The 144,179-nt window shown below is 44.7% G+C and overlaps 1 pseudogene; it reads right to left on the bottom strand.

The window, feature by feature from the left end:
• Positions 1-65,197: 65,197 nt before the first annotated feature.
• LOC133068882 (protein lifeguard 3-like) lies at positions 65,198-141,351 on the bottom strand (annotated as a pseudogene).
• Positions 141,352-144,179: the final 2,828 nt, after the last annotated feature.

The following is a 144,179-nucleotide window of genomic DNA, read 5'->3' as shown; positions in this document are numbered from 1 at the left end:
TTGTTTATTTTTATTGTTCTATGGCAGTCCATTATTTATCCACTCTACTGTTGCTGGGCATTTGGGTTGCTTCTAGTTCTTCAGCCAATATGAATAATGTTGCTATGAGCAGTTTGATATTTGTCTCCTGGTGCCAGAATAGCTTTAAAATATGGATCAGATCATGTCTCTCCTCTGATTTAAACTCTCCAAAATCTCCCTGTCATAGTCAAAATCCAAAAGCCTTATCTTGGCTTCTAAGACCCTTGCTTCCTTCTCTGCCCTCCCCCTGTATCTCCCTCCCTCTGCTCACAATTTCCCCACTTCCTTGGTCTGTCTGTTGCTGAAACTTGCAATGTCCACCTCTTCCTCAGGACCCCTGTGCTTGCTCTCTCTTCTCCCTAGACTACAGATGTTGGCATAGTTGGCTTCTTATCATTCAAGTTTCAGATCAAATAACACCTCTTTAGACAAATCCCTTGACCACCTCATTTGGAAGAGACCTCCAAATCTCCCTCCTTCACACCCCTTTGTTTGGTTTTCTTCATGGCACTCTTTACTATGGGAAGCCATCTCGTTTACCTGTCTGGTGACTTGCTTACTGTTTATCTCTTCCCACCTCCCTGAGCTCAGGGACACTGTCTTGTTTGATGCTATATCCTCAGCTACTGCAACTGTGTCTGACATTGAACGAGCATTCAATAAAAACTTGTTGAATGAATGAATGAGTCTTCATGAAAGATAGCAGCATAACTGCTCTGGTGGCAGCTGGAGGAAGTGGGCAGATAGAAAGTAGTGAATACTTTTGAGAACAGTGGAGGAAGATAAAAGGAAAGAAGGGAGGCAGGAGGGGGACACACTGAAGCTGTGCTTGCACCCTGGGCCGAGGGCCTCCCCTGTGGCCCTGGTCTCACGCGTGCTGGCAGTCTGTGTGCCCCTTGCAGCCCCACTGATCCTGGAGCCCAGAAAAGACCCCCTGTGGGGGAAGGAACACCGAGCCCGCTTCAGAGCACAAGGCAACCCCTGCCGAAGCAGGAAAATAAGCAAGGCTGCCTTTAATCCTCATCTAAACGACAGGAGAGGAAGGTGGGGGTGTTGCATTGTTCTCTCTGAGAAGTCAAGGCAGCAGGATGAGACGATTCGGGTTGTCAACCTGCCAGCACGACCTCCGGAAATGACAAACTTTCCCAACTACTGCCTCAGTAAACAAGGAGCAGCAGAGGCTGGCTTCAGACTCCACATCTTGCAGCTGGGCGCTGGGTGTGCTCCGAGTGGTTGGGGGCCCATCCCTGCACAGACCCAGAGCAGCCAGTCTGGGGATTCAGGGGGGAGGACTAGGATGGAGAGCAACCCTGAGGGAGGGACAGACAGGCTCCTCCTGGATATGGGACAGGAGCCTGGGGCTGCCAGGCAAAGACAGGGACTGAAAGAACATGGACAGGGATGTAAGGCTCCAAACTACCGCACACTTGGGCTCATTTCACATGCTAGCAAGGTCACGCTCAAAATCCTTCAAGATAGGCTTCAACAGTACATGAACCAAGAACTCGCAGATGGATAAGCTGGATTTAGAAAAGGCAGAAGAACTAGAGATTAAACTGCCAACATCTGTTGGACCACCATAGAAAAAGCAAGGGAATTCCAGAATAACATCTACGTCTGCTTCATTGACTATGCTAAAGTTTTTAACTGTGTGGATCCAACAAACTGTGGAAAATTCTCTAAGAAATGGGAATATCAGACTACCTTACCTGCCTCCTGAGAAACCCGTATGCAGGTCAAGAAGCAACAGTTAGAACCGGACATAGAACAACAAACTGGTTCCAAATTGGGAAAGGAGTACATCAAGGCTGTATATTGTCACTCTGCTTATTTAGCCTATATGCAGAGTACATATATACAGAATGCCAAGCTGGATGAAGTACAAATTGGAATCAAGATTGCCAGGAGAAATACCAATAACCTCAGACTTGCAGATGATGCCACCCTAATGGCAGAAAGTAAAGAGGAACTGAAGAGCCTCTTGATGAAAGCAAAAGAAGACAGTGAAAAATCTGCCTTAAAACTCAGCATTCAAAAGACTAAGGTCACGGCATCTAATCCCATCACTTCAGGGCAAATATATGGAGAAAGAATGGAAACAGTGACAGATTTCATTTTGGGGGGCTCCAAAATCCCTATGGATGGTGACTGCAGCCATGAAATTAAAAGATGCCTACTCCTTGGATGAAAAGCTATGACAAACCTGGACAGTATATTAAAAAGCAGAGACATTACTTTTCCAACAACGGCCTGTATAGTCAAAGTTATGGATTTCCAGTAGTCATGTACGGATGTGAGAGCTCAACCATAAAGAAGGCTGAGTGCCAAAGAACTGATGCTTTCTAACTGTGGTGCTGGAGAAGGCTCTTGAGAGTCCCTTGGACAGCTAGGAGATCAAACCAGTCAATCCTAAAGGAAATCAACCCTGAATATTCATTGGAAGGACTGGTGCTGAAGCAAAGCTCCAATATTTTGGCCATCTGATACCAAGAGCTGACTCAATGGAAAAGACACAGATGCTGGGAAAGATTGAGAGCAGGAGAAAAAGGGGGTGACAGAGGATGATATGGTTGGATGGTACTGCCAACTCAATGCACATGAGTCTCAGCAAACTTCGAGATAGTGATGGACAGGGACACCTGGCATGCTGCAGTTAGTGAGGTCACAGAGAGACTGGACATGACTGAGCAACTGAACACAATAGTCCAGCCCCACCCGTGTGAACTCAGGAGAGCAACTTCTTCCCTCCTAAAACGAACATGAATAAATATTCTCTTTGTTGATATCTCAAGGTCATTGTAAGGATCAAGTGAAATCACATATACAAAGAGCTTTTTAGACAAATATAAGATGATAATGATGGACCTAAAAGAGTCCCATTACTCAGAAAGTAAAAACATATAGTAAATCACAGGCCAGATTTGGATAAGTGGCAATGTCTGGGAGGATTATTTCCTTTAGGGACACTGTAGCACCCCAGGCCAGGAGAATAGGAAACTTACAGTGACTAAATTTCTAAAAGCACAGTGAGATCTCTAGTAGTTAAGAGGATAGATCTTTATAAAAACAAATTAAAATAAAACTAAAGAGAGAGGAATAAATTTAATAAGAAATATACGAGATGTATGAAGAAATATTTCACTTAAAATACCACTTTAGGACAGAAAAACAAATACTTGAACAAATGAAAAGTCACAACACATTCATGGGTAAAGAAATTTAACATCCTAATGATGTGAATTTCCCCTTAAGTTTATTTATAAATTAAACGTATTTCCAACAAAATCACCAGTAAGTTTTGGAGAGAGCTAGATAAGTTTAATCTGAAGTTCATATAGAACAATAAGTAAGCAAGAATATTCAGGAAAATTCTAACACAGAAATGTTATTAAGAATAACTAGTCCCCACATATTAAGGCACATTATAAAATTGCTTTAATTAAAATATGCATTCTGGCATATGAATGTACCAATGGATCAGAATTTAAAATGCAGAACGAGACCTAAATATCTATGAGAAATATTATATTTCAGATCACTGAGGAAGAGATGAATAGTTAATAAATGGTTTTGAGACAACTGAGTAGACATATGGGAAAAATTAAGTAGGATCCTTCCCTCAAGTCTTATGCCAAAATAAATTATCTATGAATCGAAGATATAAATGTAACAAGTGAAACCATAAAAATGTCAGAATTTTTTAATGTGTAATTTTTGTAGTTGCAAAGGTCTCTGTTAGCAATATAAAATCAAAATACAGTTATAAAAAGGCTGATACATTCAACTAAATAAAAATTGTCTTAAAAATATAAACAACTTCAAAAGGCAAACTACAAATTAGAAAATATTTTCTGCATCTACACTGCAAAGGACAAATTCTCTTAATATATTAGTTCAGTTCAGTCACCCAATTGTGTCCAACTCTTTGGGAACCCATTGACTGCAGCACACCAGGCCTCCCTATCCATCACCAACTCCCAGAGTTTACTCAAACTTATGTCCATTGAGTTGGTGATGCCATTCAACCATCTCAACCTCTGTCATCCCCTTCTCCGCCCCCGCCCCGCCCCACTCCCCCCAACCCCCGCCGTCATTCTTTCCCAGCATCAGGGTTTTTTCAAATGAGTCAGTTCTTCACATCAGGTGGCCAAAGTATTAGAGTTTCAGCTTCAACATCAGTCCTTTCAATGAATATTCAGGTCTAATTTCCTTTAGGATGGACTGGTTGGATCTCCTTGCAGTCCAATGGACTCTCAAGAGTCTTCTCCAACACCACAGTTCAAAAGCATCAATTATTCAGTGCTCAGCTTTTTTTATAGTCCAGCTCTCACATCCATACATGACCACTGGAAAAACCATAGCTTTGACTAGATGGACCTTTGTGGGCAAAGTAATATCTCTGCTTTTTAAAACGCTGTCTAGGTTGGTCACAACTTTTCTTCCAAGAAGCAAGCGTCTTTTAATTTCATGGCTGCAGTCACCACCTGCAGTGATTTTGGAGCCCCAAAAAACAAAGTCAGCCACTATTTCCACTATTTCCCCATCTATTCGCCAAGAAGTGATGGGACCAGATGCCATGATCTTAGTTTTCTGAAGTTGAGCTTTAAGCCAACTTTTTCACTCTCCTCTTTCACTTTCATCAAGAGGCTCTTTAGTTCTTTATCACTTTCTGCCCTAAGGGTGGTGTCATCTGCATATCTGAGGTTATCGATGTTTCTCCTGGCAATCTTGATTCCAGCTTGTGCCTAATCCAGCCCAGTGTTTCTCATGATGTACTCTGCATATAAGTTAAATAAGCAGGGTGACAATATACGGCCTTGACGTACTCCTTTCCCGATTTGGAGTCATTCTGTTGTTCCATGTCCAGTTCTAACTGTTGCTTCCTGACCTGCATACAGATTTCTCAAGAGGTAGGTCAGGTGGTCTGGTATTCCCATCTCTTTAAGCGTTTTCCACAGTTTGTTGTCATCCACACAGTCAAAGGCTTTGGCATAATCAATAAAACAGAAGTAGGTGTTTTCTCTTAATATATAATGAATTAAAATTAACATGAACATGTGCAAAGGATATGATCGATCAACTCACAAATTATAAAATATAAAAGGCTCTTAATATTTGAAAAGTTGTTCACTATCACAATAAGAGAAAAACACATTTAAACTAGGAGATACCACTTTTCATTCCTTAAGATAGTCCAGGGCTAAAAATTGTTTGGTAACACACTGTGCTGGCAAGGATACAAGGAAATAGCCACCAGGCTGGTAAGTGGATCGATCGGTACAACGTCCATGGGAGACTATTTGGGACTACAATGCGAAATTTTAAACTCACTCTTTGGCACAATTCTACTTTTAAGAAATTTTCTTCATGTATATTTGCATGTGGGAAAATGACATCCTTGTGTTTATTCACTGAAGCATTAATAGTAAGTAAGTAGTAAAGTCACACAGTCGTGTCCGACTCTTTGCGACCCCATGGACTGTAGCCTACCAGGCTCCTTCCAAGGGATTTTCCAGGCAAGGGTACTGGAGTGGGTTGCCAGGAAAGAAACCTGTATATTCATCAAAAGAGGATGAGTTAAATAAATTATGGAATGTATAAAGCTTTTAAAAAGAGAGAGACAGATTTCAGGGTCCTGATTTGGAAGAATCTCCAAGATCAATTCTTAAGTGGAGAAATACACAGGTACAGAACAGTAAGTTATGTATGTTACTATTTGGTTTTGAGAAATTTATACATCAAGATTTTATTGATATATATGGAAATAGAAGGACACATGAGAAAATGAAAATAGTGGTTATTTTCTAGGAGGAAAACTTGGTGGTTGGGGAAACTTTTAAATAAAGAGAAAAGTTTTTTTCAAATAAAGACACCAAAAACTATGAAAAATTACTAAAAGATATTAAATAAGATAGTAATAAATGAAATGACATCTCATGTTCATAGATCAGACGACTTAAGAGTCTTGAGATGTCAATACTACTGAAAGAGATTTAATGCATTCCCTATCAAAATCTCAACCGTTTTGCATAAACGAAAATGCCAAGTCTAAAATTCATGTGGAAATTCAAGAGTCCTTGAATAGTCAAATGATCTAGAGAAAAAAAGTTAGCAATCTCACATGTCCTAATTTCAAAACTTATTTCAGAACCACAGGAATCAAGACAATGGGGTACTGACATATAGACAGACATATAAATCAATGCAACAGATTAGAGGGTCCAGAAATAAACTCTTCATACATGGTCAAATTATTTTCAACAAGGGATCCAAGACTATTCAGTGGGGAAAAGACAGTATTTTCCACAAATGGTGTAAGGAAAACTGGATGTCCACAAATAAAAATTGAATTTGGACCCTTTACCTTACACTATATACAAAAATTAAATGTACCAAATGTATCAAAATGGACCCAGACCTAAATGTAAGACTTAAAATCATAAAACTCTTAGAAAATATAAGCAAACCATATACCTCATAAGGTTTAGTATCTAGAATATATAAAGAACCCCTGTAACAACAAAACAAGGAACTTAATTTTTAAATGGGCAAAGTAAATGACTAGACACTTCTCCAAAGATAACAAATGATCAACAAGCACACGAAAAGATACTCAACATCATTAGTCATTAGGGAAATGTGAATCAAAATCACAATACCACTTTATACTCATTAGGATGGCTATTATACAAAAAAAAAGAAATAACAAATATTGATAAGGAAGTGGAGAACTGGAAGGAACCCTTGTACATTGCTGGTGGAAATATAAAATAGTGCATCCATGTGGGAAACAATATAGCAGTTCCTCAAAAAAATTTAGAATTACCGTGCAAGTGTGTGTGCTAAATCACTTTAGTCGTGTCCGATTCTTTGCAAACCCATGGACTGTAGCCCACCAGGCTCGTCTGTCCATGGGGATTCTCCAGGCAAGAATACTAGAGTGGGTTGCCATGCCCTCCTCCAGGGGATCTTCCCAACTCAAGGATCGAAACCATGTCTCTCACATCTTCTGCACCGGCAGTTGGGTTCTTTATCACTAGCGTCACCTGGGAAGCCCAAAAATTACCATGTGATCTAGCAATTTCATTCCTATCTGTATACCCAAAGAAACTGAAAATAGATATTCAAACAAATATTTGGATACCCATGTTCACAGGTATGTTCACAATAGCCAAAAGCAATCCAAGTTTCTATCAATGAATGAACGGATAAATAAAATGTGGTATGTACATACAATAGAATATCATCTGACCTTTAAAAAGAAAGAAGTCCTGACACATTTCTTTATATGGATGTATAGGGCTGTAATATGGATGAACTTTGAAGAAATTATGCTAAGTGAAATAAGCCAGTCACAAAAGAACAAATGGTATATGATTTCACTCGTATGAGGTGCCTTGAGTAGCCAAATCACTAGAGAAAGAAAGTAGATTGGTGGTGACCAGGAGCTGGGGGAGGAAGAAATGTGTCTGCAGTTCTAGTTTGGGAAGATGAAAAAGTTACAGAGATGGAGGAAGGTGATTATAGCTGCATAGCAATGTGAAAGTACTCAGTGTGACTAAACGATACACTTAAAAATAGTTAATATGGTAAATTTTATATTGTACATATTTTACCACAATTTAAAAAATAAAGAGAAAAAAATAAATATGAAATGATATACAAAGAAGAGTTAATTAGAGAGTCCACACTTCTGGGTTTGAATCTTCACTACTCCCTTTCATGACTGCATCACCTTAGAAAGGTACTTAACATTTCTAAGATTTAGTTTCCTCATCAAAAAAAAAAAAAATGGTAATAAAAGCACTGCCTACTATACTACATTGTTCTGAGGCACATAAAGGGCTTAGAGGAGGATCTGCCACATTTTAAATCCTCAATAAGTAGTTGCTGCTCATTCATTATTGCCTTAGACATTTATTGAGCATCTGTTAGATTTGGACATTACGCCAAGTGCAGGGAATACAGAGAATAGGATGGATTCCTGCCTTTCAGAACCTTGCCACTTAGCAAATGGGATCTTAATGGATTCTACAGGCAGCCTTCGCTGAAGGACCAAGTGTTGAAAAAGTCACTATGGAAGTACTCTCCAAGAGGATAAACAAGAGACTCAAACAGATTGAAGGTTTAAAGTGTTTTCCAACGATTGTGTTGTGTGCTTAGTCACTCAGTCTTGTTTGACTCTTTGCCACCCCATGGACTATACCCTGCCAGGCTCCTCTGTCCATGGGATTTCCCAGCCAAGAAGACTGGAGTAGGTTGCCATTCCCTTCTCCAGGGGATCTTTCCAACCCAGGGATTGAACCTAGGTCTCAGCCATTGTAGGCGGATTCTTTACTGACTGAGCCACAAAGGAAGCCCAAGAATACTGAAGTGGGTAGCCTAACCCTTCTCCAGGGGATCTTCCAGATCCAGGAATCAAACCAGGGTTTCCTGAATTGCAGGCAAATTCTTTACCAACTGAACTTCCAGGGAAGCCCTATCCAAAAGTAGAATGGCCTACCCTGAAAAGTACTAAAGCAGCCTGTATAGCCACTTATCAGACACATTGCAGAGGAGACACAGAGAGTTAGACTAGGTGGTCACTGGGGCTCCATCTGGCTCAGAGAGTTTCTGATGCTACAAAGAGAGGCCAAGGACTGGATGTTGAGTGGCCTGGCTGGGGAAAAACTTCAGGGCATTAGCCTTGCAGACATCACTATCTCATGATATCATTCAATTGCCACCCCGGCAGGGATCAGAAGTCTTCAGATGGCAGATGCAGATTCAAATTCAAAATGAGAGACCTTTTCATATAAATGAATGGAGAGGCACCAAGGCGCGCTGATCCCAGGATGACAAACAAAAGGGAAGAAAGGCCCAAAGAGGAGGCCACCATAGCCTTTTTCTGGCTATGAAAAGTGAAAGTGTCAGACACTCAGTCATGTCAAACTCCTTGCAACCCCATGGACTGTAGCCCACCAGGCTTCTCTGCCCATGGGATTCCCCAAGCAAGTATACTGGAATGGGTTGCCATTCCCTTCTCCAGCAGATCTTCCTGACCCAGGGACTGAACCCAGGTTTCTTGCATTGCAGGCGGATTCTTTACCCTCTGAGCCACCAGGGAAGACTGAGCTAGTATGAGCTCCAGAATAAAACACTGAAGCAGATTCATGAGTGAAGACCTGGAAGAAATCATCCCAAGACTTGGCTATGAATCCAACTTGGGTCCCCCACGCCAGTCCCAGCTCTGGGACACCCCAGCTGGTCCAGCAACCCAGAGAGTCAGAGAGCTTATATTTCAAGGAAAGAGAAAAAGAGTCTCTTTCAGGGGGTGGTTTTGAGGGTATCCTGCATGGAGAGAGAGGGAAAGGCACGACTCCCCTCACCATCTTGGAGCTTCACCTACCATGTAGGCCCACTGCAGTGCAAGTCAGGACAGGAAAAGGATGGCAGGGAAATACTCCTGTGTGGTCTGTAGCTTCCCTATCAGGGTCTCAGAGGAAAGACAGTCCGGCTTCTCTTTGCTGAGATCTGGACATTCTTCTTTCCTGGAGTGCAGAGGGGTGGCGGGAATAGTAGTGTGATCAGAGTAGACCTCACTGAGCAAAGACCTGAAGGTGGTGAGGGGCAAGCCACTCAAGTATCTACAAGAGAGCATCCCAGGCAGAAGGAACAGCAAGGGCAAAGAATCAGGGGCAAAGAGGGTGTTTAGCGTAATGGGTACAGCAAGAAGCCTGTGTGCCAGAGCAGGAAGACACGCAGGAAGAGTAAGAGGATACGAGGTCAGAAAGGCAAGGGGCCAGGCTGAGGTTCAGGCCATGCAGGCTTCTGCAGGTCACGGATTTAAGGATTCTGGATTCAACTCTTAATGAGATGGGAAGCCACTGGAGGAATCTGAGAACAGTGAGTTACCCTGACTTTATGGTTTTTAAAGAGTCCCTCGGGCTGCTGGCTTGAGGATGTACTTCAAGTAGGGCACCATAACCTGCTCCAGTCAGAAGCAGGCAACAGTCTCAGAGATGGAGGACAATAGCTTGAACCAGACTGGTAGAAGCAGAGGTGGTGAGAAGTGGGTATATTTGAAGATGGAATCAAGATGATGTGCTGACAGGCTGGGTGTGCAGGGGGAAAGAAAAAGAGGTGTCAAGGGTGATGCTAAGATTTTTTTGATCTAGGCTCCTGGAAGGACAGAGTCCTCATTAACTGAGAAAGGAAAGACTGAAGAAGGAGCAGGTTTTATAGGAAATATTAAGCATTCATATTTGAAAATGTAAGGTTTGACTTGTCTTTTAGACATCCCCATGGAAATGTCTCATGAACAACTGGAGAGACATATGTAGTGTTCAGAAAGAAGACCAGGGAAGAGCTATATATTTCATATCATATGAAATATAATATCTAATATATATATATGGTTAATAATACATATATTGCATATATACTTAGAAGTCATCTATGTCTAGAACCCTGAAGAAGTGACTGTAGATGAAGAACAGAAGAAGTCTGAAGACTGAGCCAAGGGAATCCAAGACTCACAGATTGATTAGGAAAATTAAAAAGCCACTGAGAAGGAATTACCAGTAGCAAAGGAAGACCCTTAGGAGAGGGTGGTGAAACCTGAAAGCCATGAGAAGTATTTTACAGAGGAGAGAGGCATCAGTTATGTCAGATGCTGCCAGTAGGTCAAGTATCTTAAGATGAGAAATGGATTTAGCAACAGGACAGTCCTTGATGAACTTAGGATGATTTTGGAGGAGTTGGGGCAAAAGGAAGTATCAAAAGAATGAAGATAGCCAAATAGTGCGTGGGAAAATCTCTCTTTAAAAGTGATTCAAGGGACTTCCCTGGTGGTACAGTGGATAAGAATCCACCTGCCAAGACAGGAGACATGTGTTGGATCCCTGATCCAGAAAGATTCCTCATGCCTCGAAGCAACTAAAGCCCATGCGCCACAACTACTAGAGCATGAGCCCATGTTCTAGAGCCTGCGAGCCACAATGACTGAACCTGCGTACAGCAACTACTGAAGCCCATGCACCTAGAGCCTGCGCTCCACAGCAAGAGAAGCCACCATGATGAGAAGCCTGTGCATCACAACAAAAGTAGTTCCCACTCTCTGCAACTATACAAAACCTGCGCAAAGCAATGAAGGCCCAGTGTAACCAGAAAAAAATCAAAGTGATTCCAACTAATAAATGAAGAAGGAATGATGGGATTAGGATATCAGCTTAGAGTAACCCCCAAGGAAATAAACAATCCAGGCAGGGATCAGCAAACTATGGCCCTTGGGCTATACCGGGCCTGCTTGTTTTTATAAATAAAGTTTTATTGGCACTCACCCATGCCCATTCATTTCTGTATTGACTCCTGCTGCTTCCACACTACCATGGCGGTGTTGACTAGTTGTGATAGAGACTACATGGCCTACATACTGAAATATTTACTATCTGGCCCTTTATAGAGAAAGTTTGCCAACTCTGATCCAGGCAATAATCTTCAGTGGTTGCTAATGTCACATGAAGAGAAACAAGCAGACATTATGTGCCTCTGATGAAAATACATACCACCCCCTAGGAAGTGATCTTACAAAATTTAAAAAAAAGTAAATCTGAATCAGATGGCACTAAGCACCAGTTTATAGGAAATACAGGGGGAAGAAACATTCAACAACACGACGGGGAGGCAACCAGCAAACTCCAGAATGTGGGAAAATCTACCAAAAATATGAAAAGTTTCTTCAACAAATAAACCATGAGACTAAAAGCCAAGTAGATTAAAGGAACCTGCAGTTATGACTTAAGAAATCTTTCAACAAAATATGATGTGTGACCCTTATTTGCATTACAATTCAAACAAATAAACTTCTCTTTTAAAAAAATGTGAACTGCTTTTTGAAAAATGATATAATTGGAGAAATTTGAATGCCAACTAGATATCAAAAATATTAAGAAATTATTGTTAATTTGGGGAGTGTGGTGATGCTATTATGGTTCTTTTTCTAATCCATTATCTTTTAGAGACTAGTATCAAAATATTTATGAATGGAATTATAATAACTGGGAATTGTTTCAAAATACGCCAATGGGAAGGTAAACTAGGGAAACTAAGGTGAAAAAAAATTGGTTATGAGCTGATAATTATTGAAACTGAGTGGTGGATGCCTAGAGGTTCATTAGATGATTCTCTCTACTTTAGTATATGTTTGAAATTTTCCACAATAAAAAGCTACTTTAAAAAAGAGAAAATAGAGTGAAAATTTGGACCCAACAAGCACAAACATACGACTCTTCAGAGGGACTGCACTGTGTTTTTCTGTTGTAGGTTGTTTTTGTTTATTTGTTTGTGTGAGTTGTACTCCACTAAGAAGCAAAATGGAGCAATTTCTGGAGGAGGAGAGTCTTAAAAACACAGTCTCAGTCATTTCCACCAGAATTTCCCTTCACAGTCCCTGCAGCTTTCACTGGAGCTTCCTTCCTCTCCTGGCTGCTCTCCTAAATAACATATTTGGTTTCTTAAACTTCCCACTCTGAGCTTCTAGGTAGACAGTCAGAAGTTGAGTCTCTAACTGTGAGAAGCTGCCTTCTAACTACAAAGTGAAAGTCACTCAGTCATGTCTGACTCTTTGCAACCCCATGGACTACACAGTCCATGGAATTCTCCAGGCTAGAATACTGAAGTGGGTAGCCTTTCCTTTCTCCAGGGAATTACAGCTGAAAGGTTAACTAAAAGACAGGGAGTGTGGAAACACATAGCCCAGAGGATGTGAGGGCCTTAAGGGTACTCTGGTTCACAGACGAGTGAGGGGGCTGGGGCAAGGGCTAGGAATGATGCCAAGGAAGATGGGTGGAGAGGAGAGAGCATTTTAGGAAGGAAAGTAATAGGAACAAAAGCTGTGGAAGAAAAGGCCCTTCCACAGACTTCTACAGAGTTCACGCTGGGAGAGGCTGGGAATGATGTCACCCATCACCAAAGTCACCCTCTGATGTTTCCGTATGAACTGCTTCTTGTGGGCTACCGTGACCCACAGCCCAACTTTCTGGACATCAGGGCCCACAGCTGTGGACAGTAGCTCTGTCCCTGTGCAATGCAGGAGGCATCCTCAGAGAGGGCAATTTTGCACAATGAGAACAGAAACATCCTTGGTGAGTCATGACACCAGACTCAATGGCAAAAGTAGGGACCGGGCCTGCCTCTTCACCGGGCACCTATGTCCTCTGAGTTCTGCCCAGTCTTCTCATGGATACCTCATGATGCTGAGAACATTCTTGATCTGGCATGATCCACTCAGACTCCAAGTAGGATAGGTTCTTAAGGCTCTGGGGTCCCTGATACTGTATGAATATTTGGGGCACCCACTTTCATCAGGTTGAGTCCACTGGCTTCATCAAATTTTCAACAAATTCTATGACTCTAAAGGTTATGAATCACACTACTAGAGACTTAATCACGGTTTGATGTACCAGATTTGGGGTAAGGTCGGGGGTATAATTACATCTGTTGGGGGCTCCTTCAAAGGTCCTCCTACCTCTCAAAATAGAAGATCATTTCAGTATCAATGAAAATAAAGCTTATAATTCTTCAATAGCGGGCTAATAGCAATGCAAACCTCAAGCACCCTCTACCTTTACAGGCCAAACAAAATAGCAAACCTATCAGGAACTATTTCCCACATAACAGCTGACATTATATATACATATTCCAAGCCCTACAGTTTACAAAGCAGATTATTTCATTGGTACTTTATATTTAGACCTTGAGGATTTTGCTCTGAAAACCTAAAAAGCAGAGTAAAGCAAGAAAATGGGGTGCAACTTATACTTTTTGCAGAATTGTGTTTCATGTTAGTGGTTTGAAGGACTTCTATAAATTGACATTCTCCAAATCCTCACATCTTTACAACCCCATCAAAACCTGCAGGCCATCCCATAAAAGGATAGGGAATCCAAGACAATCTTTAGTCTTTGCCTCCCTCAAATATTCTATATGCTCATTTAATCAACTTTTACTGGATGCCTAGTGGGCTTGAGATTCTGAGAATCCCTAGGACAGCAAAGGAGGAAGGTGGGCCACAGGTATATTGGCAGTGCCCGTAGAGACCTCTGCCTGCCATTCTGCCTTCTCTCCCCTCCCCACAGAGCTCAGCACCGTACCATCCCTTGAGTCTAAACAAGTCTCAGTCATCTCCTCCTAATATTGATTATACTTAGACTGATTCAGACTTCACACAAATCCTGTGAGATGGGTATACTCCTAGATACACTGAAGGAAGCTGAGACTCAGAGAAAATAACTCACCTGCACAAAACCACTTAGGAAGGAATGGGGTGGGCAGGACCTGATGTGAAAGCTGCCTGACCCCAGGTTGGTGCTCCAAGCCCTCCACCATAAAACTGAGTCCCCATCCACTTGGTTATGACCCGTCTGACACCCAAGGAAACCCTGTCACAGTGCCCTGGGCAGTTCTATGTTTCGACAGCAGAATTTTAACAATTTGAGGATGCCAGCAAGCCTTGCCCACCCCATGGGGGGAGAACAGGACAGAAATAGGGGCCAGAGCTGCTGTAGCCATGGTCACACTCAGGCTGTGTCTGCCCAGTTCCCAGACACCTTCCTCAGGCTGACCCGACCACATACTCCATTCTGCTTACTCCCTGGCTGGCCTGCCTTACCACGATGACTAACGCCTGTTGTGACATTTCATCTGAGATATTTCTGCCTTTTGTTTCAGCCATAATGAGCTGCAGGCAGGCAGAGAAGAGGAAAAGGAAAAGGACTGGGAGGAGGTGGCCATGGCAGGAAGAGGGTGTAGGCAAAAATCAGATATTATGGATTTGGTTCCAGACCTCTGCAATAATACATATACTGCAGGGGAGGGATAAATTACGAGTTTGGGATTGACATACACACATTGTGTACCTGTGTGTGTGCTGCATGCTTAGTCATGTCTGACTCTTCGTGACCTTATGGACTGTAACCTGCCAGGTTCTTCTGTCCATGGGATTCTCCAGACAAGAATACTGGAGTCGGTTGCCATTTCCTCCTCCAGGGGATCTTCCCGACCCAGGAATCAAAACTGCATCTCCTGCAAGTCCCCTGCGTTGCAGGTGGATTTTTTACTGCTGAGCCACCAGGGAAGCCTACTATATATAAAAGAGATAACCAAGGAGAGTCTACTGTACAGCACAGGGAATTATATTCAACATCTTATAATAACCAATAATAGAAAATAATCTGAAAAAGAAAACATATGCATATGTGTGTGTATATATATGTATGTGTGTATATATATATATATAAATGAATCACTTTGCTGTACAACTGAAACTAATACAATTTTGTAAATCAACTGGACTCAATTATACTTCAATTAATAAACAGAAAAGGGAGGAAAAACAAACATTGCAATAAAGCAATCGTGCAAATTTTTTGGTTTCTCAGTGTATATAAAAGGTATGTTTACCCTATACTGTAGTCTATTAAGCACGCAGTAGCATTATTTCTAAAAAGCAATGTACATACCTTAATTAAAAAACACTTTATTGCTAAAAAATGCTGACTATCATCTGAGTCCTCAGTGAATCATAATCTTTTTGTGATAGTAACATCAAAAATCACTGATCACAAATCACTTTAACAAATATAACAAAATTGAAAATTTTGAAATATTGAAAGAATCACCAAAATGTGACATAGAGACATGAACAAGCAAATGTTGTTAGGAAAATGGTGCCAAAAGACTTGCTTGACAGAAGGTTGCCACAAACCTTCAATTTGTAAAAAAAAAAAAAAAAAAAAAAAAACAACACAATAAATCTGCAAAGCATAATAAAGCAAAGTGCCAAAAAGCGAGGTATGCTTAGTGAGACATGAGTTATGAGGCTGTTGCGTCATCTAAGTGAGAGACGCTAAGTGAGAGACGCTGGTGGCTTGGTCTAGATGGGGGCGGCAGGTATAGCTTCAGGCAGTTAGACTGACAGGATTTCATAACGGCTTGCCAAAGGGCATGCAGAAGTGCAAGCATCAACAGGGACCCTGGACTTGCGGCTGGATGAAGGTGCCATTCACCAAGACGAGAAAGCTGAAGGAGCAGACTTGGGTGGTAGAGATCAAGAGTTCAGTCTGAAGATATTAAGCTTGAGATGTCGATGAGACAGCCAAGAGGAGACATGAAGAAAGCTGATGGATCTAAGAGGTCCAGATCTTAGAAAAGAAGTCTGACCTGGAGACATAAATTTGAGAACTTAACGATGAATTGTTTGAGTAATGGTGCTATAAGTAGCCATGAGAATGTGCCTGGCAGACGTCTAACTTCAGGGTGCTTAATTGACCAAGAGCCCCAGCTGCTAGGCTCTGAAATCCATCACTGAATTTGCACAGAGGGAGCAGAGCAGGGACACTAAAGCTGGCCCACTGCTGGGAGACACAGGACCCTGTTGACGGCTGACTTGGGCGGGCCGGAAAGCATCCCAGCACTTGCTGAGCATCTTTAGATTGCAGAGCAGGCTGGGACCCTGAGGCCAACCTTCTTCCCTCTACTCATCGTTAGGGTCAGACTTGCAAGGTGCTCTGATAGCTCTTCCAGCCTTTCCCTGCTCCCTCCTCCATTACCTTTCATAGGAGCTTCTCCCAATAAAATCTTCACACATTTAATCTGATCTTGGTGTCTGCTCTGTTGGAAGACCTTCCCGCAATGAATCTCAGCTTGATTCTGTGGCTTGCTTTAGGCAGTGAAACAGAAGCAAATGTGATAAAAGCTGAGTATTGAAAAAAACTTGTGCATTGGGGATTGCCTTCTCTCTTGCTTCTGGAAACCCTTCCCCAACCACGTGAACAAACCTTTCTGAGGATCAGTAACCGAGAGGAGAGGCTCCGGCCATTCCAGCTGTCTCACTGCCTCGGGATTAAAGACCCAAACATGTAAGTGAGGCCAACCTAGACCATCCAACTCCAGCCAAGCTGGCCCAGAACAAACCAACCTACCCAACCAACTCAGAGAATTGTGAGAAATCCTAAATGTTTGCTGTTTTAGACTGCTGAGTTTGGGGATGACTTATTCTGAAAAAGTAAACTGACACAGGAGTCTGGGGCAAGAGGATGGTGCTCAAAGCCATGGGAATGGGTTGGCCCTGTTATGGATTTATGGATCCTGCCCTTGGGCTCCTAACCCAAACCCTTTCACAGGGCTCTTTCCATTGGTTAAAGCCCTTCTGAAAGTTTATTTAGCACTTACTATGTTCCAGACAACATACTAAGGCATCATGGCTATGCAGTTATAACAGAAACACATTGTTTATCCTAAATAAAAAGTGGGAGAACCAAAGAAAACCCTTCTTCACTTTCTATATATTAAAAATTACTGGATAAAAAACTGGAAGGACTATAGAACCTACCTGAATTCTCCTACTTCAGGGTTTCATGGGAACACTTATGCTCGCGCGCGCACACACACACACACACACCACGATATCACAGCTTTCAGTCAACTCATCCCCGTCTCTGAGAGGAGTTGATAGGTTCTTGGTGTGACTTTGAAGTCAACAAATGATGAATACTCTGTTAAAGTCACAGTCGGTGAGCACAGTGACCCCAGTCACAGGGAATAGGGTACCACAATAGAGGGAAGGAGAACCAGGATTGGTTGAAAGGTCTAGTGTGGCTTCTCTACTTGTTTACGCATTCAAGAAATTTATCAGTCATGTGCTAACTACAAAGCATCAAGGAGACATAGATAAGGGAAATAATTCCTGCTCTGAAAGATTTCACACGCTATGGAAGAGGCTGGCAACGACACCACAGCCCAAGACACTGCGAGAGTACAAAGGAAAAAGATCTAGCATAGGTCGGAGAGAACCAAGGACATCTTCCCGGAAGAAGTAACTGATTTTGGTAGAATAAGCAGTGATGAGCCAGGCCCTTGTGAGGAGGGGCTAGGAAAGGTCATCTTGAATTAGCACTAGTGAACATATCAAGGCTTCACAGAGGAAGGCATGTCTAGGTAACTGTAGTCAGTCAGAGGAGCAGAGTATAAGGAGAAGGTGAGTGGAAATATCTAGAAACAAGGCCAGAGAGGCAGGCAGGGGGTTAGACCATGAAAGACTTCACCCATCTTGCCATATATACTTTATTCTGAAAAAAGTTCCCATGGAGTCATGTCAAAAAGAAGAAAGACATGCTCATATCTGCACTGTAGAAAGGTAGCTATTGCCACAATACAGAATATGGAGACAAGACAGGTGCAGTAGACTATGAGCGAAATGATGAGTGCAGTTGTAGTAAAGAAGGGAAAAAGGCCAGAATTCTGTGGCATTTAGACAGAACAGTCAGTAGAACATCCTCACTAATGAGATGCCAGTGAGGGAACAAGGCAACTAGGAGGAAGAAGAGTCACAGATGACGTCCATACTTCTAGGATGAGCAACTGAATGGACGGTGGTACCACTTCTCTATGAGAAGAAGACAAAATTTTGTAAATGATGATGGGTTTAGTTATGGACAAGGTAAGTCTGAGATACTATGAGGAGTTGAAATAGAAATGTCCACCAGAGAGAAGTTCAAACCCTCAAAAGAGAATCCTGGGATGGAAAACAAATTTGTAAGTAATCATCATATGGGTAACGGCTGATGCAAGGGAGGAGCTGAAGTCCCTCAAGGAGAGAGTGTACCCAAAAAAGTGAAAAGGGCCAGGACTGGAACCAGGGAGCACCTACTTTTGAGGATCAGTTGCCCAGTTCCCAGCTGGAGGAGGAACCTAGCCAGAGTTAACCAGAGGAGAAATCACCAAAGGAGGGGAAGCACCCACAAGATGCCACCAGGCTACTGAGCAGTTCCCGCTCTCTTCTCAGAAGTCTATCAGAAATGACCAGGAGGGTAATTAGCATTAAGGTGCTAATGATTCGTAACAGATGTCTCCAGATACATTTGCATTTTAATTAGGCATCTAAACTTCATAGTGATTCTGGCTTTGGAGCTAATGCTTGATTCTCATCCAGACTCCACCACCTACTGTGATCTTGGATTCTAGAATCCTTTGTTCACCCCTATAAAAACAGGAATAACAATGTTTCTATCTCAAGAAGTGTAAGATGTACCAAGGTTCTGGCACATCCCTTCATCTAAGCCTCTAACAGTGATTCTCAGACTTCACCGTGCATCACATGCATCCAGCCCTGGGTTCTGATTCAGGATGTCTGGGATGGGGCTGATGCTGCTGGTCCAGGAACCACGCCTGGGGACAGGATGTTCTCCCTGAAGGACTCCTCCCACATGAGTGAATGCCCACTCACATGTACCCCATAAACTGGTCTTCGGGCCCTGGAGAAGAACTGCCAGACGGGAGCTCCGGGTTCTCAGTGCAGGAAGCATGATGAAGCAATAGGAAGGTGAGGGACAGGGACGGGCACAGAGTCTTCTCCCTCAGCTGTCACCCAGGACATCTCAAGGGCTACAAGTTGAGTGATTCACACCTGCGTGTTTGAAAGGCCATGACTCACAGGGTTCGGGAGGTGGGCTGCACTGACTAAACCCTTAAGGAGGGTGGCAGGGAAGAGGAGCAGGGCTGCAGAGTCACAGGCAACAGGCAGCAGAGTGGACTGAGGTCTCCGGGGCAGCTGATGAGCCAGGTCCTGGACTGGAGAGAGGAGAGAGATGCTGAGGGGCTGGAGGAATGCAAAGGTTTCAGAAGCATGGGAAGGGAAGCTTAGAGAGGGAGCCTGTGGCCTCTCTTCACAATTTCAGACAAGTTACCCTCTGCTCTGGGTTAAGAAGATGCTGAAAAGCAAGAAAAGCAATCTGGAATTTTGTCAGGAAGTCTGCATCCACAGTATTGCCCATCCCGCTCCACCCCTCTGTGCCCGAGTGATACCCTGGGAACCTTCTCTGCTGTCCTCAAGGCACTGTGGATAGAAATCACCAGGAATGCCCAGAAGTGACAAGAGTGTCTTCTTTCAACAAAGGCCTGGTACAGATCCACATCATCTTATTTCTTAAAAATCCCTTCTGAACTCCCAGTTTTACACGCATAATGTTTGTCAATCCTCATTCACTGCCATGCGAGGTGCTGAGATTGCAAGTGTTAATTAATCACAATGCTTGCCCTCAAGGAATTTTGCCTAATGAGATATAAAATGTGCAGCATTTATTATGTAGTCTATAAAACACTTTCATATACAACTGTGCTTATTCTTCACCATGGCCACATATGAGAATTGGTAATATGGATCCTATTTCGTCTTTTGCCATTCTGACCTTTGGCTTAAACATCACCTCCTCGGAAGCCTGCCTGATGTCCAATCTAAAGAGCTACCCAACCAAGTGCTAGGCTTCACTGGTGGCTCAGACGGTAAAAATTCTGCCTGCAATGCCGGAGACCTGTGTTCGATGCCTGGGTTGAGAAGATCTCCTGGAGAAGGGAATGGCTACCCACTCCAGTATTCTGGCCTGGAGAATCCCATGAAGACAGGAGCCTTCGAGGCTACAATCCATAGGGTCACAAAGAGTCGGTTACGACTAAACAACTGACACACTCCACTCCCGAACAAGTGTCACATCACCCTATGTTAATTTTGTGAGTGACAAGTATCACAGTGTGATTTTTTAAAAGAAATTTACTTGTCTATTTATTGTCTCCCTCTCTCTCCTTGCAGTGTAATAAAAATTTCACAGAAGTGGGGAATCTGTCTGCCTTGTTCACTGCTGTATTCCCAGTACCCAAATAGTGCTTGGCCCGGAACAGGACTTAGGACACATCTGCAGGAGGAAGCAGGGTGGGAAGACAGGGTGGGAGTCGGGGAGGGAGAAGAGAAACAGGGAGAGACTCTGACTGTCCCACTCAGTAGCAGAGCTGGGACTCACAAGTGGAGCTTTGCCCACCCCCATCCCAGCCCAGGTTCCTTCCCCTCCTTGAGGACACTGGGGGCCACTCTGGGCCAGCGCCCAGGCGCTGAGGTTGACAGACTGGCTTTCTTTGCCTGGGCACAGAGGCAGACATCCCCAGGACTCTCAGACTTGAGTGCCGAACAGCTCATTAACCCAGAGTCAGAGATCCGCTGGAGAGAGAAGTGGGGATAATGTGTGTTCACCTGTCACCACACATCCCTTCTCTAAAGAAGGCCTGCAACTCTGTCTGTATTTAGGATCCTTTCACTCAAGAAAACATCAATCAAGGACCAAGTAAGTCAAGACAGATTTAATTTACTTTCTTTTGAGAGGCAGAAATATAAAATGTTCTCCACCATTTTTTAAATTAAGAACAAAGAATAAAATTCCATTCAGTAAATAGAGCCAACAAACAAAGAAACAAAAATCTATTGTATGACTAGGTGAGCAGGGGAGGCAGAATAAAGAGAGGGGGAGAGCGAAGGGGTGGAAAACAACACCACAGAATAGGCATTGATCTTAAAATAGGATGGGGCCTCAGGCCACCAATGGGTCCGGGCCCCTTCTCTCCAAGATACACTACTGGGCCTGTGTATTGATACCATAGCTGAGGCCCAAGGGATAAATGATTTGCCACGGTCTATGGCCAGTAGGGACAGGGGCAAGACCAGGCAACACGTAATTTGGTAAAAGAAATAAAAATTTCTTCAAAGGACTGTACTTAGAGCTAGAAATTAACTGAGAGTGAGAATCATGTCATTTTCATCTCTATTTTCCCATTTCTCCCAGCAAAAGGCCTTGTACACATTTGATTCATGTTGGGGAACCCCAAAAGATACATAAAGGGGGCACCAACGCAGAGAGCTTATGCTGGAAACACACACAGAGCTGCATGGTTACATTTCTGCAACTGCAGTGACATTTCCATCATTAAGAGGTGTGCCCGTGAATGCAGGCCTAGATTTAGCTACTCGGGTTAGAAATCACGTAAAAGCCCACAAAGGGCTGGATTCCCTGCCCCATGCCCGAGACAGCCTCGTGCCTTCCTCTCACCTCACCTGAGCTCATGCCTTCTCACTCAGCACCCATCGAGCTGTTACTGCCACCACTAACCCTATGGTGAAAATCTGGAGCACTCTCTCTTTACCCCAATCCCAAGTTAGTATTTATGGGGGGAAAGTTCTTTTTTTTTTTTTCAAGTGTAGTCAATGTAGTTATAAAGGCTCCATGATTCCCGAGGATGTATCTTTCAACGTAACACTATATGAACACACACAGGAGGGCCTTTCTTCGGTAAAGCCCATTCTGTTCTAGAATCTCATTCACTGCTATTCCAGCAAGTCCACACATCTACAGCAGACAACAGAACCCTTTAGAATCCTCATGTCACAGAATAGGGTTACATCTTTCACACCTTTTCCAGGTTACAGGGAAAGAGGTACCACATATCTTTGCTTCTGTCAGGAAGTTTCCTGACTTGCATGTAATCCACTCAGTACTTCCCAGGTGGCGCTAGTGATAAAGAATCCACCTGCCAATGCAGGAGGCCCAAGAGACAGAGGTTTGATCCCTGGGCCAGGAAGCTCCCCGGAGTAGGAGATGGCACCCTACACCACTATTCTTGCCTGGAAGAGTCCATGGGCGGTGGAGCCTGGCGGGCTACAGTCCATGGGGCTGCAGAGACTCAGACATAACTGAGGACGTGACGTAACACTCTATGCTATAACAAAGAGCTTTGCAGTGGGCTTTTGGTTCCAAACGGCTTTACAGTTTGTTGCTACAAAGCAACACCACTTTGCCAACAAAGGTCCGGATAGTCAAAGTTATGGTTTTTCCAGTAGTCACATACAGATGTGCGAGTTGGACCATAAAGAGTGTTGAGTGCCAAATTGATGCTTTCGAACTGTAGTGCTGGAGAAGACTCTTGAGAGTCCCTTGGACAGCAAAGAGATTAAACCAGTCCATCCTAAAGGAAATCAACCCTGAATATTCATTGGAAGGACTGATGCTGAAGCTCCAATACTCGCCACCTGATGCGGAGAGCCGACTCATTGGAAAAGACCCTGAGGCTGCGAAAAAAATGAAGGGAGAAGGGAATGACAGAGGATGAGATGGTTGGATGGCATCAGTAACTCAATGGACATGAGTCTGAGTAAACTCTGGGAGATGGTGAAGGACAGGGAAGCCTGGCGTGCTGCAGTCCATGGGGTTGCAGAGAGTCAGGCACGACTGAGCAACTGAACAAAAACTACACAGTGGCCTAGATCCCGGCTCCCTACCACACCTCAAGGCCATGAGGACAAAGACCATGTCTCTTTTTCATTTTTTTTCGTAGACCACCTTCTCCCATCCTCCTATCTCCCACTCCTACCCCTCACCCAGCGCTTAGCTCATCATTCAGGGAATATTGTAGATGTTGGTTAGCATAGTGGAATCTGCTCTTTCCAATTCTCTGTTGCTTATTATGGGTATAAGGATATACAACTCCTCGGCTTTGCAAGATAGCACAAGGCAGATGGGAGGAAAGGCCAGATAAACAGTGCTATTCTTCCAGACTAGCACTAGGCTGAGGCCTGCCCTGGGGCAGTCACTGCTTCTCTCCAGGATGACCCTTTCGTGGCCCCTCCATCTACCTCCACCCTTCGTCCTCTGTGCTCCCCCACCCTCACCCAAAGAGGGGAAACCAGGAGAGGCTCTGTCTAGATTTGTGGAGCACGGAGCTCAACACTACCCTGAACTGTGGGATCTTCAACAGCTGGAGCAGGGAAATACCCGGGAAGCGTCTGCCCAATCTTCATTTTTAGGCAAGTTAAATGAGGTTCAGGGAAACTCGTGAATCACCCAAGGTCACTACGTTCCTTAATGCGGTTTAATGAGTTGGGTCAGGTATCCCAGGCCAATGGTCCTTTATCCACACCACCCCTACCTGACAATGCCCTGTGGCCCCTGGGCATGCTGTTCTCGGTCTGGCTGATTACATGGCTGCAAGATAAATAGGAAGAATGAATAGGTGGAAATAAAGTTCTAGAATTACCTATCGTAAGGCTCTATTTTTGCCTCAACAATAGAGAAAGGATCTAAAGGACCAACCAAGACACTGTCAACTGGAAATGGTCAGGTTCCCCTCCTAATCTATGGAGTTGCTGCGGCTGTTTAGCCACTCAGTCACGTCCAGCTCTTTTGCAACCCCATGTGCTTTCGTCCCAGGCTCCACTGTCCACGGGATTTCCCAGGCAAGAATCCTGGAGTGGGTTGCCATTTCCTTCTCCAGAGGATCTTCCCAACCCAGGGACTGAACTTGGGTCAACTGCTTGCAAAGCGGATTCTTTACCACTGAGTCACCTGGGAAGTCCCGTCTATAGAGTTACTTCTGGGCAAACCAAGGGGTGGGGAGGCTTTCTCCAAATCAGAGCTGTGGTCAGTCTCTGAGACAACTGGACTCAGTCAACTGTGATCCTGAGAGAGGCAGGCTTCAATAACTAAGGTGTAGACAGACCCTCAGTACCGGATGCTGACACATGCTCTGCCCTTTCACGAGACTATCCTCCCACCCCAGGCATTCATCAGCACACTGGAGTGGGTTCTAGAAGAGAGGCACTCCCAGTGATGGCCCAGGTGACAGGACAGGGGGTGGGGCACACAAACTTCATAGACACCAAAAAAGGACAATGCGGTTAATCCATAGGAAAAGGCTTGGCAGGTCCAGCTAAATTTTTTTTTTCTGTTTGGCCATTTATCTCATGCCATTTTTTTAAAAATCCATTTTTTCTTTGAGATATAATAAACTATTATTATTATGTCTTAAAAGAAAAGAAAGGACAACGCAAACAGAAAAAACAGGGGCAATATGAATCAAGAACCAGACAGGATGGACAAGTGGACTGTCCAATCCACCCTACTCTGAAACCCCTAGGGCCCTAAACAGGATGTATCACATGTGTGAACCAAATTCTGACCACATCAGCTTCAGCACAAAAAGGTGCCCATCACATGGAGAGAGTCAGTTATCTTCTGGGTGAACTTGAGCAAGTTACTTAACTTCTCTGAGCTCCAGTTACCTCTATAAAATGGGGATACCTACTTAACAGTAGGATAAGGATTCCCAGGCAGTGCTAGTGGTAAAGAACCCGCCTGCTGAGACACGGGTTCGATCCCTGAGTGGAGAAGATCCCCTGGAGGAGGGCATGAGAACCCACTCCAGTATTCTGGCCTGGAGAATCCCATGGACAGAGGAGCCTGGCGGGCTGCAGTCCATGGGGTCGCAGAGTCGGACATGACTGAAGTAAACTAGCACGCACGCACGCACGCACTTAATAGAGCTGGGTAGGGATTAATTATGATAAAGTCTGGAAACTCCTTGCTCTAGTATCTGGAAAATAATAAGCACTTAATAAGTGATAACTAAACTGCTGAAGCCCTGCAGCAAATTGGCTGTCTGACAGACTCGTGGGCTCTTAGGGGGCTGGAGGTGTGACTGACACATCCCCTAAGAATTCTCATCACTTCCTCACACAACTGGGGAATTAAGAGCTGGGTACTTCCCTGCAATAGAATGCTTCGTGAATATGAGCTTCTCAGTTTGAAACAACACATACAGGATTCTTTCCTCTCTGCCCCCTCTCTCACATCCAATACATACCCCACCAGAAGCCTCAGGACATCTGAGGAGGTTTGCCAGCAGCGATTCAATCACTCAACCGTGTGACTCCAAGGGTCACTGTATATCATCCTGCCATCAACATAACACTCACAAGTCCTGGCAGAAGGATGGCCCCCTGAGAGCCCAAGCTCATAAATATCACAAGGAAACAGACAGAGAGATAGAAACATGTAAATCAGTTCCATGTAAATCACCCTCTCCTGGTAACTCCTGCAATCAAAGCACAAAGTTCCATTCTGGAAGTGGGATTTGTGAAAGGTTTCATGGAATTGAGGAAAGAGGGGTTTGTCAAAGGAAAGAGATTTATAATCAGTGCTGGCTTCTCAGAGGGAACTGAAATAAAGCCCATTTGCAATTTGACTCAGGAGGAGCCGCTCCAGGAAGGAAGGTGCAAGACTCAAATGCTATGAGAGTATGGCACGCTGCCTCGTGAAGTGCCCCTCACTCTGACTATACAGTCACTCCCAGGGCAATCACTCATCCCTATCTGTCTAGACAGTCTCTCTTGTCCATGTCTAATTATTACTAATGTCTCTGTCTACCCTCAAAAGTGTCTCAGCTTGGACAATAAATTATATGATTACTCAGTACTACAAAGTGGTTAAAAAAAATCTTAGCTGGCTGGAGACAAATCATACGAGAGAATAGTAGAGTGGAGTCAAACAAGAAAAAGTCATCTCTTTCTAGGCTCCAGAGATGGCTGCACAACCCAAAAGACCCACACATTTGGCAGGAAAGGAAGTTCTATTATTCTCCATTAATGATTCCTTTTGGAACTGTCAACTGGGGAAGTTTTCCCCAGTATCTAACCCAGCTCCCAGCCCCAGTAAAGAAAACCACTTTTCTCTAGCTCTGGTGTCAACGGCGATAAAACAATGCTCTTATTTAAGCATCAGAAACCTCTTTCCTTTCACGAAAACACTTCTCTGAGTGCAGGTCTCACAGTCTCCTCTGGACTAAAGTGCTTGGCTCCTCCAGCCTATCTGTTGACTGTGATGTCTCTGAGACACCGTGGGGTTCTTGGCCCCCAGAATAAGAAACAATCATCAGTGCTCCAACACCATGGCCTCTAAAGGTAAAAAAGAGAGAGGGGATCATTACAGTCCCCCAGATCTGGGTCATTCACCCCCCTACACAGCCTGAACCACCTGCTCTGAGCAGCCACAGAGTCAGACCCAGTGAGAAGAACAATTGTTCCTTGGGCAAGTGGCCAAACTGCCACCTCAGTCCCCAGAGTGAGGCAGAAGCCTCCATCTCAGGGGAATGTGGCAGGGGGAAGGGGTGGCATCTCCCATCATTTTCTGTTGGGCACGGGCGCAAAGCAAAGGGGCACAGTGAACTGGGTGTTCATCCCTGGAAAAGGACACAGCCACCATCTGTCTGGGAGACCCAAACGGACTCAAAAGGCAAGTCACTCTAAATAGCTGGGCATCTTCTTCGAACTCGCCTTCCTCCTGCGAGCGCCAGTTCCCAGCTCTCTCCCAGGATAGGGTCACTCACTCTCCCACGGATCCACAACCCCAAGGCTCCAGCAATACCACAGCCTAACCTGCAACGACGATCCCGGGATGCTTCCAAGGGCGCACACAACTCCTTCCCAGAAACTTCACTGTAAGCTCAGCCCCTCCTCAGCCAGCCCTCCCCAAGAGGTAACCCCCACCCCCCTCAACCCACAGCCTTCCCTGAGGCTGGAACTGACAGAGACCCCGAAGCCCCGGGCCGGCACCCTCTCCTCCGAGCTTGGCTGCGCTCCCGCTCCCAGGGCTGCACGAGCCTCCCTCGCTGCCGCCTGGCTGAGCAAACACGCAGGCACGAACCAGGTGCCAGCCCCCGGCGCCCTGGCAAGGGGCACACCACTCACACCCCAAAACACCCCACCAAGCGGGGGCTTTCCCACGCCTGGGAAATTAACACGGAAGTTACAAAGAAAAGGGCTGCGCGTGGAGAATACCGGCTTAGGGGAAGGTTTCAGACAAACTCGGAATCTCCACGGTCCATGCACCCCCAACAGGTAGCAACACTGGGGACTCGGAGCCAGGCGCCCTACACCGACACCAGGGTGAAGGCGACCATTTCCTGGGCAGCAGGAACCACCGGGGCTTACCTTGAATTAACGCAGAATCCCGCGCTCGGCTGAATGAGGAGAGTGTGCTAGTATTCCCGAGACATCACTGAATTATTTTTAAAAGGGCACAAAGGTAAGGGAAGGGGCACGGGGAGATGGGGCAGGAGAGACGGTGAAATTGAAAGAGGAAGAAGGAGGTATCAGGGGGAAAAAAAAGGAGAGGGGGGAGGCAGGAGATGGGAAAGGAGAGAAACGGAGAATAAAATAAATAAAGGAGAGGGGAGACAGTTGCGGGGGGAACAAGCTGTCTCCTGCCCACACCGTGGAAAAGAAATTTCTGACAATCAGAAAGAGAACTCGCACACATGCCCCCCAAGAGGGGTCAGAAGGAGATAAGAAGACTGGAGCGGTATCCAAACAGAGGAACAAACAGTCGGCTGGGCAGCACCACGAGGCGGGAGGGTGCGGAGAGAGATGCCGGAGGGAGCGGGAGCGCGCACACCGGCAGGCGGGGCCGGGGGCTGGATGGCGGGCGGGGCTCGGTGTAGTAAAAGGGCCTGGAGACGAGAAATTTCGGTTGGGGTTTCTGCAGAAAAGTTCAGTGACCTCAAACTTCCATAGTCTATTTCCACTCAAGTGGAATACCGTCCCTGTTTCTGAGCACCATCGGCACCTCCCAAGGTTCTGCCAGTGGACCTCACCCTGACTCCAGAGTCCTGGCTGGCTGGTTGCCCTGTTGGTCTGGGAACAGCGATGGAAGAGCGTGATTACCTAGGAAGGGAAGCAGGAACGGGGGCTTTAAGCATCAAGTTAAGAGAGAGGAGGAAGTGGGGAGGGACCAGTGCTTGAGCCTGATGCTGTCCAAGGAAGAGACTCCAGCCCAAGTGGGGAACATCTCTGCTGCCTCTGGAGGGATATAGAGGCTCCCTGGGGGTGGCCAGGGGCCAGCTGAGCGCTCCAAGGAAGACTCCATTTCCCAGGTGTATTTTGTTGTTATTCCTTGCTCAGTCATGTCTGACTCTTTGCGATCCCATGGACTGCAGCATGCCAGATTTCCCTACCCTTCACCAACTCCCAGAGCTTGTTCAAACTCATGTCCATTGAGTCGGTGATGCCATCAAACCATCTTGGCCTCTGTCGTCCCCTTCCCCTCCTGCCTTCAATCTTTCCCAGCATCAGGGTCTTTTCCAATGAGTTAGCTCTTTGCATCAATCAGGCGGCCAGAGTATTGGAGCTTCAGCTTCAGTCCTTCCAGTGAATATTCAGGATTGATTTCCTTTTGACTGGTTTGATCTTGCTGTCCAAGGGACTCTCAAGAGTTTTCTCTAACACCACAGTTCAAAGGCATCAGTTCTTCGGCACTCAGCCTGCTTTATGGTCCAACTCTCACTTCTGTACATGACTACTAGAAAAACCATAGCTTTGATTAGACTGATCTTTGTTGGCAAAGTAATATCTCTACTTTTTAACACGCTGTCTAGGTTTGTCATAGCTTTTCTTTAGGGGTATTTAAGGAGCACAAAAAGTGAACAGCCCTTAAAACAGTCAGACTGGCCTATCTCCAAAGCTTTCTAGATCTGAATCCCTCTGAGGGCTCCATCTCCTCTCATTTCTCTGGCTCTTTGCATATCTTTTCCTTGATAATAGAAATGCTTCCCAGGGCCCTTGCTGGCAAAGACCTCAGTTCCCACCAGACCATCTCTTCAGTCCAAATAGATCCCCAGAGGGGCTGTGCCAGTTAGCTATACTCAGCTGCCCACTTACCACCGAGAACTCAGAATCAGAGGGCCCCATAGAGAGAGAAAGGAGAAGGCAGTAGGACTGAATGGGCCGAGAAGAGAAACAGAAAGGAAAAAGTGGAGGAGGAGAAAGGGAAAGGAGAGGCTTCTCGCTCCTGCAGCTCTAGTTCCTTAGGCCTGGCCTTGGCACAGAAAGATGGGGCAAGTCTTCTGAAGACTTCCCCTGGGGGTTGCCAGAGTTGAATGAAGACATTGGGCCTTTCCTACTTAGCTGTGAGCTATGGCCAAGAGCAGGGATTTTATTTAGTCACCTTTGTATAGTCCACATCCATCTACCCAAGGCCTGGCACATCTCAGAAAACAGGCATTGAAGGGAACTAAATGGTCACAAGGGCAAAGGCTCCTCTCCCCTTCCTCTTAGCTTGGGATGGGGAAAGGAAGTGCGGCCTCCTTAGCTAGTGTCCATTTCACCCCCACGAGGTCTTGTTGGAAGGATCCAGAACTTCAGCCCCAGCATCAGGTAAATCCTAAAAATTATCATCATCCCTGAAAAGAAATGAGTCTGGTCTCTATGAAATAAGCTTTTGGAAAATCAAGCCTGTAGCCCTGATGTTGAAAACTGCTCCAACTGAGCATCAGGGTAAAAAATCAGGGCTATCCATCAGTTTTTCAGAGGCTGGCAGATTTCTGGGAAGACTTACAGATCTGGTGCCCCTTATTAAGAATTTTTTTTTTCTCAGTTCGAGCATCAGCAGGAGCCTCTCTCATACAGGAAAACATGGGCTCTGAACACAGGAGGATCAGAATCCTAAGACCTGGAGAGTCAACAGCCCTCCCCTCAAGGGAGAAGAAATACAGAGTGGGGAGGACATGGGGAGAGATTTTCCCACTTTAGAAAACTGACCTCAGGATCTACTGAATCTATTAGAGGGAAGAAGAATGACTCCATTAACCTCAAAATGGACTCTTCATGCCCCCTCCCCCGCACCCCCTAACATACGTACCCACAAACACAGGACAGTTATCAGCCACAGAAGCCCTTCTTCCATCAGCCCACAAGCAGAAACAGTCACACTACAATGTTTGGGTTTCTTTTTTTAATGAAAAAGTTTAAAGAGCTGGGCTTCCAGAAGGTTGATAGTTTTCCTGGCTTGGAATCTCCTTAAGAGAAGAGCATCCATACTCAGCCCCCTCCACCATCAAAACAAACAACTATTGTGCCCACAAACAACCCTCCTTGACAGCCCCTTCTTCCTGTAGGCAGAGGGCCACGCCTACCAACCGGATGGCTCCACAACAGATTCCCGGTAACTATCCAAGGAAGAATTGCAATCCCAGATGGCCTAGTATGACCCCAGGGATACACCTGTCATTTTATTTCTTGCCTCTCTGGCAACATGTAACAACTAATTTGAACAGTATGGTGCCCTTTCAGACATAATGAAAATATTGGTTTTGGTTCTTCTTCCGTTCCAATGAGTTGCTGCTGTTGTCCAGTGCCTTTGCTGGAGCAGGTGAGGAGAGTCGGCTGGGATGCTGGGGTTCAGTCCCTCCAACACTTCACCCCAGCAGATGCACCTCCCCCCCACTCCCAGGACTCTACTGTACTCAGAGAGGTGCTCGGGCTCTCAAGGCACACTCCAAGAGCCAGACCAGCAAGGGAGCACCTTGGCCCACCCCGGTGCAGACCTGTACCCCACACTGCGCCCTGAGCCCCCTAGAGGGACTTCGTACTGGGGCCTTGGCTTCAAAGACCCTGGTTTAATAATTCAGCCTGCTTGAATGCCATTTAGTAGCCATGGCAACAAGCTCCCTGCCATCTAGTTGTAGGCAGGATGTGATGAGAAGGGGAAAGAGAGGGAGAAAAAGAGGAAAAGGGAAAGGGAAAAGAAACCTGGCTCAGATTTCATCTAAACTTTCCCTGCTTTCCCTCCACACATAATCCTGACAGTGCGCCACCCAGGAATCTCAGCTGTCCACGCCTCTCCCTAGCTCTAGTCCCTCTGTCTCTGACTTCTCTCTCTCCCCCATCATGTCCTTCTCTAGCTCTTTCTCTCTCAAACCTACTAGAAGCCTTGGGATCTAGGTCTCTTACTCAGCATTTTAACTAAACACGTGTGTAACTCTGGTAAATCCTTAGTAAATGCCTTTCTGTGCCTCAGTTTCCTTATCTATAAGATGGGGGGATTTTACATGTTCTCTCTGGTTCCCTCCAGCTCTCACAATCCACGATTCCCTGGTCCTTTCTCTATTCCTCACATCTCTCCATCTTCCAGCCTTTCATTACTGTTCAATTGTCTGTGTCTGTCTCTGCCTCTTCCACTGTTTCCTGTGTTTCCCCATCTTTTTGTCCTCTGCTTGTTCTCTCTCTCTCTCACCATTTGCCATTAGGTTTTACCTGTTAAGCAGTTTTTTAAAAAAATTCAATTCCCTCTTGCTGGAAAGTATCCCATCACCTCCCTTTACCCAGCTAATTCCCCCTCATCTTTCAGGTTGCAGATCAGACATCAGTTCCCCTAAGAAGCCTCCACGGTCCCTTTATAAGCCCCTGTAGGGCCCTGGATTGACCCCCTACTGGGGCTTCCCCAGTGGCTCAGTGGTAAAGAATCTGCCCGCAGTGCAGGAGACCCAGGAGATGCGAGTTCAATCCCTGGGTCAGGAAGATGCCCTGGAAAAAGACACGGCAATCCACTCCAGTATGCTTGCCTGGAGAATCCCATGGACAGAGGATCCTGGCAGGCTATAGTCCATGGGGTGGCAAAGAGTTGGACATGACTGAAATGACTGAGCACACACATACCTTTTCTCACTGTATTGTTGGTACCTCAGCTGATGTGTGAACTCACAAGGGGCAAAAACAGCACATCTTTCACTGCCATACCTCCAGTGGCTGCCATTTGGGGGGCACATAAGAATTAGTGGTTGAATGAAAGGGTAAATCACCTCAAACCACGCGTTTCTGAATCACTGCTTGTTAAAGACTCAAGGTGCACCCCAGAAATGGCATGAGGAAGCCTTAATGGGAGCCCATGGGAGTCCCAGTCTTCTCTGGGTGTGCATGGGGCAAAGGAGATCTCCTGTCCAAACTTCTGATGAGATGGGAGCTGAGAGCAAGGGCCCTTTCAGGCATTTTGGTGGGACAGTCCAGAATGGAAATAGGTCCTAGAGAGATTGAGAGTGGGCTCCAGAGGGAATGGGGAAAGTGAACACCTCCAGACAGGTGATTCCCTTCTGCCCATCTCCAAGGTTGCTCTGGCACCATTTAGGCAAACTCAAAAGGTAACTGAATGCATGAGGTAACGGGAACTCCCTTCAAGGTGTCAGAGCTTCAGGCAGCCACCTGACAGCAGATATCTTGCAGGGTCATGAGGAAAGCAGAGGGAGGCTGGGATGGTGCTGCCAGAGGCCCACGGGTGATCAGCAGAGGAGTCAGGGAGAATGTGGGCAGTGTTTGTGGCCCCTGCTGGGAAATGTCAGCGTGGATTTCTGTCATCCAGGAAGTGACTGCTTTAAAAACAGAAAGGAAAATATTCTTTGGATAGCCGTTTTTTGATGGACAAACAAGACCTACCCATTTAAGAAACTTTAGCTATAAATATGAATGGAAGACAATGGTTTCTTCCTAAGACTCCCTAATGAGTTCTCTTTCATTCATACATTACATAAAGGAGGAGGGACAGAGCTGAGAAACACACAGACACACAAGCCCTCAAATGCACGGAGCTCCCATTAAGTTGAGAGTCAAGCACAGGGCCAGACTCTACAAGGTGTGCTACCCCATTCACAACCTAGAAACCCAGGCCTGCTGGTCTGAAGCCTCAGTCTTCATGTAGCTTTTCCCCCAAATAATCCTTAGTCCAGATGGAGCTGCCTTGCTGTCAAAGATCTGCCAAGTGACACGCAATCTTCTTGATATCATGTGCATGCTGTGACACATTTCATTAGCAGACTTCCATGAGTTGTCCCCACCACTCTCTTCCCAAGTGCCACATTCTCACAGACCTCATGCCATAGGCAGGCTAGCCTAAGCCTCAGAAAAAGAGAAAGCTTTAAATCAGAAAGAGAACAGTGAAAAAAAGAAAAGACCAGCACATTCTGTGAAAAAACAGACATTTCTTTGTAAAAATGATACCCCCCCAAACCTGATTCACATCCACACTAGACTGTTTGAGCTCAATATGGATCCACACTGAGGTTTCCCCACCCCAGGAGAATCAGACCTCCCAGCTGGTGAAATATCCCACACCTGTACACTTTTGTGCAATACAAACCTAATGAAGGGAAAAATAAGTTACCAGCCCTCCTGTTTGCTTAAACCATCCCACCACATCACCCTCCACTAAACTGAAAATGCACGTCCTCTCCCACATGCTCGACCCAGCTCCCAGTACAGCACCCAAACAGGACAAACCTACGCTCTTCATCACCCCAGGAGCATAACCGGAAAGCATTTGGTAGTGAACGCCCATGCTAATTCCATCTGATACACACACACACACAAACTGTCAAGGCATCACACAAACACACCCCACACATACAATAACTGAAACATGGGCACATGCATACATATTCATACATATGCATTGCCCTCCCAGGGCATGCGTGTGTCTGTGTGTGTGTGTACATGTGTGTGTGTATTTTGTTCAGAGACTGATGATGCACTGGGTTATGAGGTTTCCATGGTTACCCTCTGTGGAGGGAACTGGGGTAATTGAACTCTTGGGGTTCACCATTCAACAGATGCAGCTCGCTCACTCCTGCATGTGCACTCTCTAACCGGCTTCTTGCTCTGTCTGCATTTTATCACTATCAGTGTTTAGTTACAGTTTTAAGTCAAGTGCACTTTAATAGAGTGGAATCTTCCAAGGGTCTGGTTTTACCTTGGAAGGAGGTATTGAAAACTCTGACTTCAGTATGTGGATTACCCTGGAGGAGTCTCAGACTAAGTAGGGTCTAGGGGCAGCCAAGGCCCTGTAGACCTGCTCTTTTCCCCTATGCAGAAAAAACAACCACCTCAAGTCTTGTGTTAGTCGCTCAGTTGTGTCCAGTTCTTTGTGATCCCATGGACTATAATCCGCCAGGCTCCTCTGTCCACAGGATTCTCCAGGCAAGAATACTGGAGTGGGTTGTCATTCCCTTCTCCAGGGAACCACCCCAAAATGGGTGAGAAAAAAATCATATTTACTAATTCACAAAATGTTCGAAGAGAATAAAACAAAGGACCCAGGCCAGCATAAAGCACAGAGATGGGACAGGATGCCAATACTCATGTTTTCCACAGCCCTTCAAGGACTTCTAAGTGGTTATCTTACATCAATTTAAAGCAAGGTTCTCAGTATAGTATTAGCATCAGACATGGTCCCGCCTATATATACGAGAAACAGCCCAAATTGACTTGTCAAATAAAATACTTCAACACATATTACATGCTAATGTCTCATTTCCTCTGATGAATCTAACAAGAACAGAACTGGGAGCCTACTGGGAAGTAATTGCTAGACTCTTTCTTCAGACTTAGCTGACCTATAGGAGTAAAGAAATGAAATAATTTCATTTAATTAATGAAGAAATATGGTAGAGGACTCAGGGAGGGAATGGGTCCAAGGAAACTCATTGCATCGAATTGTAAATAAGAACCTGGAGACCTCTAGCAAGACCTTAGCTTTCTTCAGCCTCAGCATCTTATGTTTCTACGATTTTTGGATTCTTGGGGTTTCAAATTGTTTTTCACACATAGAAGAAACCTTTTGGCTTCTTAATTCAACATATAGTACATGACAAAAAGGACCCAGCACAAGCAGTTAAGATAGAATTATTATTTTTCAAATGTTCGTACTCTTTTATTTTACCCTTTTATCTCTCCCATTGCTACACAAAAATTTCTCCTCCAACCCAGAATTGGCAATATATCTACGAACCAGTAGGAGAAAAGAGAAAAATTAGATGTAAATGAGCATAGTATGCTTTCAATTTGGACCCAACCACTTACAAGGCAGAACATGAAATTCATGGGCAAAAGAACAGTGTAGATAATTAACTGATTGGAAAAGCAGAGCAGGGAAGCAAACAGCGGAGGTGGGGCTATTTCCTTATTCAAAAGAGAAGATCAAGAGGCAATCTAGTCATTGTGGGCTTCAATAGGACCTACATTCTCCATCACCCTGTGAGAATTCACAGATGAGAGAATTCACCCTGGCTGAATTGTACATGCATGAGTGCATGATCAGCTGTGTCGAACTCTTTGTGATCCCACAAACTGTAGCCCGCCAGGCTCATCTGTCCATAGGACTCTCCTGACAAGAATGCCGTTCCTCCTCCAGGGGATCTTAAATTCATATGCTGAAAGTCATAAACTTCAGTATCTCAGGATTTGACTGTATTTGGAGACAGGGTCTTTCAAGAAGCAATTCAGGTTAAATGCAGTCACTCAGGTGAGCTCTAATCCAATATGACCAATGTCCTTATGAAAAGACAGTAGAACCTGGACACACACAGAGGGAAGACCATGTGAAGACAGCCATCTATGATCCAAGGAGAGAGGCCTTGGAAGAAAGAAACCAGCCCTGCCAACACCTTGATCTCTTGAGTTCTAGGCTCCAGAACTGTGAGAAAATGTGTTTTTGTGGTTTAAGCCACCCAGGCTATGGTACTTGGTTATGGCAGCCTGAGCAGACTTAGTCTGAGACCTGAGATGAGACAGTGAGGAATAAGTCCCATTCACTAGGGGACTACAGTGGGGGCTCTAGCATCAGACTGCCTGGGGTTCACTGCCTGCTCAGCCGCTAACTAACTAACACGTGAGCTTGGGCCAGATGTTTAACCCCTCTGTGCCTTAGTTTCCTCCTCTGTGTAATATGGATAATAGCAATACCCTTCTTTTTTATTTCTAAAAAACTTTTTTTGGCCACACTGCATGGCATGTGGAATCTTAGTTCCCTGACCAAGGATCAAACCCTCACACCTTGAATTGGGAGCATGGAGACTTAACCACTGGACTGCCAGGGAAGTCCCAACAATACTTTTCTTATAGGGCGATTGTGAGGAGTGAAGGAGATAATGCCTGTCAAGTACTTAAAACAATGCCTAGAACATAGAAAATCCTCAATAAATATTATTACAAGCCAAACAATTTCTTTCACTGAAGTTCTTTTTCTTTTTTTTTTTAAAGCTAGAATTGAGTCAGGTGTCTGGGTTGATCCTGCCTGCAGGCAAGGAAATGAGTAAGATAACTTCCTATGCACCTGTCTCACTCTGAAGTTACCCAGATGTCTGAGAACCACCTTGCTCCCTTTCAGGGAAGGCTACAAATTTGAATCACTCAGTCACACACAAACTGATTACTTTAGAAAAGATCAGTAAGTCAGGAATATCCATTTTTCAAAACTGCCTGTCTGAACTCTTTCCCACAGCTACTCTCGTTCCTCCCCCAGAGCCCACTGGAGGCATCTCAAGTTCTCACTTGCCGTCCTTGTGACCACATCGTCCCTGACAGACCTCTGAAGGAAGCCGCCCCTTCACTCCAAGGACAACTGAACTGATTTGGCCTCCATCCTTTCCCTTTGGGATCTCTAGAATCAGAGGAGGCAGGAACAGGGATTTAACCTAATGAACACCAGAATAGCACAAGCAGGAATTCATTTTCATTGATCAAGGTTGGAGGGTGGATACAGGGTCCTGGAAACAAGAGGTGGTGCTACCTGAGCCTCACGGATGCTCTGACAACTCACCACATACTCCCTCGCTTCCCATCACCTAGACCCCTGGCCGCCCAGTCAGTTGTCCACCTTAGGGCCTTTGATTTGGCTGCTCCTGCTTCTGCCCTGCAATCACTTCAGTCTCTGTTGCCCTCAGGAACTCTGGCAGGAAACCCAGACCTCCAGTTCTTAGGACTCTGGTAATATACAGCCTTCCATATTTGCCCAAGGAGAAGTCGAAGGCCAAAGAAACAACATTTATTTCCACATTTCCAGTGAATGCTGAAAATGGCAGCTTGTCCATTCATAGGGCCTAGTGGTACCCAAGTCACCCAGGCCCAGCATCCTTGAGCAAAGAGCAAATGTGTTATCAGAAGGAGAGTTGAAAATGTTCTCTTCCCACATCCAGAGCGTGCACTTCCTTAGAGCCTGTCTAATCAGCCAACCCACTGCTTCTCCAGCATGTGCCAACCATGTCGCTCCAGGTGGACACTCTTTAAATGTAGTTACATGCAAAGATGATAATTTAAAACCCATGGCTTTCCAAGTCCATGGAGGTTGAGCTCAGGAAAGAGAGGAAGAAAAAAACAACAAAGGCATGAAAACTTTGAACAAGAAGAGCTCTCCTTAGTTGTTTGTGTACAAGACAAACACCACCTTGCATCTCTCAGCATGATGAGATGTCAATGGCATTGGCATATTCTCAAAGAGCTTTTGGGGGAATGAAAAAAGGGAAGTACAAATATTGGGACAGATGACTCTAGCTCCTTGTCCACTAGAAACTAGGAATTCCTGAAGCATCCATTAGCTTTTTGTTCCCAGGGGAAAGAAAATAGGACTAGCCCAGTCATCACAATAGGAAGGTTTGGGCACCTTTCCATCAGATCTTTATGTCCCTTCTCCCTGTCTCTTCAAGTCTTATAAAGCACTTGTTTGGGCTTTACTGGATTTGCTGTGTTTAATACCTTCCCCCTTGCACCAGCTGGCTCTGTTATGTTCATTTCATAAAAGGTGAGGAAAGAGACCCACACTCTCACCAACCCCCAAATTATCCTTATCTTTTTTTCCCTGGTCCTGAATCCTTCTAGTTCCCATGGCTTGTTGTATGTAATACTGAGTCGATTTACACAAAGAAAACAAGCTTCTAGATTGATCAAATGGATTTAATTCTGCAAATAAAACTCCATTAGGACATTAAATTCAAATATTCCAGACTTCTGCTTTCTTCTCTCCCATCATTGAGACCCAGAGGTCTTTATACCAGAGAGACCTCCTCAGCTCAACATCTTTGATGCCCCCAGATCTTTCTAAAGATCTGATGACCAAGCCCAGCAACGACATCCCCCCCTCTCTCTCTTCTTTTATTGTGGCAAATCATACATAAAATGTACCCTTTTATCATGTTTAAATCTACAATTCAGTGACTTTAAGTACATTCGTATTGCTGTGCAGCCATCATTACTATCCATCTACAGAACATTTTATCTTCCCCAACTGAAACTCTGTATCCATTAAACAATAACTCTGCAGCCCCCCACCTCTAATTCCTAGTAACCTCTATTCTACATTCTGTATCTGTGAATATAACTACTCTATGTGTTTCCCAGGTCATGCTAGTGGTAAAGAACCCACCTGCCAATGCAGGAGATGTAAGAGACATGGCTTCACTCCCTGGGTCGGGAAGATCCCCTGGAGAGGGAAATGGCAACTCACTCCAGTATTCTTGCCTGGAAAATCCTATGAACAGAGGAACCTGGTGGGCTACTATTCATGGCATCACAAAGAGTCAGACTTGACTGAAGCGACTTAGCAGTTAACGCGTAGGTGCTTCACATAAGTGGAGTCCTACAATATTTGTCCTTTGTGACTGATTATTTAACTTAGCACATTGTCCTCAAACTTCATCCATTTGTAGCAGGTGTCAGAATATCCTTCTTGCTTAAGACTAACATTCCATAGTATGTATATTGCACGTTTTGTCTATCCATTTTTCTCTTGATGGACATCTGTGTTGTTCCTACCTTTGGCTGTTATGAAAAAGGCTGTTGTGAACATTGATGTACAAAGTATCTATTTGAGTCCCTGGCTTTCTTTTTTTAATTGAAATATAGATGATTTACAATGTGTTAGTTTCAGATGTTCAGCAGAGTGATTGAGTAATACATATATTCACATATATATTTTTTTCAGATTATTTTCCCTTATAGTTTACTCAGTATTACAAAATATTGAGTATAGTCCCCTGAACTATATAGTAGGTCCTTATTGGTTACCTATTTTATATATAATAATGTGTATATGTCAACCCCAAACTCATAATTTATCCTCCCCTCCCTTTCCCCTTTGTTAACCATAAATTTGTTTTCTATATCCGTGTGTCTATTTCTGTTTACTTTCAATTCTTTTGGATGTCTACCTAGAAGTGAAATTGCCGGATCATATGGTAATTCTATGTTTAACTTTTTGAGAACAACCAAACTGTTAACACATTGTCTTTTAAAAAGTCCTCATCTTCAGAACCTTCCCTGAGAACAACCAAACTGTTAACACATTGTCTTTTAAAAAGTCCTCATCTGCAAACCTTCCCAGGGACATAAATAGCACCATGTTTCCAGGAATTCTGAATTGGGCCTGGGATAGATTGCCTTAATATCCTCCGCCCTTCACTCTCCTAGACCTGTGCCCTCTGTGGCCCCTCCCACAGGAAGGCGGGAACTCTCCCAGCCTTTGACATTGGCTCAGTCATGTGACTTGCTCTGGCCAAAAGGATGTCACAGACACGACACATCAGGGCTGTCTCTCTGACCCTCTGCCACCAACATGATGAGAACATGCCGATTTTGGCCCAGTGCTTCCAGGAGAAACAGGAGGGATTCATGACACAGAGCTAACCTGGCCACTGCAACTGGAAGCAAAGCTACCCCAGCTGACTTACTGCTCCTTGAGAAGACATGATTATTGTTTTAAGCCTCTGAATTTGGGAGTAGCTTATGACAAAGTGTTATTGGGGCAAAAGTTGACGGTACAGGGATTGGTATTTACCATTTACTATTTGGCCTAGATGTCAATGAAAATAAAATTTCTGCAGAATTAATAAATGGCATAAGGATCTCATTGGTGGGAATTCTCTGGTGGCCCAGTGGTTAAAACTCATAGCTTTCATTGCTATAGCCTGAGTTTGATCCTTGGTCACAGAACTTAGATCCTACAAGCCACGGATCTCAGCCACCCAAAAAAGAATCTCATTGGCTCCAGACTTTATTTTAATTCACCTGAACCTGAATTAGAAGCCAGACATCCCTACTATGTAAAAAATAGATAACTAATGACAACCTACTGTATAGCACAGGGAACTCAACTCCAGGCTCTGTGGTGACCTAAATGGGAAGGAAATCTAAAGAAGAGGGGATATATGTATACATATAGCTGATTCACTGTGCTGTATAGCAGAAAATAACACAACATTGTAAAGCAACTATACTCCAATAAAACTTAATTTGGAAAAAAAAAAAAGCCAGGCATTCCCTCTGTCTCTCAGCTCTCTAGGACTGCCTGGGGGCCTTCTTAATCTGTTCTCTACCTGACCTTGTCTTCAAGCCTTGTTAGTACTAAGCCCAGTCTGTGAAAAATTTTAGCTTGACATAAAATGGGATGTGCCAAACAGAAATCATCAGTTAAGGAATTCTTTGGAAGGTTGTGATTAGTTGGAGCTCTCGCAGTTCAAGAAATCTTCATAAATGGCCACGAGGGAGGGGGGTGCTGCTTAAGATGAGGCCCACCAGGCAGTCATAGCTCAGCAGAATCATCGCCCTTTAGCATGACCTCAGCAGAGCAGTTTCAGAAACTCAACTTTGTTACTTCTCTTGAAATTAACCAGTACCGGGGGAAAGTCACATAAACCAAAATATCTAGAGACTGGAAAACTGGAATGCCAGTTTATTAACTTACACACAGGAGGTTGTCCTTTCTGGGGCCTGAATACTGTACTTAAATTCTGGAGTCAGCACACCTCCTTCTTGCTATCAGCATATCTGCAAGACCAATTATTCATCCTAGGCTGCTGCTTGGTGAGCACAGAATCATAACAAAGGAAGGAGGACAGTGTTGGTACATTTTAACCCAGGCTATGGAAAATCCTTGTAAGTATTCCCATTCCAAAATAGAATTCAATTAAGAACCAAACATTGGCATAGTGTTACCCACCTTAGGAGCTAATCCTCTAATCAAGCTAGTACTATCTTGATAAAAGTAAAAAGAATGATAAAGAAATAAACCTTAAGCTCCAAGTATGAAGACCTGAGCCACCTCTAGATTTCTAAAGTGAGGACACATATCTTATCCTCTTTATCAAATCCCACCCATCCCACTTCTAGAATGTCTCTGGAATCCAAGCCCTCTGCCACGCCTGATGCCAGGCCACTGCCATCTAGTCTGGGCAACTGCACTAGCCCCTCCCTGGTCTCCCTGCTTCCACTCTGTCCCCTCCATTCCATTCTAGAACCACACCACACCCCCAGAGTGATTGTTGTAAATCACAGCCCAGGTCATACCCTTGCTTAAAATCCTTCAAGGTACGAATGGATGGTATATACATGCAATACAATATTATTCAGCCTTAAAAAGTAGAGAAATAGAACTTTCCCGGCAGTGGTTAAAAATCTGCCTGCCAACACAGGGGAGCTGGGTTTGGTCTCTAGTCTGCAAAACTTCTACAAGCCACAGGGCAACTGAATCCATGTGCCCCCATCACTAAACCAGTGCCGCAACCACTGAACCAGTGCTCTAGAGCCCATGCTCTGCAACGTAAGAAGCCACCTCAATGAGAAGCCAGTGTACCACAACCAAAGACTAGTCCCCACTAACTGCAGCTAGAGAAAGCCCACACATAGCAACAAAGATCCAGCCCAGGCAAAAATAATTTTTAAAAAGAATAGGAGCAAAGCATAAACATTATGTGAAGTATCATGTTATCATTGCTATTGTTGCTGCTTTTCTATAAAGTGTGAGCAGTGCCGTGTAGGTAGCAGTATACTGAACTGTCAGTAAAGACTCAGATTCTCATCACAGTTTTAAATCAAACTACTACGCAACATTGGGAAACTAACATGGCACTCTGGACGTTGGTTTCCTCATGCTTAAGTTAGCATCAAAGTCAGAATGACTTGAGTGTGTGGACTGTATGGACAATAACTGTTGGGAGTTCCAGAAGAGGGAAAAATCAGTGAGGTTTATTCACAAAATGGGCAGAAGAAACAGCACATGGAGTAAAACATGGCCAGTAGCTCTCCTGGTTAAACAATTTTAAGAATATACCCTGTTGGGTCAGGAAGCTGATAGACACAATGTCCAAAAACCACTTGTGACCAGAATAACAATAATGTAACTATAGTTGCTGAGTTAGAGGCACCCAGCTTGAAAAAGCCTTGGACTCATTGAACTTTTGGGGTAAAAGTCAAGTTGACATTCCGAGTACAGGATGAGAATAGTGTTGTTCTTGTTTGATGCTGTGTCTTTACTTTATTAATGTTAAATTTTCATTTCAATTAAAATGTCAGAATCATGCCTCAGAACTTAACTTGGTTAAACCCCTAAACTGTTGAAATAGCCATGTTTACTTTCTCGATAATTCTCAGATTTAAACCCTTCAACCTAAGTTGAAATCTACAGACTCAGGTGTATTTTTTTTTAATCTTCACTCCTAATATCAGGCCCTGCAGACTCTGGAGCTCTGAACTGGTCAAACTGCCCCAGTCCTTCTCAGGGTTCCCTCAGCATGATTTGTAAGACCACCCACTGTGAAATTTACAGACATTATTTTCTGCTGCAAAGCCAGAGCTCTGAGCTGTCAAAATTCATTCCTGGTTTCAAGTCCAACTCAACTCTACTTTGACAATATGTCCTGTGCTAGCACTGCTGGGTAGATAAATTGTGTGAGAAATGGGACGCAGACCCTCAAAATGATTATAGGCTGGTAGCAAAGACAGAATAGGTACATATAAAATTATTAGAAGACAACGCAGGGGGCAATATAGTTCACAGAGATACTCTGTTCCTGGAGAGATTTTAAAAGAATGCTATTAGTGACACTAAGAAAAGGCTTTACGAAAAAAGATTGGAATTAGAGGACAACATACTATAGCACAAATGTCACACAAAAAGCAGATGTGTGTTAGACTCAGTGACTGCATTTCTCAGGATTCAAGGAATAGAGCTCCATCCCTGATCCTGTTCTCTGAGCTTTTGTGGACACACTGTTCCCCTGATGAAGATGAGATGGTCATCTCACTGTCAGACAGAGGGACATCCTCTAACACAGGAGATTTAAAGAGATGTTGCTCTTGTTGGCTCTACCTTTGTGTGCTCAGAGGTGGGAGATATGATGCCTAACCTGTCCTGATTCCATCTACATCCCTGACATGCAAATGAACAAAGCATTGTGTTAGTCACTCAGTCGTGTCCGACTCTTTGTGACCCTATGGATTGTAGCCCACCAGGCTCCTCTGTCCATTGGATTCCCCGGGCAAGAATACTGGAGTGAGTTGCCATTTCCTCCTCGAGGGGATCTTCCCAACCCAGGGACTAAACCTGGGCCTCCTGCTTTGCAGATTCTTTACTGTCTGGGCCACCAGGGAAGCCCCAAAGGAACAAAAGGGGCAGGATATACTCCTTCAGAGGCATGCTTATTAAACAGAAAGCCCCAACCAGAGCCTCAACCTACAAAAGGCAAGCTTTGCCACAGATGGAATTGGGAAATGAACTCCATCTATGGCAGTTGACTCTTACAGCCAAAAATAATCCCCACTGGGCCTGCCCCAGGCCAGATGCCCCCATGAACTTCACACTTCTGGGGCCTTTTCAAGTACTAAAAGAAGTTCTAAAAAAAAAAGAAGAAGAAGAAGAAGTTCTGCTTCTGATATCAAGGAATGATCACAACTTCACACCAAATAACAGCTATAAACCTGGGGAAAAGTACAACACAAAGTTTCTTTACCATCTAAGCCCATAGGCAAGCAATTCAAAAATGGATTTTTTAAAAAACATTATGTGTATATTTGTTGATAAACCTAAGGTCAAATTACTGGCTTTCCTGGTGGCTCAGATGGTAAAGAATCTGCCTACAATGCAGGAAATCCAGCTTTGATCCCTGGGTCAGGAAGATCCCCTGGAGAAGGAAATGACAACCCACTCCAGTATTCTTGCCTGGAGAATTTCATGGACAGAGGAGCCTGGCGGGCTACAGTCCATGGAATCGCAAAGGTCAGACACGACTGAGCGACTAACACTTCATTTCACTTCACTTCAAGACCAAATTATAGTTACAAAGGAGAGCATGCAAGAATATGTAAGGTAATATGTTAGAACTTTATGATCTGACAATTCCCATGCAGTAAAACCATTAAAAAACAGAGGGAGCCTGGAAAGGATATAAGTAAAAGGTAAAATAAGTTCACTGAATGCCTTACAGGAATTAACTGTGTAAGAAAGTAAAAGGATGTTACTTCAAAATAGCTTTAGTGGGGGGAAATGGAGGGAAAAGAAGAGATTATTAGATTATTTCAGTGTCGAGTCAATAGAGAAAGAAACCAAGAGACAAAAATTCCAAATCTACCATTTTACAAATGTGCGTGTGTGCGTATGCGCTCAGTCGTGTCCAACTCTTGAAACCCCATGGACTGTAGCCCACCAGGTTCTTCTGTCCATGGAATTTTCCAGGCAAGAATATTGGAGTGGTTTGCCATTTCCTACTCCAGGGGATCTTCCCGACCCAGGGAGTGAACCCACGTCTCTTGTGTCTCCTGCATTGGCAGGTGGATTCTTTACCACTGTGCCTCCTGAATGAGGAAACACTGAAAGCTTTCCTGCTAAATTCAGAGACAAGACAACACTGTCTCTTCTTCTATTTAATATTGTTTTGGAACTAATGCAATTAATAAGAGAAAGCATCTAGAAGAATAAGAATTGGAATGAAAGAGGAAAAAGTATTTGCATGTGATATAATCTTGAAAATTGAAATGAATCAATGGAAAAACTACTACACATAATAAGAAAACCTAGTAAAGTAGCAGGTACTAAAATTATCTTATAAAAAGAAACCCAATTAGAAGTCTAATGAGAGAGAAAAAAGCCCATTTCAGTGCAGCAGTATAAGATAAAATGCCTAGATACAAACCTAAAAAAAATGCCCAAAATCTGTTATCAGGGAAATTATAAAACAATCAGAAAGAAACAAAACTAGACTTGAACAAATGAAATGACTCAACATCTGAAAGATGTCAGTTTTTTAATAACATAATTTGTAAGCGTAATACAATCTCAATAAAAATACCTTTAGATAATTTTTTTATCTTGAGTCAACTGGAAGCAAGTTAATTATAAAGTTCATTTGGAAGAATAAACATAGAAGGATCACCAGGAAAAGTCTTAAAATGAAGAGCAATGGCTACATAGGTGGAAAGGGGCTAGTCACATCAGAATTCAACCCTACTCTTAACTTCTATGATAAAATGTTTTGATATTGTTACATGGACAGAAAAATGCATACCTGGAAAATGACCCAGATGTGAACATTTTATTACCTGAACATTTAGCATTTCAAAGTGGGGAAAACAGAGTATAAGATTACTGTATAACCACAGAGGAAAAGATAAAAATCAGATCCATTGCTCATATTGTATATTCCAAAATAAATTTCAAATGGATTCTGACATTTAAATGTAAAAATTAAATCATACGGGTAATTGAAAAAACTATGGGTAAATTCCTCTACAGTCTTGGAATCAGAAAAAGCTTTCTGTTACTTAAAACCCAAAAGCAATAAAAATATTGATAATAGTATTACATAAGAAATTTTTGAAAAACATTTGCAGGGCAAAAAAAAAATATTCTAAGAAAAGAACACAGGCAGATGATAAAGTAGGAAAAACTATCTGCAACTTATTCATAAACAAAGGCTTATGTCCATAATATGCAGAGACGTTCTACGAACAGAGGCCCACCACACTTTAAAATATTTAACATGTAATAAAGATAAGAACTGAGAGTTTATAGAAAAAAATGCAAATGACTCCTAACCACAGAAGTTGATTACCCTGATTCATAACAAGAGCAAAGCAAATGAAAATACACTGATACCACTCAGTCATAAAAAAGGATGAAATTTTGCCATTTGCAACAACGTGGATGGACTTGAAGGATATTATGTTCAATGAAATAAGTCAGAGAAAGACAAATACTGTATGTTATCATTTATAGGTAGAATCTGAAAAATAAAACAAACTGGTGCATATAATAAAAAAAGAATAGACTTACAGATATAGAAAACAAACTAGTGGTTACCAGTAGGGAGGGGAGAGTGAGGAGGGGTAATTTAGGGTAGGGGATTAAGAGGGACAAGCTTCTAGTATAAAATAAATGTAGTACAAGAATATATAGTATAACATGGGAAATACAGCAAATATTTTATAATAACCACAAATAGAGTATAATCTTTATACATTGTGTTGTGCACCAGACACTTTTATAATATTGTAAATCAGCTATACATCATTAAAAAAATTTTTTTTTAAATTTTAAACTATACAGTGAGGTACTATCTCCCATCCATCAGGTTAATAAAAATCTCAAGTGTGACATCATTTTCTGTTGAAAAGCTAGTGGGAAGGCAAAACAATAGAACCTCAGTGATGAAGAATTTGACAATATCTAGCAAAATTTCCAGAAATCAAGGAAGCTGTCAAAGACTACTAGAATCATGTCAAGTGGATGCAGAAGCCAACTTGAAGAGGCTCCTACTAGCCAAAGGTGGGATTATCCAATTACCAATAAGAACAATTACAGTTAATTGAAACACATTAATTAAGTTTACATCTGCAATTTCATTACAATATGTTTAAAAAAATCTTTATTGATCACACTTGGAAATCAACTCATTCTTTTAAAAATGGGTAATAAAAAGAAAGAGTCAAGCATTTATTTTGCTTTTCCTATAGTGACTCAGACAGTAAAGAATCTGCCTGCAATGCAGGAGACCCAGGTTCAATCCCTGGATCAGGAAGATCCCCTGGAGAATGAAATGACAACCCACTCCAGTATTCTTGCCTGGAGAATCCCATGGACAGAGGAGCCTGGCGGGCTATAGTCCATGGGGTCACAAAGAGTCAGACATGACTGAGTGACTAACACTATACAAACCGATGAAGGGAAGTTGATAAGGGAAAGTCAATATATATTAAGGATATTAACTCTTTGTTTGCAAATAGTTTGCAAATATTTTTCTTTTTCATTTTTCTTATAGTAACTTTTTGATATGCAAGTTTTTAGAATTTTTTATGTAATAAAACATCAATTTTTTTGTATCACTTCTTGATTTTATGTCATTGTTACAAAAGTTTTCCCTACTCCAAAATTAGAGAGGAATTTACTCATTAAAAAAAAAAATACTTGTATGGTTTAATTTTTTTATATGTAAATCTCTGGTCTGTTTAGCATCTCTTATGGAGTCCAAGTGTCTACTGCTCTTGGAGCTCCTTTCAATCCATTTAGCATTTCAATTGCCCTTCCCTTCCATAATCCAGGCTTCCCAGGTGGTGCTAGTGGCAAAGAACCCTCCTGCCAATGCAGGAGACTTAAGAGACATGGGTTCAATCCCTGGGTCAGGAAGATTTCCTGGAGGAGAACATGGCGACCCACACTAGTATTCTTGCCTGGAGAATTATGGACAGAGGAGCCTAGCAGGCTACAGTCCACAGGGTCGCAAGGAGTCGGACACAACTGAAGTGACTTAGCACACATGCACCCATAATTCACCCAGGAGATAGGGGCGCTGAGCTTTTTCACAGTAACTCCTATGTTCTAGCAATAACCATTTGGCTTCCATTCTCCTCCCTTCCCCCAGCTGGTCACATTTTCATCTCCTTTAGAGTGGGAAATAAATTGTGTCATCTTGCCTTTTAAAACTTCAGCTCTCTAGACTTTGGCTCTTGATATTTAAAGCCAAGCAATATGTATATATATATATATGTGTGTGTGTGTGTGTGTGTGTGTGTATTTTTTTTAACCTAAAGCTTCAGCTTTTAAGATTTTTGTCCATGTCGAGTAAGTTCAGATTTCATCAGAAATCCAATGGCCCTTTTTGCTCTAGCTCCATCAGTCTGCTCCCTGAGAACACTGTAATAAAAGCTCTCGGTGTATGCCGAATGTGAGTGAGAAGAACAAGAAGAGGAAGTTTGGGGATAGAAGCAGGGACTCAGATTCTAAACACATGAATTATCATACTCATCACTAGAACAACTTTGGCCCCTCCCTTCTCATGCTCAAATCTGGCTCCAACCTGCTCCCTCTGAGGTTTTGTCTGCCCTCGTTCCCCAAGCCAAGACACACACCACCTTCAGAACATTGCTGACAACCCGGTTCCTCCAGAGAATCTTCCCAGACTACCCTGCTTCACATCAGCAGCCCTCCCCACAGGATTGGTGTGTCCAGTCAGGGTTTCTCTGCAAAACCATTTCAGGCCTCTGGACTTCTGCGGCAGGCTGCAAGGTAACCTGTTTGCCTGTGGGCCCCTAGGCCAGATGAGAGAAATCGAAAAGAAGGCTTTGGGACTGACAGGTTTTCTGAACATAGCAGTATGAGAAGACTTAAGAAAAGGAGGAGTGAGGCTACTCCAATTTGTGTTGGTGAAAACTGTTACAGAACCAAGCTTGGGCCCACGTGCCCACACACAGTAAAGCCAACCTACTGACATTGGTTTGTGGTGAAGGACACTCTAGCATTTATTGCTGGGCACCAGTCTAGAAGTCCAGGCTTCCCTGGTGAGTCAGATGGTCAAGAATCTGCCTGCAATGTGGGAGACCTGGGTTCTATCCCTGGGTGGGGAAGATCTCCTGGAGGAGGGCATGGCAACCCACTCCAGTATTCTTGCTTGAAGAATCCCTATGGACAGAGGAGCCTGGTGGGCTGCTGTCCATGGGGTCACAAAGAGTAGGACACAACTGAGTGACTAAGCACACACAATCTAGAAGCCCAGTGCTGCTGATGCCCAAAACACCTGAGCTCCCTGACGGGTTTCAGGAAAGCATTTTAAAGGCAAGGTGAAGGGATGAAATCTCAGGTGTGTGATCAGTTCATGCACGGTGCTCTGAACGGTTGATGGTGACGTAATGGGGGATGTCAAGGAGGTTAACATATCAATCCTTAGATGCCAATAGGTCTGGGGTCGATAAGCTCATGGTCATCAGGTAGTTAATTTCTTCCATTTGGTGATGGTTTAGCATCTATAAAACAACTTAGGATATGTGTGTCAGATAATATTATCTAGGTGCTTCAGAGAGGAGTTAAAGCAGAGGGTATGAGGGAGAGGTCTTTCCAGGGAAGACCCCATAGGGTCCTTCTCAGTTGCAAAAAGAGATGGAAAGAGAGAAGAAACCTGAGAAGGGAAAGCTGACCCTGACCTGTTTCTCAAAACCTCCTCCTGTTCAGTCTCTCACATGCTCAATATTTCTGTCTTTATTTTCTATCTTGATATTAAAAATATGATTTAAAAATATATGTTTCTGTATAGCAAATGATAACAGGTTTATGTGACCCAGTTTTTGTAGCTCTCTTCATGTACTTTTGACACTTCCATCATAACATCAACTATTATAATTCTGAGTTCTTTGGGGAAATTGAAAATGAATGCACTGTGAAGTCTGGGAGCAGGCATGTATGGTCTCCTGCATCTCCCCAGAGGGAATGCTCTGTAAGTGCTATCAGCTCATCACCTCACTAAATGCCAGCCTGAGATATTTGGGTTTAGCAAAATGAAGAACTTTAGAAATCGGCTAGGAACTGAGGCAAAATATGGAATTATTCCTTAGGGATATGTTTTGTAAAAACAGGACTGTCTTCTCTCTAAAATGAGTTTAGTATCATCCTTCTCCATTGTCTATTCATTTCTCCCTTCCTCAGTCTAAAGACTGTCAAGGCTATGGACTACTGCTGCTAAGTTTACCTTAAAGATCGAGAAAAGAGGCCCCATGCTTGAGGCCCATTTGCCATTTCCAATAATCCTATAATAGCAACACTTTGAAAAACCAGCTGTGCACATTGGGATGTGCTCAGCTGCTCCATGGGGCCTCACAAATTAGACCCTGAATTAGTCATTTAGCACCCCAGGTTCCCAAATCCTCCTGCTGATCGTTTCCAGATGATCCCAGGCAAGGTTAGAAAGAAGACCAGTCTAGGCCTGGGAGAATGAGTACAGGGCCCTGGAGTCAGCAATCAAGAGTTGATATTCCAAGAGAGGAATTTCAAGAAGTATTTAAAGAGGACCATGGTGTTGTCAGACCAGCCATCATAAAAGACTTAACAGCAGGTAACTCGTTTCCTCCTTCAAAAGGCCCCATGCAGGCACTGCTCCACTCAGTGTCCCCAGCCCTGCAGCAGGCCGCCGCCGACCCACGCCTCCGCCGGAGACTCCTGGACACTCCAAGAGGGCTTATGCCATACCCAGGTCTGCTGCACCCAGGGCCCCTGTCCCTGCGGCAGTCCCCTGCTGACTCGTACCTCCTCAGCAGACTGTGTCTGTGGGGTCTCTGGGTCCTGGTGCACAGACTTGTTTGAGCCCTCTGAGCGTCTCTGGCAGGTATGGGGTTTGATTCTAAACGTGATTTTGCCCCACTTACCGTCCTGCTGGGGTTTCTCCTTTGCCCCTGGATGTGGGGTATTTCCTCAAAGTCTCTCCAGCGCTGCGCAGACGCTGCCCCAGTGCCACGCAGTCATGCAGCGCCCCCACCCATCAACAGAAAATTGGATTCAAGATTTACTGAGCATGGCCTTGTCCATCAGAACAAGACTTCCCCCTCAATCAGTCTCTCCCATCAGGAAGCTTCCATAAGCCTCTTATTCTTCTCCATTAGAGGACAGACAGACTGAAAAACACAATCACAGAAAACTAACCAATCTGATCACATGGACCACAACCTTGTCTAACTCCACGAAACTATGAGCCATGCCATGTAGGGCCACCCAAGACGGACGGGTCATGGGGAAGAGGTCTGACAAAATGTGGTCCACTGGAGAAGGGAATGGCAAACCACTTCAGTATTCTTGCCTTGAGAACACCATGAACAGTATGAAAAGGCAAAAGATAGGACACTGAAAGATGAACTCCCCAGGTCAGTAGGTGCCCAATATGCTACTGGAGATCAGTGGAGAAATAACTCCAGAAAGAATGAAGAGATGGCGCCAAAGCAAAAACAACACCCAGTTGTGGATGTGGCTGGTGATGGGAGTAAAGTCCAATGCTCTAAAGAGCAATATTGCATAGGAACCCCGAATGTGAGGTCCATGAATCAAGGGAAATTGGAAGTGGTCAAACAGGAGATGGCAAGAGTGAACGTGGACATTTTAGGGGTCAGCGAACTAAAATGGACTGGAATGGGTGAATTAACTCAGATGACCATTATATCTACTACTGTGGGCAGGAATCCCTTAGAAGAAATGGAGTAGCCATCACAGTCAAAAGACAAGTCCAAAATGCAGTACTTGGATGCAATCTCAAAAATGACAGAATGAACTCTGTTCATTTCCAAGGCAAACCATTCAATATCACAGTAATCCAAGTCTATACACCAACCAATTATGCTGAAGAAGCTGAAGTGGGATGGTTCTACGAAGACCTACAAGACCTTCTAGAACTAACACCCACAAAAGGTGTCCTTTTCATTACTGGGGACTGGAATGCAAAAGTAGGAAGTCAAGAATTACCTGGAGTAACAGGCAAATTTGGCCTTGGAGTACAGAATGATGCAGGGCAAAGGCTAATAGAGTTTTGCCAAGAGAACATACTGGTCATAGCAAAAACCCTCTTCCAACAACACAAGAGAAGACTCTATACATGGGCATCACCAGATGGTCAATACTGAAATCAGATTGATTATATTCTTTGTAGCCAAAGATGGAGACGCACTACACAGTCAGCAAAAACAAGACCAGCTACTGTGGCTCAGATCATGAACTCCTTATTGCCAAATTCAGACTTAAATTGAAGAAATAGGGAAAACCACTAGACCATTCAGGTATGACCTAAATCAAATCCCTTATGATTATACAGTAGAAGTGAGAAATATATTCAAGGGATTAGATCTGATAGACAGAGTGCCTGAAGAACTATGGACAAAGGTTCGTGACATTTTACAGGAGACAGTGATCAAGACCATCCCCAAGAAAAAGAAATGCAAAAAGGCAAATTGTAGTCTAAGGAGGCCTTACAAACAGCTATGAAAAGAAAAGTGAAAGGCAAAGGAGAAAAGGAAAGATATAACCATTTGAATGCAGATTTCCAAAGAATAGCAAGGAGAGATAAGCCTTCCTCAATGATCATGCAAAGAAATGGAGGAAAACAATAGAATGGGAAAGATTAGAGATCTCCTCAAGAAAATTAGAGATACCAAGGGAACATTTCAGGCAAAGATGGGCACAATAAAGGACAGAAATGGTATTTACCTAACAGAAGCAGAAGATATTAAGAAGAGGTGGCAAGAATACACAGAAGAGCTATACAAAAAAGATCTTCATGACTCAGATGATCATGATGGTATGATCACTCACCTAGAGCCAGACATCCTGGAATGTGAAGTCAAGTGGGCCTTAGGAATCATCATTTTGAACAAAGCTAGTGGAGGTGATGGAATTCCAGTTGCGCTATTTCAAATCCTGAAAGATGATGCTGTGAAAGTGCTGCACTCAATATGCCAGCAAATTTGGAAAACTCAGCAGTGGCCACAGGACTGGAAAAGGTCAGTTTTCATTCCAATCCCAAAGAAAGGCAATGCCAAAGAGTGCTCAAACTACTGCACAATTGCACTCATCTCACACCCTAGCAAAGTAATGCTCAAAATTCTCCGAGCCAGGCTTCAACAGTAGGTGAACCGTGAACTTCCAGATGTTCAAGCAGGATTTAGAAAAGGCAGAGGAACCAGAGATCAAATTGCCAACATCCACTGGATCATCAAAAAAGCAAGAGAGTTCCAGGAAAACATCTACTTCTACTTTATGGATTATGCCAAAGCCTTTGACTCTATGGATCACAAGAAACTGTGCAAAATTCTGAAGGAGATGGGAATACCAGACCACCTGACCAGCCTCCTGAGAAATCTGTATGCAGGTCAGGAAGCAACAGTTAGAACTGGACATGGAACAGTAGACTGATTCCAAATAGGAAAAGGTGTACGTCAAGGCTGTATATTGTCACCCTGCTTGTTTCACCTATATGCAGAGTACATCATGAGAAAGGCTGGGCTGGATTAAGCACAAGCTGGAATCAAGATTGCCGGGAGAAATATCAATAACCTCAGATATGCAGATGATACCACCCTTAGGGCAGAAAGCAAAGAAGAACTAAAGAGCCTCTTGATGAAAGTGAAAGAGGAGTGTGAAAAATTTGGCTTAAAACTCAACATTCAGAAAACTAAGATCATGGCACCTGGTCCCATCATTTCATGGCAAATAGATGGGGAAACAGTGGCTGACTTTATTTTTTTGTGCTCCAAAATCGCTGCAGATGGTGACTGCCGCCATGAAATTAAAAGACACTTGCTCCTTGGAAGAAAAGTTATGACCAACCTAGATAGCATATTAAAAAGCAGAGACATTACTTTGTCAACAAAGGTCCGTCTAGTCAAGGCTATGGTTTTTCCAGCGGTCATGTATGGATGTGAGAGTTGGACTATCAAGAAAGCTGAGCACTGAAGAATTGATGCTTTTGAACTGTGGTGTTGGAGAAGACTCTTGAGAGTCCCTTGGACTGCAAGGAGATCGAACCAGTCCATCCTAAAGGAGATCAGTCCTGGGTGTTCATTGGAAGGACTGATGCTAGAGCTGAAACTCCAGTACTCTGGCCACCAGATGCAAAGAACTGACTCATTTGAAAAGACCCTGATGCTGGGAAAGATAGAAGGTGGGAGGAGAAGGGGACAACAGAGGATGAGATGGTTGGATGGCATCACCGACTCAATGGAAATGAGTGTGAGTAAACTCCAAGAGTTGGTGATGGACAGGGAGGCCTGCCGTTGTGCAGTCCATGGGGTCGCAAAGAGTCAGACATGACTGAGCAACTGAACTAAACTTGTTTCCTCACATATTTTGTGGTTTGGGGAATGTATGTGTGCATGTGTGTGTATGTTTTTGTTAATTTAATAAAAAGCTTAGCATATAGAGTTAGGCTTACCCACTAATTGTTTCAGGGCTTTAAATAAATATATTATATTCTCTATTTTCATGTCTGATTAAAAACAATGGTGTTGGTGGTTAAAATGATTAATGGTGTTGATAGTAATAATGATTAATATTAATATAAATAATAATACTAGCTCTACCTACCTCATGGTGCTGTTAAATCAGGTAGGGATGTTATAAATCTAAAACATCAGAAAGATGTAAAATATTATTATTCCAATTTCTGACACACTATTAAGAATATTTTTCTTGGAATTGAAAGCAAACAGGTCTAATTGAAAGCACGAAAACAAGCCTAATTCTTCTTCCCTGGGACAGTCCTTTAAGTATTGGGAAATTGTTCCAATGCTATTCCCAATGTTTCTGCTTTCCAGGTTAAAGGTATTTAGTATTCTTTGTTTCTCTAATCATATGTCATGTGTCACACTGTACCCTAGGTATTACTGGGCTTCTATTAAGACTCCTTTGGCTTCTCCACACCTGTGGATTGTTCAGATGAAGGCTGAGGAATACTGCATGCCTCAGACACCTCTGCTGTCTCAGTGAGGCAAGGGGGCTCCATCTACCCGGCGTGCCCACTCTCAGGCTACTGTCCCCCCTCCCCCATGGGGCCCTCCAGAGCCCTAGACCAGCTTTGGCCCTAGCTTGTTCCTTATTCTTGTAGCCCAGTTAAAAGGAGCCTTGAACAGTACAAAACCCAAAAGGGTGTGAAAAACTACACCCCAAGCCTGAACACCAATGAGCTCTCACTTTAGCCTGTAGAGAGCCTATAAATTAAAATGAGAGAAGAATCATTTCCATATTAGATTTCTATAGCGTCTTTCCTCTGTAATGCTCAGAGCACTGCACTGGGAAGTTTTTGTGCATCAATGTATGATTTCTGCAGTGCTTCAGGGCCCAGCTTCTCAGGGCTTGGCAAAGCCCATTTCACTCACTCAGGCTGAGTTCTCACTCCCTGGAAATGCAACCGGGTCTTGTCTGTTGCACACCCAGTGCCCTGCGGTACAAAGTATGGGTGGAGAAAGCCAGGATGGAGCAGAATCACAGATGGAACCTCTAGAGGCAATCCAATCCCCCCTCCCGCAAAAAGGTTCAGATGAACTTATTTACAACACAAAAACAGACTCACAGATTTAGAAAACAAACTTACTTACCAGTTATAGGGGTGGGCCGGAAAGGTGGGGACAGATTGGGAGTTTGGGATTGACATATATACACTGCTATATTTAAAATAGATAACAAGGTCCTATTGTACAGCACAGGAAACTCTGCTCAATATTCTGTAATTCCCTAAATGGGAAAAGAATTTGAAAAAGAATCAATACATGTATAGGAAGAGAAAGAGAGAGAAAGAAAGGGAGGGAGGAAAGAAAGCCTGACACTGAGAAATGACTTCCTCAAAGTCACAGCTAGTTAGGGACACCATTAGACATTTATTTGACTTCCTCTCATCTGAAAAACACAAGAAAATTAGGTAAGGCTGTTTGCTACTCCAGAGAGAGAACTACGGGCAACAGGACATTTCTTCACAGCTATCTTATTAGCTTTTGCTGCAAAAACTTGTAAGTTTCCTAAAGAACAACCATAATAACTAGGAGAGTACATGGATCAACTGAAGACAGGATCAAAAGGCGCAGGTTAGCTGTCAGTCATGATTTAAAAGTGTGGGACAAACAATGGTTGGGTGTTTCACATCAAGGAGGAAAAATAATTTGAGTGGCATGAAGGGAAGATAATTTGGCAACAGAGATGAACAAACTGAATCAAGGGAGGAAAAATAAAGACTGAGTATTCGAGAATCCTGCCCAGCATAGTCTCCTTAAGGACGCTGGGCACTTTATTGCAGACAACAATCCTTGTTCTGGCAGTAAAATGAGCTTGCCACACTTCTGCTTCTTTAGTTTTCTTGATGATTTATAGGCTATATATATATATACACACACACACACACACACACACACACACGAAGATAATGTTCAAATGCTCCTACAGTCATGAAAATCCCTCCCTGAAAGCCTGTCATATCTTTTTTTAATTAATACCCAAAGCAATTAAATCATGGCGTGCTCCCATTACCTGCCAAGTTTTGTTATTTTTAAAATACAACAACACGGTTTGGGATTCTATTATTTGGTCTATATGCAGCCTTTCAAAGATGGTTTCCTTGGTTCCTCCAGACATGAACTCTCATCCAGGCAGCAAAAGCAACCTCGCTTGGAGACGGCTTGCTTTTGCTTGAGAAGTCTCTCCTTCAAGGGAGAGACTTGTCTGCCCTCTACTAGAAGAGGAAAAGAAAAGGACCGAAGGGATGTGATGAGCAAGGTTGCCATCACACTGCAACCCACACATAAGTCAGCACTTGATAGCTGCCCTATCTCTAGGCTAATTTTCCTTTTGGACACTGAAGGACTAACAGGTATGTGTAGCTTCTTGAAAAACTTTTTATTGGTTGTGCTAATAGAAGTAACAACCCAAATCACAAAGGGGTGAGCAGTGTATTGTTGACTTTGAGTAGATCCAAGTCATCAGCAACAGAATCCCTGAAACTCATTGTAACAATCAGATCCAACCAGACCTCAAAGGTGATTCCCAGTGCTGAGGCAGAAGAGACCTTAAAATATCTGATACCTACTCCAACAGCAAGAATTTTCAAATGACATAAACCACCTGAAGGATTTTTTATAAAGATATGATATTCACTGATTAATATTCATAATGAAGAGTCTACCAAATAAATAGTTAAAAACTAGCCAACATCATCTCCTTTACAAAAAATCTACTTTGACAAGTTGGCACTTATCCTTAATGCTTAAATAAGCACTTTCATTACACAAGGGCACAAAGCTAAGTGCTAGGGGGGGACATACAAAAGTATAAGCCAATCTTTACCTCAGGACTGGTATGATTTATTGGAGAGAGAAGACAGGTGACTTCCCCGGTGGCTCAGAGAGTAAAGAATTTGCCGGCAGTACAGGAGACCCAGGTTTGATCCCTGGGTCCGGAAGCTCCCCTAAAAAAGGGAATGGCAATCCACTCCAGTATTCTTGCCTGGAGAATTCCATGGACAGAGGAGCCTGGCAGGCTATAGTCCATGTGATTGCAAAGAGTCAACACAACTGAGCAACTAACACTTTCACTTTTCAGAAGACAAGTACATGTGAGAAGAGAACCACCAAAGGCTGCATTAATGTCAAGTGAGCAAAGGCGCCAGCAGCAATCTCTAGGTAATCCACCTGTCCTGGTGATAAGGCCCTACATTCCAGAGAGCAGGAAAGTCCCCATAAGTCAAATGGAGAAAGAACAACTGAGACTATCAGGAAATATCAAATACAGCTTCTGAGTTAGTGTAAGCTCTGTCTCCTGTTACAACAAACCTACACTCACTTCACCCACCACCCAAGGGGCTAATTACTCCCCAGATGCTGGCGAGAGGTTGTTGAAGGCCAGCCTCCTGCCTTGGGAAGTACAGGCTGATAGAGGACCAGGGCACCAGAGGCCATTCTCCCTGTAGGGCTGCATCAAGCTGATGATGCTGTCTCAAATGTTTGCCAAGAGCAACAGAAGGTATTTTCCCTCTTGGAATTTTTTCTCTTCCTCCCTCCACCCTGCCTCTCAGGGTAGCTCAAAAACATGACTCACAATTAGGGCGTCTGGCAGTCACCCTCTTTACCAGCTCATCCACAGTTCCCTGGGTTCCTAGGAGCTCTTTTGAGCTCTATAAGCTCACCACTGAAGGGAACACTAAGGTGTGATGGGATTCATCACAGGGTACAGAATCGTAGTGAACAATCCTACTGTCTTTCAGATGCAAGAATGCTTCTACAACATTTCTCCCAGATGTACATCAAACTTACGCAGTGTCAGTGAACTTACCACCCATGATGGACAAGCTAGCCCATATTGGAACGGTTCTAATGGACTTTTCTCTCCCACTTGAATTTCCTTGATACTTTTTTGAGTTGCTTCTACTCCCATCCCTTAGGTTCACCTAGATCCAGTCTACTTCCTGTTCCACAAGATAGCCCCTCAGATAATTGAAACTTCTCAAATCCTTTGAATCCTTTCTTCCACAGGATCAGCACAGAGATCTCCTTCAACCATTCCAGATATCACCTGGTTTCAAATCCTTTCACTTTCTCATCTAACTTCTTAATATTTTAAGAGGTCCATTTGCCTATTTCTCTGTTTAAACCTAGCCCCTAAAAGGGAATAAAACACTCTAGACATAAACTGGCCAATGGAAAGTAAAATGGGAACTTTTCATTTTAGACTCTAAGATACTATAATTAATACAAGCTAAGACTGCATTCAGCTCTAAGCTGTGGTCACATGGCATGGCACGTGCTTATTATAAGCTAAAATCCTTTAGCTGCAAGCACTTCCCATCTGTTGCCGAAATCACTGACTTTCATTTATTATGCCTCCCTCACACAGCTGGGTGTTATCCCCAGAACTATATAAGAAAGTGACATCTTTCATGCTCTTTCCACCCTTTCTACTTGACCCCCAACTATAGACTCAAATGACTATTTCAACAATCTAGGAAAATAAACTGTTCCTCCCAAGAAATCTCCCTGGGAAGATGTCAACATGGAATTCTGAGACAAAAATAAAGGCTTCAGCAGCCTCAGAGAACCACCGCCCCAAACTGTTCCTAACTTCCATTCTGAATCCTCCCCTCCTGTGTCCTTAAACCAATCAGAAAGCCCTGAAGAGTGGCCCTGAGATGTGAATGAACCTCTGCTTAGCTGAGGGAGAAGAAAGGAAGGAGACTTGCATTCAGCCAGCTGTTTAGTCCAGTCCCTTCTGATCACGACACTGTAAGATACTGAAGACATGGACTACGTCCTGTCAAGCATCATAAGATATTAACGGAGCAAGTGAATAAATAAATGCTAATGTTTTGTGTCTCTCTCAGTGTCTAGCATTATTTCTGGGAGCTAAAATGTGTTTGGTTACCATTTTAACACATTAACACAATGGTTACAGTCTTAAAATTTTATTATAAGTTTTTATGTTGATGATCTATTTTATGGCTTGTTTAAATAATAAGATACAAGCATAAAGCTTAGTTTAAAAGCTTTTTAGTGTCAAAAGTAAATTTAAAATTAAGCTTACATGAAAGTGAAAGAAAAAGAAGGGAAAAGAAAACATGGGGCAAAATCTTCCATCACTTTGCTACACACAAGCCTCCCACATCTCTTTCTTTGATTGTTGCATCAAGATGTCCACATGCCTGGGACTGGCCTTAAAGATTTCTATTATCTGGGGTCCTCCTTTTCTCCACTCATATTTCCCAAAGTCCAACTTCTACTGCAGTTGGGTCAGCCTGAACTCCTGTGATGGTTGCCAGGAGATTTCTGTAGTGCAAAGAAACCTCCACCTCTTCTTCAGTATATCTTTCAAGAAAACACACAAAAACCTCCTCTGAAAGTCTTCTCTGGCTAACACCATCCCACACTGACTATCCTGTTTCTTTCCTTAAAGCATACGGACAATCTGTAAGACAGTATGTTGGTTATCTTTTTGACCAAAGAAAGTATGAGAATTCACTTTAAAAGAGTAAGATAATACCCAAATAATGAATTATCATTATGATTATATTTTAATTTATATGCTTGTCTCCCGTCCCCAAGGGGTTCATAAGCTGCTTAAGGGTAAGAGCGGTATACTTTATTTTTTATTCTTAGAAAATGCTGGACACAACGGTTAAATAAAACATATGCTAGATGAATAAATTAATGAATATATATCGGCGTTTGAGTCTTTGAAGATTTTCTTCATCACTAGAGCTATCCGATGCTTTAGTGCCAAGGATAATGTTAAGCTTGGGCACAACTCATAAGCAAATGACTAGTGACAAATTCTGCTGACCCCCAACCTTGAGAGAACACATCAATTGGTTAGCACAATAATCATTAAATAGCCTTCTGTCTCTTGTCACCCTCCTGCATTTAGTCCTCTATACTTCAACGCCTAAATAACAATTTCATCATGTCAACTCCCTGCTCAAAAACCTGAGTGTAAGGGCTCCCTATTGCCTGCAATAATTCTCAATCTGCACAGCCCTAATAGAGTAGAAAGTGGGAGTTTTGTTACTTAGATCCTAAAACACATCTTAGCAGAATAGATATCACATAAGTTGGAAAAAAATTACCATGAGGAAGTGAGAGGTACTTCTGAGGAATGTGTGCTATGGACTGAATCGCATCCCATGCCCTTACCCCTCACCACCAAGTTCATATGCTCAAACTCTAACCCCCAATGTGATGGTGTTTGGAAATACAGTCTTTGAGGGGTAATTAAGTTTAACTAAGTTTAGAAGAGTTCATGGAGGTAGGGCCCCCATGATGGGATTAGTGTGCTTTTAAGGAGAGACAGCAGAGCACACCCCCGCTGTCTCTCCCCTCCTCTCCCTCTTCCTTTCCTTTTCTCTCTCTGTCACATGTGAGTGTAAAGTGAAAAGGAAGTCATCTGCAAGCCACAAAGAGAGCTCTCAAGAGAACCCAACCATGGTGGCATCCTGATAATGGACTTCCAGCCCCCAGAACTGAGAAAGTAAATTTACACTGTTTAAGCACTCAGTCCATGGCATTTTGTTACAGTTGCCCAAGCCAACTAAGACAATATCTATGACCCATATTACCTATATGAAGGCACAAACAATACATGCATAGCCTCATTACACAAATCCAAACACACACTGATAAATACTGCTCTACACTTCAGTTCCACCTATGAATAAGTCACTGCTATGGGAATTGTTCTCCTGAGAAATAAATAAAATAATAAATAAATTAAAACCTAGACAAAACACATTAAGCAACTATTTTCAGATATCAGATTATAAGCAATGCAAGATAATGACCCTTGAGAAAGTGAAAGTGAAGTGAAAGTGAAAATTGCTCAGTCAGTCGTGTCCAACTGTTTGCTACCCCATGGACTATACAGTCCATGGAATTCTCCAGGCCAGAATACTGGAGTAGGTAGCCTTCCCCTTCTCCAGGGGATCTTCCCAACCCAGGGATCAAACCTAGGTCTCTCACATTGAGAAAAGGGATTTTAAATATGATGTTTTATATTCACCCTGACTATCCACCTGCATGCAAATTCCAAATTACAGCACGAGGAGGAGGAATCCAAACAAAGCCTACTGGTCTTGCTAAGTTGAGGAGACAGAGATTAAAATTTGAGAAAGCAGCTACAAGTTGCAGAGTAGAATACTGAAAATAAGGGAGCTGTATGAAGCTATGTCCCTGGAAATTTGCACAGGTTTCCCTCAAATCTTTGCTTGACTACTAACCTGTATATGCATCGGGTCAAGCTCCAAAATGACAGGAAAGAACAATCAGCACAGAGCTGTAAGCCAGGAAATTCCCAGAACTCAAACAGATATGAAAATCACTTGTTTCCATCAGCCAGAGTAGACAGATCTCACTTAATTCATAAGGCATTCAGTAAAGTCACCAGAAGGGCCATAGCTTAGTAATATGGTAAATAGAGCCTACTATACCAGAGCTCTAAGGTATACTCCAGACCTGCCTTAGAAAACCTTAAAAGAAACCTCAAGAGGATCAATCTGGTCTTCAAGTAACCATTACACGCCAGTCAGAATGGCTGCTATCCAAAAGTCTACAAGCAATAAATGCTGGAGAGGGTGTGGAGAAAAGGGAACCCTCTTACACTGTTGGTGGGAATGCAAACTAGTACTATTGAGAAAAGTGTGGAGATTTCTTAAAAAACTGGAAATAGAACTGCCGTATGACCCAGCAATCCTGCTGCTGGGCATACACACTAAGAAACCACAATTGAAAGAGACACGTGCACCCCATTGTTCATCACAGCACTGTTTATAATAGCCAGGACATGGAAGCAACCTAGATGTCCATCAGCAGACAAATGGATAAGAAAGCTGTGGTACATATACACCGTGGAATATTACTCAGCCATTAAAAAGAATGCATTTGAATCAGTTCTAATGAGATGGATGAAACTGGAGCCTATTATACAGAGTGAAGTAAGCCAGAAAGAAAAACACCAATACAGTATACTAACACATATATATGGAATTTAGAAAGATGGTAACAATAACCCTGTATGCGAGACAGCAAAAGAGACACAGATGTATAGAACAGTCTTTTGGACTCTGTGGGAGAGGGCGAGGGCGGGATGATATGGGAGAATGGCATTGAAACATGTAAATTATCATACGTGAAATGAAACGCCAGTCCAGTTTCGATGCATGTTGCAGGATGCTCGCGGCTGGTGCACTGGGATGACCCAGAGGGATGGGATGGGGAGGGAGGTGGGAGAGGGGTTCAGGATGAAGAACACATGTACATTCAAGGCGGATTCAAGTCAATGTATGGCAAGACCAATACAATGCTGTAAAGTAAAATAAATAAATTAATTAATTTTTAAAAATAAATAAAGTAACTGCAAAAACTTTTGCCTGCCAAAACAAAACCATCACTCTTTAAAGAAATACAACAAAATCAAGCACTCAACAAAGGAAATTCATAATGCTCAGTTTCCATTGAAAATAATTATTAGAAATGCAAAAAGGTAGAAAATTGTGACTCAAAACCATGAAGAAAATCAGTCAACAGACATAGAACTAGAAATGACATATCTGATGGGGAATTTTCAGACAAGGACGTAAAACAATTATACATCTTACAACTATGTATAAGTATTTAAAAGAAAACATGAACATAATGAAGAGAGGAATGGAATATATAAGTAAGGTAACATAGATCATCTAGAGATTAAAATGAAATATTTGAAATGAAAAGTTCACTGAATGGCTTCATGAATTGAGATCTGCCCAATATCTGCATATCTCAGTTAAAGGGCAGACACATATTCAGAGAAAACCATAATTCCAAAAGATACATGCATCTCAATAGTCACTGCAGCACTGTTTACAATAGTCAGGGCGTGGAAGCAAACTAAATGTCCATCAACAGAGAAATGGATAAAGAAGATGTGGTACATATATACAATGCAATATTACTCAGTCATTAAAAAAGAAAAAAATAGTGCAATTTGCAGCATTACAGCTGGACCCAAAGAATGTAATACTGAGTAAAGTAAGTCAGACAGAGAAAGACAACAAAAATGGTTACAAATGAACTTATCTACAAAACAGAAATAGAGTTAGAGATGTAGAAAACGAACTTATGATTACCAGAGGGTAAGAGTAGGGGGAGGGATAAATTGGGAGGTTGGGATTGAAACATAAGCACTATTATATACAAAATAGATAACCAATAAAGACCTACTGTATAGCACAGGAAACTAGTCAGTACTCTGCAATCATCTATATGAAAAGAACCTTTAAAAAGAGTGGCTATCTGTATATGTATAACTGATGCACTCTGCTGGACACCTGAAACACAGTAAATTAAATCAACTATACTCCAGTAATGTGACCACTCTAGAGCCAGACATCCTGGAATGCGAAGTCAAGTGGGCCTTAGGAAGCATCACTGTGAACAAAGCTAGTGGAGGTGATGGAATTCCAGCTGAGCTACTTCAAATCCTAAAAGACAATGCTGTGAAAGTGCTGCACTCAATATGTCAGCAAATTTTCTCTTCAGAAGACACCATTATAAAAGTATAAAGGCAAGTCACGCAAGAAAAAATTCATAATACATATGTGTGACAAAGGACTAATATACAGAGTATTTAAAGAATATCTCCCAGCCAATAAGACAATCTTTTCAATGGTAATATATTTGAACAGTTACTTCACAAAATAATATATAAAATCTCAAATACATGAAAATATGTTTAATAGCATTTGTCTTAAAGAAAATTTAAGTTAAAAATGCAATAAGATTCCACACCCACTAAGATGGCAAACATCTTAAAGACTAACTGTATTAGCTGTCAGGATATAGAGCAACTGGAATCCTCATATATGGCTGTGGTTATATAAAATGCTTTTTTTTTTTTTTTACCTTCTAAACATAAAACTTTATTTCTAGTTATGTTCCTTTGTGGGATATATTTAGGACCACATACTTAATAAAGAAGTCCTAATTATATCCTTGGGCTGATTTGGTTTCCACCCCCACCCCGTAGAGTGACCCTTGTCCCCCCCCTTCCCAATTCCAGCTTGAGGCACTTGGTGTCATGAAGAAAGCGGTAGTTGGCTGGAGAGATGGGGCATCTTAAATCCCCCCAGCGTGAGTTCACAGACTAGGAGGGGCTTCTCCTTCCTCCCAGGGTCCTCCCCACTTAGCAGAAGGGAAGCCCCTTGGGTACCATGTAGACTTCCATATCTCTCAGGATGGGGGACCCTGCCCACATTCTAGGCTGTCTTCACCCTGGTTTCTTCCTGGCCATAGTGATCCTACACACCACCCCATCTCCTGACTTCTGCCCTCACTTTTTGCTCTGAGCAGCCTGAGCACAGGAAGCAAGTGGTCCCACTGACTATAGAGATCTCAGAAGTACCAGAGAAGCCCCAGGCAGCTTCGGAGAACCAGATGACTGCCAGGGGGCCTGCTCTCTACCACACAAGCCCTGAGGAAGCCCTGGACAGATGCTGCTCTCAGTTGGCCTCAGTGCTTGACTTTGCTCACTCTCCTCTTCCTCCCCACCCCTAACCCAGAAGATCAGTATATAAATGCTATCAAAAGAAGGGGTTGAAGCAGGGGAGACAAACCCCCTCTACCTTCCTGTGTTGAAAGGTGCCAAGGGTTGCCAAAAAAGTACAAGATATGGTCCAGGAAGCAGGGGACAGCTCTCTGGCTTTGTTGGGATTGAGAGAGGAAAAATGTTCCAGCTGTCAAGCCCAGAAGCCCATGGCAGGAGTGGGAGGGGAAACCTTATCACCAGGAAGTCCCTTCTCCTTCTCATGTTCCCTTTTAGCTACAGAACAGGCTCTTTTCACCCCACCCCACTCCAACCCCAGCTGTTAAGGCTTTGGTGCCCTGTAGTGGGGTGGAGGGAAAACACACATCTTTGGCCCAGCTCTGTCCACTAAGGGCAAGAGTTAGTCCTCAGTTCCTCCAGCCCCATCAGGTACCTATACATCCAATGCGAGAGAGGCTGCCCATCCCTGGACAGAAAGAAAAATGGGCGTATTACTTGAGGAGAAGGAAATGGGTGCAGGCCCAGACCAGGGTCACAGGGCCCAGCCCTCTAGGGAAGGGAAAGCCCCAGAGGTGCTCCTTAATTGCGACTCCCCACGAGCTGCAACACAAAGGTGAAGATGTAGACGATATCTGTGTAGATCTGCAGGGTGCCGGTGATGTAGTCCTCCGGGCTGATGGTGTGCTTCCAGTTCCCCAGGACCAGCTGTGTGTCACAGGCCAAGAACAAAGTGAAACAAATGGCCCCTAAAGCAGCATAGACCATGTACAGCCAGTAAATGTGTCTGAAGGCCAGCACAATGGCAGTGATAATCCCAGTCACCATCATCACTATTCCCAGGACGCAGAAGAGGCCTGTGCATGAGGTAAAGTCCACCTTGGTCTGGAAGCAGAAGATGGTGACCGAAATGGACACCACAGCAGTAATGATCACCGCGATGGTGATGGCGTTGGTGTTATACACACTGGAGATGGTGCCGGTCATGTAGCCCATGGCAAGAGTAAGAGGGTCAGCAGGATGATGTTCCATGGGAAACGGCGTCTGGGTGCCCGGCAGCAGGCAAGGGTCAGGTATGTGACCGGGAAGACAGCATGGGATGCGTAGTAGACAGCCATGTTTGCCCTCACGAAGTCACCGACCGGCTTCGCAAAGGTGAAAACAGCAACGATGGCCACCGTGATGAGCAGCTGGATGACGATGATGGTGTAAACCTTTCGGATGAAGGCATGTCGGACTTTCCTGTCATCCCAGTCTCCAGATCCAAAAGTGTCACTCACTGCTCTCTCCCCGCCATCATAGCCATGGCCTGGGCCATAGTTCAAGGACATCACGTGGACTGGGGGCATAGGCTGTGGGTAGCCAGCAGGGTGACCGTAGCCAGGCTGTGGGTAGGCAGGGTACCCCCCGGGCATGACAGACGGCTGCCCGTAGCCCCCTGGGGGCAGAGAGCCAGGGTATAGGGTCCTCATATGGAGGGGGGCACTGGGATGGGACATGATGACTCCAAGCTGAGGGGAGACCCCATCTGCTGAGACCTGGAGCTCCGGATGGTGCGTCGCCGGCCTCCTGGTGTCGCGAATCCTCATATAAAATGTTTTAACCACTTTGGAAGTATTATAGCTTGGCAGTTTCTTAAAGTTAAATACACACTTATATGAATTACTCTTAGATATTTACCCAAGAAAAATGAGAACATATTTCCACAGAAAGAGTTGTACATAAATGGCCATAGCAATTTTATTTATAACAGCTCAAAACTAGAAACAACCTAAATGTAACAGGCAAATAGATAAGCAGATTTTGGTACATCCATAAAATGAAGTATTGTTCTGCATTTCAAAAGACACTATGCACTATATACAAAATGGATAAGTCTCAAAAACATTATGCTGAGCAGAAGAAGCCCGTCTGATAAGAATATTTAGTAGTTCATTTATCTATAATTCTGTAAGAGGCAAATTTATGCTATATATTTTTTCCTAGTATTATGAGTGATAGGGGTATTGATTGCAAAGGACTATGAGAGAACATTTTAGGGTTGTCAGAATATTATATATATATATCTTGATTGTAGTGGTTTTTAGTATACATTTGTCAAAGTTCATCAAACTATCAAACTAATGGGTGCATTGTATTACTGTATGGAAATTATACTTTAGTAAAGTTATTTTGTTTCTTTTTTAAACAACTGGTCTAAAGAAAAAACCCAGATCCTCTCAGACTAACATCCAGGACCCTCTATAACCTCGCCCACACTATTTTTCTACTTTTATTTCTCACATGTCTCAGGCTCAAAACTACCTTGAAATTCAAGCAAGCTGGCTTACAACCTCTCATCCCCTAACATGACTACTGACCTTACTCTCAGCTTCCTGGGTCTACCTAAATTCCCTTCATCCTGCAGAGCCCAGACTTAAGACCACTGCTTTCACAAAGTCTTCCTCCATCTCACTCAGATTTTTCTTTGCTATTTATACCACTTTTGTTGTTTATGTTGTTCATTATTTGTTTTATATGTGTTCCTTTCATCTACCAGGGCAAACTGTCATCCTTTGATATGCAGTCAATTCTGGTTATTCCTGCTGGTTATGTTCCCTATAGTTGCTATGAATACCAAATTATCAAACGCTAAAGCATTGCTCCCAGGGAAAACACAGGGTTAGATTTTTATGAGATTCTGGTCACAGTTTTATCAACCAGTCCACACATAACCTTGTTTTATGTGTGTTTCTGTTTAATGATGCCTTATTTAATATATGTCGTTGGTTCCTTGAACTCACAGCCAATAGCACTGTATTTCTGAATAAAAGCACTATATGACTGAATAAAGCTTACCTAACAAACACAAAGTCTCCCTAAAGCACATCACAGCTTTCCTGTGTTTTAGAACCCTAGACAGCGCTTCAGTATTTAAACAAGGAAATCACCAAGAAAAATTCAAAAACATGACATTAAGTACATCACACAAAGACACTTATTTAGAGCATGAGAGATAAAACGGAGAAACACCTTGTTCTGCCTCCCTTGGGAATGTGCTTTTTGGGCAACTCAAATTTTCCCTATGCTAAACATGTCCACAAATGACCATAAAAGAGCCACTGACTAAGATTACAGTAAATTTTAGCAAGTAAGCAAAGTCATAAATATGGAATCTGTAGATAATGAGGCTTGCCTGTACTTCACAGCATCTTGTACAACACCAGACACTTAGTAGGCATTCAATAATTTATCCAGACAATTGGAAGGACAAACAAAACAAGGAACTAACTCATGACTTCACTTAAATTTCTATCAAGAACTATTGTTTAAAATTCATTTTAGGAGGCATGTCCAAGCTAGAAGACAAGTTCTCCCAAGTAAGATTTTAAGACTTGCAGAGACAAACTGAGGGCCATTGCTTAGGAGAGCCTCAGGAGAAAAATCTCATATGACCATGTGCTATTTGCAATATCCATTAAAAAGAAGGGGTTTCTTGTTCTTTATTAGCAACCTAAAAGTTTTCTACTGCTGACTGAGAAGAATGTTTAAAAGAAAAAAACTGATTGTCATATATCTAAAGTAAAGTGATATTTCCCATCTTACCTTCTGAAAAGAAAACAGACTAGAGAGAGAATACACACAATTTAATTTAGCCCATCAAAATTTTCTAAGAATCAGTTGTGTTTCTATACACTAACAACAAAATATCTGAAATAAAGAAAATAATTCCATTTGCAATAGCTTCAAAAACAACAAAATACTTAGAAATAAATTTAACCAAGGAGGTAAAATATCTGTATGCTGAAACCTATAAGACGTTTGTGAAAGAAATAGAAAAAGACAATTAAATGGAAAGATATCCCATGTTCATGGGTTGGAAGAATTAATATAGTTAAAATTTCCAGTCCACCCAAAGTCATCTACAGATTCAATGTAATCACTATCAAAATTCCTATGGAATTTTTCACAGAAATAGAAAAAACAACTGTACAATTTATCTGGAACCACAAAAGACCTTATTCAAGCCAAAACAAATATGAGAAAAACAAAACAGGAAGCATCACACTTCCTGATGCCAAACTATATTACAAAGGTATAGTAATCAAAATAGTATATTGACATAAAAATAGATACATAGACAAAAAGACAAGTGGAATAGAACAGAGAGCCCAGAAATAAACCTTCATATACATGGTCAACTGCTATTTGACAAGGGAGCTAAAAATACTCAGTGGAGAAAGGACAGTCTCTTCAATAAACGGTGCTGGAGAAATTGAATACTTACATGTAGAAGAATGAAATTGGATCCCTATCTTGCACTATTCACAAAAATTAACTTGAATTAATGACTTCAACAAAAGACCTGAAACTATGAAACTCTTTAAAGAAAACATAGGGGGACAGTCCCTTACTATTGGTCTTGGCAACAATTTTTGGATATAACACCAGAAGCATAAGTAACAAAAGCCAAAATAAATATGTGGGACTACATCAAACTAAAAGGGCTTCCCCAGGTGGCTTGGTGGTAAAGAATCTGCCTGCAATGCAAGAGACATGGGTTTGATCCTAGGTTGTGAAGATGCCCTGGAGGAGGGCATGGCAACCCATTCCAGTATTCTTGCCTGGAGATTCCCATGGACAGAGGAGCCTGGCAGGCTGCAGACCGTGGGGTCGCAAAGAATCGGACATGGCTGAAGCGACTGAGCATGCGCAAATGCAGGTCAAACGAAAAATCTTCTGCAAAGCAGAAGAAACAATCGATAACATTAAAAGACAACCTACAGAATGGGAGAAAATATATGCAAATCATATTTCTGGTAAAGGGTTAATATCCAAAATATATAGGAAAATCATACTCAATAGCAAAAGACCCAACAATCCTATTTTTCAAATGGGCAGAGGGCATGAATAGATAATTTTTCCAAAGAAGACACACAAAGCCAACATGTACATAAAAAGATGTTCAATGTCACTAATCATGAGGGAAATGCAAATCAAAACCACAATGAAATGTCACCTCACACCTGTCAAAATGGCTGTTATTGAAAAGACAAGAGCTAAGTGCTGGCAGGGGTATAGAGAAAAGGAAAACCTTGTACACTGTGGGTATTGTTGTGTTGTTTAGTCACTCAGTCATGTTCAATTCTTTGTGACCTCATGGACTGCAGCACGCCAGTCTTCCCTGTCCTTCACTGTCTCCAGGAGTTTGTTCAGATCCATGTCCATTGAGTTGGTGATGCTATCTAACCACCTCCTATCTGCCACCCCCTTCTCCTTTGACCTTCAATCTTTCCCAGCATCAGGGGAACGATGGGTAAGAATGTAAATTAATGCAGCCACTACAGAAAACAGTATAGAGGTTCCTCAAACATACTAGAAATAGAACTACCATGTCATCCAGCAATCCCATGTCTCAATGTATACCCAAAGGAAATGAGTTCAGGATCTTGAAGGTATATCTGTACTTCTAAATAAACATGAATACCGGCAAGTGGGCGGGGGGCAGAACAGGGAGTGGGATGAATTGAGAGACTGGGATTGACATATATACACGCCTATGTATAAAAGAGGTAACTAACAAGAGGCTAGTATATAGGATGGGGAACCCTACTCAGTACTCTGTGGTGACCTAAACGTGAAGAAAGCCGAAAGGGAGGGAATATGTGTATGCATATAGCTGATTCTCTTTGCTGCACAGCAGAAATTAACACAACATTGTAAAACAACTATACTCCAATAAAAATTAATTTTAAAAAAGGTTTATTTGTACCCCCATGTTCAATGTTCATTGCAGCACTATTCATAACAGCCCAACTATGGAAACTTACATGTTCATCTATAGATGAATGGATAAAGAAGTTTTGATACATATACACATACATAAACACAATGGAATATTATTTAGATATGAGAAGGGAGGAAATTCTTCCATTTGCAGCAACATGGGTGGATCCTGAAAGCATTATTCTAAGTGAAATAGGCAGAAAGAGAAAGACAGATACTATATGATATCAACTTATATGTGGAATCTATAAACCTAAACTTACAGAGTTTAGGAATGGTGAATGGTAGTGAGCCAGAATGGTGGTGGCCAGGGGCTAGAGTATGGGGGAAATAGTGAGATGTTGGACAAAGAACATGACTTTCAGTTATAAGATGAATAAATTCTAGGGATCTAATGCACAGCGTGGTGATTAAAGAATAGATGTTAAGTGTTCTCACCACAAAAGAAACAAATGATAATTATGCAAGGTTCTAGAGGTGTTAACTAACATTACTATGGTAATCATTTAACAATACGTGTATGTCAAGTCAATATAGGTGTCCACCTTTAACTTACATGATGTTATATGTCAATAATATCTCAATAAAGCTGGAAAAAATTATTTCCAAGAACATCCTAGACAGCAAGCAGTCAAAGAGAAAGTAAGAAGAGAACCAAAAAAAAATTTTAAGTTAAAATGCCCCATGTTGTCAGACCTATATGGGGAAATGAGCAAATTTGTACACTGTGTAAATTGGTACAAATTTTCTAGGAAGGTGTGGTTAGTAATATATGTCAAGTAATATAAATACCCCAAGGACTACACGTAGCCCAGTCCGCCAGGCTTCTCTGCCCATGGGATTCTTCAGGCAAGAATATTGAGTGGGTAGCCATTCCCTTCTCCAGCAGATCTTCCTGACCCAGGGAACAAACCTGTGTCTCCCACATTGCAGGCAGATTATTTACTATCTGAGCCACCAGGGAAGCCCCAATATATGTCAAGACCCCTAAAAACTCCTATCTTCTTTGATGCAGCAGTTCTACCCCTAGGAATTTATCCTAAGGAAATAACCCAAGATGTAGACTGGAATTTATACACAATAATATCCATGCATGGTCCTATGACAGAAGGACCTTGAAACAAACCAAATGTCTCATAAAGGGGAAATGGTTCAATCAATAAATAATAGCGTATCCACGTGTAGCTAGGTGTTAGACTCTTCTTCTTCCCCAAACTACAGTTTTTTTTTTTTAAGGTCACCTTTATTATGTGATAGAAGGAGAGTATTTTATCGTAAAGATACTCACAGTGCTTGTCATGCCATTTCCCAGTCTGCTGTGGGCCATCATTAACATCACAGACAGTCTCCAAACTGGCGCAAAGATCTTGCTGCCCCTGCTGGGTCTGCCCCCTTTCCCCTTCCTCTGCAGAGGACTGAGCTCGCGCATAGGAAATAAATGTCTGCTGGGGAACTGATGTCAAGCTCTGGTCCAAGGAGATAAAGTTGCTGAAATAGTCTGCAGGATATGGTTTTCCCATTTTACAGATGAGGAAGCAGACTCAGGGAATCAAGCGGCCCATTGTTCCTCAGGTGATAAGCAGTGATGCCAAGACTTGAGCCCGGGTCTGTCTGACTACAAATCAGAATCCTTTCTATTACAATATTCCCTCTTCTGCACCTCTACCACCTCATTCCTCTTTCTTCAACTTTTCATGTGGAAATTTGTCCCTTTACTTCAAGGAATTCACTTTCCTGAATTGGCTGCAAGGAAACTAGCCTCTACACTGACTTGCAACTTGTGAAAATATATCCCAACCACAAATGTCCCCATATTCTCCCCACCTCTAAAAGTCACTTCTACACACACTCCCATGATACTGTAGTTTGCTGTGGTTTTCTTTTTTTTTTTTTTTCGGGTGTCACAATTTTTTGAAAATATTCTACCAAGTGGACTGGGGGTGGGGAAGTCAAATAGTTACTATATTTATACTGTGAATGGATTTAGGTGATAATAAAGGCAGATGTTGCTATAGCAACGAACATTCTAGGATCCCATACACATCTTTTTGCCTTTGTGCAAAGTGCACTGGATTGTAGCTAACATCTCTCCAAACAGTCTGTGCAGATCAGGGCACGCTGACCATTGTGTGGTCAGGTCAGGGCCAGCTCACACACCTGGGGCTTCTCAGTTATCAAAACTCTGACTGCAGCCTGCAGCTCCAGGTAGACCTGGAGGCCACACAGCCTCAGGGAGAACCGTCTGGAAGCTGTGTCGTCTCCCTCCTGTATAAACTCTCTCCCTCGTTCCCCTTTTCTTTCCCTCTTTTTCATGCTGGTTTTAAATTATGCTGACTGGTTAATGACAGCCTGAGTTATTTTCTAAACACCAGTGGCAGGAGGAGGGTAGGGTGTTCACTGTGATAATAACCCACCTTGGTGTGAGGGAGGAAGCCCCAAGGCACACCCTGTGTGCCATGCGGCGAAAAGAGCCCAGTACCCCTTTCCCTGGAAACCCTCCTCGCTTAGCTGGGAGTTCTTGCCCAAGGCTTTTCCCACAACTCTCCTGGCCCTAGGTACCCAGGACCTCTGAGCATCACATGAAGGGGAAAACACTAGGCCGGGATGTAAAGGGTGTGTGTCCTAGCCCTGGCTCTGCCACTTAAGAGCTGAAGGACTTCTCTGAGACATAGTCCCCTCCCTTGTAAAAGAAGACTGCATCTCTGGAGAAAGTGTTAACCTGGTATATTCATTCACAAGTAGGTGAAAATGATAACAACTAGCAAAGGCACTGCCCACCAGCATTCATCATTTTTACACAAAATATGAGCCTTAAACCAAAAAGAGAAATGCCAAGTTGTAGAAATTTAGTCATCAGGTAGCAGGCAAGGGACTCATCTTTTGTTGTCATATCTTTTTGTCTACTGATACAATGGACATGAACTTGGGTAGACTCCAGGAGATGGTAAGGGACCATCTTACCATCCAAGTCTTGAGCCCGGGTCTGTCTAGGTACAAATCAGAATCCTTTCTATTACAATATTCCCTTCTTCTGCACATCTACCACTTCATTCCTTTTTCTTCAACTTCTCATGTGGAAATTTGTGCCATTACTTCTAGGAATTCACCTTCCTAAATTGGCTGCAAGGAAATTCAGGGAGGCCTGGCATGCTGCAGTCCATGGGGTCGCAAAGAATCGAACATGACTGAGAGGCTGAACAACAATAACAGGCAAGGGATGTGCTATCATAGCAATGGGTTCCCATGGTGACCATCTACACATAAGACCGTCATTTAATGACATGAACTCCATCTGCCCACCACGGAGCCACTGGGTGCTCAAGAGCTCTTGAGTTGGTATAGGAGGCAGGTAGGAAAATGGCAGTAGACACACAATGTGATGAATGCCGTGATGGGTGTGTGCTTTGAAGAGAGTGAAAATGAAAGTGTTAGTCACTTAGTTGGGTCAACTCTTTGATACCTCATGGACTGTAGCCCACCAGGCTACATGACTGTCTACGGTATTCTCCAGGCAAGAATATCTGAGTGGGTTACCATTTTCTCCTCCAGGGAGATCAAACCCAGGTCTCCTGCATTGCAGGCAAATTCTTTAGCATCTGAGCCACCAGGGAAGCCCTTTGAAGAGGGACACCAAAACCACAGGGAGGTGCTAGCTGTGTGAACTTGGGCAAACTACCCAATTTCTCTGAGCCACAGTTTTCTCATCTGTGAATTGGGGGGGGGGGGGGGGGGGAGTGACCCATGAGGCTGTTCCTGCTTACACTAGCCTTCAAAGCCCTGTTGGCCTCCTGGACCTAGGAAGCCTTTGGATCAAAGCTCTTCCAAAGGGGAGCACACGTAGGAACTCCTCAGATGACCCCATTTTACAGTAGCTTTGCAGTATCCACAAAAGGTGGGAGGCTCACAAAAGACATGCTCCGTTTGCTCCAGGAGAACCTGAGCACATAGAGGCTCAACAGCTTTACAAGACGGCACAGTGGGATGGATGGTCAGGAATCTCATCTCCTTGGCCAGGGCTCCCCAACAGACCAAGTCTGAAGTGTCAGTAATTTGAATTGATGAGAAGAAAAGACTGAGGTAGGTTATTGAACCTGGACAATTAACAAGTAAACAAACATGCAATCACAAGCCAAAGTCCTGGCTAACCCAATGTACTCCTCTCATTTAATTTGACATGAGTCGTTTAGTTTTAATTAGGACAATGCTTCACGGTGTATTAGTAGGAGTCCTGTAGTATATGTTGTGGAAATAATGAAGGCTTAGCAACGAGACCTGTTTCAGTGCTCTGCTATTAAACCTTCACTGAGACGGGAGGCGAGGCTGCCAGGCTTTTTATGGAAATGATTGGGTTTGGAAATTAGCACCGTTAGAAAGATCTAGGTGAGACAGAGTTTGGCAAAGCCTCCAAACTCCAGCAAACCCAAGAATGCTCAGCTCATGGGACTGAAGGCCAAGCCCACTGCTAAACCCCAGGATCACCCAGTTTTGCAGATCTCAACAAGGCCTGGAACACACTCCTATTTCCCTGCCCCTAGTAGCCTACAGGGCAGGATGGATGCTGGCTAGGAGGGCATGGAGGTGGTCAGCAGAAGGAGACCGTCCGAACTGGTCACACTCGACTCCTCAAACCTGAACCCTCCTCAGCAGGCTATTTGTTTCCCTAATGGGAGAGGAACCAAGATTCATATCTCGCTCTCACTGGTTGGATAAGAATGGGGCCTCTCTCCCTTTCTTGCACCTTCTCAATCTGCTCAGTCAAGTTGCTCCATCATGAGATGGTTCTATTCATTCTCAGCAGTAGGATAGCTAGTTTGCCCCCCTCCCTCTCCCCACCCAATTTCAGGGTTTCTTTTTTTTAAATTCTTTTTAAGAATTTTTAAAAATATTTATTTATTTGGCTACACTTGGTCTTAGTTGCAGTACGTGGGATCTTCAACCTTCTTTGCAGCGTACCAGATCTTTTTTTATTATAGTTGAGGCATGTGGATTCTCCCTTGCAGCATGTGGGATCTAGTTCCCTCATCAGGGATCAAACCCAGACCTCTTGCACTGAGAGTGCTAGATTAGCCACTGGACCACCAGGGAAGTCCCCCAATTTCAGGTTGAATTCCTCACCTCTAGCCTTGCCTCCCTCTCCCTTTCTTTGCTCTCCTTCCAGCGGACACCAGGATAGCACTCCCTTCCCAGCTCCTCTAAGGAACTCCATCCTTTGTCCCTTAGCAAAGAAGCACCCCTGGTACTGTTCTCTCTCCATCATTTGCAATTTTAGCCTTTCTCCTTTCACCTGTAGAACAAGAAGCTTGTCTTTGAAAGCAGCTCCAGATATCACTGAATAAGTAGAAGATATGTGCCTGGAAAAGGAAACACCTGTTCCTCACTCTAAGGTCACCACAATGTTACAGAAAATTGCTCAGAGCTGGTGCACTGGGATGACCCAGAGGGATGGGATGGGGAGGGAGGTGGGAAGGGGGTTCAGAATGGGGAACACATGTACACCCATGGCTGATTCATGCCAACATATGGCAAAACCACTACAATATTGTAAAGTAATTAGCCTCCAATAAAAATAAATAAATTAAAAAATAATAATAATTATGCAAAAAGAAAAAAAAAGAAAATGCACTGAACTGACAGACAACAAGCGCACAAGTCTAGGTCAGCCCTGCCACACCACCAATGCTAAAATCTTGGATAAGCCATTTGTTTCTCAGGCTCAACTTCCCTTCTATAAAATAAGGGAATTACACTAAAGTATTTCTGAGATGCCAGAGAAGAAAAAGTTCACTTCCTCAAGGCCACCTCTTTCATACATACTGTGCAGCTACCTTTGTCCTGGGCCTCTCTCCTTCTTCCTCCCTCCTTTACTCCCCACCTCTCTCCCTCTCTCTTCCGCTCACCTCCTCCTCCCCACGGCTGTTTCTTTCTTAGGATTTAGTAAGTCATCACCAAGGAAGACACTCTGTAAATCTATGTCTCCGTGTTTCTGCAGCTCCATCCCACGGTACCTAGGTTGCTCAACCAGTAGAAATAGTCCCAGAAGCCCTCAGCATCATAAGGAGGAGGAACATTGGTGGGGTCCCAACTACTAAAATGGAAATGCTTAAAAGAAACTTGCAAATCTTCAGGCCACTGCAAGGTGAAAAAAAGTAAGGAACTTCAGCTCTTGAGAATAAAATTTGGAGCCTTGGACAGTGAATGTATTGGAGGGAGATGAGCATGTACTGCACCTTGATTGACTCATGGGTTTTTGTTTGCTTTTAGTGAACTACTATCAATGCACTGACTCAATGAACATGAGTTTGAGCAAATTCCAGGAGGCAGTGAAGGACAGGGAAGCCTGGCGTGCTGCAGTCCACGGGGTCGCAAAGAGTCAGATACAACTGAGCGACTGAACAACAACATTTATCAATTTAACTCTACCAAGTGCTTGTCATTGGGTTCAGTGTGATTAATGAGTAAGACGCCATTCCTGCCCTCAAGGAGCTGTGTATAGTGGGGGAGATGGACATGGCAGAAGGTAAATACAGTGTGGAGGAGAAGCAGTGGTGTATGAGAGCATGTCACAAAGCTCCTGAGCCCCCAGGGGTTAGAACAGACTTCTTAGAAGAGGGCCAGTCAAGCTAAGACCTGAAAGGGTGTCTTCATCTAATGCAGTCTCTCAACAGCATTGGATGTAGTTAATACCCACTTCTCCTACCTGGAACACTGGCTTCACTTAATTTTCTTCCTATGCAGCTAATCCTTCCTAATCTCCTCTGCTGGAGCCTCCCTATCTTCTGAACTTTTAAATGTTAGAGCATCCTCCTTGGATCTTCAGACCTCTTCTCTTCTCCACTGCTCTCATTCACCAGCAAAGCTCATCCATCTCTAGGCAGTAAGTACCACCTACCACTGGCTTCCCAGGTGGTGCTAGTGGTAAAGAACCTGCCTGCTAGTGCAAGAGACGTAAGAGTTGTGGGTTCAATCCCCAGGTCAGGAAGCTCCCCTGAAGGGGGGCATGGCAATCCACTCCAATATTCTTGCCTGGAGAATCCCTATGGATAGAGGACCCTGGCAAGCTACAGTCCATGGGGTCGCAAAGAGTCAGACATGACTGAGTAACTTAGCATGCACGTACCACTGGTAATCATCAAATTTTTATTTCTAGCTCTGACCTCTCCCTCTCATCACTAACTTAACAACTCCCCTTCAAGGTCTAACAGGTATCTTTAACTTAATATGATGGAAACTGATCATGATTTCACCTCTCCCAAAGAGATGTATCCTCCTCAATCCTTTCCTCTCAGGTCAAAACCTGGAGTCTTTCTTGAGTTCTCCTTTACTCTCATGCCAACATTCAATCTGTCAGCCAGTCTTGTGTCATCTCTACCTAGACCCTAATTTGGTCCCTTCTCCACCCACCACCCCCATGGAGCTTCCCAGATGGCACTAGTGGTAAAGAATCCACCTGCCAATGCAGGAGACACAAGAGACACGGGTTTGATCCCTGGGTCAGGAAGATCCTCTGGAGTAGGAAATGGCACCCCACACCAGTACCCTTGCCAGGGAAATTCCATGAGCAGAGTAGCCTGGCAGGCTACAGTCTGCGACTCTCAAAGAATCAGACACGAGTGAGCACAAGCCTGAGCACTCCACCTCCATGGCTCTCATCTTGGTCCAAGCCACCGCATCTCACACCTCCCTCTGAGACTTCAGCCTTGGCCTCCTAACACATCATCTCCACTTTGTCCCTAAAATCAGAGCGATCCTTTAAAACTGTAAGTCAGGTCATGTCTCTCACCCACTCAACCTCTCCCCCACTGCAGGGGTTTCCTATGTCACTCTGAATAAAATCACAAATCCCTCCCGTCCCATGGAAGAGTCTGACATAATCTGGGCCACCACCTCTCTGGTCTGGACTCCTCTCACTTGCCCACCACACTCACAGCCCTGAACCTGCCTCCTTGTCCCCTGTGTGTGCCACCCTCCACTCCTCCCCTTGGTCTTCCCTAACTGCTCCTCCCTCTTCTGCTAGATACCTGCTTGACTTTCTCCCTCACATCACGTGCCATTTCCTCAGAGAAACCTCTGTAGCATAGATATTTTTGCCAGACTCAGATGAAGCATTTATCTTTGAAGAGATCTTTTCAGGAAGGTACTATTCACAGAAGAAACCAAGAATGGGTTTTGAGGCCTCAAGTACTAGCCACGCTGGGAGGCTGACACTACCCTTCCTCACCCTTAGTCCTAAAGAAACAAGGCAAGGACACTGTTGTTGTTCAGTCACTAAGTCATGTCCGACTCATTGCAACCCCATGGACTGCAGCACACCAGGCTTCCCTGTCCTTCACTGTCTCCTGGAGTTTGCTCAAACTCATGTCCATTGAGTCGGTGATGCCATCCAACCATCTCTTCCACTGTAGTCCCCTTCTCCTCCTGCCCTCAATCTTTCCCAGCATCAGGGTCTTGTCCAGTGAGTCAGGTCTTTGCATCAGGTGGCCAAAGTAACGATGTTATCAGAGCCCATCTGAGAGCTGGAGCCGGGGTGTGAGAGTGCCTGGTGGAGCTGGTTGTAGAAGATCAGCCGTGGCAGGGCAGGGAGCATGAAGAACACCGGCCTGCCCTTCCTCACCCTTGGCTCTCCTCTTGGTGCTCTTTTGGTCAAATCCAAGTGGGAGTTAGAGGGCCAGGGAGCCCTGGTGATACAGCGCATGGAGTTCACGTACAAGAGCACGAAAAGGACAGAGAGCAGATCCAGGATAAATGAAGTCACTCAGCGCATCAGTATTTCTGGCTCTTCTCCTTCCAGGCATAAAGTAGGGCCCCACATTCCCGCCATCCTTGAAATCAAGTACAGCATGCAACTTACCCTAGCCAATGTCACTTCCAGATATGAGTCTTCACATTCCCCCTTTCATCTGCTCTCATGACCAAGGACAGTACAGAGGTTGAAGACAGTCAGCCTGGGTTGCAGGGTGATAAAGATGTGGAGAAGAATCCAGGCTGTCCCACAATGGACAAGCAGCATGAGCAAAAGGAAGCCCCAGAAACTGGGAGTTATTCTGTCACTGCTCGTTCACCTAGTTTATCCTGATCCACTTCTGCTGAAAGAGCCACCTCCCTCACCAGGATACCTTCCTCTGCCTCGTTTTCCGCATACAACTGACCACCGCCTGATGAACCGTGATGGGTACTAGTTGTCTGTCTCCCTGCTCTCACAGGTAAACCATGGGGGCAGGACTTTGGTTCACTACCAGTGCTCAGCACCTAGAGCAGTATCTGGTTGATAGCAGATGTTGAAATTTGTTGTCGATTGGATGAATGAATAAGTGAGCGCATAATAACATACATGTATTACTAATTATATCCTAGACCCCTTCTCAGAAATGATGTCTAAGCGATTCTGTGAAAGATTAAACAGTTCACTAAGGTCACCAAGTTTAAGTCATGGAGTGGGCTGTAAAGGCATTTTGACTCCAGAGCCCAAGCCTGTAACAACTTTGCCACTTACCAGTATGAAGGGGGCTTGATGGGGAAGTGCAGGAGAAGCCATTCTGAGCCCAGGGCAGAGGCTGGAGAGAGCCAGGCAGCCTACCTACCCCTGGAGCCAAGAGTGACAACCGATGAACTATACAGGGTAACAGGGAAAATTAAAAACTACGTTGGCTATGTAAAAATAATGCTAATTACAGTCATTTATGTGAATTGCTTACCATTTCTGCCTAATTACCAGGCAGTACAACAATTATGCAGATCTTTAACTAATGTCAACCTAACTTTGTTGCAAGTTTTATTTGATTATAACTGTAAAAGCTAAAAACAAGAGCTTAGTCCAGCAAGGAGTTGGTTGCTCATGGAGACTGGTTCTCTGCCCAGAATTTAAAATTAGAGTGGCATTACCTTGTCCCTGGCAGTTACTGCCTGTATTGTTAGTGATCTTCCAGGTATAAGCATTTCATCTGGACGAGAAGCTCCTTGAGGCTGGTACTATCTCATTTTTCCTGGTATCGTTGTCCCCTCCCTCCTCAGATCCCCGCTCAGCCCTGAATAGAGGGAGCCTCTTGTGTCTTTGTTCATCTGTTGCTGCCCTAACTCTAGAAGAAATGGGTCTGTCTCATGTGCCTCTGAGTCCCTTCTCACTGCCTGGAGCCTGAGGGTGTGAGATTGGCTGAAGAATGCCATATCTCTACTGGTTATGACCATGGCAAGTGACTTTCCTGAGCCCTGTAACAGGCTTCAGAAGAAGTAGTGCAAGGGTAGGATAGAATGCTTAATGGTGTAGGGCTATGAGAAGAATCCATGAAATGCTATAACAGAGAGTACCAGCTGTCCCTCCAGTATCCTTTCCCTCCTTCAATGGTAAAAAGAGTTTTAGCCAGGCATATGGAAGTCCGGATAAAGGCCATATTCCCAAGATCCTTTGCAGTGAGGTGTGGCCAATCAGATGTCAGCAAAAGTGATGTATGCAAATACACAACCATGACTTGAAAAGGGAAAGAGTGATCCTCACCCTCCTCTTTTCTCCTCTTTCCTCTGGCTGGGGTACAGGATGGATGTTAGAACTTAGACAAGCCTCCCTGGAGCCAGGACAGAATGTAGGTGTTGTGATGTCAGAGCAGCAAGATCCAAGTCGCTTGGATCACCACACCACTGCAGAGCAGTACCTCTGTGCTGGTGTAATAGATGTATATCACTGTCAAAGCACAGCAAATAGTAAAATGTAGTCAAATAATTAGGAAATGATGAGTGTTGAGTAGTCATTGCCCTTGTTTTTAGAATTGTTTATTCCCTTTTCTGAAGCACCCCTATTTATTATTTACTTATTTAACTGCACTGGGTCGTAGCTGCAGCACTTGGTCTCTTCGATCTTCATTGTGGCATGCAAACTCTTAGTTGCAGCATGTGGGATCCAGTTCTTTGACCAGGGATCAAACCCAGACCCCCTGCATTGGAAGTTCAGAATGCCAGGGAAGTTCCAGTTTACTCCTTTTTAAATTTATATAATTAACATTTTAATGATGGCTATGCTTAACAACCAGCTCATAAGATTTTTGAAAATCTGTGCCAGCTCCAGCTTCAGGTCTTTATCAAAGTAGCAAAACCTGCATCCTAACTGATACAAAGGTGATACAGGAAGTGGGAGGTGGGCTGAGATCATAGTCTCAGATGTATGTGACATACAACTTAGCCCATGGATGACCCAGGCTTGCCTGAAAAATTATGTTGCTCCAGGGACAACTTTGAACCAAAAATTCTAAAGCTTCTATCAGTTATTACCGAAAAAGTTCTTGTAATCTAGCCTGACTCCACTTGAACACACCCACGTCTGTGGAGAGCTATGATTCTCGATAATGGCTAAGGCCCTTCCTGCCCAAAGCCTGGTCTTCTGCACGGCCTAGCGGAGCATTCCTGCCTCTTTCCCACCTGCCCCTCTTGGGACTTTCTCTTCCCAGTTTAAGGGCAGAGAGGATATCTCTCTGGTGAGAGGCACAGGGCCTGATCTAAACTTTCACTTTGGCAGACACAGGCTTAAAGTCAAGTTTAAGACTTGCATCCAATAAATCTACAGAGATTAAGTGGAATAAGACACATCTCAGGATAAGAATAAGACACATCTCAGATTAAGTGGAATATGACATATCTACTACATGTTTAGTAGACTCCCATATTATTAACAGAAAGAAAGAAGGAAGGAAGGAAAAGAGAAAGAAAGGCATCTATACACGCTGTATATATGCTTATCTGAGCCAAGAGAAAGTTGTAGAAGGACACCCACCAAAGAGGTAATCTCCTGGGTTACCTCAGGACATAGAGCAGGTTGGGGAAGAGGGTAACTTTTCTTTATATGCATCTATATTATCCAGATTAATGAAGCAAGTATTACTTTTAATTTATTATTTAAAAACTTTCAAAAATGATATGAAATATATATGAGTTAAAGCAAATGAACTGGAGTTATAGTATATCAACATGAATAAATCTTAAATGGTAACTGAGCAAAAGAGTAATGAAAACAATACATAAAATATCAAAACAACAATATATCATATATTGTTTATGGATATATATACACAAAGCAATAGTATATAAGAATATATATGGGGATATTAAGCCCAAATTCACATTAATAAGGGAATGAGATCTGAAGGAATATATAGATTCTTTCAGTTGATCTGCAGTACATTTATGGTGGATGTTTTCATGCGTGTGTGTGTGTGTGTGTGTGTGTGCTAAGTCGCTTCAGTCAGGTCTGACTCTGTGTGACCCTATGGACTGTAGCCTACCAGGCTCCTCTGTCCATGGGATTCTCCAGACAAGAATACTGGAGTGGGTTCCCATGCCCTCCTCCTGGGGATCTTCCCAATCCAGGGATTGAACCCATGTCTCTTATGTCTCCTGCATTGGCAGGCAGGTTCTTTACCACTAGCACCACCTGACAAGCTGGTATGTTTTCATGTAACATGGCAAATGTTAAGATTTTATAAAGTTAGGTGATAGATACACAATTGTTCCTTATATGTACATGCTTAAAATATTCCATAATAAAAATTACCTTAACTTTTCATTTTAAAAATGTATTCACATTTTAAAATGTATTTATTCACATAAATAAATGCAATCACAAGAAGAAAATGTGTACCATATACATATATCCATTAAAGTAAGTATCTCATTGTGTTGTCATTACATAGTCGTATTTCCGTATCACCATTAGATTATGTCTTTGACAGCAGAGACTATATTTTTCAATCCATCCACAGAGCCTGTGCTATAGCCACTCATCCAACATCTTTTGTGCCCCTGTTATATACCAGATGCTTCTCCTAGGCTCTAGTACTACAAGCAGGTAATTCAGAATCACCCCCTGCTTTTAAGAATCTTACACCTTGGACTTCCCTTGTGGTACAGTGGCTAGGAATTCACTCCCACTCCCAGTGCAGGAGACATGGGTTCAATCCCTCTTCCAGAAGATCCCACATGACTCAAAGCAACTAGCCCACATGCCACAACTGCAGAACCTGTGCTCTGGAGCCCAAGAGTTGCAACTACTGAGCCTGCATGCCACGACTGCTGAAGCCTTCACGCTCTAGGGCCCATGAGCCACAGCTACTGAGTCTGTGTGCTGCAACTACTGAAGCCCACTTGCCTAAAGCCTGCGGTCTGCAACAAGAGAAGCCACCACAGTGAGAGGCCCACACACTGCAACTAGAGAATAGCCCCGCTCTCGGGAGCGAGAGGAAGCCTGAGAGCAGCACAACCAAAAATAAATAAATAAATATATAAAAAAGCATCTTACACTTTGCAGGAGAGATGGATGAACAACTACCTAACTGTAATTTAGCAGGTCTGCTCTATGGTACAGACACATGGCCCTGGCGGTGCATCTTCTGCCCATAAAGTAGCACACAGCCATGCAGAGGCAGCATGGAAGGGGAGGCAGACTTCTGCCCATCTCCCAGCTCCATGGCTCACAGACATGGGACCTTGAATAAATTATACAACTTCTCTAAGTCCTATTCCTCATTCACAAACTCTTTCCAGGGTTGTAAGTAGTTAGATAATCTCACTGAAAACAACCTGGTACTTTGACAGGGCAGCCAGTGCTCAATAACTATTGCAACACATGGGGAAACTGAGGCTCCAGAAGGGTGAATGATTCATCCCAGATCAAGCTATAGTGGGTGACTGAGATTCTAAACCACACGTGTGTTCCCCAAGGTGCCTCAAACACAGTAAGTTTCCTGGATGTTCAATGAGTGCTTACTGAATTGAGACAATGTCCCGTTTAAAGCCAATTCTTTCATCACAGAAACATTTAGAGCTAAAAGGACGTTAAAAGAATAAATTATTTAATCATAATAGTTAGGAAGGTCAAGACAGAGGTCCACACACTCCAAGATCTCACAGCAGGTGGGGCCGCCTCCAGGTCTCCCTCCTCCCACCCAGCACACCTCCCAAGTCCAGAGGTACTCTTCTGCTCTCCCTGGATGGCACACCTCCCCTCTCACCAGCGCCTGACACTGAAGATAACTCCTCTCTCATCAAACCCATCCTTCTTGGACCTTCAAGACACCACTTGCCCGTGGTTTTCCTCCTACTTGACTATCATCTCCCTTCCATTTCCTGCCTGGGCAGCTCCTTCTCTACCTGTGGCTTTGGGAGAACTTTGGATGTCCTTATGCCTGATCAGACCAGTGTGGGGGTCCAGAGAAACCCCCTGGAAGGACCAGCTTATGTCACCAGAACAGAAGAGGTTCCCCTGATAGCAATGGGACATTATGTATATCTAACACTACCCTTGGCTTATATCATTTCACTGAATTCTCTGAATAATCTTATGATATGGACTTTATTATTCTACTTCACAGATGAGAAAACTACCACTAAGTCAGAGTTCTGGCCCACAGTCACACAGAGTAAGAGGTAGATCCAGGATTTGAACTCCTGAGACCAAGGCTCACCCATTGCGTAAATGCCTCTTTGGAACAGCATTAGTGATGGTCCTCAGCTTGACATAAACCTACAAAAGGGAGAAAATAAATCTGCACATATATTCACCTTCTTGCATTACCACCCAAGTTCAGTATTTGTGGCCCACACCTTGAGCGGTTGGGTCAGGAGTCTACAGTCATGTTCCCAACCCCTTCCTTCTTATTTTCATTTGAAGATTTATCATCTGCTTACATGTCACTACATACACCATTGATCATATTGAGTTTTCCACTTTTTTCTGGGCATTTTTCTACACAGTCTCAGATGCCCCTTGAAAGTCTTCAAGATGGGTATGGCAAGCATCCAGGCCCAAACCCACACTTCCTGGGTGTTCACTCCAACCTGTTAAGTCCACTGATTTCAGACTTCAGAACCCTCCCTGGAGCCAGCTGCTCTCAGCTCACAGCCTCCTCTCTCCCCCAAAGTCACAACCTTCAACAGGGAGGAGGGAAGAAAACACATCATGGGCCCTCAAGTCCTTCTGTTTCCTGCTCAAAATGTCAAAGTCTGTGGAGACACATTCAAAGTTGTCTTTTGCCCTGCCAGATCATCTCTCCTGTGTGAATCAACAGAGGTGGGCCATCATGGGAGACCTGAACAAGCAGGCTGATCCCTGTCACAGCCCAAATTAAAAGAAATGATGGAGATGAGTGTACTGCAAGTGGCAGAACCCTTGTCAGACATTACATGGTTGTGGTTATTTGGGATGAGTCATCCAGGAAGAGGGTGCATGTCTCCTTTTCAGTCCTGGCTGATCAAACACCTCTAACTTTGCATGTCACAACCCGACCTCCAGGGAGCCCACCAGGATACTGCCTACATTTCAGACTGTGCCTAAGGATGTTGTTCTGGTGGGGGAACCTCTGTTCAGCCAAGCTGACTCAGTTGCTCTTGGATGTGCCTTGTCTGCTCCCATTTGTAACTCTGATGCCCTGGAGCTCCAGCACCAAAGACCTGCCCCTCCCGTCACTGGCTATCTGGTTCAGACCTTCCCATCCAAGGGTTTCTTGCTTTTTGCTTTTCTTCACATGTTTGCAAAACAATAAATGCAATTAACATTTATTAAATAATGTCCATATTTTATCTCATTTGGTCCTTGCACCTCTGTGGTAATATCATTAATACATTATGTTTTGGAAAATTGAGGCTGAGAAAGGTTAATTGCCTTTAATTTATTTATTCAGCCACATGGCTTGTGGGATCTTAGTTCCCTGACCAAGGGTTGAATCCATGCCCTCAGCAGTAAAAACATGGGGTTTTTACTGGACCGCAGTAAAAAACATGGACCACAAGGAAATCCCCTAATTGCCTTTATTAAAGCCCCAGGCTAATATGTGGCAGAGCTAAGATCTGAACCCGTGTGGCTACATGCTGTAAAAGCCCATTCTCTTAACCATTTTGGTAGCCCCCCTCATCCTTACAACTTAAAAGCTAGGAAGCTAGAAACACAAACAGTTTATAATTAACTACAGTAAGAACTAAGCCCTTGCACTTTATTCTGAACACTGGGAAGGGTAAGCTGACCTGCTCACACTACAAGCCCCACTTAAGTAGTTCACAAAACATAGGATGTTTCTCAGACTTTGAAGAACATAGGAATCACCTGGGACTCTAAGGGCAGAATCTGAGTCCCGATTCAAGCGAGCCTGAGAGTCTCCTGAGAGAAGGCCCCTGGCAATGCCACACCACTGGTCTGAGGACCACACTCCAAGTAGGAGGCCCTAGACGTCTGGTGCTCTGACTCATCCTGCTGTGAGTGACTGATCAGACCAACCCAAAGGCCAGCTGAGGAGGGGCTTTCTGGGCTAAAGAAACAACAAGAGCAAAGGCACTGAATCCGAACTGTGTATGGTGCAAAGTATGCCAGGCAACCATCAGAGCTGGGATCCCAGGCACATGGGAGAATGCAGTAGAACATGTCTTAGAAAACAAGTCTGGAAGGAAAATTTGGAGTTAAACTGTGAAAATCCCTGAATATGATGCCAAGATATTTAAGAGCCCAAATTTACATATCTTTTTAACCACATCTCTTTTATGGTGAAATGATCCATTTCTAGCTTAATACCTATCCTCCTTATTAGAAATGAGTGCAATCACTGAATCATCCTTTTATTCTGTAAACTGCCTTGCACCTGGCCACCTTCAGTAAAGAGCAGAGAATGGGGAACACGAGAGTTCTCTGCAAGGAGGAGCGATGAGACTCAGCGTGCGCCTCAGGCATTAGGGATGGCGACTGGAGATTCAGATACGTGTTGAGAGATTGTCCCAATATTCTGGGGGTGAGATAATGAGGTTGGAACACAGTTGATGACTGTGGGGAGGGATAGAAAGGAGGGGGGCATTCTGGAAGCAGTCGATCAGCCTGAGTGCTGCCCTCCCCTCCCCCCATCCCTCTGGATCGCTTTGCCCTGTGCTCTTTCCAAAGACTGACCCTGTGGGCTGCACCATCCAGACCACCCCTCTCTGCTTCCGGTTGAGTTCAGCCAATGAGAGGGACCAGCAGGAGACTGTAGAAGGAGGACCTAGAGGACAGGGGTCAAGGTCTTTCTTTCCACACCCCCTCTGCCCCCACTTCTTCCCTACCTCACCAAGGTCTTGGCAGGTTATAGTCATCTATGGCCAAAGCTTCAGCAGGGCAGTCCTGTTCCTGTAATGCCAGCTAGGGACCACCCTCTATAAGGCTAGGATGCTGTCCTACGAGGTGAGGTTCCGGGGCCAGTGTGTGGTGTTCTTCCCCCTTAAATCAGATAACCCAGGTCCCAGAACCAAGGGACAGAGGTGAGAATGACTCCTCTTATTGCCCAATAACCCCTTTAGGGAGGGTTTGCTTTCCTTGGGCTCAGTGATGATGCCAGGCTGCTCAGGCCATGCCCCTGAGTCCCCCCTACAGCACAGCAGGCACGTCCCAGCACTCTACAGGGGCCAAGTGCATGCCTCTCTCCTCTGTCAAAGAGCCTTCTCCAGCATTGTGGGAGCTTGTTTCACCACAGACACAGAAGTCAAGGTCGAAACCCCCTACCAATAAGGAACAGTTGTCATGGCCCCAGCCTCCTTGTTCTCTGATAGGAAGACTCTGGAGGGTCCTATTCACACTATTTCTCAGAGTCTCCGGCAGGACCAAACCCAGTGATCCACAGTCATTTGATCATTAATTCACCTTTTCTTGGCTCTACTCCCTTCCATGACTCATTTCCTCACATTTGCACCTGTGTTTTCTGAGATCACCTCCCAAATAAACTACCTGCACCCAGGTCCTTATCCCAAGGTTGGAAGAACCCAAACTAAGATACTGCACTGGAGCAAGTCTTCTACCAGAGAACACACTACAAGCTACATTCAGCCACTTGGAGCTCTTTGTGGACAGTCAGAGAAGGGGATGATTAATGAATTAATTTAACTAAAACAAAGACAAATTGGTTGCTGCTACACAGGGGGGCAAAGGGGACCAAGACTGCAATCGAGAAGGTTTCCTGGGACATCTCTCAGTGCTCCCATGGCCAATAATAAGGGTTGATGGGAAGCCATGACAACCCAGTAAACATGGGGCCACTAAAAGCATGGATCCTGCACAAATGAAGGTTTGGATCATCCACCAGGTGCCCCAATAATCAAAGTGCTGGCAGGGAGTCGGGGGGAATACAAAATGAATGGTGGAAAAAGAAAAGCTTTTTGTTGCTTCTTTCCCCAACATTTTTGCTGCTTCTTTATATGAAGAGCAGGGGCCAACATGACAGTTTAGGGTCAAGATTGGAGTGTTACAGTATCAACATCACTCTGTGATGATAGAGGGGTTCATGGAACTTGAGGTTTCTTCTGTGTTGGAGAAACACATATGTTACTTCACTAAATAAAGGACAAGAATAGATGCCGGGTGACCAAGAAGGTAGTCCATGCTGATTACTCTTGATTTGTGCCCCCACCCCAAATCCCTTCCCTACCCTCTCTGTCTTGCTCTGACCTCAGAGGCTGGCCTCCACGGGCCACTACACTTGGCATCCTGCCCTCCCATTTCTGGTTCAGCCAATGCAAGGCCTGGCAGGAGACAAGAGGGCAGCTGGGAGAAATGCATGGGTCCTCATTTCTCTGCCCCCTCCACGTCTTGCCACAGTTTGGGAATGCAGCGACTGTATTTCTCTAAGACTACATAGCCCCTGACCCCTCCTCCAAGCTCCAGCTCTTCCGGGGCTCCAGCACTGTGGCTCCTTCGGGCACCATGGGTGGTGACAGCCTCCAGGTCTCACTTGTCCCTGATGGGTCACCATTCTGCGTGGATTCCCTGAACCCTGTCCACACAGAAACACAACCTCCACTAAACAAACTTGCCTTTAGTGAGACCATCTCTTTCCTACTGAGCACTGGACCCAGGGACGTGTGGTGGAAAGTGAGTGGAAAGAAAGAAGGAGGAAGGGATGAGGATGGCCGAGGTTTCTCACCACCAGCTGGAGGGGACACTGCAGAGCAGGTTTGTCTGATACACGCTTTCAGCCATGTCCCATATACCAGCTTTCCACTCTTCCTAAAATTTCTTTCTCTGCAGTCACTCAGGCAGACCTGGGTCTTGCCTGAGAAGTCTTCTTATAAGAAGTAGGTGGTACCATAAGGATAGCAAAATTAATAAAAATTAACTACCCATTTTTGAAAGGAAGAAGAGGCTGGTGGCTTCTAAAAGGAAGAAACAGAGCAGTGAAATGGAAGCACACAGGGTCACATTTACTTTGTGATAACACAGTTGAGGTTATCACATAGGACTGAGGTGCAGGGCCCATAGAAGGTACCTAAGCAGGTGACACTGAGTTTCCTTCCCCTCCCAGATGACAGAGTGTCCACCCACCAGTCCAGCTCCAAGCCTCAGCCTAGGGATAAGCAATATCATATTAGACATGGTTTATTTAAGACATTGGTGGCTGTGCCAGTTATGCATGTTGTTCTTAGACCCGTGCCTGGCTCTGGTCTGTATCACAGAAGTCTCATTCCCCAGGTTCCTTTGCCCTCAAGCAGGCTCAGCCAATGGGAGCATCTCTCCTCCTCATTCTCTGCTGTGAATGGCGTCTCCAGCCATGGCTCCGCCTCCCCTGTGATTCCAGCTCCCCATGACACTCCCTGCCTCCGTGGCCCCAGCTCCCGGGGACGCCCTTGGCTCCTGAACTCTGATAAGATGACTGCCTCCCTGAGTCCCAGGGGTGGCAGCTCCCCACTGTGCTGGCCCCCTGTTCCCTAGCCCCTGCTCATCTCTTTGGCTCTTCCACTGCCTGTTTAACTCAAAACCCTCCATTAAAAGATTGGGCTTCCCAAGGTGCCTCACTGGTAAAGAATCCGCCTGCCAATGAAGATGAAGGAGACACAGGTTCAATCCCTGGGTCAGGAAGATCCCCTGGAAGAGGAAATGGCTACTCACTCCAGTATTCTTGTCTGGAGAATCCCATGGACAGAGGAGCCCAGCGGGCTACAGTCCATAGGGTTGCAAAGAGTCAGACATGACTGAGCATGCATGCATTGAAAGATAAAGAGTTGTTATATTTTCCTGACTGGACCCTAATTGATACAGTGACTTGATACCACATGATTGGGAAGCAGCAGAACAGAGTCAGACCAGTTCTGCTGACCCCAAAGCCCCCACGGTCCCACCCCATGCCATCCTGTCACCCTCACTGTCTCAGAGGGCTCCAGCCCATGGTGTCTCATCAAAGCTTCTGCTCCCTGCCACAGCCTTATCCCTGTCCTGGGAGTCAGGGCTTTCATACCTGGATTTGAAGGTTCTTGTGCTGGTGGTCTGACTTGCCTAGTTCAGAGCTCACTCAGGACCTCAGACAGCAGTTACCAGACCTGGAAGGAAGGCCTCCCTTTGCTTTTATATTCTTATTTTTGTATATTGGTGTGCGAGAAAACCTCAGGTGAATTCAGGAGTCCCCCCACTCAACCACATACAAATGTACTTCACAATCTCCTGGGTTTGGAAAAAAACTCATGTACTCAAGACCTGCTAAGTCAGGAACAGACGCTGCCTCAGCCAGTGCACCCACCAGAGGAGCCGAGGCCCGTTCCACCCCACTGTGCTTGGAAGATTACACACCAACCCCAAAGGACCGCAGGATAATTGGCGAGGGTGCAGCGCTCTCTCCCTGATCCCCTTGCTGAGTGGAAATGATGAGAAACAGCACGCTCCAGCTTATCTCAGGTAACTCCACAGGAACCCAGACCTGGCACACACCACACTGCAGAATAATGAGACCTCAACGAGCAGAGAGGAGGTTATGTAACTAGAAGTCAGCCCATTAGCCATAACGAAACAATCAGGGAGCCTCGGAAAGACAGACAGCACCATTCCGAGCAAACTGTTCTAGTTCTGGGGGTGGGGGCAGCAGGGGATGAACAGAACCCACTAGAGATGCAGTTCTAAATTCTTCACCTTGACCGTCCATCCCCTTAGCAGCGCTGAGAGCTGGAGGGCTCCAAGGAGGGGCTTTTCTTCCCCCACTTCTCAGCAGCTCTCCTGCTCTCCTCACACCGAGCTCAGGCTGCGTCTTTCTGCTTCCCTCTCTGACCTCCCAGAACAGTGATTGTCAGGACTGCTGGCCATCAGACTTTTCTACCTGACTCAGAAAGGGATGCAGGCAATGGTCAGAAAGGGCGTCAGACCACATACCTGCTGCAGACGGAGGGAGCTGAGGGCAGAGAAAAGAAAAATTCTTTACATCTTGACAGAGCACCGGAAGCAGTAACAAGCTTTATTCACCTACCTAACAATAGAATGAGTTTTGATACAAAAGCCTCACATACAAGCCTGCTGTTCCCATAACTCTGTCTGAGCAGGTGGATGACAAATGATTACCTCACACATATACACACACTTTCCACAGAAAGAAGTAAGAATTAAACACAGGCAGAAAAGACAAGTCAATACTATCAGTGTGTGCCATTGCTAGTAAGGTACCAAAACCTCCCAGGAAACTTTCAAAAGTTCAGCCCCAGTTCCTGTCCCCAGACACTAGGCTGTAGTGGTCTGGGGTGGAGCCAGAGGCCATGGGTAGATGACCACTGACCTCCGGTGTCCCCCTAGGAACATCTGGGACCCCTCTCACACACAAAAGGTGTGACCCTGAGTCATCAACCCTTCAGTTCCATTCACATCAGGTACAAGAAGATTCCAGAACTGAGAAAGAACTTCACAAGATGAGGAGACGTCATTTGAGATTTCAAGTTTCATGCCTTTTCTGCTGTTGTTGTTGTTCTGTCCCTAAGTCATTTCTGACTCTGCCACCCTATGAACTGCAGGCTTCCTTGTCCTTCACTGTCTCCCAGAGTGTGCTCAAACTCATGTCCATTGAGTCAGTGATGTCATCCAACCATCTCATCCTCTGTCATTCATTCCCTTCTCCTCCTGCCCTCAATTTTTCCCAGCATCAGGGTCTTTTCCAATGAGTCAGTTCTTTGAATCAGGTGGTCAAAGTAGTGGAGTTTCAGCATCAGTCCTTCCAGTGAATATTCAAGGTTGATTTTCTTTAGGATTGACTGGCTTGATCTCCTAGCAGTCCAAGGGACTCTCAAGAGTCTTTCCCAGCACCACAGTTAACACATCAATTCTTTGGCGCTCAGCCTTCTTTATCAGTTTCAGTTTCAGTTCAGTCATTCAATCCTGTCCGACTCTTTGCGACCTCATGAACCGCAACACGCCAGGCCTCCCTGTCCGTCACCAACTCCTGGAGTTTACCCAAACTCATGTCCATTGAGTCGGTGATGCCATCCAACCATCTCATCCTCTGTCATCCCCTTCTCCTCCTGCCCTCAATCTTTCCCAGTATCAGGGTCTTTTCAAATGAGTCAGCTCTTTGCATCAGGTGGCCAAAGTATTGGAGTTTCAGCTTCAACATCAGTCCTTCCAATGTACCCTGCACTTATACAACATACTTATATCCCAAGCAATGCTCTGAACACTTTACAAATCCATGTCATTGATGAGACCCTTCTCTGAGGCAGGCACTTGTACCATCCCCCCATTTACCAAGAGGACGGTAAGGCAGGCCCAGAGGGTTCCGTGATTTGTATGATGTCATGCAAGTAAGTGCTGGAGTCAAGATCTCACCTCAGATTTTTTACTTCAGATCTTACACACACACACACATACACGTACATACACACACACACAAGTGTGCTTGTTGCACACAGGCTATTTCAAAATTCACATTTGACAAAATTGTAAACTCCTTGAGACAGAAATCGGAGAAGGCAATGGCACCCCACTCCAGTGTTCTTGCCTGGAGAATCCCAGGGACGGGGGAGCCTGGTGGGCTGCCGTCTATGGGGTCGCACAGAGTCGGACACGACTGAAGTGACTTAGCAGCAGCAGTGAGACAGAAATGGAGTGTTAAGCACTGGGTCCGCAGAGCCAGTGCTCAGTAAACAATCAGCGGGTTCCGGGCCTGCTCTGTATGAGGTATGGGGCTAGGTGTTTTCACCTCGAGATCCACATCAGCCCTCATCCACCCTGCCTCCATATGCCTCCGCATGCTCTCTCTCTCTCCTCATCCCCACCTGCCCCGGGGAGCAATGACAAGTCTCAGAGACAGATGAGTGGATATTCACAATACATCCCTGCTGTGCTTTTCAGACTGCTTCTGCTTTCCCCGGCTCAGAGCCATTGCTGCCTTCCCTTCTAGGGGAGCCAGTGACATGTCTTTGTTGACAGGGAAAGAAGGGGTGACAGGAGGTGCTGGGATGAAGAAGGGATGGGGGCACTGGCCTAAGCTCGCAGGATCTCAGGTGTGTCACCTGCCCAGCCTGGCCCCCATATCCTCAGCAAACACAGACACAGCGCTGTCACCTCCACCCTGCCTTTCTGCCACGGGTAACCAAAAACTCCTGGCAAATCCTCCTGCAGGATGGGACAGAAGCTGCTTCAGAGCCCTGTGCTTTGGAGAATCTAAAGTTACACTTGTCTCTAACTCAGGATGCTACTACCATGGTCCCTTCAAAGCCCAGGATCTCCAAATTTCCCCGGTGGTCCAGGGGTTAAGACTCTGTGCTTCCAGTCCAAGGGTCACAGGTTTGATCCCTGGTTGAGGAGCTAAGATTCCACATGCTTAGCATGGTATAGTCAAATTAAAAAAGAAAAAGAAAGCCCAGTATCCGCAGCTAGGACTCCGGCAGTTCCTGGCCAGGCAGCAGTCCCAACACACACTTCTCAAGCCTCTCCAGCTCAACACCCCATCAGGCCTCATAACTGGTCACCTTGTGTCCATTTATGCTCCCCTCTCTATTGAGTCTATCCTTAATGCAGAACCAGTGTGATCCTACTAAGACACAGGACAGACCATGCCCCTCCCCACCTTGAAGTCCTCTGTGGTAGGCAGAATTGTAAGATGGTCCCAAGATTCCTGTCCCTGATATGGGTGGGTCTGGTTTGATCAGGTGAATCCTTTTAAAAGGTGGTTCAAAAGTCAGAGACAGAGGAAATCAGAGATTAACATGGGGTTTGGTCTAGAATAAACCCTCCATCAGTGTTAGTTGTTATAGCTCTCTTAGTCAATCTCCTCTTACTGAATTCACTAGATCAACTAAAGCTTGCTGATCCCCATTTAATACTCAGCACTTACAGCCACTACATTCATCTCAGGTTCCCTTGCCCTCTTCTACTCCTGACTGGTGTGTGGTCACTATTTTTATGTTCTCAAAACTGCAAATTTCAATCACACTTATTATTCTAATTATATACAATCAATGACATTTTATGTAAATGCATGAAAGATGAATGGGAAAAGACAGTTGCACATCGTTTCTCTGAAGGCTAAAATGATAGCTTTTGAAAGATTCATAAAAGCAGACCACTAGAAAAACATTTAGTGGGTCTGGAGGTCAGAGACAGAGGAAGTCAGCAGAGATCAAAGCAGCAGAGATGCCCTCCAAAACAGCCACGTTGTGGACAGGGCTGCATGGCAGGGAATATTGGCCTCAGGGAGCTGAGAATAGCAACAAGCTAGCAGCCAGCAAGAAGCTGCAAAGAACTGAGTTCTACCAACCATCAGTGAGCTTGGGAAAGGGTCCCACGTCCCAAATGAGAGAGCAGTTTCACCTGAAACCTTGACTCAGCCTGAGGAGACCCTGAGCAGAGGACCCAGTGAAAGCATGCCAGATTCCTGGCCCTTGGAAATGGTGAGACAATAAATGAGCTGAAATGGCCCAGGAGAGCTGTCCCACAGTGGGCCAAAAAAGCCAGGCCTTTACATCGTTGGTGTAATCAATCATTGGATGTGGGCCACTCTTGGAAGGACACAATCTTGAGCAAGGTGGCTTATTGCAGCTGAGACCTTTCATGACAGGGATGACAACTGACAGCTGCCTACTAACAGCACTCGCAGAAGCTGATACGACAGACCTGCTCTAAAGATGCCTCTCCAAGTCCACTGTGACCCTGCCCCTTCTAAATAGCCAGTCTTACACTCTATAGAAAGAGATAAGAGGGTTTCTTTACAGGGGAACTAGAAAAGACCTAGAGATACTGATATTTGGGGATCATCAATGAAACTGGCTAGGGGTAGGCCCACAAGTCAGCAAACTTCTTGGGAGTTCCAAATATATTGAATACCTCTCTCCTAAATATGAGCATTTAGCCAAGAAGTGGTATACATTTTAAGAAATTCTTAAACATGACAGAGAAAGGCCAACATGAACAAATATACAAACACAAAGGAACTCAAAGGTAAAAGAAACACTGCAAGAAGTAGAAGAAAACATCTTTCAAAAAACTATAATTGAATCCTCAGATAGAAAAAAGAAAATACTATAGTCACAAAACATGAATACAATACTAGAAAGAAAAGAGTGACTCAGGGAAAAGAGAGAATTCTGGAAATTAAAATACAATCAAGTAAATAAAATTTTCAATAGAAGAGTTAGAAATTAACATTGAGAAGGTCTTCCAGAAAAAACATTTGATCATTCCAGAAAGTCCAACATCTGAATAATGGGAACTTCTAGAGAGAACCAAAACAAATTGCTAAAAACAAAGCAGCAACCACAAAAACTTTCCCCAAACTGAAGAACCTAAGTTTCAAAATTAGAAGAGCCCACCACATGCTTTGAACTTCCCTTGTGGCTCAGCTGGTAAAGAATCTGCCTGCAATGCAAGAGACCTGGGTTCGATCCCTGGATTGGGAAGATCTCCTGGAGAAGGGAAAGACTACCCATTCCAGTATTCTGGCCTGGAGAATTCCATGGACTGTATAGTCCATGGGGTCACAAAGAGTCGGACATGACTGAGTGACTTTCACTTTCACTTTCTTTCACTACATGCTTATCTGAACATATGAAAAAAAGCCCCACACCAAGGCATATGGTTAAAGCATAAGCACACAGCAAATGAAAAGATCATCCTAAAATTTTTCAGAGGTAAAATCAGATCTCATATGAAGAAAAAACTCAAAGTAGTATTGGACTTACCTATAGAAACCTGGAAAGGCAATGGAGGAATGCCTTAAAAATTCAGAGGGAAAAGCTTACCAACTTAGAATGCTATTCTAAGTTGCTACTCAACCAAGCTACAAATTCAGTAAATATTGGATATGAAACAAGACTGTAAGTCAGACATACAAAACTTCTACAGTTTTACCTGTCATGTACTCTTTCATAGAAAGCTACTTGAAGATGTGTTACAGCAAAACAATATAATAAACAAAGACAAAATGCAGATAGGATCCAGAAAATGCGCTCCAACACAAGAGAGAAGCTAATAGAATTCCCTAAGAGGGTAATAAATGTTAATAGCTACATGTGGTGGTTTAGTTGCTAAGTCGTCTCCGACTCTTTGCAATCCCATAGACTGTAGCCCGCCAGGCTTCTCTGTCCATGGAATTCTCCAGGCAAGAATACTAGAGTGGGTTGCCATTTCCTTCTCCAGGGGATCTTCCCGACCTAGGAATCGAACCCAAGTCTTAGCAGGTTTATATAAAGGTCCTCTGATTGTCTTGTGACTAGTAGGTAGAAAACCACAAGTGATGCTAACTCAGTCTTCTGGCTCAATCCCTGTCCTGACTGTGCCCCAGGCTGCCACCCATCCTGCTTGGTAACTGCTACTGTATCAAGTATGGGGCTGGTCCCCTCATCAATACTAGTTGGCTGGTAGGTTGACAGGTTGGATTCATACAGGTTCCGTGTTTGGCTTGGGGATGTTACCCATGAAGAGTAATACCACTGACATCTCCAAAGGTCTCCCCCGAGGGCAGTGTGTTAGTTTCCTGTGGCTACTATAACAAATTACCATAAACTGCAATGCTGAAAACAACACACATTTATTCTCTCACAATTCTGGAGGACAGAAAACAAAAATCAGCTTCATGGGGCCAAACTCAAAGTGCTGGCAGGGCTGCTGTCCCTGTGGAGGCTCTAGAGAGAACCTGTTCCTTGCCTCTTCTGGTTTTGGAGGGTGCAAACATCCCTTGACTTACATCCACATCACTCCAATCTTCAAGGCCAACATCTTCAAATCTCTCTCTGCTCCATCTCCTACTGATTTCTTCTCCATGTCTGTGCAACCTTTCTCTACCCCTCTAATTGCATCTAGAGCCGACTTGAATAATCCAGGATAAATTCCTCCATTTTAAAATTCTTAATTTAGTCACACCTACAAACAATAAGATAATATTTATGGGCTCCAGGGATTAGAACCTGATATCTTGATGGCCATAATTCAGCCTACCACAGGTGGTGTCTTAACCCAGAGAACCGCCTCACCATCATATGCCCCTAAACAGCACTAGGTTGAAGTTCTCACGGGGGGCTCTTACGGATTCAGCTCTGGAAGTAGTATGTTCCAATTCTGGCTGCATGTAAGAGTCACCTAGCAAGTTTTATAACACCTTGCTTGGGCCTTCACCACCCTCGTGAAAGATTCTGATCCTATCGTCAGAGGTGAAGGCTGAGCATGTGGGTATTTCTAAAACTCCTAGGTGATCTTAATGTGTAGCCAGCCTGGAAATCAAAGTGCAAAGTATGTTGGGGACTGGATGATGGCCCCATGTCCCCTTTTATCAGCCTGAGGGCAGCCTGTCTGTCCTGACCCATCAACAACCCCAGGAATCCCAGAGACCTCTTCTGAAGCCTGAATGAAAGTAGGAACCAAGCAGAAGGCTCAGCAGGACTTGTTCTTTCTCACTCTGGCTGCCCAGAGCCCCATAGCTGCCTCTACTCCCATCACTGGGCTGGAAGCTTGATTCTCCCAAACACGGATCTGATATCCAGTAGGACAGGAATGAACAAGAGACAAGGTCAGGGAAGACCCTGGAACAGAAGAATTATAGAAAAGCACAAGGATCATTAAACCCATCATACTCTACCCAGGAAGAAGGAGAGCTTCACAGATCCCTCATTCACATACACACATGTATACACATGTGTGAACTCACACCTGGATTTCTAGCAAGGGCTGGCCCACATCTGGGAGAACATGTGTGCAAGTAGTGAAGCTGGCAGTGAGAGGGATAGAGTAAGATAATTAAACAGTTCAAAAATCCCACTAGGGGATTAAAGACAAAAAGAGAATTTTAAGGGAGTTTGGGAGACTGCTGCAAGTTAATGACCACTCAAGAAAAGAATCTAGTAACTTAGCAACAATCAACACTACCTTGAAGGAAGACCAGGTGCATCCAAGCACCAGACACACCCAAGCCACAAACCCTGATAGTTAAAATACAAGACAATAGATATGGGGTCTGAATCTTGTTACATGAAGTCAAGGGGGGTAAAAGTCCTTGAAGAGTAGTATTTCTGCATGTACCCAAGAAAGAAATAGAGGTGAAAGGGGAAAAAAAACTAAGTGAAAGGGGATGTTATACCAAAACTTGAGATGAATTACTATATTTTGGTATAGGCTACATAAGAGACACTGGTTCAATCCCTGGTCGGGAAGATCCCCTAGAGGAGGGCATGGCAGTATTCTCCAGTATTCTTGCCTGGAGAATCCTGTGGACCGAGGAGCCTGTCAGCCTATAGTCCATAGGGTCACAAGGAGTCAGACACAGCTGAATCAACTTAGCATGCATGTACCATCCTTCTACTAACATGTGTATGATTTAAATAGCACCATGACAGTCCCTGTTAAACCATACACAGTCAAAGGGGAGGAACTGATGAAGTAAGCCTTGATGTTTGCCAAAGAATAGGGAAGAAGGTAGTCTTCTCCCTCTCCCCACTTTTCTTTTGTTTATAAAAATAAAGTCCTCTTAGTCATCAGGGCAGAGCCTTCTCACCTGTCTGCCTTTATCTCTCACAAGTGTCCCACGCTAATAAACTCAACTCTTTGCCTGCCGTGTTGCCTCACGCTGAGTCCTTTCTGTGATGAGACAAAAGAATCTGAGCTTCTTTAAGTCCTGACACTAGATGAGTGGTTTCAGTGAAAAGATAGTGGGTTCCTAATCCCCTCCTACTCAGAGATAGTGGGATCAGGTCCCAGTCCGAGTTTTGATCAGGTTCCACTCCCACATGTGAAGGAGCTTGGTTGCAGCAGCACAGGGAGACACTAGTCAGTTAATTGCTCTTTACCATGCCTGGTATAGAAAGGAGTGTTTCTCAACCTCCCAGGGCAGGGAAATACCAGTGCCTAAGGAAATGGCAACCCACTCCAGTGTTCTTGCCTGGAAAATTCCATGGATGGAGGAACCTGGTGGGCACAGTCCATGGAGTCACAAAGAGTCGGATACGACTGAGCGACTTCACTCACATGGTGTAATCCAACTGCCTGAGGCCACGTAGCAGTTTTCTGGCACAGGACCAATTAGGCATGTTGCTATTGTTTAGTCTCTAAGTCATGTCTGACTCTTTTGTGACCCCATAAACTGGAGCAAGGCTCCTCTGTCCATGGGATTTCCCAGGCAAGAAAACTGGAGTGGGTTGCCATTTCCTTCTCCAGGGGATCTTCCCAACCCAGAAATCGAACCCAGGTCTCTTGAGTCTCCTGCATTGCAGCGGGATTCTTTAACTGCTGAGCCACCAGGGAAGCCCCCCAAAATACCCTAAATAAAAAGAGCCTTGTTTATTAATTCCAAGTTACGATTCATTTCTAAAGAGAACCGCTGATAAATTACATACAAATATCATGATTTATGTGCATGCTCAGTTGCCAGGGATCGAACCCACGTCTCCTGCTGTTCCTGCATTGGCAGGTGGATTCTTTAGCACTGAAACACCTGGGAAGCCCCTGACAGAGCTCAAAAGTGACCTCTGGGGCTTGGTGGCTGAAAGCAGCAACCAGCTGCCATTTGGAGTCATGAGACCACCACTGAAGACTGAGTGGTCACTCTGGGACTGGGCTTCTACTCTAAGGCTGTTCACTCAGTCTCAGACCCTGGGGCTGAGAGGCTGCAGGGTTCAGAGGTTAAGAGTGTGGCTGTGGAGCACACCCCACCCTTGACCTTCACCCACAAGCGCAGACCCACACCAGCCCAGCCACACAAGCCCAGTCTGAGTTGTACAAGGAGGCAGATAGGCTGTAGGTAGGAGATTGAAAGAGCTTGGGCCTGGGAAATAGAACTCCTAGTCTCAACACAGCCATGGAATCCAGAACAAGTCGCTTCACCTTTCTGGGACTCCTGATTATTCATCTGCAGGATGAAGGGATGGAACCCAACAGCCACAAGTCCATACCTGAGATGAGGTCTGTTCAACCAAATTTCTTACTGTTTTTCTTTTTCTACATAATATATTGGGTTAGTTTTTCAGGTTCTGGTACTTTATTAGCTCTTCAAGTACCTCTGTCTGTGAGCTATGAAACCCTAGTGGCACACAAAACTCAACAGCTCTGGCTCACGTGGCAGTGCAGAGTGGCTGGTGTAGGCCGGTTCCCCAGGCATCTGTAGATCTGCTGGGAACTCTCTCTGCATGCTTGGCTGGTACCTTTGCTAGCGCAGCTCTGCTCCACGCATCTCTCATCTTTCTTTTCTCATCAACCAGCAGGCAAGCCCAGGCGGGTCCATCCCAGGGAGAGAGCAAGAGGGCAAGCCCTAACGTGCAAGGTCTCTTGAGGTCCAGGCTGGAAATTATACTTCTGCCTTGTTCTACTGGCTAAGCAAGTCACAAGACTAATCTCAGAGTCAAGACATAAGGAAATAGTATTCAAAGGGGCTTCCCAGGCGGCGCTAGTGGTAAAGGAAACCGTATTCACAAAGTTGCACGGTAACGGGCCTGGATGAAGAGAGGGAAGAATAGACGCCATTCCTGCAGTCGAAGAATAGGAGCATGAAGGCAATCTACCTCCCTGGGAAAAGGGAAATGTCATCCAAGTCAGGTCAGTGGGCCATCCAGAACCTGAATGAAGTTCTGGGGGGATCAGCCAATTCTGACAAAAATACAGGCTCTCCATCCCTCTGATGGCAGAGCCTGACAGGACGCTTGTCACCAGAATCTGCCATCTTCCTCTGCCCCAAATCCCACAGATTTGGATCTCCTGGGGTGTTGAGTTCAGGGTGAGGAGGATCACCTCAGGGCAGGCTTGGGCCCTTCGAAAGCTCTTGGTATCTGATTTGATTGGAGCTGAGGAAGATCCAGCAAGGGAGGGTGGTCATGGCCTCTGCTGGGGGCTCCCAAGCTCACAAAACACCTCCCTGGCTTAGCAGAGAGGACCAGAGCTTGACTCCAGCCTCCGAAGGCCAACTTCCATCCTGCTTCTGCCACTCACTAGCCAGGAGCCTCAGGTAACCCTTACAGGATCCCCAGGGCCTGTTTCCATTACTGGGAAACAGAGATGATTCATTCCTCACAGGCTCGACTTAGGCTGTCTACATGAAATGGGCTTTGCCAAGCACTACTAAATATCTTACCAAGTCGGGTGACACCCACCCTGCTGTAGCAGCCCCAGGCATCATTGCCCACCCTGTTCTGGGGTGGGAGTAATATTTCCATCCCCCTCCCCAGACACTGCTGGTCCTTCTGCTGTGCCCCACCAAAGCCCTCTGCATTCACTTGTCCCACTGAAACATTTGATTGCTATTTTTTATTTTTCAGCTTTCTGGCCACCCTCCCCACCAGGCCATGTTTCCTGGATGTTCCACCCTTGGCTGGTTTAGATTTGCCATCAGCATCTCTTAGCTTGATTCTTCTAGTCTGTCCCAGCAGGATGGCCTCACACGCCCACATTAAAGGTCAGCTCTTGGACGGTATTATGGCTGAGCAGCTGGAGGAAGCCTCGGAAGCTGATTTCCCTTTCTCTAGCTACTAAATCATTCTTTTATCCATCAACTCCAAGCGAGACCTTGGGCCCTAAAATGAGCTGTTCTCTGTCACCCCAGACAATAGCATCTTTTAAAATCTCATCTGGACTCATCTGCCTGAGTGATCCCCACCTCCCTGGAGATGACAAACCACTGAATCCGTTCTGACTCTAAGTGGCAACACTCACACTTGGAGGCCTCATGAAAAGATGGGGCTGTGAGGGGCAGTAGGGGTCTCCCTAACTGCACTTTTTTCAGCCATACAAGCAGCACCTGGTGCTCATCAGCTCCCTGCTGGTCTTCTCAGACCATTAGATGAGGCCAGGGAGATGGTGGGAGGAAGGCCTGGGATGCTGTCTAGACGGGGGTCAGAGCAGTGAGAGAGGAGGAGACCCTGCCCTGCCAGACATGCCAACTGACTGCTTTCATCCAAAGATGGGCGCCCATCATCAGGTGGCTTCTCAGGCTCAGCTGAGCCTCTTATGACCAAACTCACAGCAGCGGGTCCTGTGTTCTCTTTTACCCAAGATTGATAAATTGCATACTTCTTTCCTCCAGCTGACAAATATATATGGAATCCCTGCCATGTGATAAGTAGAGGTGGGGATCATGCAACAAGCGAGTAAAAAAACATGTACACAGTACTATATTTACAGTGGATAACCAACAAGGATCTACTGGATAGCACAAGGAACTCAGCTCAGTGTTATGTGGCAGCTTGGATGGGAGGGGAGTTTGGGAGAGAATCGATAAACGCATATGTATGGCTGAGTCCCTTTGCTGTCCACCTGAAACCATCACAACATTGTTAACCAGCTGTACTCCAATATAAAATAAAAATTTGCTTTAAAAAAAAAAAAAAGACAGGGTCCTTGCCCTTGCAGACCTTACTCCTGGGAAAGAGAGATCCTAAACAGCTGATCAAATAACCAAAATAATTTCAGACTGTGAAAAATTCTGCACAGGAAAAAAATACAGTGCTGTGACAGAGTCTAGAAGAACAAGGATGTCTTCATGATGAGTAATCAAAAAGGTCATTTGAAGCAGGACCCTTTGATAGTTAGGCAGAGACTTGAAGGATAAGGAATAGGAGGACGAGCAGGCAGAGGGGCTGCACGTGAAAAGGCCCTGAGGCAGGAAGCTCTTGGCGTGTCCTAAGGAGCATAAGAAGGGCCATGTGACTAGAGCAGAGAGAAGGAAAAGGAAGGCAGCAAGAACAGAGGAGGCAGGCCAGGCTGGCTCATTCAAAATGGAAAATCACGTACATGCTGGTTTTCTTTCAACTCATTGGAGGATTTTAAGCTGGGGGCTGACACAAGACCTCTCCAGAGGTGTAAGGAAAATGCAAGTAAACTCTGAATCAGAAAAGAGGACATTTAACATAGCCAGAAGGAAAGGTTCTCTGATAAACAGGAAAAACTGGATAGAGGCTTGTTGGAAATGTCTACTTTTTGGCAAAAACTTAAAAAGAAGATGGAACTATCTATTTGAAATTGTTTAAGACTGTCTTACCTTGGAACAACATTCATACACGAGCTATATCTCAGCTGAATTTTTCAATTATATAAAGCAGAGAAAATATCTACCTGTTCTGCCTCTCTTCATTGAATGACAGTCAATTTTGAAAACACTGTAGGCATTATTACTTAAACAAACTAACAAATGTGCTTTGAGACCTTTCCTCAGGGCCAAGCTCTATGGAAAACACAGTTCCTTTTGTGAAGGTGGCCCCTTGTCTCTAAGGAGCTTGCACTCTCATTTGGGGAGATATGACAAAATAACACAAAAAGTTAAATAATAATCTGGTACTCAACTTTCAATTCAAGACAAACAACAAAAGAAATACACCATAAAGTTGTACATGAGGACACACTAAATGGACTCTTAAAGAAAGTGTCCAGAACTGTTGGAGGAGGGGAGAAACCACACCTGGCCACATCTGGAGTGGCTGACTCAGATGTGGGCTTTGGAGCCCCCATAAAGATGCAGAAGTCACTCCAGAGCGGGAACAGGCTGGAGCGAAGCACCCACAATGGAAAGTGCAGGCAATCTGTACACGCTCCTGTCTAGCCACTGATGGTCACGAACATATCCCAAACATGAGTGTTAGCATAAGCAGTACCAGATCTGGGTGGGTTGTATGACACCTGAAGCTTAAACAGATTTTGTGCCCTCTGCAAGAAAAAGGACACAGAATAACTAATACGAAATTAGGTATGAAAGAGTATACTTAATTTGAATAAGATAAGAAATACTGGCAAGTTATTATTGGAATCTTAGAGAATCATAACCTTTCCCCCAAAGTCTCTTCCACAGAAATTACCTTCTCCCTATAGAACACTCTTCATTTCCCAGTACCCCCCAGGGCCTGGAGCCTCAGCCTCATAAATCCCAGGTAAACCTGCCCCAGAGCACAAGCAAACTACCTATGACTTGGATCCAAGACCAAGAGAAGAGGAGGTGGTGGCCCGTCTGTGGAGCAGGCCCTAGAGAAGAGCTTCGTGCGCCGCTGGCCAGTGACGTGCAGAGAGGGACCACTGCCGTGACCAGGCACATAAACACCTCCAAGTCACAGACGCATTTATGTTGTGGGTATGACCTCGCGTGAACCCCGCCTGAGCCCCCCCCCCCCGCCGCCCCCCCACCGGTGGAGCCAGTGGCCCATTTCCTTTGTAGGAGCTGCACCTTCAAGTTGGAGAGCTCAGCTAGCCTGGCAAGCTGAGCGTATGAATTCACTGAGCATTTTCAGTTATCAGAGTATCAGCACTAGTCCAAGTCAGCTGGGGTTCAGACTCTCCAACTACATATCTGGCTCTGCTGTTCCCAAAATCTCATGTGCACTGCGTTCCAAATCTGTAGGAGGACCCTGTTAGACTCCCTAATCATGGCTGAAACTCTACAGTTGCCGCAGTTTCCACGTGCCGCCTGGTGAAGAACAGAGCTGGGGAGGATATAAGAGGATTTCCCCCAGTTTGAGACACTTACCACCTTTGTTGTTGCTCAGTCGCTAAGTTGTGTCTGACTTTTTGAGACTCCATGAATTGCAGCATGCCAGGCTTCCCTGTCCTTCACCATCTCCTGGAATTTGCTCAAACTCATGTCCATTGAGTCAGTGATAAATCACCATTAAAACTCCAGTATCATAGACAGTCTGCTCCAGAAATAACTTCAGAGGTCATTCAGTACAGTGGGTTGTAAATGTTTAGTCACCTTTTCTCTAAAAGAACTTTTATCCAGAAGGCTAAACAAGCAGGGCAGAGGATTCCCTCCACATCACTCATATTCCTTCTTCTTCTAAAGTGAAAGTGAAGTTGCTCAGTCGTGTCTGACTCCTTGTGACCCCATGGATTGTAGCCTACCAGGCTTCTCCGTCCATGGGGTTTTCCAGGCAAGAGTACTGGAGTGGGTTGCCATTTCCTTCTCCAGGGGATCTTCCTGACCCAGGGATTGAACCCCAGATCTCCTGCATTGTAGGCAGACGCTTTTACCGTCTGAGCCACCAGGGAAGATTCTTCTAAAGTACATTACATTTGGCCCCAAGTTTCTTCTCACCATGGTAGCCAAGGAGTCCAGGATCAATAATAGTCAGGCACTGAAGTACCTTCTCCCTCATCTCATCCCTTGGGTCCCTGAGGCCCGGGCTCTGCCCTGCATCTCCACATCTACCATTGCTCCTTGAACAGAGAAGACCACTCTCCACAACTCTCATCTAATTTCATTCATCAAGACACACTTGACCGCAGAGATCCACCCGTGGCTGTTCTCAAGGCCAAAGCTTTGGCCTCCAAAGCCACACAGCAGCCAACCAGCCACCAGGACCATTACCTCACAGGGGAGACAGTCTTCCACCCCTCACTGGCCCCTGCCAGCACCGCTCTCCCGGGAAGGACCACCCCAAGTCCAGACTGACTCTCCCCTCCTCCCACACAACCCATCTCCACACAAAACTTAGGTTGGGGGAGAGTGATTCTCTCTGTGCGTGACTTTTTCGTCCTGTATCTCAAATGCTGTTAACAAACTGCAAGGGCCAGGAAGCCAGAATCTCAGGTGATGGGGGGGAAAAACCTCACTTCATTCTTTGGAATCTTTCATGGGAGACAGAACAAAGATAGAGTAGTTAATACATCAATGGATTACCCCAACACAAATAAATGAAAGCAGGGCTTTTCTGGCAAACAGAGTCAGGGTCCTATGCTTCCATTGCTCATCCCTGTGATCCCTGAGGGTCGGTGGTTTGAAAACTACTAAGTGCTACATCGCCCCAGCCCCACTCACACACTTACTTCACACGTGAGGAAATGGGAGTGGTTTGCCCAAGGTCAGCCACTTAGTCAGAGCCTGAGGAAAGTAAAAGGTCCCTTCAGCCCTAATAGGGTCTGTCGTTTGACAGCAGCAGCCCCCGTACCTCAGCTGAAGCCTCTTTCACCTCAGCAGCTACCACAGAGAAGAGCCTCCCCTGTGAAGGACTGTTCAGAGTATTTTTATTTTGTCTGCTTAAGGTCTGAGCCTTCTGAACAACTGGAGGTGATCAGGACCTGAGTGGGACATGCTTTCTGCCCCAGCTCACCTGGAAGAGGTCAGTTTGAAGGGTGTGCGAGACACTTCAGGGATCTGCCAAGCAGAACCTCTCTCCCATAAGCTGTCAGAAATGCCACCTAGGGCTGGAAGACATTTACTTAATATGAAACCTTGTTCCTGCAGGAAGGGAAAGAACCTGTATCAAGAGACCAAAATGACCAAATGCTCACAGGATCTGTGGTATCTGAAAATCACTGGTGGATGCCCAGAATTCTTAATACAAATTCCAGAAAGTCTGAAGGCAACTGGCTAATAGGTATGAATTTGAAAGGAAATAAGTGTTTTGCTTTTGAGAAAACATAATCACGAGAATGGGACAACAAAGGATGAGATGGTTGGATGGCATCACTGACTCAATGGACATGAGTTTGAGCAAGCTCCAGGAGTTGGTGATGGACAGGGAAGCCTGGCATTCTGCAGTCCATGGGGTCTCAAAGAGTTGGACATGACTCAGCGACTAAACTGACTGAATCATGAGAAAGATTCAATGTGGTAAAAGGATATTAGGACAGTCTGTACTATGCTGCAGTAACAAATAAATCCTGAAATCTTAATAAGACTAATTTCAATCCTAAAGGTTTGTTGTAACAAAAATTTATTTCTCTTTCACAAAAAGTTGGTTGCATGTTAGGAAGCCCTTCTCCATCTTGCAACTATGTCCTATGGAAACAGTTTCTTCAACAGAAGAGAAGAAAGAGATGAAAAAGTCACATCCATCTTAATTGCCGCCCCATGAAAACGCTTCCCATCACTTCCATGCGGTGCATTAGAAAGAAGTAGGCACACGGCCTCAAGGGAAGCCATGTAGAGAACACATGGATATTTGATGAGCACTAACTATCTCAGCCACATCAAACTTCCAGCTTCTGCCCAAATATCTGATCTTTTGCCCAGGGCCTTGAGTCCTTTATCCGTAAATATCCCATTCATTTCCCTTTTGGCCAGGGAAATGTCCTGAGACATGTCCTGACAAGCTTGTCTCAGCCCAGGTTTCACAAAATTTGGCACAAGCCAGAGAGTCATCAAAGGAGAGTGTGAGGTCTGCTGTCTTGAGCTGCCTTGTGGTAACAGCATATCCAAGAAGACTGGGAAATGGTGACTCGGGATAGTTTGCTCATCAAACAATGTTTTCACTATGCACCAGGTGTGGTATTCATCCTGTAGATGCAACAGTGACTCTACAGACACGGCTCCTGCTCTCAGAGAACTTAGAGTCTATTGGGTGGCCAATGAAACCACCTCGCAAATGTGACAATAAGCTGCAGTGTGTACTGTGGAGGACAACAACAGGGGGCTATGGTAGTATATAATCTCAACTGGGAGGGTCAAGGAAGACTTTTCTGAAGAAGTGATGCTTAAACTGGCCTAAGAAGGATGAGGAAGGGGAACCGAGGCAAAAGGGTATAAAGTGAAGGAAAAGTTCTCCAAGGGGAAGGCCCGGCACATGCAAAGACCCCAAGGGAGGGAGGGAACACGGAGTATCTGAGGAACTTCAAGGTGACCAGGGTGGCCGAAGCTTACAAGGCAGGAATGTCACTCACTGGGTATCACAACCCCAGGGGAAATAATTCATGTGGAAAAGCACATGTTTTATTTTTAAATGAGATTTTTGTTTCAAGATTGCTTCAGTGCAGAGTGGCTAGAGTTTGGAGTCAGTTATTAGGTGTGTGGGTCCTTCTCAGCATTGACTCTACATGGTTCATGATCAGTGCTCCCAGCTCCCACACAACCTTCTCATGAAAGTTCAGGGCCCAGCCAAACCCTCAGCATGGCTTCCAGAGAAAGCATGCAGAGCGAGACACAAACTTACTGGGAAAAGAAAACTGTGCGATTAGAAAAGGCCCCCTTCCTACCATCAAACGCCTTGGATGCCTCAAATCTCATAAACATCTCTTCAGGAAAATAAGTGGTTAAAAGAAAGAAATTAGGGGTGAGCAGATTCTCTGTAGAGGCCAAAACGAAAGGGTGTTCCAATAGTCCAGAAGGCAAGAGGGCCTGAGTGAAAAGCAGAGGGGAACTGGGCTACCTGAAGAAGACCCTGAACTTGGGAGTACCACCCCAGACTAGGGTCTGGCCCTGGGAGCACCTCACTCTCTAAGGGGTTCAGAGGCCCTGGGTCTCCCTGTTGCCGTCCAGACTCCAAGACCGATGGCTCTGGTGAACCATCCCCCACCTAGATCTCTGCTTCCTCCCCTCTCTTCCACCCCCACCCTGCCCTGCTGACCGTCTGTTTCCCACCTCCAGCTGCTTTAGACCTTTCCCAGTTCCTCACAGATTCTCAGAAGCTCTTCCCTGGCCCAGAACCTCCCTCCCCTTCCCTCCTCCTCCTCTTTCCTCTCAACCCAGCTTTCTCCTCTTAGGAGACTTTCCCTGATGCTCAGACAGAGACGGGTCCGCATACTGTGCCTCCCAGCATCCTAGCATCCTGCTCTTCACCCCATCACAATGTAGTCAGGACCCTTTGTTATGATCCCTTCTTCTCTCTTGGACTGCAAGCTCCCCCAAAGCAGCACCCACTTCCACGTGGGTCCCCACTGTCTCCATAGTGCCCACATGCTGCCCAGCACAGAGTAGGGCCTCAACCACTATTTCCTGAATGAATAAACAATCCAACTGCAGAATGAGGATGTAAGTTTCTCAAAACCAGGAGTTTGACTGATTTAAGGCTACATTCCCAGCACCTAGAATAGATACTGGTGGGATGAATGAATGAATGACCTTCTGAGCTGGAAAGGATAACTTAAATGCCTTCATTTTTTAAGTGAAGACGTGGAGGCCCAGAAAAACCAAAGACCTGCCCACGGTTCCCCAGCTCAAACAGCCAGGCTGGGCTCCCAGTGCCAAGAACTGAAATCATCTACAACGCTCAGACCATCCCCCCCCCCCCCTTTTTTTTTTTTTTTTGAGGAAAACACACAAAGGTATTGATCCTTTCCAGAAGCAGGTGCCCAAGAGTGTGTGTGTGTGTGTGTGTGTGTGTGTGTGTGTGTGTGAATGCATTTATTTGTGTATTCCCTGCCCTGCTCCAAGAACTGGAGGCAGTTTGCCCACTATAGCTCATGGCAAGGCTGTATTTTCCAAACTCACGAACAAAACATGAGTAAAAACAACCTGTTTGAGAAGGAGGGGCTGTAACACCTTTAGCAGAACCAGCTTCCTTGGCCAGAGCAGGAGAGCTCCAACAGAGAGGGTTTTCTCTGTAATCAAATTACCAAAATTGGTGACGAAGAGGAACAGAGCAGACATGGAAGATTTCAATTCCGCTGAAGGATTTGGCACACTGTCTCAAGGAACTGAATTTGCAAACTTCTTGCGTAAGGACAGAGTCATGTGGAGGAAAACTCTAGCTACGGGACCACAGATGGGGGTGGGCGATGCTGACAACCAAACCCTCCAAGTGATGTCTGGGTCGTTGACACAAATCTTATCCGCCTCCTAGTCTATGAGGGGCAGGAGACAGTGCCTTGAGGAAGCTGCAGCCACAGTAACAATTAAGCACCAACTATCTGTACATAGCAGTTAACTTTCTAAAGCCCTTTCAGTCACACCATCTTATCTGATCCTCACCATGCAAAATAGAGGCTCAAAAGAGGCACGTGATCTCCCAAGGTCATGGAGCAAATGAGTGGCTGAAGCCCAGCCCTGCGGTCCACTGCTGCCCGCCCACTCATGGTTGTCATGAGGATCAAGAGAGTGGCTCATTGTGGGAAGGACATTTACTTCTTTCAGGACAAAAGGGCATCATATTTTTTAATGTCCACATGGCACTAACTGCTACCCTGCCAGATCAATTAGTCCCCCTAATGAGCATGTTTTCACTGATCATTTCTGACAAGGGTTCAAGTGGACACAGGTAAGGAGGAAAGAGAGCACAGTGGCTCATCTCCGAATCCAACCACAGATGCTTCTAAGGGGGGGAATGGGGGGTGGGATGAATTGGGAGATTGGGATTAACATACACACTACTCTGTATAAAATAGATAACTAGTGAGAACTGGCTGTATAGCACAGGGAACTCTAATGCTCTATGGGGACTTAAATGAGAAGGAAATCCAAAACAAAGGGGATATATGTATACAAACAGCTGATTCACGTTGCTGCATGGCAGAAATGAAAACAACATTGTAAAGCAACACTACTCCAATTTAAAAAAAAAAGAGCCCGAGGTTTCTTCTGAGCAATGTCCTTCCCGCTAGTTCCAGGAAATAGGTGCAGTCATATACCAAATTGAACTCTTGATGTTCTCCCTGCAAAACTGGCTCCCATCCAGTGTTCTTCACCATAACAGATGCCACCAACCAGTTTTATAAACCAGAAACCTCAAGTCATCCTTGACACCTCCCTTTTCCTCACCCACCAAATCCAATCCACTGCCAATTCCATCTGACCTCCTAGCAACTTCCCATATCTGCCTTCTTTGTGCCATTCACTCCCACCCCCTCAAGTCCAAGTGATCACCAAGTTTCGCTTGAGATGATTCCAGTCATTTCCCCCTGCTCTCCTCATTTTCTGTCTTGGTTCCTCCAGTCTATCCTCCACACTGCAGCCAGTATGAGCATTTGAAAATGCACATTTGGTCACGCCACTCCCCTGCTTAAAATGCTTCCATAACACCTACTGCACCAATATGGGCCATCAGGCCCAATGTGGCCCCACCTGCCTTTCTGGCCTCTCCATTGTCAGCTCCTCAGTCACTCTCTAACCTCCAGATACACAGACCTTCTCCCTACCCTTGTTGAGGCTATGCTCACTCCCACCACAGGATATCCATGTGTCCCATTTCTGCCATTCTCTGTCCCCATCTGCCTCTACCAACCAGATTCCTAGCTCTCCTTTAGAGTGCAGCTCACGTGCCATGTTCCAAGGAAGTCCTCATTCCCCAGAACTCGAGGCTGACTTCAGATCCTCCTGACAGACAGAGTCATAGGACAATGTGTTTAACTTTTCCAGCTTAAATTACAGAGATCCTAAACTTGGAGCTCTGTAAGGTCATAGATTGTGCTTTTGATGCAGACATTCGGTTAGGAACATGGTTGGCCCTTAGAAAATGTTTAATGAACTAATGATGCTTAAGGAAGTCCTACCAACTCTTTAATCAGAGCTATCACAATTTAAATCAAATCATACTCCATGACAACGGCCCATATTCATTCAGTCACAACCTTATTCCTAGAAACCACAACCTCACCTGGTACCCAGTCAGAACTCAGTAGATATTTATCGGGAAAAAGTTTAATTAATAAAGCTGCAGCACAGACACAGCAGATGGAGAAAATGAGTTTCATTGGAATGAAGGACCTTGACCAAGGATATGACCTTGCCTGCCAGGATTAGGCAGACCATGGGCATTACCCAACCCCTGGACATGGATCTGGGGATTATCACTGAAATGAAGTGAAATGTTTCTACTGAACAAGACTGAAAGCTGGGGGAAGGAATCTTCAACCCACACAATATCAGGCCTAGTGGTGAGAATGGCTGGCAAGGGAAGGCCCAGCTCCCCATCTCTTCTCAATTATCCACCAAATTAAGTCTGGTAGACTATGGAACGGTCGGAAGTTGGAGCATTCAAGAAAGTAAAACTGCAGCTTTGGGCCTTCAGCAGCATGAAGTGGGCAGGCAGGAGGGCAACCCCATCCTGGTTATAGAGTTGGTAGGGCTCCCTACAACATCATCAGTTCATTAAACATTTACTAACGGCCAACCATGTTCCTAGCTGAATGTCTGCATGAAAAGCACAGTCTTCGACCTTACAGAGCTCCAAGTCTAGAGAAGAAACAGATTTATAAACACGTTATTGCAATTTGGAGAAGGAAATGGCAACCCACTCCAGTATTCTTGCCTGGAGAATTCCATGGATAGAGAAGCCTGGTGGGCTACAGTCCAGGGGGTCCCAAAGAGTCAGACAAGACTGAGCAACTAGCACACATTGCAGTTTAGTAATTAAGTGCCAGAACTGTTACCTAGCCCAAGCTCATACTGTTAATCACACCAATAGGCCAATAAATGGAGAGAAGAGTTGATGGGGAAAGAAATGGAAACTTTATTCAGAAAGCCATCGAACAAAGAAGATGGTGGACTAGTGTCCCAAAGAACCATCCTGCCTGGGTTTAGATGTTTGTTTTCTTATAAAACAAAGATGGAGAGGTAAGAGGACAAAGCAAAAAAAAAAAAAAAAGGCAGCAAGTTGTTGCAAACATTTCCTAGTTCTGGCCAGCCACTGGAGTGTGTTAGTTGCTCAGTCACATCTGACTCTCTGTGACCCCATGGACTAGGGCCCGCCAGGCTCCTCTGTCCATGGAATTCTCCAGGCAAGAATACTGGAGTGGGTTGCTATTTCCTTCTTCAGGAGATATTCGCAACCCAGGAATCAAACCCTGGCCTCCTGCAGGGCAGGCAGGTTCTTTACCATCTGAGTCACCAGGGAAGCTTTAGCCAAGGGAGGGGATGTGCTAATTTCTTCCCTCCTGCAACCATTCACAGGTAGTCCTTGTTAGGATGTTTCCTGAGAGCTAAACAAAGCTATTTTAGCTTAACACTCAGGCCTGAGAAGCAGGGTCCCCAGAGATGGGCCATTACGTATACTTAAATCAGTAGGCAGCATCCCTTTAGTGATTAACTTGTAGCAAAAGGAATAGAATACAAAGGTCAAAGTAAAAGAAACAGATTAAAGATGGTCAGATAAGTTATAAAGTTATGTCTCAGGTGCTGTGGGCACCCAGAAGGACAGTTGCCTTCTGGGATAAATCAGAGAAGGGGCTGCTCAGAGGAAATGCTCCTGAGAGCTGCAATGAACCCACAAGCAAAAGTGCACCCCACACTCAGCATATGACCACCACAGCCCAGGCAGCATCTGTTGTCCTGCAGTGACACATGGAAACAAAAAAACCCAGAAGGACAATGACTAGCCCTGAGGTGGCCTTTCAAGTGGTCAAACCAAGACCAGAAAACAGAGGTGCCACCTCTTCACATTGAGAGAGCTGAAGAAGGAGTAAAATACCACTGAGAGGAAGAAATCTGGGGGCTGAGGTCAGGAGAGTGGCAAGCCAGTGGTCCAGGGTTGCCCATCCACATGCTGCAAGGAGTTGGGTAGGGTCCCCCACCCCCAAATTCATGTCCACCAGCAACCTCAGAAGGTGACCTTATTTGGTAATAGGGTCCTGGAAGATGTGGTCAAGTTAAGCTGTCACCATGCTGGATTAGGGTGGGCCCGAATCCAGTGGCTAGAACACTTAGAGACACATGGATGCACAGGCGACAGTAGAGACAGATTGAAAGATGCAGCTACAAGGCAAGAAGTACCTAGGATTGCTGGCATCCACCAGGAGCCTGTCAGAGGCAAACAAAGATTCTCCCCTAGAGCCTACAGAGAGACCCTGGTCCTGCCAACACCTTGACTTCAGACTTCGGCGTTCAGAGCGTAACTTTCTGTTGTTCTAAACCACTCAATTTATGGTAATGTGTAATGTTAGCTCTAGGAAGTTAAACATATAAAGAGACCAAACATGTAAAGCTATGGAGTGAGCCGGCCTGGCATCAGACATGGGCCCCAAAGTGGACCCCACTGCAGAGCACATAAAACAAGGGGCAAACGATAACCCTATAAGCAAAACAGAAAAAGAGACACAGATGTACAGAACAGAATTTTGGACTCTGTGGGAGAAGGCAAGGGTGGGATGTTTCAAGAGAACAGCATCGAAACATGTATATTATCTAGGGTAAAACAGATCACCAGCCCAGGCTGGATGCATGAGACAAGTGCTCGGGCCTGGTGCACTGGGAAGACCCAGAGGAATCGGGTAGAGAGGGAGGTGGGAGGGGGGGATCAGGATGGGGAATACATGTAAACCCATGGCTGATTCATGTCAATGTATGACAAAAACCACTACAATATTGTAAAGTAATTAGCCTCCAACTAATATAAATAAATGAAAAAAAAAAAAACAAAACAAGGGGCAGCAGTTACTCAGGTTTAGACTACTGCTGCCAAGAGGTAGTGGTGTTGTCAAATAGGTCCATTTTTTTAGGGAAGGGGAAAAAATCATACTATTGTATGAAAAAATCTCTAAGTTTTATCTATTTATTTCTTTTCTGCAGTGGAAGCTCGGAGTCTTAATCCCTTAAGTCCTGATAATGGCTCTTTTATCAGTCTTCTAATTCGAATTCCCCTTCTTTGTTAGAGTCCTTGAGCAATCCTTAGAGCTGGCTTCAGTGAAAACTCTTTAAGTTTTAAATATGAGCTCAAACAGTTTGATTGTTTATTTCATTCTTAGTTTTTGTTTTTTTTTAATTAGTGTAGGCCAGAGAAGTTCAAACCAACCTTCCCCATTTTGCAGGTAAAGAAACTGTAACCCATGAGACAAGGTGATTTATGCCTTAAGTGAGATTCAGGGGCGAAACCTACCCTTCATCTACTGCGCAACAACCCCGCCATCTGTCCCACCACTTCCTTTTCTCCCATGGAGAAGCGGGCATCAGCTCAAGATACACAATCCTCATGAAAAGGGGCGACTCTGGGCTGGAGGGAATGGGTACAAAAAAAAAAAAAATGCCCTCATTTTCCCAGCTGCCATGGTATCCAGCAGTTCCTCCCAGGATGAGTTGCCAGAAAGAAGTTACATGTGTTCACAGCCAAGTCCTCAGCCACAGAGACAGAAGGGGATGGATGGGGCCTGGAGGGCACGGGGTGGTAAGGGCAACAGGAAGGGCATTTTATAAGGGTGACATCTGTGGGAAGCGATTCAGAGAGCCTCACCTGGCAGCATCTGTGATGCTCCAGCAGGAGGAGTTTCCCACCAGGCTCTGGGGCAGGCCAGCTAGACAGGGGGAGCTGTTCTCAGCAGTGAGCATGAAGACATCCAGGCAGCCACAGCCAGTTATTGCGGGAGGAGGAGGGTGTCAGCCAAACAGCGCTAATGAGATGCCAAGGCAGACAAGCCTGGGAGCACATCACCAGTGTGTCACTGACGCTCAAGAATGCCATACCTGTTTGGACTGATTTTTGCTCTCCTATCCATGTTCTGAAAGCTGGGAAATGAAGTGAGGCCTGAAAAGTTCTGTTTGGACAGTGCCTGGAATGGCACAGAATGTCACCAGCCGCAGCAAGGCGCTCCTCTGTGCCAGTGGAGAGGATGTGCCAGCACCAGCACCGCGCAGAGACCTCACACCCTCACAGCCCAAGCAGCGTTTTCCCTTGTGCGATGGGGAAGCTTCTTGGGAGAACGGCAGAGAAACCAAGACCCTGCTTTTGTGTTTTGTTGTCCTTTGACAAGATGCAAAGGAACTTTTGTGAAATTTTCTCATGAAGACCAGAAATGAAGTTCATAGCACCTCTTGGCTCTAGCAAATCTTATACAATGGAGTTCAACAGCCCTAGACTCCCACCCTGGCTGGTCTTCACAGAGTTCCGCGAGACCAGGCCTAAAGCAGACATGGGCAAGGAGAGCTCTGTGACAATGACCCCCAAGACCTCTGGCTGGTATGAGACCCCCCCCCAAAGACACACACACATCCACACGCACGAACACACTGGCCACACAGCAACTGTTAATGACAAAAAATAGGGTTGGGTCCGAAAGGACAGCAGTTGCTGTGCTAAAACCTGAGTGGCATGCAGAGGCACGCCTCTCTGTTAAGCCCTAATCCCCCTGGCATCTGGGGCCTGCTATTTGCATAAGTAAATGGCAGCTCATTAAGAACACATTACTTGCTCTGTAACCATGTAAGGAAACCAACCCACTGAACCCTAAACCCCAGGAGATTTCTTTAATTCAGTTTCGCAGCCTTGGAGGCATGAAGCAGAGTCTGTCATCTGCCATCTGTCTGTCCAGCCAGAAGAGGAAGAATAGACCCTTATGGAAACACAGAAGAGACTTCATAAATATTTGTTGAAGAATGAAAGATGGTAGGCCAGCTTTGCAAAGGGCAGATCTTACTAAAAATAGAATAATGTTTGAACCACACTGGTTAGGCTGGAGGACGGTGACTGCAAATCGCCCGTTAGCTTTTCTGACTTGTCCATGTGATGACTCTGATTGAGGGGGTCACAAGCGGAATGGAGAAATCTGGAGTTTTAAAATGCCTCCCGAGGATTCTTAGTTACTCCACTGTTTGAGAACCACTGCCTTTGAGACTTCTAGGAGCTTGTCAGAAATGCAGCGTCTCAGGCCCTGTGAAGCCCCGCTGGGTCAGAACCTGCATTTAACAAGCATGGCTTCCCTGGTGGCTCAGCAGTAAAGAATTCAACTGCAATACAGGAGCTGCAGGAAACGCGGGTTCAAACCCTGGGTTGGGAAGATCCCTGGAGGAGAACATGGCAACCCACTCCACTATTCTTGCCAGGAGAATCCCATAGACTGAGGAGCCTGATGGGCTATAGTCCATGAGGTCAGAAAGAGTCAGAGCATGACTGAGGTGACTTAGCACGCAGCTAAGCGTTCTATGCAGAGTGCATCATGAGGAACGCCGGGCTGGAAGAAGCACAAGCTGGAATCAAGATTGCCGGGAGAAATATCAATAAGCTCAGATATGCAGAAAGTGAAGAGGAACTAAAAAGCCTCTTGATGAAAGTGAAGGAGGAGAGTGAAAAAGTTGGCTTGAAGCTCATCATTCAGAAAACTAAGATCATGGAATCTAGCCCCATCACTTCATGGGGAATAGATGGGGAAACAGTGGAAACAGTGGCAGACTTTATTTTGGGGGGCTCCAAAATCACTGCAGATGGTGACTGCAGCCATGAAATTAAAAGACGCTTACTCCCTGGAAGGAAAGTTCTGACCAACCTAGACAGCATATTAAAAAGCAGAGACATTACTTTGCCAACAAAGGTCCGTCTAGTCAAGGCTATGGTTTTTCCAGTGGTCATGTATGGATGTGAGAGTTGGACTGTGAAGAAAGCTGAGCACTGAAGAATTGATGCTTTTGAAGTGTGGTGTTGGAGAAGACTCTTGAGAGTCCCTTGGACTGCAAGAAGACCCAACCAGTCCATCCTAAAGGAGATCAGTCCTGGGTGTTCATTGGAAGGACTGATGCTGAAGCTGAAACTCCAATTCTTTGGCCACCTCATGTGAAGAGCTGACTCATTGGAAAACACCCTGATGCTGGGAGGGATTGGGGGCAGGAGGAGAAGGGGACGACAGAGGATGAGATGGCTGGATGGCGTCACCGACTCAATGGACATGAGTTTGAGTAAACTCCGGGGGTTGGTGATGGACAGGGAGGCCTGGTGTGCTGCGATTCATGGGGTCACAAAGAGTCGGACACGACTGAGCGACAGAACTGAACTGAGGCATTCGGTGGCCTAGTTTTGGGACGTTTGAGGAGCAGCAATCCAGAGGCGGTCCAGTGGCCTCTGTGTGAGTTGGTGGGGCTCAGACAGCCAAGCAGACCCCTGTCTGAGCACTACCCAAGGCAGCCCGTTACCAGTGCGTGGCCACTTGGTCACAGCCTCACCCACCTCTTACAGGACACAGAGATTGTATCGGTGGCCCACCTCAGAGGCTCTTGTTCACGGTGCAGACCTAAGTAATCCTCCTCTCTCACCACATGAAGACCCAGAAGCAGGGCTGCCCTCAGAAGCACAGGCTGGAAGCCCAGGAATAGCAGGGCCTTGAGCTCGGGTCTCTGCTTCAGTGTGCGTCCCTGACATGTGGAACAAACAGCAGCAAGCCCCACGGCCAGCAAATTCCTGGCTGGCCTGATCCCAGGCCCAGCAATGACCTGGGAGGGCCTCTTGCGCCCTCAGCAGCCACTCAGGAAGGGGGCGCAGGCAGGCTCAGAGCACTTGGGTCTATCTCCAGTGCCCTCTGGAGTCACTGATGGTTTGATGATTGCCGGTCAACTGCCCAAGGGTGTCCAAGCCAATGACTTCCTTGCAGTCAAAGAAGGCAGGCCCTGTGTCTGCCAAGACAACAGCAGCCCTCTGCTTCACACCAGTCCTAACTCATGCCTGCCTCCACACCAGAACCATCAGGGTCATCATGGGTTTTCTCAAATGCCTGTCTTTCTCAACCCAGGCAGGGCCGCCCCCCACCTGGCAGATCAGAACACAGTAAGGGAGCAAGACACACAAGACAGAGACTCCCGAAGCCATGCAAGTGCCAATTGTGGGGGTATTTTTAGCCCCGATCTCTCTGGATAAGCAGCTCATGAAACCCTCCTCTGTCAGCGGGCCCTCTCTCCCCTGGCTCTGGAGGGGTGGGTGTTGCCTTAGTAACCATGGTGTGGCTCTGCTGCTTTGGGGACAGCTGTAACAGCCCACAGGTATCCGAAAGAGGGACCTAGGGCGGTCTCCGCTTCAGGCTCTGGCCTTCTCGCCCTGTGCAGCGTCCCCAGGGAATGGGGCCGCAACAACTCCGGGGCCCAGGAAGCCCCATGCAGACATCACAGGGACCTCCGTGGGAGACTCTGAGACTTCAGCCTTTCAAAGATGTCCAAGCCACCATGAAGACAACACGCAGTGCCCACCTCAGCTCCTGTCTTTAAATTTTCATGAAATGTCCTCAGCTCACTGGGAGGTTAATTATCCCTGAGAGGTGAGGGTGCAGGGAGCAGGGGGCAGACAGGAGTAGGCCTTGTCTGTTTCTTCTGCTCCTCACTCTGCTTTTTGAAGACCTTCATACTGTTTCCTTGAAAGGGGCCAGGGATGAGGGGCCGTGTTGCTCTGAGGTCTAGAATTTTTCTCAGTATTTATTCCTTCCTGATTGCATCTTTGCTTTCCAGCAGATGCCTAGGAAAGTCTCGCCCCAAATCTCCAGCCCATTCCCCTTAGGTAATGTCCCATCTCTCCACGGTAATGAACTTGGGATAATCAGATGGACTGTTAGTTAGCTTGTAGCACAGGAAGGCAATGCCTGAACCCAGAACAGACAGGCATGAATGCCACTGGAGCAAAGCAAGCGGGGGTTCCAACGTGGGTTTAGCCATGTGACCAGTGGAAGAAGAAATCGTCACCATCCCCATTCAATTAGTTATAGCATGTTTTTGAGAGCCTGAGTCATAAAATGTACTAACAGAACAAACCACAGAATCTCCAATAACCACATTCTTTTTTTTTTTCCATGATGAAAATAGCTCTACTGGATTTTTTTTATGGTTATATAAACAATACCTGCTTTATTGTAAAAAAAAAAAAAAACAAAATTGAACAATACAGAAATGTGTTGGGGAAAAAAGTCAGGATGGCTGCCACCCAGACATTACCACTGCCTGCTTTATTCCTGGTTCTTTTTTTCTTTGTTGTTGCTGGTTGTTTTGCTGTGGGGTTGGTTTTTTGTTTTTTTTTTTCTGGCCCCATCACAGCACCAGTGATCAGGGATCAAACCCATGTCCCCTGCAGTGGAAGTTCAGAGTCCTGACCCCTGGACCCCATGGATTTCTCACACTGTCTGCTTTTCATGAGCAGTTTTCAGACTTCTTGCATACATACATGTGCAATTTTCCATAGATGGAATTGTGTCATGCACACTGCAGTTTTCTTTCTTTCTCCTTGCCACAGGGTTTTTGTGAGTTATCTTGCCATCTCCTCATCCAATCTCCCTGCTTGGGCACCTGATGTTAGTAGCCTATCTTATCAGCCAGAATCATATGTAAGCAAATCTCCATGTCCATGTCTGACTCAAAGACATCCTCTCCTACTCCCAGGAACCATCTCACCACACTCTCTGGGCCAAACATTATTTCAGTATTTCTTCAACATCTCAAGGCTTCCCTGGTGGTTCAGATGGTAAAGAATTTGCCTTCAATTCAGGAAACCCAGGTCCAATCCCTGAGTTGGGAAGATTCCCTGGAGAAGGGAATGGCACAGTCCAGCATTCTTGCCTGGAGGAGCCCATGGACAGAGGAGCCTGGCGGGCTACAAATCCATGGGGTCACAAACAGTTGGATACCCCTGAGCGATTAACACTTTCACTCTTCAACATCTCAGAGAAAGCAATCTTGTAAACCCCTAGGTTACTTCTGTGCTAGAAATGGTGCACCAGTTTCCCATCTCTCATTAAGATATAAACAAAGGCTTTGAAGTGACCCTCAAAGTCCTGCATCATCTGCCCCATCTTTGAATTTTTTCCAACCAGTCTCCCTTTTGGAGCCTCTGGACTGGCCCTACTGCCCCCCCTGACACAGGGTCATGGCACCTGCCATTCCCTCTGCCTGATTCACTCATTTTCCACACCATCCACAAGGCTCATTCCCTCCCCTCCTCCAATCTTCAGTTTAATATCACCTTCTGAGTGAGGCCCTTATTGGCCACTCCATTTAAAATTGTATATTTCTCCCCAGTGTTCCATTCCTGTCCCTTGTTTTCCTCTGACACCTATCTCCAGCCAACATGCCATGTATTTTACTTACTAATGAGCTGGGTCACCCACCAGGAGGCAGACTCAGGGAAGACGGGGTTATTGATTCTTCCTGTGCACTGCTATATCTCCAGCACCTGAATAACCCCTGCCACGGGTAATTGCTCAATGAATATCAGTCGAATGCATGAACTGTGGGATCGTCAAGAGACCGAGATAATCAGCAAGTGCTTGCTTAGTAGTCGCAAGTTCCTCCTAAAGCTGCACTTTCAAGGTCAAATGGTTTCACAAGACTTGCCACTTAGAAGATATATGCCTTTTGATTGCTGTAGTGCGCTCTCTGCTCCTCACACTCCAGAAACAGCAGGTTGCTCCCCTCCAGCTGAGTTAATCGTCCAGATGTTCCAACAAGGACTCCACCCAGAATCTGGAGAGACCCCTGCCTCTGAGTACTTGCAAGGGTCTTGCACTTCCCCAGCAGTGTTCCCTCACCGACCCCTCCCTTCCTCCCTCCCCTCCCATGGGTGTGGCTTCTGTGGGAGGCCACACACACAGAAACCAGTATTTCTGTTCAGTCCTGGCTGTGAGCTGCATGCTGATGGTCCCAAACATGGGCATCCTGGACTCTTGACCAGCACGGCAGCTCACTGATCCCCTCCTGTTCCCTGATTGCAGAGGCTGATCCAGAAATACCAGCCTTCTTCCCAGGGCACTAGGGAGGTGACTGCAGCAGACAGCTTGAGCCTGTGGTTGGTTGGCTTGTCTTATGTTTGAGTTTGTGTCTTTGTTTTACTATTGATGATTATTATGTCCAATGCGCTGTCTTTTAAAAGCTTATTACTTGGATGATGCGAGACAATAAATGTATAAAAAATTCAACCTCTTTTGAATTGTAATGTGTTCCACATTTAACTTGTGGAAAGTGGCAGAAATGGGATATGGCTAAGGAGACAATTAATCAAGGACTCCCCAGTCCTTGGTTTGAGACCTTTTGACATCTGGCCAGAGAGTCTGCCTATGGAACACACATACACACAAACACACACACACACACACACACACATACACACACACACAGAGCATTCACAACCCAGATGGCAGAAACCTGAGTGCCAAGCTCTCTCTGGCAAAAGGTTGTCTACCTTCACTCTCCAGCCATCTCCAAGATCAGAATCACAGGTGACTAGAAATTTCTAAATGCTGGCCTTGCTATGGAAACCCTCTCTGGAAGGTAATACATATCCCAGCTACCGCCAAGGCCAGCCCACCCCAGCCCTTGGTGCTCATCCTCCCTCGATACACACCCCCTCCATCCCCTCCCTGGAAAAGCCCTTCTACCCTACTCTTCCAGGGAGAAGCAGCCCAGACTTGCCAACAGCAAGTTCAAAAAGGAAAGGAGGCTGGGCCATCTCACTGGGCTCAAATCCTCTCTGCCAGCCAAGAGGCAGATGGCTCCCACTGTCAAAAGGAGGGAGAGAGTGGCTAAGGTGGACACTGATTCCTTCATCAGTTCAACACTGGAAGGGTTATTTTTCCCTAGGGTGCAACATGATTAGATTTTTATAAACTATTAGTGATATTAGTGAATCTTTAATTCTACCAGTTGTAGAATTTTTTTTCAGTGTAATTATGTCTCTTTCAAGTACATAGAGTAATATGAATTCTAGGCTAGACACTGGACATAAAACAGCTCATGTAATACTCGTGAGCAGTCTGAAAATATTATAAGGCCATTTTATTCTAGTGAATGAATCAAAGAGGTTAAGAGCTAACAGCTGGTAAATAGTATCTCTGTAATTATTTATATTGCATTGATCTTGGATGGATGGGATGGATGGATGGACAGATGGCTGAGTGCACAGATGAAGAACAAAAAGAAAAGGCAACTAAACCACATAACTTCTCAGTTAGTTAAACTAATGAAATAGTGGGACTATTTAAAGGAATGAATTAGACTGATTAGTAATTAGCATCTCAGCAGTCAAAAAAAGAAAGGACGGGAGAAGAAGGAGCTACTATTATAAGAATCTATGCTCTAGAGCCAGACTGCCGAGGTTCAAATCTCAGTCCCACCACTTACTAGCTGGATAACCTTGGGCTAGGTATTTAACCTCTCTCTGCCTCTGTTTCCTCATCTGTAAAATGGAGATATTATAACATAAAGTTGTTGTGAGAATTAAATGTATTACATAAAATAATGTGTAAAGCATTTGGAACTTTGCCCAGCACATAGCTGGGCAATAATGTTGGTGTTGTTATCCCCATTTTGTAGAGGAAACAGAAGTCTAGGGAAAGAGACGGCGATTATTCTGTAATTTCTCCAATAATGCCACTTTTAATATTGATGGTTGGTGACACTTTTATTCAGGGACTTGAAGAACATTTGAACCAATTCAAACCAAATGGTCTTCAGTTGTGGTGAGAATTTAGATTTTCAGGAAGATCTGGAAATAGAACTGCCATATGACCCAGCAATCCCACTGCTGGGCATACACACTGAGGAAACCAGATCTGAAAGAGACACGTGCACCCAAATGTTCATCGCAGCACTGTTTATAATAGCCAGGACATGGAAGCAACCTAGATGTCCATCAGCAGATGAATGGATAAGGAAGCTGTGGTACATATACACCATGGAATATTACTCAGCCATTAAAAAGAATTCATTTGAATCAGTTCTAATGAGGTGGATGAAACTGGAGCCTATCATACAGAGTGAAGTAAGCCAGAAAGAAAAACCCCAATACAGTACACTAACGCATATATATGGAATTTAGAAAGATGGTAACGATAACCCTGTATGCGAGACAGCAAAAGAGACACAGATGTACAGAACAGACTTTTGGACTCTGTGGGAGAGGGTGAGGGTGGGATGGTTTGGGAGAAAGTCACTGAAACATGTATATTATAATATGTGAAACGGATCGCCAGTCCAGGTTCGATGCATGAGACAGGGTGCTCGGGGCTGGTGCACTGGGATGACCCTGGGGGATGGGATGGGGAGGGAGGTGGGAGGGGGATTCAGGATGGGGAACACATGTACACTTGTGGTGGATCCATGTCAATGTATGGCAAAACCACTACAATATTGTAAAGTAACTAGCCTCCAAAAAATAAATAAATAAGAGAAAGATCTAGATTTTTAAACTTTTAAGATAACTTTTATAAGGTGAGGAACCAAGACAGAGACTTCACTTCTTCAGAGACCAATATGCACATGCTGTCACAAGAACTTAAAGAAACTCCACAGTGATGAAAAAAGATGGGTGCTGTCTAGTCTCTCACCTCTAGCAGAACGTACCCCTAGAGACAGTGGACCAGCTACAAGCAGGAAAGGAAGCAGGGATGAAAGGGAGCTTCAGGCCTGTGCGCAGCAGCAGGTGGTGCCAAGCTGGGCGCTGCTGGCAGCAGTGAGTATCGGGGAGCACAGGAGACTTGGGGGGCCCAGCTCATACCAGAGGAAGTTCACAGCGAGGCTTTCCAGCGGCAGCAGAGCTAGAGTGGGCAAGACTGATGATAGATTTGATGCTTCCTGGGGAGAAGGCCAGAGTGGCTCCTTTTCCCATGTATAGACATGATTCTGAGGTTTGGGGTAGCATTGCTGTTACCTTGGTGTTCCCTCCACCCTGTTCCATAAACTTGGAGGGAACTGGGGAGGACCCAGGGGAGCCTCATGGAAAGAGCTCCTTACAGCTGTGATCCAGCCCCCACCAGCCTCCAAGGCTATATTTCCTACAAGTGGCCCCCGGTAGCCCAAGAGAGACATTCAAGAGTGATCCTTCTGACAACCGTCTTTCAGACTTGGTCCACAGACCTTGGAAAGCTAAAATCTGATCAAGCAATGCTGGCTCCTTCAGAAAGATCCACACAGGAGTCAGCATGTCAGCCCTCCCCAAACTTACAGAGAAAGCTCAGGCTGAGTGAGTGAGTGGCTCACCCAGAATCACAGAAAGAGCCAAAGAGCCCAGAGATGAACCCCAGGGAAGGGTGCTCTCTAGGAGTGGCTGTTATCCACAAAACACCCCCACCATATGATCTGCTCTCTCAGGGCCATACCTTTGGGTTTTAAAGGGACACTTTTATTGAGCTTACTATGTGCTAGGCCCTATGTTGAACACTGAGGATACAAAGATGAATGTGATTACTTGGGGTCCAAAATGGTGGTGTAGGAAGACTGAACTCACTTGCTCCTATAGACGCACCAAACTACACCAATATACAGAGTAATTCTTCCTGAAATATGAGGACTGATGGAACAGCTTCTACACACACACACACGCACACACAAAGCAATAGAAGAACCTATAGTTGTGAGTAGTAGAGAGAGACACAGGATTGACAGAAACCTCACCCCCCACATGGCAACGTGCAGTGTGGAGGGATATCTCTGAGGGGCCTGTGTGCTCAACCTGTTGTGAAGGAAAAAACAAACAAACAAACAGAAAAAACTCAGCAGTTTAAAGAACATCTAGATTATATGAGAAAGTCTATTTATTAATCTTAGCACTTATGCCAAATGTGTAGGGAATTGCTAGAACTCTCTCCAAGTGACAGACGCTGCACACCCCATCTTTTCGCACTCCCCGTCTACCTCGACGGCATGGGTGGGAATATGGTCCAGGTGCTCTAGCTGGCCAGCCAGGGCTAATCCACTGAACTCAAGGCCCCTGGCTCCACCAGCTACAGCTGTCCTCTCAAGGCGGCTCTGGCATGGTGTGCTCTGCGTCCACCTCTGCTGGTGCTCAGCCCAACTCCAGACATCCCATGAAGGCAGCCCTGGCACAGCCTATCTCAGGACCTCCCCAGCCCACACTCACTCTAGCTCCAACCAGCCTGCCAAAGCCAGCTGGTACATGCTATCCACACAGGGGACGTACCTTCAAGACCAAGAGAGGTAGCTGTTCCATCTAATCCACAGAAACAAAGACAGAAAGTCAAACGAAATGAGGAGTCAGAGGAAACATTCTTCAAATTATAGAACAAGATAAAACCCCAGAAAAGCTTAATTAAATGGAGATAAATAATCTACCCAATAAAGAGTTCAAAGTTACGGCCGTAAATAGGCTCACTGCACTCAGGAGAAGAATGGAGGAAGACAGAACTTTAACAAAGGGAAAATATAAGAAAGAACCAATCGGTGCTGAAGAACACAGTATCCGAGACAGAAGACAGGAGAAATCAACAGGGGGTGAGGTGAAACAGAAGAACAAATAAGCAATCTGAAAGAATAGTGGAAATCACCCGAACAGGACAGAAAAAAGAAAAAAAATCCTTTTTAAAATAAGGACAGTTTAAGAGACGTCTGGAAAAACATCAAGCATACTTGATACTAGCATACTAGCACTCACATTGTAGGGTTACCAAAAAGAGAAGAGAAAGAGAAAGGGATAGAAAAACTTATTTGAAGAAATAATGACTGAAAACTTCCCTAACCTGGAGAAGGAACAAAAAATGTCCAGGTCCAAGAAACACAGAATCCCAAACAAGATGAACCCAAAGGGATTTATACTACTATATGCCCTAATTAAAATGACAAAAGTTAAAGAGAGAATTTTAAAGGCAGCAAGGGAAAAACACAAGTCACATACAAGAGACCCCGCATAAGACTAATTTTTCAGCAGAAATTGCACAAGCCAAAAGGAACAACTTAAAGTTCTGAAAGGCTATCATTTATAGTGAAGGAGAGAAAAAGACTTTTCCAGACAAGCAAAAATTAAAGGAGTTCATCACCACTGAACCAGCCTTACAAGAAATGTTAATGGTTTTCTTTAAGCAGGAAAGGTCATAACTAGAACTAAGACAATATATGAAAGAAAAATATTACTCATAAAGGCAAATATATAGTAAAGGCAGTGGTTCAGTCACTTGAAAAGCTAATATGAAGATTAAAAGACAAAAATACAAATTTCAACTATTGTTGCTACAGTGGCACAATTCATAAGCATGCAGTACTTGTAAGAAATTTCAACTATAGTAAGTATATTATAATGTCAAAAATAAAAGATGCAAATTATCATTTCAAAACAACAAAATGTGGGTAGGAAGTAAAAATGTAGTGCTTTTAGAATGCATTCAAACTTAAGCAACTATCAACTCAAAAACTGCCATATAGATTATAGACATAGATATATAGATATATATTAGTCTCATGGTAATCAGGAACCAAATCCCTACAATATGTAGACAGTAGAGAAAGAGAAAGCAAAGCAAACATAAAACTAAGACAAGTATCAAACCATAAGGGAAGACATCAAGAGAAGAATAAAGGAAAACAGAAGAACTACAAAAACAATCAGAAAGCAATAAATGACAATATATACATACATATGAATAATTATTTTAAATGTAAATAGACTAAATGTTCTAGTCAAAAGACACCAGGTAACTAAATGGATTTTTTTTAAAGTCCCATATATATGCTGCCTGCAAGAGAATCACTTCAGATTTAAAGACACACACAGACTGAAAAAGAAGGGATGGAAAAAGATATTCGATGTAAATGGAAACAAAAAGAAAGCTGGAATAGCAATACTCATACCAGGCAGGACAGACTTTAAAACAAAGGCTATAACAAAAGACAAAGTCACTACATAATGATAAAGCTATCAATCCAAAAAGAAGACATAACATTCCTAAATATTTATATACCAAACACAGGAGTGCCTAAATATATAAAATAAATGTTGAGACATAAAGAAAAAAATTGACAATAATACAATAGGGGACTTTAATACCCCACTTACTTCAGTGGAATCAGTGGACAGATCATCTAGACAGAAAATCAATAAGGAAACCTTGGTCTTAACGGACACATTATAGAGATGAACTTAATAGATATACAGAACATTTTACCCAAAACCTGCAGAATACACATTTTTCACAAGTACACATGGAACACTCTCCAGGACAGATCACAAGCTAAGCCACAAAACAAGCCTCAATAAATTTAAGAAGATTTAACTCATATCAAGCATCTTTTCCAACCACAATCAACTAGAAATCAACTATAAAAAGAAAATTGGAGGAAAAAATGATAAACACAGGAAAGTAAGAACATGCTACTAAGCAACCAATGAGTGAATGAGGAAATCAAAAAATATCTTGAGACAGATAAAAATGGAAACACAACTTCCCAAAAAACTTGGGATGCAGTAAAACCAATTCCATTCTATGGTAAAGAATCTGCCTACCAATGCAGGAGATGCAGGTTTCACCCCTGGGTGGGGAAGATCCTGGGAGAACGAAATGGCAGCCCACCCTGTGTTCATAGTGACACAGGCCTACCTCAAGATGCAAGGAAGGCCTCACATAATCTAAACTGCCAGGTAAAGAAATTAGAAAAAGAAAATAAACAAAGCCCAACCTCAGCATAAAGAAGGAAATAATAAAGAGTAAAGCAAAAATAAATGAAATAGAGGTTTTAAAAATAGAAAAGATCAATGAAGCTAAGAGCTGGTTCTTTGAAAAGAATCTTCCTGAATCACAGGCAGATTCTTTGCCAATTGAGCTATCAGGGAAGCCCTTCGAAAAGATAAACAAAATTGACAAATCTTTAGTCAGATCATTAAGGAAGAAAGAGAGAGGATCCAAATAAATAAAATCAGAAATGAAATGGAAGAACTTATGACCAACACCAAAGAAATACAGGCTCATACGAGACTACTATGAAAATTATATACCAACATATTGGACAACCTAGAAGAAAATAAATTCCTAGACATACAATCTTCCAAGACTGAATCAAGAAAAAATGGAAAATCTGAACAGACTTATTACTGGTTGTAAAGTTGAATCAGTAATCAAAAAACTCCCAGCAAATCAAAGTCTAGGACCAGATGACTTCACAGGTGAATTCTACCAAATATTTAAAGAAGACTTAATATTATTCTTCTCAAAGTATTCCAAAAATTTGAAGAGGAAGTCATGTTTCCAAACTCATTCTACAAGGCCAGCATTACCCTGATACTAAAACCAGACAACTGCAAAAAAAAAAAAAAAAAAAAATTACAGTCCAATATCCTTGATGAACATAGATACCAAAACCCTCAGTGAAATATTAGCAAACTGAATTCAAAATACATTAGAAGGATCATACACCATGATCAATGGGATTTATTCTAGGAATGCAAGGATTGTTCATGCATGCATGCCTGGTCTCTCGATGTGTCTAACTCTTTGTGACCCAATGGGTTGTAGCCCAACAGGCTCCTCCTCTGTCCATGGGATTTTCCAGGCAAGAATACTACAGCAGGTTGCCATTTCCTGTAGCAGGGGATCTTCCAAACCCAGGGATCAAGCCTGCATCTCCTGCATTGGCCAACAAATTCCTTACCACTGAGCCACCTGGGAAGCAAGAATTATTCAGTATCTGCAAATCAGTCAATATGATACACCACATTAACAAAATGAAGGATAGAAACCATATGCTCATCTCAATAGATGCAGAAAAAGCATTCAACAAAATTAAACATTCATTATTAAAAAAAAAAAAAAAACTCCCTCAGAGTAAGTAAAGAGGGCATATGCATGCATGTATGCTCAGTTGCTCAGTCATGTCTGACTCTTTGCAACTCTATGAACTGTAGCCTGCCAGGATCCTCTGTCCATGGGATTATTCTGGCAAGAACACTGGAGTTGGTTGGCATTTCCTCCTCTAGGGAATCTTCCTGACCCAGGGATCTAACCCACGTCTCCTACAGCTCCTTCATTAGCAGGTGGATTCTTTACCACTGAGTCACCTGAGAAGCCTGGGTATCTTAGAGGGCATGTCTCACATAATAAAGGCCATATATGACAAACCCAGAGCTAACCTCATATTCAATGGTGAAAAGCTGAAAGCTTTTCCTCTAAGATCAGAAATAAGACAAAAATGTCCTCTAGCACCATTTTTATGCAATGTAGTATCAAAAGTCCTGACCACAGCATCAGACAAGAAAAATAAATAAATAAAAGGCATCCAGATTGGTAAAGAAAAAAGTAAAACCGTCACTGCCTACAGATGACATGCTACTACTGGGTTGGCCAAAATGTTCATTCAGTTTTTTCCATAACATCTTACAGAAAAACCTGAACAAAATTTTTTTGCCTAAAGAAAACCCTAAAGACTCCATTAAAAAAATTAGAATAATATAATTCAATAAATTTACAGGATACTAGGAAATTCCCTTGCGGTTCAGTGGTTAGGATTCCCATGCTTTCATTGCCAAGGACATGGGCTCAGTCCCTGGTCAGAAACTAAGATCCTGCAAGCTGCATTGTCACGGCCAAAAATAAAAATTTTAAATAATTTTAAATAAATTTTCAGAATACTAAATATATAGAAATGTATTGCATTTCTATCCACTAATAATGAATTATCAGGAAGAGAAGTTAATAAAATAATCCCATTTACAATCACATCAAAAAGAATAAAATATCCAAGAATAACTCTAGCCAGGGAGGTGAAAGACCTGTTCTCTGAAAATTATAAGATGGTGATGCAAGAAATTGAAGACAACACAAATAATTGGAAAAATATGCCATGTTCATAGGCTGAAAGAATATTATTAAAATGTCCATGCTACACAAAACAACCTACAGATTTGACGCAATCCCTATCAAAATACCAAAGGCATTTTTTTTACAGAACCAGATCAAATAATCTTAAAACTTGTATGGAACTACAAAAGATCCCAAATAGTTAAAGCAATCTTGAATAAGAAGGAAAAAACTGGAGGTATGACAAATTCCTGGTTTCAAACTATACTATGAAGCTAAAGCAATCAAAACAGTATGGTATTGGCACAAAAAAAAAAAAAAATCAAAACAGACACACAGATGAATAGGACAAAAAAGAGAGCCCAGAAATAAACCCTTGCTTATATGGTCAAGCATCTATGACAAAGAAAGCAGGAATATATAATGGAAAAATGATAGTCTCCTCAAAAATGGTGATAGGAAAACTTGACAGCTACAAGCAAAAGAATGAAACTAGACCACTTTCTTGGATTAAAGGCTTAATTGTAAGACCTGAAACTTTAAAACTCCTAGAAGAAAACATAGGCAGTATGCTCTTTGACACTGGTCTTAGAAACACTTTTTTGGATCTGTCTCCAGAAGCAAGGACAACAAAAGCAAAAATAAACAGAACCTAATCAAAAAAACAAACAAAAAAAAAAAATGTGCATAGTGAAGGTAACCATCAATAAAATGAAAAGGCAATCTACTGAATACAAGAAGATATTTTCAAATCATATATTCAACATGGGGTTAATATCCAATATATAAACAACTCATACAACTCAATATAAAAGATTAATACCTGATTAAAAACTGGGCAAAGACACATATATATGGAATTTAGAAAGATGGTAATGATAACCCTATATGCAAAACAGAAAAAGAGACACAGATGTACAGAACAGACTTTTGGACTCTGTGGGAGAAGGTAAAGGTGGGATGTTTCAAGAGAACAGCATGTATATTATCTATGATGAAACAGACCACCGGCCCAGGTGGGATGCATGAGACAGGTGCTCGGGCCAGGTGCACTGGGAGGACCCAGAGGAATCGGGTGGGGGGGGGAGGTGGGAGGGGGGATCGGGATGGGGAATACATGTAACTCCATGGCTGATTCATGTCAATGTATGACAAAACCCACTGCAATGTTGCGAAGTAATTAGCCTCCAACTAATAAAAATAATTGGGAAAAAAAAAAAAACTGGGCAAAGGACTTGAATAGACATTTTTCTAAAGAAGACATTCAAATGACTAACAAGTATGTGAAAAGATGCTCAACATCACTAGTAATCAAGGAAGAACTGTACGTTCCCTACAAACGAATGAACTCCAATCTAAGAGTGTATTCATAAATCCAACAAAGTTAGCCTAGGTATCTAACTAACACAATTGGCTACATAATACTGTACTGAAAAATAGGCTTCCCTGGTGGCTCTATGGTAAAGAATCTGCCTACCAATGCAGGAGACATAGTTTCCACCCCTGGGTGGGGAAGATCCTGGGAGAAGGAAATGGCAACCCACTCTGGTATTCCTGCCCGGAAAATCCCATGGACAGAGGAGCCTCATGGGCTATATAGTTCATGGGGTTGCAAAAGAGTCAGACAACTTAGCAACTAAACAACAACTGTGCTGTAATAGGTTTAAAATACTTTTCACACAAATAATACATAAAAAAAACAAAAACAAAAATAAAACATTTTTAATCTCACAGTATAATATCTTGAAAAGTACAGTAGTACATTACAACAACCGGCATGCAGGGTCTGGCATCGAGTGAACAGGCGTTACTGATTGGAAGGGGGAGAAGATGGTAGAGCAGAAGGATTGTCAGCAACAGGAGACAGAGGACAAGCTATCTTTTCACCTTGCTCTGCTCTCTCAATTATTTTCACTTGTTTCCATTGTTATCGCTTGGCACCTCTTAGCAGTGCCAGCTACATCACTGCTGCTTTTACACTTGCTTCAGGACATCCTGGGCTTGAAATAAAGATACTGTACTACTGTACTCTACAAAATATGATATAGTAAAGAACACAAAAGCACAACTTTTTGTGGAAGATACATGTCCTTGACAACGTTCGCCAGATATGTGAACTATCTTATGTGATTAGACGTGTGAATGTATGTTCGCATCTTTGAAATTTCACAACGTGAAGGTTCTTACATAGAGGACTTACTGTGCAAATCAAACCACAATGAGATATCACCTCCCATCTGTCAGAATGACTATTACCAGGGAGACGTGTAACAAGTGTTGGTCAGGATGTGGAGGAAAGGGAATCCTAGAGCACTGCTGAGTGGAATGTAAACTGGTGTAGCCGGGGTGGAAAACATTATGGAAATTCTTCCCAAAAAACTAGAAATAGAACTACTATATGATCCAGAAATTCCACTTCTATGTATTTCCCAAGAAAATGAAAAAATATCTTTTTTTAAATAAAAAAGATATATGCACTCCAATGTTCACTGCAGCATTATTTACAATAACCAAGATATAGAAGCAACCTGAGTGTTCATCTGTAGGCGAAAGGATAAAGAAAATGTAGTGTATACACACACACACACATATATATACACAGTAGACTATTAATCAGCCATAAAAAAGAAGAAAAATTGCCACTTGCAATAACATAAATGAACCTAGAAGGAATTATGCTGAGTGAAATAAGTCAGACATAAAAGACAAATACCACATGATTTCAGTTATATGAGGAATCCAAACAATGAAATAAATGAATAAATATAAGTAAACAAACAGACTCATGGATACAGAGAACAAACTGGTGGTTGCCAGAGCAGAGGGATTAGGAGGTTGACAAAATACATGAAGGGGATTAAGCATGAACTTCCAGTTATAAAATAAAGGATATAGAGTATAGGAAATAGAGTCAATAATATTGTGGTAACTTTGTATGATAGCAGATGGTAACTAGACTTATCACGGTGATTATTTTTGCACTGTATAAAAACATTGAATCACTGTTATACACATGAAATTAATATAATAAGTCTATTATACTCTGATTTTTTTTAAAAGGCAAAAAAGGACAAAACAACAACAAAACTATAATAACAACAAAAAGATGTGTGACGTGGTCCCTACTTTTAAAGAGTTCATAGTTTATTGGAGAAATAAACATGAAACTAAGTAAACAGTATGAGTAAGTGTATCATAAGGATTCAATAAGACAGGTAAAAACCACAGTAAGTCACTTCACCTACATACCAACACTTTGAGAGAGGTATTGTTAGCCCATTTTACAGATGAGGAAACTGAAGCTATAAGGGTTAAATCCCTTGCCTCAGTTCACACAACGAGAGAGAGACACTGCCCCCAGTGCACTGGCACATGCTCACACAGGCTGTCAAAGTCAGATTTGTGCATCTCTTCCCAGCTCCTTACTTAGTGATATCACATCGGTAACTTGAAATCCACCAACAGATGGACCACAGAAATTGGCAAACACTACAAATCAGGTGACAGACTGGATTCAAACCCAAGTCTGAAAGACTTTTTCTCAGTCTTGCCCAGAATTTTTTCTGGATTGAAGCATCCTCTTCTAAAAGGCCTGCCTCCCTAGGAGAACCACACCAGCCCATTCTGGATAAGGCCAAACAAAATAACGCATGTGATCTCCCTTCTAAGTCACCAAGGGCTGTGCAACTAAGTCAAGTCATCATCTATCCTCTCAGCTCTGAGCTAGAGTCTTAGTAGACACATAGGGACTCAGACATGCCCAGTGAGTCTGGGGTGGGAGGGTATGGAGTGGGGCCAGGAAGAAAAGGGAGCTTTCTCTGGAACACTGATCTCTGTAAGTGTCACTGATGTGATGAATTAATCTCTGTCCCCTTAACTAGCTCCTGGGCTTCCGTGGAGCACTAGTGGTAAAGAGCACACCTGCCAATGCAGGAGATGCAAGAGACATGGGTTCAAGTCCCTGGGTCCCCTGGAGATCCCCTGGAGAAGGGAATGGCAACCCACTCCAGGACTCCTGTGCCTGGGAAATCCCATGGACAGAGAAGCCTGGCAGGCTACAGTCCACGGAGTCACAAAGTTGGACATGGTTGAGCACTACTCCTAATACAACTAGCTCCACAAGGATAAAGTCTCCACAAGGACAAGGATTGTGGCTGGTTTTGCTGACCACTGTAGTCCAAGTGCCAAGAAGCCCCACATCAACAGTGGTTCTAAGAATGAATTAAAGAAGCAGGAGAGCATCAGAGCTAAACTGTACACAGAAGCCCGGGCACACCTCCCTCCCAGCACCTTCTATGAGGAAGGAGGTGGTCTGAAGTCCATCCCAGCCCTGAGAGCGGGCTGCAGGAGAGTCAGTCTGTCTGGGCGGGACCCCAGTTATGCCACTCACCGACCGGGGAAGCTGTTCCTCAGTGTCCTGACTACAACAAGGTTGTGGAGTTGTTCTGAGAAGTAAAGGCGCTAACATTTGTAAAGCGCCTGGCATGTACAAGCGCTGTGTGTTTGCTAAATAGGTAAGGAAACCCTCCTCCCCAAATCATGTGCATTGATATTTTCTCCTCTGCTCTTGGAATGCAATTTTCTGGCGCATTCTCAGCATAAGAGGGCTTCCCTGGGGGAAAAGAGGCTCCAGCAATCCCTGCTCTCTCTACATTTCCCTGCCCTGTCCTGCCCATGGGAGGCAGGAACACATCCACTTCTCTTTAAAGGTCCCTGAAATTTGTTCAGCCCCACCTGGCCGCACAGCCGGGAAGCCGCCCCCCAGGCTCCCTCCCGGAAGACAGCCCCCTTCCGTTCCCCTCCTCTTTCTAGCATCCCTAGGAGCCCGGTTCTCCCCTGGGGCTGGTGGAGATGGCAGGCAGGATGCGCCTCCTGCACCCAGAGCCGCGCGACCCGAGCCCGCACACCGTGGGCGGCTGCGCCACCCAGTGGCGACCTGCAGAATCGGCGGCGGGGCACCCGGCGAAGTCGAAGGTCTCGAGACGGGCTCTCGCTGCAGCGGGCCTCTGCAGGGAGCAAAGGAGAGAAAAGGCAAAAGAAACAGTAGGTTGGCAGGTAGAGAGAATACCTCCAAAGCGGCTGGTAGACTCTAGGCCACATGAAGTTAATTCAGTTAGGAGAGCAAGGCTGTCGGCCGGGTCCCTTTCCTCCCTTGTCTGTTACATCCCTGTTACATCCCCGGGCTTCTTCGTCCATAAGAGAATATTTGACTGGGGGCTGAGGCTCCTGTCTCCTGAAATCCTGACTTCTTGGCATTGCTCTGGGCTGATGAGGAGGCAAAGATAGAGGGCATGTGCAGCTCTGAGGCAGGAGCAGCCTCCTTGCCCTGTGGGTGGCCCCTAAGGAACAGGATGCAGGGAGGGTCCAGATTGGACCCCCAGCTTTGTCCTGGCTCCTTGCTCCCATACTAGTGGGTGCTTGGATTTCCCCCCCCAGAAAAGACCGTGATAAAAATCAACACCAACCCAGCTTCCCTCCCAGAGGGGTTGTGAGACCCAAGATAAGGCTGGGGAAGGCATTTGGAAGAACAAAAGCCTTCACTATTCTCTGATCCTTAATGACTTTTGCAGCCAGGTGACACGAGGCAAATACAAATACACTTGCTTGAAGGTAAGACCCTTGAGTCCTGACTATCAAAAGCTCCTCAAAAGAGAGATTTTTTTTTTTTTAATTTGGCAGTGCAGGAAAGGAACATGTAGTTGAAATCCAAAAATCATGAGGTTCCACATGGGAAATGTAAATGATCAAGTATGTCTCGGAGATTTTTCGGTATTGAATTTAGAAGCCAGCTTACTCTTTAGGAAACCTGTGGAATAGACAGTATGATTTTCCCCCTCCTCAAACCATTTGGAGGATGAAGAAACAGCCCCAAAAGTTATCTATTCAGAACCACTGCAAAGGCAGAATCCTAGAACCCCAGGCATTCATCTTGGCCTGGGACATCCCTGGCAGTCGCAGACGTCTGGTCAGGACTTGTGTAAACACCTCCACTGGATGATGCAGAGACATTGTCCTTGTATGAGAACAAATCCACCTGCTGGTCGCATTCTGATCTCCTTGGACATGGAGTCCAGGCCCCACATCCATTGGCCCAGTATCATGAGAACAAAGCTGCCCCCACCTCAGCACCCAGGACTGGGAGGAAACCCCCGAGAGGATGGAAGTTGACATCAGAGTAAAGGAGAGACATAAGAGGCAGCCCTGGCCCCAAATCCCACCCCAAAGCAAAGCAGAGAGCCAACCAGCATCCTTCACTGCCTCTACATGGGAGGCAGAGCCAAAAGACCCACTTTATGTGAGAGGGTTGGGGCAAACTGGCCAAAGCCCCAGCACCTGGCGGGGCAGACACGAGTTTGGGGTTTCAGTTCCCCGGTTGATGCATCTCTTAACAGTTCCCTCTGGTGAGGTAAGCAGGAGGAGAAAAACAAATATTGTATATTAATGCATATATATGAAGTCTAGAAAAATGGACTGATGAACCTATTTGCAGAGCAGGAATAGAGATGCAGACATAGAGAATGGACTTGTGGACCTAGCAGGGGAAGAAGAGGGTGGGACAGGTTGAGAGAGCTGCACTGACACATATATCCTACCATGGGTAAAATGGACAGCTCGTAGGTGGCTGCCTTACAGCCCAGGGAGCTCAGCTCAGTGCTCTGTGATGATCTAGAAGGGTGGGGTGGGGGGGTGGAGTGGGGTGGAGGCTCAAGAGGGAGGGGCTATATATGTACACATGGCTGGTTCAGGTTGTACCGCAGAAACTATTACATTGTAAAGCGATGATGCTGCTGCTGCTGCTAAGTCGCTTCTGTCATGACCGACTCTGCGCGACCCCATGGACAGCAGCCCACCAGGCTCCTCTGCCCATGGGATTCTCCGGGCAAGAATCCTTGGGTTGCTATTTCCTTCTCCAAAAGCAATGATACTCCAATTCAAAAAATAAAAATAAAATGAAATATGAAGCTCAAAAAACAAGCTCCCTCTGATACAAGGTCCCTAAGCAGGTCCCCATGGCCCCTTCCTCCCCTGCGTCCTCTCTCCCTAACCAGCGGGGGTCTCACAGCCCATGTATTTCCACTGCCCAGTGGTTTTGTCCTGATATGTTCTGCTTCTCAGGCTTTCCTTCCTCTTGGCTCCTGTGTTGTCATGCAATATCTATTTCCCTTGTGATGGCCTCTCAAAGACAGCCAGGATCTTTGGGTGAAAACCTTCCTATACATCTCTTCCTACCCCTCTTAGCTCAGCAGGCTGTTGACATTTACTGAGCACCAGTGAGTGTGTACTCAGCAGGAGGCCGGGAGAGAGTTCACCCTGACGTCAGTACATCCTGTCTAGAGATTGCTGGTCTGGACCTTGACAAGAGGACCAACCCAGACCACTACTCATGCTGGAAGCACTGGTTTCAAATTCATCCAACCAGTCCCTGTTCCCACTGTCTCCATTGCTGTGCTGGGTGTTGGAGGGACTCTGGAAGTAAGAAGAGACATCTCAGGGCTCCATCTCTGCATACCTCCCCTGTTATTCTATCCCAAGGAGGGAGAAAGTTCATCCGATTGGTCAGACTGCAGGTCACTGATTGGCCAGTATTTGCAGGTAGGTGTGGTTACTGTTCCTAAAACACAGGCTTGGGTAAGGGTGGGGTGGAGTGGATGGATTCTTCTCCTCTCTTCTTGCAGCTGATCAGTTCGGTGGCCCAGGCTGATGCCCTCTCCCTTGTCCTTCCATGTGGTTGCCCAGAGCAGAGAGAGAGCAGAGATTCAAGGAGAACTCGGCCCCCCGGGCTCAGCCCGGCTGACTCCAGTTTGGAGCCCAAGTCCAGCTGCCATCAAATGTGACTGCTCTTTCTTCTCTGCTCTGCCTCTGACTCTCCTTCTGGGACTTTGTGGATAGTGGCTGCTAGGGTTTGGGTCCTCTGGCCATAAGGCATATATTAGCTCCTCACTGCTGCCAACCTTGGTGACAATCCCTCATGCCCAGGGAAGATTAGAACTGTGCTATGACATGAGGTAAGAGTTATGAAATAAAGTTTATCAGGGAGTGGGGAAAGGCTCCACGGAGAGAGCAGAGTTGGAGATTGGCCTTGAAAGATGTATAGGACCCCATAGACATTTGGGGACATGGGAACAGATAGTCCAGACAGCATGAACTCAAGTAGAGTCCAGTTTGGTGCTGGCTGCATGAATGTGGACAGCGGAAGAGTCTAGAAAGTTAGGTAGACCTTCAGGTTGGAGTCCCGGCATGCTGAGTTTCAAGAATCTCTCACCTAATTTTGTAGACACCTGGGAGCCATTGAAAGCTACTAAGCAGGGAGGGCTGTAGTCAGGACTGAGCCGTAGAAAGAAGAATCTGCCAGAAGTGTATGGTGGTGGATTGGAGCCCAACAAGACAAGGGCGGGAGGGCCAGTTCAGTGACCTGCACAGTAACCAGGCCAGCAGAACGTAAGGGCAGGGCGGTGGGACCAGAATGGAGGCCCCAGCGTGGGGAAGGGTGAGCACAAAACCCCGAGAACAAGAGTCCTGAGGAAGAGAGAAGATGAGATGTGTAGGAAAGTCTCCAGGAGAACTGAGGCGGCTCCACAGACACTGGGAGGTCAGGGAAGGCAGGGCTGGTCTGCAGAAAAGATGAGCTTGTTCACCTGCCTGGGCCTCCTGCCCTCGCCTCCTTCTACTGCCCAGAATACACTGTCACTCCGTCAGTTGGTGCCCTGGGCTGCTTTGCTGGCATCTGGAATGGCCTTCTCCCCTATGCCCTGTCCTTTCTCCCACTTATTCTTAGTTCTCAGTTGCCTCCACCTGCAAGCCGTCCTTGAGCCCCACCCTGGGGACATGGTTAAATGCCCTCCTCCTGCTACCCTCTACCCCAACACGTGTGCGGGGTGAACTCCATCTGTTGGTTCCCTTCTCTGCTTCCCCCAACACCCTGCAGCCTTTGGAAGACAGGTTTTGCATTCATTTGACATGTTGGCAACCATGTTTTATTGAGCATCTAATATGTACTAACTCGCGGGTGCTGAGAACACACCCGGGAGTAAAAGCAGCCCTTGCCTTCAAGGAATGACAGGGCAAGTGTATGGGGCTCCCACTCAGAACACATCCCATTTAAGGAAGTGGTCCAGAGGAGGAAGGAGGAGACGAGTTCAACAGAGACCCGCCATGTGCTCAGAGCAACTAAGCCCGAGTGCCACAACCACTGAACCAGCTCTCTAGGGCCCAGGCTGCTGCTACTCAGCCCACGTGCCTAGAAGCCCGTGCTCCGCAACAAGAGAAGCCCACGCACCGCAACTAGAGAGTAGCCCTTGTTCATCAAAGCTAGAGAAAGCCTGCTGCAGCAATGAAGACCCTCCACAGACAAAAAATAAAATAAATAATTTTTTTAAAAAAGAGAGAGAGAGAGAGAGAGACCGTGGTGAGGTCACATGACCGAGAGGTCATGTGAAAGGGGGCCATCTTTTCTTTGACCCCCACCCCTAGCAGGCCTGGCATGGAGAACACTCTAGAAATGATGGTTAAGGGAAGGGAGACACAGTGACTTTGAAATGTGGCAAGATATCCAGAAAGCAGCTGGGAACAGGGGCCTAGATCTCAGGAGAGATGAGTGCAAGAGGGCTATTTTTTGAATCCTGCCCACTCACCTGTAAGTTACCTGTGAGCTTCACTAACCCTAACAGAGCAAGTGTATGGGGGTCCCAGAGCTTATCTGGATTGTGAAGAAAGGAAGCCTCTGCACTCCCAACACAGCTTAGATTAACAAGGGACCTCTCCTTGAGCCCAGGGATATCCTTGAGCCCAGGGATGTATCCCTGCTCCCACTCAGAACACATCCCATTTAAGGAAGTGGGACATCAAGTCACCTGCACCCGAGGGTCAGACATTCATCAGCAAGAAGACTTACACTATGGGATGTCCCAGCTCAGGGCAGCACTAGTGTCAGTGGGGGAGGAAAACAGGCTGCCTCTGTGCAGTGCCCCGGACAGCAAGTCACATCTCCAGACTCCAGACCAGCCGGTGAATAGGTTTTTCCTCATTTAACACAAGACTTTAGCTCCACCTGAATGCCCGTGGAACTGAGCAAACTAAATGTTGATCCCAGAGTGACATCAAAAATGGAAAGGGTCTGTATTTAAAATGGATAACCAACAAAGACCTACTGCATAGCACATGGATCTCCGCTCAATGTTGTGTGTCAGCCTGGATGGGAGAGGGGTTTGGGGGAGAACGGGTACCTGTGTATGTATGGCTGAGTCCCTTCGTTGCTCACCTGAAACTACCACAAAATTGGTCATTGGGGAAACCCCAACACAAAATGTTTTTGATGTTACAAAATAAATAAATAAATAAAATGCTTTTTAAAAAAAATTAATGGAAAGAGCCTGTTCTGGGCATGGTCTCTGCTGGTCCCCTAAAGAATTGTGCACATTTCCACTCAGGAGCTCCCCTTCTGGCTGCCTGAGGGCAGCCAGTCTCCTAAGGGCTCATTCATTCTCCCTCCCTCATCTCTGAAATGCGCTGTGACTGCTACGAGTGGGACACAACTTAGCGACTCAGAAACACCAACTGCTTCTCTTCTGAAAACACTAGCAGGTAAACAGGCCCATCCCAGTCATGCTATATAGCTAGACTTTGGAGGCTGCTGGGCTCCCCATTCTGAATTTTTCCCCACCCTACTCCCACACCTCCGGTGCCTGTGACCTCCGGCTGGCCCTCCAATGAAACAGCCATCGTCTAGGATCTGGCCGTGTCTTTCTACTCACGAGTGCATTCCCAGCGTTCCTTGCCTGGCACACAGTAGGCCCTCTATAAGTATTTGGCATATGGATTCAATAAACTTTGACCAAGTATGTCTCCTGTACAAAATACCTTCAGACCTTTCCTTTTTCTCGGGACACAGAGCAGAAAGGGCAGTCAGTGCTCTTCCCACCCAAAGCCCCCTCTGCAGATGAGCCAACGTGCTCCAGCGAGGTTCAGAGTGAAACAGAGCAGGACCCTGAGGTCCTTGCCCCTCACGTCCTCTGCCTGCCTTTTGTCTCTGGAAAAACTTTAACCAAAGAAGAGGTTTAATCAGAGAAGTGAGAAAATGCAGAAACAAAGGCAAACAGTCCAGCGAGACTAAACAATAACTGTTGAGTCATTAAGCAAAGTCAAGGATCTTTAGTTCCTCCTCAAGGGCTGTAAATAATATTCTGAGCCATATCCTGTGAGCTGTCTTACAGATACTGAAACCCTCACAGGTGGGAAAAGTTAGCTACGTGATGACCAGACTGTAGCCATGACATAAGATACCACAGTTCCAAGAATTGGCCTCAGGGGAATGGGAACAACTAGACCCTGGAACTGAAGATTAACTGTACTTGAAACAATCAAGATGACGCTAGTCAGAGCACTGCGTGCCCAATCTCAAGATGACTGTCAGAGCTGACTGTGATGTTTTCCACATGCAGCCCCCTCCCTCAGCCTATAAAAGTTCTTGCCCCCTGATTGTTGGAAGTGGGGGCAGCAAGTCAGCCTTTGAACAGGAGTCCACTCCCCTTCCCACCCCCGCGCTCTGTCCAGGTTGCCGGCATCCAAAATAAAGCAAACTCCTTTCCACCAACCTGGACCCTTTATTGGCTTTTGAGCTGCAAGCAGCTGGACCCCACTTTCAGTTAGGAGAAGAACACAAGTCCAGCCCCTGTGGTTCTCTCTGCCTGAGTACAGGTCTACATGGGACCTTCCCTTTAAACCTACGATGACCAGACTGGACTCTATTCCTGCTGTCTTCCTCTTCATCACCCCAGCATTCCTGTTCCCTCCAGATGTTTCCAGGAACATTTGGTGCCATTTCAGAGAATTTGAATAGCAACCTGAGACATTTAAGCCACCCAAATTACTTCTCCCTTTCTTTCAGACAACGAGGTAAGAGAGCTGAATCCTGTTCTCATGAAAAAGGGCTGCCGCACACTCCAGAGAGACAGGCTTCATAGCCAGCGTACCTGCACTCCCATCCCAGCTCGGCCATTAACTTTCTGGTGACAGGGAAATGTCCTCACCTACAAAGTGGGGATGACATTAATAGCTCCTACCTCATTGGGATATTATGAAGGTTAAATGAGATAATCCATGTAAAGTACTTAGAAAAGTGAATCTGCAATAAAATTAACTTTTATGATTATTATCTTCAACTACAATTCAGAAAGGGTCTCCCTAAAAGGTGTTTACTGCTAATTTTACACACACACTGGTCCCCTCTTCTCCTAGTTTTGAGTGGCTAATTAAATCTTACCCCTCGGACACCATGAGGCTCCTTCCCACCTCCCCATGGAAACACCTCTGCCGAATATCACTCTCTTGGCACGTCCCCAAAAGTGATCTTATCACATACCCTCACGTATGCTCTGTATCAATCAGCATAGCCTAACCACTCTAACAAACACCCCCAAAGCCAAGGGCTTGACACAACAAAGGCTTTTTTCACTCACAGCCCAGTATCACCAAGGGTAGAAAGGTATTCCGCTCTGCAAAGTCATTGGGGTGCCCAGGCTTCTTCCCAGGAGCTCCACTATCTTGCATGGCTACGGAGTCCCACCCTGGGCCCTCTGCATCCAACCAGCAGGTGGGAAGAAAGCACATGGCCATAGCATACAAGGTTTTAGGGCCAAGCTGGGCCGTGACACCACCCTACTGCAGTCGGAGCTCTGAAACAGTTTTTCTCTGTGTACAGGAGGAAGGTAAAAGCAGTTCAATGATCACACAGTTGTTTTTCCTGCTACCTACTCCTGAGACTTCTCTAAGAGAGGACTTGGGAAATTTAATTCCTCTTAGAAAAGAGGCCCAAGGTATGCTCCACCTGTTTCTACTTAAATCCCATAGCATCTCACCTGGGCAACAGATACAGGAGAAAGAATTTGATCTTCGGAATGGGACAGAGCTGGGCTGAATTCACAGCTTTGTCACTGCCTGGGACAGCTCAGCCCTCCAAGTCGGCTTCCTGTCTTACAAAGTAGAAATGGTAACACGGGGTGGTTACCCATTGCAAACAGCACTTTATAAGGGCGGCCATGAGTGGAATTTTCTTTAGCCCTCTTCCTCTTGTTCTCTCATTCCGCAGCCAACACCACACCATCCTCTCCAGGCTAATCAATGTTTCTTGAAGCCAACAAAGTGAGAGGCAGGGCCTCCACCTGGGTGGGTGTCCTGGTTTGTTTTTCAGCCGGTCAACCTGGCTGACTTGGCCCTGGATAGAAGATGGAGGTCAGGATGGTCTGTGAATGTAATTATGTGTGTGTGCTAAGGTGCTTCAGTCATATCCGACTCTTTGTGACCCCATGGACTGTAGTCTGCAAAGTGAATGCAAAATCTAGAAACCCAAACCTCTCTCGGCCCCAACCAATGCCAGTTTGATCCTTTTGTGTTTAGACCCCACCCCCAATCCACCCTCACACTTTATGCTGTGATCCAGATGGCCCATGGATGCTAAAAGCCAGACAGCACATGGAATTGTTTGTTCCATAAGCTCCAACAGGCTCTGTCCCTAACTGCAAACCCATTTGGGACATTTTCTGAACCAAGAG

Source organism: Dama dama, chromosome 14, assembly GCF_033118175.1.
Source record: "Dama dama isolate Ldn47 chromosome 14, ASM3311817v1, whole genome shotgun sequence".
In the NCBI taxonomy this organism is placed as follows: domain Eukaryota; kingdom Metazoa; phylum Chordata; class Mammalia; order Artiodactyla; family Cervidae; genus Dama; species Dama dama.
The sequence above is the reverse complement of the archived record's forward strand: the minus strand, read 5'-3'. Positions and strand labels throughout refer to the sequence as shown.